A 144,179-nucleotide genomic window follows, 5' to 3' on the forward strand; every position below is an offset into this window, starting at 1 on the left:
AACTCCACGATCCAATTTATGACATATAATCACATTTAGGTGACTGTAGGACTCCCCCTGAACATAGTGCACCCTTAAAAACATATAAATTCCACTGACCACCAAGTGATGATTTCAGCCAATGCAATTAAATTGTACGTGGGTAGTCCCACTTCAAGTCAAATGAATGGGCAGTTGTCTGTTGGTGGACACATACAGCTATACAATCAATTGCTAATGGGCAGATAGTCTTTTGGTGGACATAGAGCTATACAATCAATTGCTAACGGGCAGTTAGACTTTTTGACCTACATTGATTGGAAGTGGGACTACCCACGTGCAATTTATTTGCATTGGCTGAAATCATCACTTGGTGGACTTCATTTTTATAACTCAAGGATCAAATTTATGACATATAATCAAATTTATGACTCCCCCTGAACATAGTGCACCCTTCAAAACGTCTCGGGTTACATGTGTAACCCTTGTTCCCTGAAAAAAGTGGAACGAGATGCTGCGCTTTGCTAAGCGATTTTCGGAACAATCCTGCATTGTGACCAGCTGTGAATATGTGTGTAACATGTCAATGAACATTGACCGGAATTTATAACCTCGGCTGGTGAGATCATTAGATGCACCTGTGGCCAGGCTATAAATAGACGCGTTACCAGCGTGTCATCAGATATCTCTTTCTGAAGAGCAGTCCTGGGACGTCCCAATGCGGCAAAGAAGCGCAGCATTTCATTCCGCTTTTTTCAGGGAACAAGGGTTACACATGTAACCCGAGACGTTCCCTTTACAAAAAGCTTCACTGTGATGCTGTGCTTAGCTAAGCGCTTTTGGGAACACAATATCAACGCCGCCGCACTGGGGCTGTCCGGACCCCTACAGTGGTAAGTGTGCTCACAAGAATGTCGACTCAAGGACGTAAGAGCCCGGAGTAGCATAAACATCTAAACCATAAAATTTGACGAATGTGTTTGGAGAGGACTTGGTAGCGGCCGCCCCCCTGTTGCGGCCCACATAGCAGACAAATATTTGCCCTGACTAACGCCACTGGCTATTGCGGTGGACATAAGTCTGAAGGGCATGGACTGGGCAGAGTCTGTGAAGTCTTTCCTGCTCCGGCGTTAAAAACGGCGGGGAGCAGAAGGCTTCCAGAGTGACAGGATGTAGTGTCGAAAAAGGCACCTTAGGAAGGTAATCAGGATGAGGATGCAGAATAGATTTGGCCATATCTGGGGCAAATTCTAAACAGGCCGGCAAAACAGACAGAGCCTGTAGATCACCAATCCTCTTAAGAGAGGTAATCGCCATAAGAAAGACCATCTTGAGAGTCAGAAGTCTGTCAGACGCTGACTCTAGAGGTTCAAAGGGGGTCTCAACCAGACCCTCCAGGACTATTGCTAAGTCCCATGAAGGAGTTCTGGTCCTAACAGGAGGCCTCAGTCGCATGGCTCCACGAATGAAGCAAGCGAGTAGAGAATGGCGGCCACATAAACCCTGAGAGTACAATTTGGCAGTTAACTGGATCTGCACCATGTAAAGTGCACCACTTTTCGAAGACACCCCATTTATTGGTGTAGATTCTTCTGGTAGAGCGAGCCCTAGCACTAAGAATGGTCTCGATAACCTCAGGTGACAGCCCTGTGGTACCCTTCAGGGGCCAAACATGAAGTTTCCACAATTCAGGCAAGGGATGAATTATCGTCCCCTGCGCCTGAGACAGAAGGTCTCTCCTGTCCGGAATCGCCCAAGGCGAGCCGTCGAGGAGAGATATTAGCTCCGATAACCATACCCTGTTCTGCCAGCGCGGCGCTATCAGTAAGAGGCAAGACACCTTGCTGGCGAATTCTGGCCAAGACTCCCGGAAGCAGAGAAACTGGGGAAAAACGCATACAGATGCATTCAGGGCCATGTATGCGCTATCACGTCCAGACCCAGGAGGGGGCTGGGTGACTCAGGGAGAAGTAGAGGAGACATTGCGCTGTTCATAGAGGCGAAAAGGTCCTCTTCTACCCTGTAAAATCTCACCCAGATTTGTTCCATTACCTAGGGGTGGAGTTTCCACTCACCCGTCTGTATTTTCTGTCTCGACAGTAAATCTGCTCCCACATACTGGCATCCAGGGATATAAACTCCCCTGAGTGACAGGAGCTTGCCCTGGGCCCCAAGGAGAATCTGACGTGCCAGAAATTTAGCTGACATTAACATGGACCTCCTTGATGGTTTATGTAAGAGACTACTGCTGTATTGCCCACCCGCACCAAGACATGGTAGCTTCTGGAGGAAGTATTTCAGGGCCAGAAATACCACCATCAACTCGAGACAGTTACTGTGACAACTGAGCTGACGACCCTCACATCCCTTGAGCTGGACGACCATTTAAGACCCCTACCCAGCCCGTCAGGGAGGCATCTGTCATTACGACGACGAGACGCACCTAGAGTGGGACCCAAGGTAAGAAACTGGGGTCTGAACCGGGGTCTGAACTACATAGCAAGGGAACGAAGAGCGTGGTGTGTAACCCTTATTAGCCCTAGGGGACTGGCCCTTGGATGAAATCCCCTGGCTTTTAGCCACAGCTGAAACGGTCTCATATGGAGCAGGCCCAAAGGGATCACCGTGGACTCAGACGCCATGAGACCTAGTATTTGTTGATACTGGTGAACAGTGTAACCTTGACCTAGCCTGAGTTTGCTCAGGGTGTTCTGAATGGATGTGATACGAGCGGGAGACAACTGTGCCTGCATCGTGATCGAATTCCATATAACCCCCAGATAGGTGATTCCCCTGATGGGAGAGAGAACGCTCTTTAACGTTGAGTCTCAGACCCGAAGAAACCAGATGAGCCAAGACAATATCCCTGTGCTGATCTGCCAGTTCTTGGAGCTGCGCTAAGATCAGCCAGTCGTCTATGTAATTCAGAATGCGGATGCCCTGGAGTCGCAAAGGATCCAGTGCTGCATCCATGCATTTCGTGAATGTGAGGGGTGATAGGGCTAGGCCGAATGGAAGAACCTGATACTGGAAGGTCTCGTCCCCGAAAGCGAACCTCAGGAACTTCCTGTGCTGTGGCAGAATTCCAATATGGAAATATTTTTTTCCATGAGATCGATTGTGATCAGCCAATCATAATGTTGGATCTGAGACACGACTCTCTTGACAGTTAGCATCTTGAACACCCTGACCGAGCGGTTCAAGCCTCAAAGATCTAAAATTGGATGCAACCCCCTTGGGGACCAGGAAGTATCTTCTGTAATAGCCTGACTCTTTTGCCGGAAGGGGAACACGTTCATGGACCCTTTGACCAAGAGATTTTGCAGCTCTTTCCACAGTAGACGTGTCTGCTCCAGTTTCATGGTAGTAGAAACCACGCCGTTGAAACGCGGAGGATGGTGGCGAGCAAATTGAATTCTGTAGCCGCTTTCTACTGTGTTCAGAACCCACATAGAAATACCTGGCAGAAGTTTTCACGCTGCCAGGTTCTCTGAGATGGGTATCAATTTTGACACTTCCTGTTGAGGGGATGTTGAGTGTTTCGTGTCCTGGATAAAGGCAGGAAGCAACAGTACACCCAACTCTTTGTTGGAAGCCTCTGTCACCCAAAACCCCAAAGGCGGCAGGAGTGAAGAGGTTTCGTGAGGGTATCGGGAGGGCCGAATTGGATGGTACACGCACCCCGTCCTGAGAGGAACCACCCCTACAAGGCTGGGTACAAGAACATCAGGGTTTCTTTCTTTTAGAAGAAGATCCTGCTTCGGGGGCTGCTGAGGGCGACGAGCCTGTCCCCAGTCTTTACGAGGGGGAGCACGACTCGCCACGCTCTGCCTAGCAGAGTCAGGGTGGGACTGGGTGGCCGACGGCCCCGCCCCCCTGAGTGCGGCGAGGAAAAAACTGCCCGAAGGCTTCCTCGTGGCTTTTCGCCTCCTGGAATCTGCAGATAACCGTATTCGTGGCGTCTCCGAAGAGACTGGAAGGCGAAACCGGGGCATCGAGTGGGAAAACTCTGTCCTTATACTTGATGCCCGAAAGGTTAAGCCATAAATGCCACTCCGTGCTGACTAAAGCAGACATAGACCGAACCGGCGGCATCATTGAATATCCCCGTGTCTCAGCACCCACGATAGTAGAGTATAAAGACGTCGAGGGTACGTGAAAAAGGGAAGTATATGGGTTCCTCCATGAGTGAGAAAGCTCGTCATGGAGGTCATCAAAGAAAGGAAGGGACTAATTGTTTTAGTCCCTTCCTAATTGTTCCCTTGTTTTTTTTAATTATAATTTTTTTTTTTTTTTTGGGCCACCAGACAGAAATCTGTCTTATAGTTTGGAGCGTTTGACTAGCTGTAGTCTGGCCACAGCCCGAGTAACCACCTCGAGTAATTTCTCAGTCGCTTTATTAATATGCGTGAAATGTACAGAGGTTCAGCTCCCCCTTCGTGAAATTAAGAGGCACCGAGGCGCACTTCAGCTTACGAGAAGGATCAGCTGGATCTGGGGAGAGATCAAGCGATAGGGACGGACCCGTCTCTCGCTCCTCAGCCAGATATATGCGAGGGCCCCATGATGAAAGAGTGACGCTGACTCCCGGAAGTAAGCGAGGCGAGAGCGAAGCATTTCGCCCGAAAGTAGGTCGAAATGCGTGCACTCGCCCTGCCCCAACGTGAGAGCAGCATGCTCTTCCCCCAAACAAACAAAACAAAACTGATGCATGTCCCTGACAGTCATAGAACATTGACAGGGAAACACGCATCATTTGCTTTGCTTCTCTGACATTTTTCCACCTTTTTCTTTTCTATTTTTATATATATATATATATATATAGAAAGAGGGAAAGGAGAAAAGGTTCACTGTGCACTGCCTAACAAATTCTAAATCTTAGCAGAGGAAAGAAAGTTTCTGACAGGCTTGTGAGACACACAGTACAGTTTGCTCTAAAGAAAACGGATCTGACGACACGCTGGTGAAGCGTCTATTTATAGCCTGGCCACAGGTGCATCTAATGATCTCACCAGCCAAGGCTATAAAATCCGGTCAATGTTCATTGACGTGTTACACACAGATTCACAGCTGGTCACAATGCAGGATTGTTCCCAAAAGCGCTTAGAAAAGCGCAGCATCATAGTGAAGTTTTTTGTAAAGGGAACAACAACACTAATTAAACTAAGTCTGAATAAAAACTTTTGTACATGTTTTTATTTTTTTTATTATAATTTTTTTATGTTTTATTTTTGTAGCCCCAGTGCATTACCAAATCGTATATACTTATTCAAGAGCAAAGGCATATGGGTATTTTTCTTAGGCGCGTTATTTTACTGTATAGACTGTTCAATCCTGGCAACATTATATATTTAATATGTACATTGCTTCAAAGGTTGATTTTTTTTATTTAACTTATTAGACAGACAGGTGAAGGCTGATTTGAGATGATAAAGAAAAGAGGAGTTGGTCTGAAACATCATGAACACTAACCATGTGCCACCAACTAAAATTTTCATGTGGGGTTTTAAAATATACATTTAAAAATGTCACTAGCTTTCGCCAAGATGATATCATGATTTTAAATGTTAATTTTCCCCTAATGCCTTGCATACAATAGCTATTAACCATAAAACTAGTTAGTTAACAGTGAGCCTGCTCTTGATCTCCCAGAATGTAACATTTTAAACAGCAAACTATTATATTTAAGACTCACAGCAGATTGCTGTAAGAATTTGACCATACATTTACAAAAACATTTAGCAATTTTTTACAGTGTACCTGTGCATACATTCAAGCGGAGATCTACTCCCAAAATGACCTATACCGGACATCAATTCAGCAAAAACATAGCGTTCTTGGATGAGTGGATGATGAAGAGGTATAGTAGATGAGGAGGAAGGTGGGAAGACGAGCCAAGATAGACAATTTTCCCATACATATAACATCTTAATTCCCTCTGAATTAAATGTAATTAAAATGTATATAAAATTATGCGGCCACATATAGCCTACCAGCTACTACGTGGTCTTGCAAACAAATCCACAATAAAAGTTATTGATTTATGCGTAATTATAATATATTATATGCCTTCATTTTAAATTATAAAATTGTATATTATTATATATTAGATCATAATTATAGACCCATGCAGGCTAATTGATATGAGTAGACGGTCTGTATAATTATATTGTAAATAAACTAAATACAAATTAAAGTATCATTGTCACATAAACATATATCACTGCATAATGTGTAAGAATCTCAAAATTAACTGTATTAAATTGCATTATGTAATTTCGCAAATGTCATGCAGGTGTCTGCATAAGTTTATGGCCTTACGATGCTCTTATGCGCTCTTCGACTACTCTACAGCACTGGTAAATCCACGAGCATTTTCAAGTAGGCTTCGATGCCTTTGGGAATGAGGCATTGTCAGCACTGACAATAGGTTACGTATTACCAAATATATCCACAGAATTTCAATATTTATGGAAAACATTTCCAGCACAATATCTGTCTACATTTAACTTTGATTTATAGAATAAAGCAGTTTTTTTCCAATACTGAAATGTCTAGAGTCTTCATCTCATGTGCAGCATTTTCAACTAATTAAAAAAAAAATAGTTTCCTCTCACTGTTTATTTCTGTAAAAAAATAAAATAACAAAACGCATAAATAAAATGAATAAATAGGTGCACCTTAAATATAGAGTTCATTAGGCCAGTGCATCATCTAGAATCCTGTTTTTGTAGGGGAATTTTTTTTTTTTTTGCTTTATTATTATTTATTTTATTGATATTAGCCATTTATCGACAAAACCCTATTTAAAATTCAAAATTAAATCAACATTAAAACGAAACTGTATTCTAATATAATTTTGTAATCCTATTATAATTGTGTAAGGCCCATATTTATATCAGTCATGTTGTTGATTAATAATAATCATCATATTAATATTCATAAGTATAAAGAAATCGATTCGAATGATTACGATGATTGTTATTATTATATGTATATTTCTTTATACGTGTGTTTGTTGATGATAAATAATTTAATATAAGCACATAGAGGACATACCTGATGTTGCTGCATTTTAAAAAGCAGACTAAATTCAGCAGTCTGTTGAGAAAAAGAGACGATCTTTTAAAAGTTCAACAGTGACAGAGTTGTCTGTGAATTACAATCAACTTCAATCACAAGGAAGTCACACTTCTAGATCATCTCAAATTGCTTTGAAACCCTTTCCGCTCCTCCTCCTTAACTGACAAGTATTAATTTGCATTACTCCGTTTACCCAAAGCCTTTTTATGAATGCTTATTTTTTTAGTTTATTGGAATTATAGATTCTAAATGTAGCTGGTTTTAGTTTGTATTTGCATAGAAAGTTTTCAGATGGTTATTTGCCCGCAGTCTTGGTTGAATAAATTGTGTTCAAATTGTGTGAAGGCAAAGTGTCACGATCCTTTCTTGTTTGTTGTGTTCCTTGTGTTCAGTGTGGCTTGTGGAGACTGGTGTACTGGGGTGTCGAATAAGTATGCAACTGGTTTATTTTTTCCAAAGAGAGAAAAAAAAATCTGATTTCCATGAGGAAAAATGCGATCTTGTGATGGTTCCTCAGAGTTGAAGTGTGCAGCCTACATATGAACTAATTTAGATTATGTCCAATAAAGATGTCGCACAAAATAATAATAATAACAATAATAAAAATAAATAATCTAAAAACAAGCAGACAATAAGAAAAGATAAAAGAAATAATCTAATCCTTCAGGTTTATCTTATCAACATCACTTTCTATTCATACTGGAGTGAAATAAAGCTACCACTATTAAAAAAATAATTAGTCCACAAACGCTGAAAGTATTATTACAACATGATACTCACGAAATCAACAATATTACATTGATCATCAGCACATATGAAGACTGAAAGTTTTCACATTGTAATTAATGGTTTATAAAAGCATTGATATTAGCCTACTCTTATAGTAGGCAAATGATTCTCAGCTGGTAAGGATACTATTTAATAGGATTAACCAGTGCTGTATCAAAATCCACATTTTCGCCCACATGTTAATATAAAATGGCAAATATAAAAATGTTAATTTTGTGGGATCGCTTGTTCGCACAGTAATAGCACAGTAATAATACAGTAATACAGTATCTTGTTTTAAATCCATGTCGACTAGGTGACGGGGTGTAAATATAACTATTTTATAATTAATATATTCATATATTTTAGGAATTATAATTATAAATTAGTCCTAATAGACCTATATAATAGTCATGACGTTTCGAAATTTATTCCATTCTTTTCAGGGCCCTTTTGGATGCGGAACATATCACCAAGGCCGTTTTCGATGCCGTGGGAGGGTAATTGTGATCATAAAAGTGACGTCAGCGTTGTAACCATAAGCAGGCACCGAGTCTCGAGGGTTCAAAGAATCTGGCCAGGTAGAGGATCCGTCAGGTTAAAGAGAAAACTGGGTCTAAGGCGCCAAGATCAACGGGTTGTGTGCACATTATGCACTGGAATCATCAGGTGGAAAGATGTATGTAAGTTATCTATTGGATAAGGACACCAGTATGTACCCCAATTCAGTAAGACACCCAAGCCTAAACCTGAACCCTCAGAATTTTGTACCCGCGCCTCCACAATATCCGGATTTTACAGGATACCATCACGTTCCAGGTATTAACAACGAGTCTCAGCACAGTCTAACAGCAGCGTGGAACCCCGCGTACCCTCCTCCACGGGAGGATTGGACGCCTTACGGGACGGGGACTGGACCTTCAACCTCCAGCACCGGTCAGCTGGGTTTCAGTCCACCTGAATTTCCACCTGTTCAAGCCCCCAATCTTCTTCCATCTTCCATAAACACATCAGTCGGTCAACTGTCGCCGAACTCTCAGCGCCGCAACCCGTACCACTGGTTGCGCCATGCAGCTCCGCCGTTAAACTCAGGTACATTAAAAAACAATGATTGTATTTGGGACAATGTGATAATTTATTATCGGGTCTCATAATTATAACGATCACTTCCACAAGAAAATCATTTATAAATTATGTAAGGCTAAAAAAGCTACGACGTGAAATCTTGATTTCATCCAAATTGTCTAACAGCTCATATTGTGATATAGACACACTGTATACAGTAGATAGATAGATAGATAGATAGATAGATAGATAGATAGATAGATAGATAGATAGATAGATAGATAGATAGATAGATAGATAGATAGATAGATAGATAGATAGATAGATAGATTTGGAGATTATGTAGGGGTATATTATTTAAATAAATACGTAGTACACATACATACGTATCTTGTCAGATAACCAAAAAATCGGCCTTGTGTGGTTACATTTAAATTAGGCCTAACTGATTTTTTTTAAGTAAAAAATCTATATAATATGACTAAATGAACCTGACAAAGTAGGTAACACCAACGAAAGTATTTGTTATGTGTTACATAACGTAGATCAAGAATAGCCTATAGATTGATAGGAAAATATAGATTGAAAAAGGTTCCCCCTTTTTTCAGAAACTGAAAAGGGGGAAAAAAAGATAAGATAGACTTTTCAGTAATTGTTTATAATATTATGACTTATTCGAAAGCAATACTATAAAGTAGCCAATTGGCCAACATGAACAGAAAGCTTGCGCACACCAAGGTCGCCACACCTCTCCGTCCCGTGTGTTACTGTATCCACTCCCCTCCATTGTTGTATCCATGCCTCCCCGCTTCTGTGCCACTGCAGACTGATTGCTGGCCCCTGCCCTGTCACTTCAAAAACTCCTGGCTCCACCCCTGACTGTAATACTGTAATCTTCTGCATATTTGAGCTCATTATTCCAAGAACAGTTAGTTCCTATATTAAAGTGCATTTACATACACTTTTAAAGCATGTTTTCAGTCAGACTACATCAATATATTGTCTTGCAAATGCTTTTGTCCAACTGAAATCATACCAGTAAGGTTTTTGCTAAATCGGACTAACAGACATAGATAATGCCGTTGTAGATCGCATGTGTTCTGACGTGTTAAATCACACCAGTGTGCTTAAAAGTGATAGTTTGGCATGCAGGGGGGTCTTGTATATTTGCAACTATCTGGCTCAAAGTTCTTAAATTTCGTTATGATGCCAGGAAAATTGTAAACTTAGGCAATTTCTTTTCGATTGTTCTTTTGTAAAACATTTTTAAATCTCAGCATGAAAAACATTTTAATGTTAAAAACAATCTATGAGATTATTAATGTCGTAAATTATCTTTACATTGGTATCATAAATTGTGCTTCTTTACCTCAGATATTATGCTGAAAACTAAATTTTCTTCACTTGGAAAACTGTTAAAGTCTGATGAAGGGTAAATTTTACCCTTTTCACTTCCAGGATTTGGATGCTGAAGTTAAACCATTGCAGCTAAACTGTTATAGTGGTGGATGGGAGTAAATCAGAGATCACAGCAAAAATAAAATTTTTGCTAAACCATTTGCTCAAATATCAAAAAGAAACAGCCACTATTATGTTTCCACAACTTTCCAAATAGAGAATTGTTTTTTTTTTTTTTTTAGAGCGATGGATCATGGCAGTCAGAAGAGAGATGGCAAATTTACTGTCACTCTCAGCAGCTGTATTAGAAACCTAATCACATCTGTGGTAACTCATTTTTTAATGTATTTTTTATGAGTATATAAGTATAATGTTATAAATTTACACGAATTAATTAAAAAATGCAAATGCAAAAAAAAATTTACAAGGCAGAAACACATCATCACAGTCTGTGAAAATGGTCTATAGTGGATTTTTTCTTTTGCTGCTGGAGAAAACGGGTAAGAAAAAAATTACATTTGCAGTGGTCTCCCATTCACTACCTGGTATTGTTTACTTCTGCATTTGAAACCCTGGCATGAGGTCCATTACTGTTCCACACAGTAAAAAATTACTGTAAATTTACAGCCAAATTCCTACAGCAATCTACTGTGATTCTTAAATACAGTAGTTTGCTGTTAAAAATGTTGCATTCTGGGAGATCAAGAGCAGGCTCACTGTGAAGTGACTAGTTTTACAGTAAATAGCTGTTCTACACCAGGCATTAGGAGAAAATGAACATTTAAAATCGTGATATCATCTTGGTGAAAGCTACAGTGACATTTTGAAACAAATATATACACTCACCTAAAGGATTATTAGGAACACCATACTAATACTGTGTTTGACCCCCTTTCGCCTTCAGAACTGCCTTAATTCTACGTGGCATTGATTCAACAAGGTGCTGAAAGCATTCTTTAGAAATGTTGGCCCATATTGATAGGATAGCATCTTGCAGTTGATGGAGATTTGTGGGATGCACATCCAGGGCACGAAGCTCCTGTTCCACCACATCCCAAAGATGCTCTATTGGGTTGAGATCTGGTGACTGTGGGGGCCATTTTAGTACAGTGAACTCATTTTCATGTTCAATAAACCAATTTGAAATGATTCGAGCTTTGTGACATGGTGCATTATCCTGCTGGAAGTAGCCATCAGAGGATGGGTACATGGTGGCCATAAAGGGATGGACATGGTCAGAAACAATGCTCAGGTAGGCCGTGGCATTTAAACGATGCCCAATTGGCACTAAGGGGCCTAAAGTGTGCCAAGAAAACATCCCCCACACATTACACCACCACCACCAGCTTGCACAGTGGTAACAAGGCATGATGGATCCATGTTCTCATTCTGTTTACGCCAAATTCTGACTCTACCATCTGAATGTCTCAACAGAAATCGAGACTCATCAGACCAGGCAACATTTTTCCAGTCTTCAACTGTCCAATTTTGGTGAGCTCTTGCAAATTGTAGCCTCTTTTTCCTATTTGTAGTGGAGATGAGTGGTACCCGGTGGGGTCTTCTGCTGTTGTAGCCCATCCGCCTCAAGGTTGTGCATGTTGTGGCTTCACAAATGCTTTGCTGCATACCTCGGTTGTAACGAGTGGTTATTTCAGGCAAAGTTGCTCTTTTATCAGCTTGAATCAGTCAGCCCATTCTCAAGTGACCTCTAGCATCAACAAGGCATTTTCGCCCACAGGACTGCCGTATACTGGATGTTTTTCCCTTTTCCACACCATTCTTTGTAAACCCTAGAAATGGTTGTGCGTGAAAATCCCAGTAACTGAGCAGATTGTGAAATACTCAGACCGGCCCGTCTGGCGCCAACAACCATGCCACGCTCAAAATTGCTTAAATCACCTTTCTTTCCCATTCTGACATTCAGTTTGGAGTTCAGGAGATTGTCTTGACCAGGACCACACTCCTAAATGCATTGAAGCAACTGCCATGTGATTGGTTGATTAGATAATTGCATTAATGTGAAATTGAACAGGTGTTCCTAATAATCCTTTAGGTGAGTGTACATATATCATGATGCTTCTGACCAACTCCTCTGTTCTTTATCATCTCACATCAGCCTTCACTTGTCTGTCTAATGAGAAGTCAAATAAAAAAAAAAAATCAACCTTTGAAGCAATGTACATATTAAATGTACAGTTTTGCCAAGATTGAAAAGTGTATTTTTTATGATAAAAAATCATAAAAACAACAACCTGCACACAGTAAAATAAGAGCAGAGCACTGCATTGTGGGTTATAATGGTGACATACCCATAAGCCTTTGCGCTTGAATAAGTGTTTGGAAACGCATTGGGGCTACAAAAATTTAAAACAAACAAAAAAACATGTACAAAAGTTTTAATTCAGACTTAATAGAAGTCTTAGTTTAATTAGTGTTGTTGTTTTGTTATCAATAGTTGTGTTTTGTTTGAAGTCACCATTATGGCGATTAGTGTTCTCTTGAGCTGGCAACTCAGACCTTCTTTATCATTGTTGATGTACTGTGATAGTTGGAAGACAAAACTTAAGGTCAGACTGAATATCTGATCCTAGCTCATAAACAGCATTAAATGTGTCAATAGTGGTGCATTACACATAAAAACATAAAAGCAAAAACAGTAAAGGGTATTTCAGCAAAATTATATCAGCAAACTGAGTGTTTGATGTTTTTGATGAACTTACAGAATAACAGAAGTTGTTAACAAGACACACACAGATATCAATTCTCGGCATACAAAACGCAACAATTGTGACAATTAACAAACATACTTTTACATAAAAAAGTAAAAGCTGAACATTAAAATACAAGTATCTTAGACTGCAACAAAAACAACATCAAAATAAACCAGCAAATAGTAAAAAATCTAAGTAAATTCTTCATGCTGCAGTGCATGCTGGGAACATAGCTGTTAATTTCAACAACAGTAGACAGTAAGTAATTTAACACTATTATGCAGCTAAATTGCAGTTGTTTATTGTAGCTGTCAAAAACAGAATGGTAACAAACTGTATTTTTACAGTATAATACTGTTTGTTTTACATAATGTTTTTATACAGTGCAAAATATCTTTGATATTTCAACATATTTCTAAATAATCTATTCCATCTCTCTTAGCATGCTTTCCTCTCTATTCCACTGTATTGTGTCATCTCTATTTTTACATCAGATGTCATATTCATCATAGGTATCTCATAATATGCCATCATCGGAAAGCTACAAAAAGTAATAGCTCATGGGCTGTAATGTTTTTGTGAAAATGGTTTTATTCCTGTTGACACTTGTATGATAAACGGATGTCATAAAAATTATTTAAAAAAATGGTGGGGCAGTTCCTAAAGACAGTAGTGTATAGTGTCTCAGTTCCTGGCTTTTTAAATGGATAGTTTTGGGAGTTCCTTGACCCAGTTAATCATAACTAGAGATTATGGTCTCTAATGAGATTTTCAAAGTAGATGGTATGGTTAAGAAGCCTAATGATCTGGAGTTCCTCCTGCTGTGGCTGTTGCCCTAGACAGGCTGTGTCCTTCTCTTTGCAGCTTATGATTTAATATTTAACCTGGTAGCCACCAGAGCACTTAAGTCCACTTTTGACACTGACAAGGTAAACTAAGTTTGAAATATAGATACAAGATTTCGACCTTTATAACACGGACATCTTGGTGTTTTATATATGTGTGCTTTTAATGATTTCTTCATTAAGGGAGCAAACACTATGTCTCATAGTCCCAGAGGTCCCATAGTTACTTTTCAATCAAAAAGGTTACATCAACACAATGATATGAACTGAAAAAAGTATGACCCTTTATTTTTTTTATATTATGTCATACTATTTGTCATATTATATTTAAATGCTAAATTCCCCAGAGCTTGCATTTTAATTCTTAAAAAATAAAATGCACAGTAATTGTTCCTTTGTCATGAAGTTAAAAGAAAAAAGAAGTGTGAAATATCCTAAATAAATTCCATCATTTTCACAGGGACTGATTCACTTATTCACTTAGATATTACACTGTATATGAAGTAAAACCTTTTTTTTTTTTGTCCTTTAGGAGGGAAGACCAGAACAAAAGACAAATATCGGGTAGTGTACACTGATCATCAGCGCCTAGAGCTGGAAAAGGAATTCCATTACAGCCGTTACATTACAATAAGAAGAAAAGCAGAATTGGCAACAGCACTCAGTCTATCAGAAAGACAGGTTAGCTGCTCTAATACAGTTTACTCTATCCTAAGGGAGCTTTAACAATGAACTTATGTTGATATTCATATTAATACAGCACAATACAATAATATTACTGCCACTCTCACTCAAAATGCTAAATGGGGGCATACATTGAATATATGTATATATTTTGCAAACATTTATTTTCATTAAAGTTTCACATTCAGTTTACACTTTATATTGTGTATCTTGAAAAACATCCATCAGCCTATCCTTATTCTTGTAGTTTATTGTGATATATTTTTATTTGTTCAAACAAACCAAACAAAGTATTCTGTCATCAAATTATGTCTGTGATTCTCTGTGCCACCTAAACATAAGGTGGGTTTTAAGTCATAAAGCAGGTCTTCATCTGTCTAGTCAATTTATAGATGCATGATAATAATAAAAAGGTGTCTGGTGAGTTTCCTTAAGAACCCATCACTTTTCTTGAGAATGAAGCTGAACATTGTCAACTTTCAATGTTGCCTCAAAATTTTCCAAATAATGACAGAATCTTGATGAAAAAGCATGAACATCTCATTTTTAAACATTTAAATAGGTAAAGGGAACATTTGTCTTATCAAATAGATATGAAGCAAGCATTCTATGTTAAGGGATTACTCAAAATAAAGCAAGCAGAAATGAGATAACACGACTTTAACCTCAATATCATCTTTAAAGGTTCATTGTCCTTTGCAGTATGGCTTATTTCACTTAAAGATCTTCATATTGTTTACAGGTGAAGATCTGGTTCCAGAACCGACGAGCTAAAGAGAGGAAAGTCAATAAAAAGAAGATGCAGCAGCCACAGCCCGCATCCACAACCACACCCACCCCACCTGGCTCAGCTCTCCCAGGCAATGTTGCCATGGTGACAAGTAGCAGCGGTGGCCTGGTATCACCATCTATGCCAATGACTATAAAAGAAGAGTACTGAAGAGAGAAAATGAGGCCCAGACGTTCACTGTTAGATGCTTTTATACTATAACAGAGCCTGTTAAACATTACAATAGCACAGTACTTCAAAATCATCTTTCTTGCATCAAAAAGGAGAACCAAAAATACAACATATGTAGCAAAGAATGTCTCATGCACCCTGGCCTTTTAGTGAAAAACACATCAAACTTTGCAACAACCATTGTAAAATAATGAAAGTAATATTTCAAATACACATTAATTTGAATTGTGTAATATTGCTCTGGTTCTGTTGGTTTCTTTATTCTATTACTCCAATACTTTTGCTTTGCTTATCACTGTAAACTTTTAGATGTTTTCAGATTCTAATGTTGAATTAAAATAACTGTATATTTCTAAAGTAATTTTTATTAATAAAATAAATGTTTTATTGTCATTTGTTGTAACATGTTGATTTGATGCTTTTTAGAACAAGTCAAGTCGAAGCAACTGAAGGGAGCAGTGTTTCAATTTATCAGATTTACATTTAATATTATGCTGTGTCAGGCTCTGTGTTATGTCTTCCCCACAGATATCACAAACAGAGCTTAACAACAGCAAAGTGTATCCTTTCAGTTGGGCACATTGTGCTGTTTCTATCAAACATCGATGTAAAGTATTAGTTATTATTGGCTATACAGCAATGAAGGTGCTTTCATTTTCACTCATTGTGTTGACTTAAAATATAGATAAGCTTTTTGTAAAAATCGCTGACTGAATTTTTCTCAGTTGTTTAATCATGTTTTATCTAACTTTCATCCAAATTTAGGGAAAAATAAAAACTTTATGGAAAAGTGCTGCAGAATCATGAAATGGCCAGTGAAAACTAGCGTGAGATCCAGTAAGAGTGAACTGACACTCTCGCAGGAGCTCAAACTGTTTGCACAGTGTAACGGCATTGCTGGATAAGAGAAACTGTGAGCTATTCCATTATCAAACATACTCTGCAATCTCTTATCAATGGTGTGACAGAGAAGCTCAGCTTGACGGGAAGAACATATCACCTCGACAGCGTTGCTTCAACAGGACCTGTACAGGACCTGTTTTATGACCATGCTAACAAAGCCAGGGTGCAGCGTCCAAAGGGCAAGCAAACAGAACAATGCACATCTGCCTTTGTCGATCTTCATTCGCACGGAGTGTCTATATGTCCATACTGAATCTACATAAACAATACATTTTGATTGAAGAACAGACCCCCCCCCCCCCCCAATTAGGTTTTATTAGACATTACTCACAATTTCACTTCACAGAAACAAGCCTAATAGACATAAGTTTAATCAGAATTCTGATTACAAATAATAATTAAATTAACTTTCCATTTTAACCACAGCTATTTATTCATATGTGGGATGTACTGTATATGAGCAGTTTGATTTGCATTTGCAATATTTTTATTTTAAAATGACATAAAATAAAAGAATTTTGAATAGCAATGCAAGATATTAAATTATAATTTTATCAAGAGATCTTACTGTGATTGAACCTGAATTATCTTCAGTGATGTTGGGAAATTGGGATTCCCTGTCTATGTGTCACTCCTCCAAATCATCCATATCTCTGAGGACAAACTTGAACTTTGGTTAGGGCTGTCATAAAATAAACCTACAAAACAAAAGCACTTGAGCTTTTTTTTATATTAAGACTCCTGCCAGTTTTAAACTGCCAGTATATATGTAGAATATATATAATTCATAGTACATGCAAAATCATTCTAAAATGTATAGAGTCAAATGTGTGTCTAGGGTAATCTATTCAATTACTTTTTTTCTTGGAGGATAGAGTGTAATGTTCCATTTTCTTTATCATTGCTCTGTTTCTGGCAAGGGGAGAGAGAATCGTAAAAACAAGCTTGCTGTTAGCTCCCTCTGGAGTCATAAAGTTTATTGGGGTTGGGGGTTGTAAATGATCCTCACCACAGTAACAAAAACATGCTTGTTACTTAAGTTCACAATGTTCTAGGGGTGCAACTACTTATGAAGTACAAATGGATGTACTATTTTGCACAAGACAATATAGTGTTTAATTACTCATACAGAAAGAATGCCTATATTATTATTGAAGATTTAACTTTTTAAAAAGTGACTGATCAAAAAGTTAACAAGCCACTATAGGTTAACAAGTACCAACATACAGTTGTTTTTTTTTTTTGTTCTTTTTTTTTTTTTTTAAAGAAATAAAATAAATGAAAAAAATAGTTGATTTTAAAAGACCAAATTGCATGGTGAAGATAAATATTTAAATTTTTTTCTCTTTTTGATCTTATCAAAAATTCTTCGTCCACCTACCATTTTGAAAGACTATTGGCAAACAGATCAGTAATTAGTGAAAATAAAGTAAAAACAAGCCTGTCTTCAATCAAAATAACCTGTTTAAACTATCTAGTCTATGCAGTACTTATATAGCTGTTTCTTTATGAGGCTGCTTCATCATAAACCTTCAAGTACAATACTTGCACACACTAATATCCCATATAATAGAGAGAATAATTCTGCATAAATACTGGTGCTGTAAAAGAGTAACTGTCTATAAATATGAGATATGCTTAAGTGCTTATGACACCTTTTCATTGAGACCATTGGAATTTACTCACATAAATACCTGTGCTGGCAATGACATTGAATAAACATTAAAGAGTAATAATTAAAAACAATTCTCACAATATGTTGGTTATGCAGCATGAGTGATTTTAATATATATATAGCCTGATTTAATCAGAAATTATCAAAGGCTTGTGAAGCTGTTTTTTTTTTCTTGGCAAAACTCCACTGAGATATGATTTGACAAGAAAGATGAGAAGGATCAATTCTTGGTCGATTTTAAAAAACAATATCCTTCAACTTTCTAATTAACCTTTGCCTTTGTTGATAATTTAGAGGATTGCAACATGACAATGCAGAATCTATGTCAAACCAAGTTTATGTTTGTCAATCCAAGATCGACATGCAAGAAACAAATATCAGTTCTTGAGATGTGAGTGTGAATGATTAACCCACACCAAATCTTCAGTAAACTTTAACATCAATAAAGCAGCAGTGAGATTTCAACTGTCATTCTGAGGACAATTTTCACAACTCTACTAAGGCAGTTTTGTTTAACAAACACATTTATCTCTTTTTTTAAGTGTATTTTTAAATCTCTTTTAAAATGTGTATCTGTAAGTGTGTTCTCTCTTCACATCAATTAATCATTCATGATACTTGCAAATTAGCTGAAATTCAAAATAATCAGTAGCATTTCAAAATCACATCTTGGCACATTTCAAATATAATTTGCAAGTCGCTGTGGATAAAAGTGTCTGCTAAATGACTAAAAGTAAATGTAACATTATGATCCATTAACACACAAAAAATGCACATAGAAATATATAACACACACACACACACACACAATGTAAATAACCTATTTTAGTTGCAGGATTTATTTTTTTTAACTTTGTATCACTTCAGTCTACTAAGATGGATTTCACAAACAATTAACTACTGCCAACTCTCGGCTAGACTGCAAGTGTTAATGGCTTCAGACCATGTGGATATCTGAGCCATCACAAGTGATACACAAGTGGGAAACAAAATTCTTTCTCCAATTGCATTCAGTTTATCACTGAAAAAGTATTATTTTTCTTTCTTTTTAACTTTATTTTATATAATTGAATATGGACAATAAAAAATCAACAAACACATACAATTCTTTATAAACATTTAGCACGAATGGGAATAAAGAAATAAATACTTTTGGATATATAAGAATATACATATATTTATATAGATATAAGTCAAGTAATTTTAATTTGCATAGTGCTTTTCATAACATAATTTCAAAGCAGCTTTACAGGAAATCATGCATTAACAAAAAATAAATAAAAAATAACACTGAAACTTTAATATTTATAATTTCTTACAGTGATCGTTGTGTAGTTTGTTTATATATTATTGTAAAATGTGTATAGAAATTAAATAATTGAATAACAATTGTATTTAGAACCCTTGTGAGCAAGCTGAAGGTGACTGTGGCAAGGAACTCAAAACGCCATAAGATGTTGGTTAATGGAGAAACCAGACTCACTGTGGGGGCCAGTTCCCCTCTGACTAAACAACATGAATATAATGCCAATAGTAGAATGACTGAAAGCTGCAAACAATACATCAGTTTTTGCTCTGTTTGTTTGGGGGAAGAGCACACTGCTCTCGCGTTGCAGCAGGGTGGGTGCGAGCACTGCGATTTGCTTTCAGGCAAAGAGATCGTTCGTGGGGCTCTTGCATGGATTTGGCTGAGGAGCAAGAGACGGGTTTATCCCTTTCTCTCACTCTCTCCCCAAACCCAGCTGGTCCTTCACATGATCTCAAAGCGCATTCCGACACTTCTTCGGATCATGAGGAGGATTGCGATTCTCTTCCCGCCTCTGAGCTTTCCATTTGTGATAAAAAATCTACGGAGGAATTGCTCGATGTTGTTACTCGTGCGGTTGCCAGACTCCAGTTGGACTGGCCACGCGAAAAAGATACCCCCAAACCCTCCAAATTAGGGGACAGATTTTATCTTCCTGTCTAAGAAAGGGAACGCCTCATGAGTCCCTTCCCTTCTTTGATAACCTCCATGAAGCGCTTTCTCGCTCATGGAGGAACCCCTAAAAAAAAAAACATTTCTTCCCGTGTTCACAAACCCTCGACATTATTATATTTGACTATCGTGGGTGCTGAGGCACGGGGGTATTCAGTGATGCCGCCGGTCAGAGAGACGCTTGTGGGCTATCTCTCACTGGGCTCGGCATCGTCACTTAAGAAGCCCTCTCTCCCCTCAAAGCCTTGTAGGACAACCTCCACTTTAGTGGGAAGGGCTTATCAAGCAGCAGGTCCGGCTGGTGCTGCTCTGCACACAATGCTGTTTTACAGGCATAACAGGCTGACCTCCTGGACGACCTGAGTGTGGGTTCTGCGCTTGACGAGCAAGCCTTAGACCTGCCTCGGTCCTGTCTGAAGGGAGGCTCAAAAGCAAAGCGAGGCGAGTCGTGCTCCTCCTCCCAGGGATTGGAGACAGTCTCGCCACCCTCGCCAGCCCCCGAAGCAAGACCTCAGGACTATAATTTCTAGTAAGAGAAAACCCTGATGGTCTTGCGCCTAGATTAGGGGGTAGCTCCCCTCGGGACGGGGCGCGTGCTTCACTTCACCCCTCCCGGTACCCCCTCGAAGCCCTCTTGGTGTTTCGGGTTGCAGAGGCTTCCGTCAAAATTGGGTGTTTTCGCTGTTCCTGCATTTTATTCAGGATGCGAAACCCTCGACAACCCCTAAACAGGAAGTGTTAAAATCTAATACCCATCTCAGAGATCCTGGGAGCGTGGAAACTTCTGCCAGATATATTCTTTTCTGTGGGTCATATAAGGGCGTCAGGATTTAATTCACTCGCCGCTTTTCCGTGTTTCAACGGCGTGTTCTCACTACCGTAAACCGGATTTCTTTATGTAAAAAAAAATAAATAAAAATCTCCTGGTTAAACGGGCCATGGTATGTATTCCCCTTCCAGAGAGAGAGTTAGGTTATTACACTAAATACTTGCCATTTCACATGGAGGGTGAGGGGTGGCGTCTGGCTTAGATCTTAAAGCTTGAACTGCCCATGGGTGTTCAAGTCCTAGATGATGCCTATCAAGACGGTCGAGTCTCAAGCCCTACAACTCGTTTGGCTGGTCACCATCGATCTTATGACGCACTTCTATACTTCATTTAGAAGTTCTGCCACAACATGGAAAGTTCCTGAGGTTCGCTTCCGAGGGCGAAGTCTTCCAGTGTTAGGTTCTTTCACTCGGCCTAGCCCTTTTTACCCGCACATTCACAATGCATGATGTAGCGCTGGCTCCTTGTGACTCTGGGGCATCTGCATTCTGAATTATGTAGATGACTGGCTGATCCTAGCGCAGTTCCAGGAACTGGCAGTTCAGCACAGGGACATCGTCTTAGCTCATCTGTTTCTCTGGGGTTGAGGCTCAACACCAAAAAAGCATCCTCTCTCCCATTCAGAACACTGTCTATCAGGGCATCAAATGGAGTTCAATCACAATGCGGGCACAACTGTCTCCCGCTAGGATTGAGTCCATTCAGATCACCCTTATCAGTACAACGATTTCCAGGTCTCAGGGTGACCACGTCCTCGGTGATCCCTCTGGACCCTCTGCTCATGAGACCGTTTTTGTTGTGGCCCAAAACCAGGGGATTTCCTTTAAGGGCCAAAACCCCTAGGCTAATAAGGTTACGCGCCTCAGGTTTCGTTCCCTTTCTATGTGGTTTAGACCCGGGTTTTCTGCCTTGGGTCCCACTCTAGGTGCTTTTTGTTGTCGATTGGCTGCTAACGACAGACGCCTCCCTGAAGGGTGGGGTAGCGGCCTTAAGTGGTTGTCCAGCTTAAGGGGATAGGAGGGTCATCAGCTCGGTTGTCAAAGTTACTGTCTCGGGTTGATGGCTGTATTTCTGGCCCTGAAATACCTCCTCCTGAGGCTGACATGTTTTGGTGCGGGTGGACAATACAGCGGTAGCCTCTTACATAAATCATCAAGGAGACCCACGTTCTTGTCAGCTGTATTTCTGACGTGTCGGATTCTCCTTAGGGCCCAGGGCAAGCTCCTGTCACTCAGGTCAGTTATATCCCTGGATGCCCGTATGTGGGAGCAGATTTACTGTCCAGACAGAAAATACCAACGGGGAGTTAAGAACTCCACCCTAAGGTAGTAGTTGCCCAGAGTTCGCTAGCAAGGGTTTTTGCCTCTTACTGATATCACCGCGCTGGCCGAACAGGGCTTGGTTCTCGGAGCTAATCTCTTCCCTCGACGGATTGCCTTGGGCGATTCCGAACAGGAAGGATCTTCTATCTCAGGCACAGGGCAATATTTTATCCCTGCCCCGAATTGTGGAATTCGGTAATGGTAATGCATACATAGCACAAATGCGTCTATGTGGCCACTGCGGTTTGAAAGTGTTTCAAACTGCGGTTTGTGGCCACTGCGGAGTCGACATCTCAAGCTCATGTCATTATATTAAAAAGACGCCTAGTATTTTGTGAGACATTTCTGCCTGGAATAAAACCGTTCTGATCGGGATGAATTAGACCACTGATTAATCTACCAAGTCTATTTGTGAGGGTTTTTGACAGTATTTTCTGAACGACATTAAGAAGAGAAATTGGTCTGTATCCTTCAACCTCCTCTGTATTTTTACCTTTTTTGGGAATAACAGTTATGATTGCTTCATTGAATCTCGGTGGCAGTCCATTCACTGATGCATCCTCAAATGTTCTGAGCAGGTAAGGGGAGAGGGAATCACTAAATGTTTTATATAATTCAGAGGGCAAGCCATCCAGGCCTGAAGTTTTACCACTCTTTAAGAAATCTATTGTGCCTTTTAACTCTCCTAAACATATGTCCTTATTAAGGGAATCATGCTCATCCTGAGTAAGAGAGGGAAGTTTACATTTATTTAGAAACTTATCCATAGCTTGTAAATCAATACAGGGGTCTGAGGAGTATAGAATTGAATAGAATTCCTTAAAGTAGTTGTTTATATCCTTGGATGAAGTACATTGTGCTCCATGCCTTGTCTTGATCTTATCAATTGTCTTATCACTTTCTAATTTACGCAAGCAATTTATGTGGCTTTTCCCCGAATTCAAAATATTTCCGTTTAATGAAGAGGAATGATTTACTTAATTTATCTGAAACTATTTTATTTTACTCATATCTTAACTGTAGAATTTTTTTGTAAGTTTCTAATGAGGGATTTTGTGCGTTTTCCTTATCTAATTGATGAATTTGTTACCCTAACTCTAAAAGTTTTGCTTTATACAGTTTATTTCTGGACCCCTGGTACGAGATAACACATCCTCTTAAAAAGGCTTTCAGTGTTTCCCAAAGTAGTCCTGGTAAAACTTCGGGGGTGTCATTTTTCTCACAAAATATTTCCAATTGTGTAAGCATGAACTTATAAAATTTAGGATCATTGACAAGTCGAGGATCCATTCTCCATACAGGACGTGAAGATGTTAGATTATTAAGGAGAAGTTCAAATGTGACAGGAGCATGATCTGAAATGAGTATATCGTAGATCTTATTATTCAAGACATTGGAAATTAATTTGTTTTCTACCAGAAAGTAATCAATGCGTGTTTATACATTATTAACTTGTGAGTGAAAGGTATAATCTCTCTCGCTGGGGTGAAAAAGTCTCCATATATCCACTAAATTAGAGTTATTAATAAATGCATTTAAAAAGTTCCTTGAATTAGAGTGAGGGGCTCTTTTAGAAGATGACCTGTCCAAATACACATCTAGGGCACAATTAAAGTCCCCCCCTATGATGAGATTAGTTTGAGACATATTTGGGATATGTCCCAATGTGTTTGAAACACTTTCTTGAAAAAATCTGGGTCGCCATAATTTGGGGCGTAGACATTCACTAAAGTAATAGGAAAGGAATGTATCTCACCAGACAAGATAATACACCGACACTCTTTATCTGTTTTTAGGGTTTCAAGTTTAAATGGCACACCTTTTCGTATTAAAATAGTGACCCCACGAGCTTTAACAGAAAAATTGGACTGATATATATTTCCTATCCACCTGCATTTCAACTTATCCTTGGAATCCGGTTTTAAGTGAGTTGCCTGCAAAAATTTTACATCCGCAGAGAGTGATTTCAAGTGTGATAGTACCTTACTTCTTTTAACAGGGTGATTTAGACCTTTCACATTCCATGAAGCAAAAACAAGCCCTTGTCTTTTATCTGATGTTACAGCATTACCCTGCATCATTAGGGACCTAATACATCGTTATCACCACACATATTAACACTTTGAAATATCTTAAACAGGTCCCCACCCCAGCCACCCACCAACTTAAATAACAACCCCGTAATCTAACCGACAATTAGAACAAGCATCACGAGACAAGGTAAATTGAAAATTAACAATTTAGTATCAGAACAGCGATGAGTGAAAAATTACATTTCTAGAAAACACCTAACATAAATATCTTATTATTTGACCTTCAAACAATAATCAACACAGCTCCACAGTAGAGAATTTCAGAAGAACATCTCAGAACATATATGTTACAATATGACGTAACAATATAGAAAAATCTAAAGGAAAGAAAGGAACAGATACGTAATGGGTCGTGGTTATGAAAATGTTACACTTATCATAACAAAACAATTACACTCAGAAAGTGTTGTATTGTTGGCACTTAGGCCTATCTCAGATGCGTGACATCTTTAAAACAATCACCCAGATCCAAAGCAGTTTTCTGCGAACTTGACGGCCTTATCTGGATCCGTGAAATAATGTTCCTTGCCGTTGAATGAGATCCTTAATTTTGCTGGGTACTGGAGACCGTACTTGACACCAGGTTTGTCCCTCAGCAGTTCCCTTGCTCGTTTGAAAAGCGCGCGCCGTTTTACAATTGCTGGAGGGTAATCCGGGAAGATGTTGATTCTTTGCCCCTTGAAAGTGACTTGCTGCATCTTGGCCGCCTTCTGCAAAATTTCTTCCATTTCGTGAGTGTAGTGTAGCCGAAGAACGAAAGCCCGCGGTGGTTCATCATCCCCGGGCCGATTTCGCAAAGCGTGATGAGCATGATCAACAAGTGGCAGTTTATCTAGCGATAAAGCCTCCATCAGAAGTTGCGCGGTAAAGTCTCTTGGGTTCATTCCGGACTCGGCCCCTTCCTTGACGTGTAGTATGCAAATGTTCTGTCTTCTACTACATCCTTCAAGGTCAGTGCATTTGTCCGAAAGCTGCTCTACCACCTACTTTAAATGCCCCACTTCTTGTTCAAGCTTGGTTACTGTATCCGAAGAAGTGGAAGTGTTAGTTTCCAAGCTTGCAAGATTTGAAGCATGCTCATCCACCGTGATTTTAACAGCCGAAATCGCAGAGCTGGCCTCATGCTGGAATGCCGTTATCTCTCCTCGTATAGAGACAGCAAGTTGTTCAATCTTGGAATCTATTATCTCCCCGATATCCAATTTGATTGAGCGTATTTCACAGCGCAGAGAAGAGATTGCACTAAGAATCGCTGCGTTTCCTGCGTTCTGAGTACTTTCCGCTGGTGCATCTTCTGTAGCAGAGTCCGAGGTGGACACGGCCTGATCCGCTACTTTACGAGGTTTGGCTGGCATATTTAACTACGAATATCCCAGATCAACAATACTGAAAAATCTATTATAATCAAAACTCTGTTCCTTTCCTAACAATAAAGATTATTAAAAGATGTTCTGACTGCAATACTATTTGGATTTAATGCGGAGCTGTCATAGAACGTGTGCTACCCGCTCATGTTGAAACCGGAAGTCAAGAACGCTCTTTTTGACGTTGAGTCTCAGACCCAGAGAACCTAGATGAGCCAAGACGATATCTTTGTGCTCAACTACCAGTTCTTGAGACTGTGCTAGTATCAGCCAGTCCTCTAGATAATTCAGAATGCAGATGCCAGTGCTGCATCCATGCTTTTCGTGAATGTGCGGGGTGATAGGGCTAGGCTGAATGGAAGAACCCAATATTGGAAGGCTTCATCCCCGAAAGCGAACCTCAGGAACTTCCTGTGCTGTGGCAGAATTCCAATATGGAAATATGCGTCCATGAGATCGACTGGGACCAGAAAATCGTGATGTTGGATCTGAGACACGACCGAATTGACAGATAGCATCTTGAACTTGAACACCCTGACCGAGCAGTTCAAGCCTCGAAGATCTAGAAATGGACGCAACCCCCTGCCCTTCTTGGGAACCAGGAAGTATCTGCTGTAATAGCCTGACTCTTTCTCTGGAAGGGGAACATGTTCTATGGCCCTTTTTACCAAGAGATTTTGCAGCCCTTTCCACAGTAGACATGCCTGCTCCGGTCTTACGGTAGTGGGAACCATGCCGTTGAAACGTCGAGGGCGGCGAGCAAATTTAATTCTGTAGCCTCTTTCTACTGTCTTTAGAACATAGAAATACCTGGCAGAAGTTTCCATGCTGCCAGGTTCTCTGAGATGGGTACTAATTTCAACACTTCCTGTTGAGGGGGTGTTGAGTGTTCCGTGTCCTGAATTAAGGCAGGAAGCAATGGTACACCCAACTCTTTGTTGGAAGCCTCTATCACCCGAAACACCAAAGGCGGCGGGAGTGAAGAGGTTTCGTGAGTGTATCGGGAGGGCCGAAGTGGATGATACACGCGCCCGGTCCCGAAGGAACTACCCTCACAAGGTTGGGTATAAGACCATCAGGGTTTCTTTCTTTTAGAAATCACAGCCCTGAGGTCTTGCTTGGGTGGCTGCTGAGGGCGACGAGCCTGTCCCCAGTCCCTACAAGGGGGAGCACAACTCGCCACGCTCTGTTTTTGAGTCTCCCTCCTAGCAGAATCGGGGCGAGACTGGGTGGCCGACGGCCCCGCCCCCTGATTGCAGCAAGGAAGAAACTGCCCAAAGGCTTCCTTGTGGCTTTTCGCCTCCTGGAATCTGGAGATAACCGCATTCATGGCGTCTCCGAAGAGGCCAGAAGGCGAAACCGGGGCATCGAGTAAGAAAACTCTGTCTTTATCTCTGATGCCTGAAAGGTTAAGCCATAAATGCCTCTCCGTGCTGACTAAAGCGGACATAGACCAGCCAATGGCACGGGCTGACTGCTTGGTCACATGGAGAGACAAATCTGTATCTCGATGAAGTTCTGAAAAAGCTTCTTCGTCGAGAGTTTCACCCGCACTCAGGTCTTTTAGCAGGTCAGCCTGGTATGCCTGTAACACAGCCATGGTGTGCAGCACAGCACCAGCCTTACCGACCGCTTGATAAGCCCTCCCCACTAGCATGGAGGTAGTTCTGCATGGCTTAGAGGGAAGAGCAGGTTTTTTCAAAGATGATGCCGAACCCGGCGAGAGATAACCCGCAAGTGTCTCTTCAACCGGCGGCATCATTGAATACCCTCGCGCTTCAGCACCCACGATAGTCGAATATAACGACGTCGAGGGCACGTGAACGCACGAGGTATAAGGTTTCCTACACGAATGAGCAAGCTCATCGTGGAGGTCATCAAAGAAGGGAAGGGACTGATGAAGCGTTCCCTTCCCTTGGCCACCAGACAGAAATCTCTCCTCTAACTTGGAGCGTTTGGTGGTTTCTTGGTCGTGTGGCCAGTCTAATTGAATCTTTTTCTCCAAAGAAAATTTCTGAATGAACTCATAGTATTTCCTCGCCTTTATACCCATATGTCCGGGGGCAGGGTATGCAAATACTGTCTGCCAACTTCTCATTGGCCTTTTTTCATAGATCAGAGGCATATTCGGCACTCAAGAGAGACCCCTAGTGTCGCTTCTCCGACACAACGTCGAGAGAGCGACAGACGGGGAACATGAGCTAACTGATGTCATTAAATGAGTCTGCTTTTTATTTCATCCGATACTCCTGGTCAGAGGCTTCCATAAATATTTAGTTTATACGTACGTTTATGTCCTACCTAAGTTTAATGGTGCAATGCTCAAATATTTATTAGTGCGTAAATTGTGACTTAGTGCCCATTTACGCCACAACTAGGCTAAGTTGTAACCTACGAATAGTAAATAGACCAAAAACAAATCATATTTAAACAATTCATCAATGCATTATGACTGCATAGTAATTTTTAATGGGGTAAAGTTTAATATTTATTAAATATTTACTTACAGTGCATAAGAGACCATCTGAAAAACTAACTTGCATGTTCTGTCTTAAACACTTTTATAAAAAAAAAAACAGTAATAATAATTTTACACATTCTAAAGATTGTAAATTTTATGTATAACGTTCACTTGAATTTAATGAATTAATGAACACTTGGACACTGCTGACATTTTAGTGTTGTGGGTAGAATTTTCAGACAGTCCCTTACATGCACTTGTCTATGAAAGACCATAGGATCTTTTTTGGGCATAATTCTTCAGCTACAAAAAGCTTTGACCATTTGAGTTCAATGTCTTATGCCTGTATGATGAAGTTGTATATTCTTTAACATAACTGTGCTAATGATATTGTTTTAAAACTGTCATGTAGGAGAAACCGAATGTCAAATGAATAACGTCAAACAACTAACTTCTGGAGATAATGTCGAAGTTTAGAATTAGTTTTGCATCTTTGGACGTGCCAGGTCCATTTTCAGTTCTACTTGATGTGGATTATACGTGCTGGTTCAGCGTTGCGGCCGGGAGGACACAATGTCTCGTTCCCTCCATCAGGGAACAGAGGTTACAACAGTAACCTAGACGTTCCCCGTCTGTCGCTTCCAACATTGTGTTGAAGAAGCGACACTAGGGGTCCATATTCAATCACGCCATGTGCTGAACCATGTACGTGCGCTGCTGATGCAGGTGCGGACAGGCAGTTGCGTGCCAAAGATACAGGCTGCATCAGACTGCGGAAAATACACACGAGGGAATAATTCACACAAGGGCACCGTCCTGTGGAGCCCCTATTCCAGTACAGAGTAGTTTAAGTCCCCATATTGGGTCTGGTTGGGGAATTTCTCCACTGAATTCACGGACCAGAGGGCTAGGGAGGAGTCATCCAGGGAGCCGAGTTAGTGGGATCTCCTGGGATAAGAGCGCACGTGATTGCCTCAGTGGAGGGGAAAGGTGCAAAGGGCAAGTGGTACACCCGGTCAGTTATTCCACGTTACCGAGTTCTACCAGCTTGGACCTGAATAAACACAGGACGAGACCGTAAAATCTCATAAAGGTATTGGGTGTTGCCCAGCCACTGCTCTGCATATGTCTGCTAGGGAGGTGCTGTTGGCCAGTGCCCACGAGGATGCCACACTTCTTGTCGAGTGTGCCCGAACCCGCAAGGGGGTGGGCATGGCCTGGGTGTGATAGGTCAATGCCATGGCATCAACAACCCAGTGGGAAAGCCTCTGTTTGGAGACAGCATTCCTTTCCACTGTCCACCAAAGTAGACAAAGAGCTGCTCAGAACATCTAAAGCTCTGGGTCTTTTTTCAAACAAAAAGGCTGGGTCTGCTTCCTCCTGGGGCAGCTTCGCTTGCAGGTTCACTGCTTGGTCCCTGAAGGGGGTCATAGGAACCTTGGGCACGTGGCCCGGTCACGGTCTTAAGACCGAACTCCAGGCAGGTGTTGCTGACAGAGAAAGCTTGCAGGTCCCCAACCCTCTTGATGGAAGCAAGTGCGATCAGGAGGGCCATCTTCAGGGAGAGGGCCTTGAGCTCAACTGAGTCAAGCGGCGTGAAGGGGGGTCTCTGAAGGCCGACACGACCACAGAGAGATCCCAGGAGGGGAACAGGCTTGGCCGGGGAGGATTCAGCCTCTAGGTGCCTCTAAGGAACCTGATAACCAAGTCGTGCTTGCACAAGGACTTGCCGTCCACTGCGTCATGGTAGGCTGCGATGCCTCCAACCTCAATTGCAGGAATGAAAGCACTGACCGAACTGCGCATCTCTGCGGTTCTTCAGACAGGGAAGAACACTAATTTGTGAACTAGCACCACTTTAGGGTATAACGTTGCCTGGTAGAGGGAGCTCTGGCTTGGTTGATCGTGTCTACGACCGCAGCTGGTACGTCACTCAGATCTTCCATGTCCTATCCAGGGGCCAGATGTGGAGGTTCCAGAGGTCTGGGCACAGATGCCAGTGGGTGATCCGTCTCTGAGAAAGCAGGTCCTTCCTCAGGGGAAATTGCCAGGGAGGTGCTGTTGCGAGGAGCCTTGAGATCTGAGACCAAATCTGAGTGGGCCAGTAAGGAGGCACTAAGGTGACTTGTTCCCCATCCTCCCTGACATTGCAAAGCACCAGTTCATGAAGGTTCACTGGGGGAAATGCGTACTTGCGCAGCCCTCGAGGCCAGCAGTGTTCCAGAGCATCTGTCCAGATGTTGGCCCCCATTAGGGAGTACCAGAGCGGGCAGTGGGAATTGGCTTGGGAGGCAAAGAGATCAATCTGTGTCTAAGTCTGTTGGTGGACACATACACCTATACAATCAATTACTAATGGGCAGTTAGGCTGTTGGTGGACACATACAGCTATACAATCAATTGTTAATGGATTATTAGGCTGATGGTGGACAAAAATAGCTATACAATCAATTGCTAATGGGCAGTTAGTCGGTTGGTGGATACATACAGCTATACAAACAATTGTTAATGGGCAGTTAGTGGACACATACAGCTATACAATCAATTGGAAATGAGCAATGAGTCTGTTGGTGGACACCTACACCTATATAATCAATTGGAAATGGGAAGTTTGTCTGTTGGTGGAAACATACACCTATACAATCAATTGGAAAAGGGCAGTTCATCTGTTGTTGTACATATACAGCTATATATTAAATTGCTAATGGGCAATTAGGCTGATGGTGGACACACACACCTATACAATCAATTGGAAATGGGCAGTTTGTCTGTTGGTGGGAACATACACCTATACAATCAATTGCTAAAGGGCAATTAGGCTGTTGGTGGACACATACAGCTTTACAATCAATGGAAATAGTCAGTTAGTCTGTTGGAGGACACATACACCTATACAATGAATGGAAATGGGCAGTTAGTCTGTTGGTGGACATATACAGCTATACAAACAATTGCTAATGGGCAGTTAGGCTGTTAGTGGACACACACAGCTATACAATCAATTGCTAATGGGCAGTTAGTCGGTTGGTGGACACATACAGCTATACAAACAATTTTAAATGGGCAGTGAGTCTGTTGGTGGACACATACACCTATACAATCAATTGGAAATTGGCAGTTGGTGGAAACATACACCTATACAATCAACTGGAAATGGGAAGTTTGTCTGTTGGTGGAAACATACACCTATACAATCAAATGCTAAAGGGCAGATTAACAATCAGTGGAAATAGGCAGTTAGTCTGTTGGTGGACAAATACAGCTAAACAATCAATTACTAATGGACAGTTAGTCGGTTGGTGGACACACACAGCTATACAATAAATTGCTAATGGACAATTAGGCTGATGGTGGAATCAAACAGCTTTACAATCAATGGAAATAGTCAGTTAGTCTGTTGGTGGACACATGCAGCTATACAATCAATTGGAAATGGGCATTTTGTCTGTTGGTGGAAACATACACCTATAAAATCAATTGCTAATGGGCAGTTAGGCTGTTGGTTGAAACATAAACCTATAAAATCAATTGGAATTGGGCAATTTGTCTGTTGATGGACACATGCAGCTATACAATCAATTGCTAATGCGCAATTAGGCTGATGGTGGACAAATAGACCTATACAATCAATTGCTAATGGACAGTTACTCTTTTGGTGGACACATACAACTGTACAATCAATTGCTAATAGGCAGTTCGGCTGTTGGTGGACATATACAGCTATACATTAAATTGTTAATGGGCAGTTTGTCTGTTAGTGGACACATATACCTATAGTTTCAATTGGAAATGGGCAGTTCATCTGTTGGTGGACAAATACAACTATACAATCAATTGCTAATGGGCGGTTAGTCTGTTGGTGGACACATACACCTATACAATCAATGGAAATGGGTAGTTAGTCTGTTGGTGGAAACATACACCTATACAATCAATTGATAATGGGCAGTTAGTCGGTTGGTGGACACATACACCTATACAATCAATGGAAATGGGCAGTTAGTCTGTTGGTGAACACATACAGCTATACATACAATGGCTAATGGGCAATTAGGCTGATGGTGGACACACACAGCTATTCAATCAATTGCTAATTGGCAGTTTGTCTTTTGGTGGACACATACAGCTATACAATCAATTTTAAAAGGGCAGCGAGTCTGTTGGAGTCCCTCCGCCTTCCCACAATAGCTATACAATCAATTTCAAATGGGCAGTTAGTCTTTTGGTGGACACATACAACAGTACAATCAATTGCTAATGGGCAGTTTGTCTGTTGGTGGACACAAACATCTGTACAATCAATTGCTAATGCTCAGTTAGGCTGTTGGTGGACACATACAGCTATACAATCAATTGCTAATGGGCAGTTAGTATGTTTGTGGACAAATACACCTATACAATCAATTGCTAAAGGGCAGTTCGTCTTTTGTTGGACACATACACCTATAAAATCAATTGCTATTCAGCGTTTAGGCTGTTGGTAGACACAAACAGCTATACAATCAATGGAAATTGGCAGTTAGTCGGTTGGTGCACACACACAGCTACACAATCAATTGCTAATGGGCAATTAGGCTGATGGTGGACACATAGAGCTATACAATCAATTGGAAATGGGCAGTTTGTGTCTTGGTGGACACATACACCTACACCGTAAATGCAAACATGGTATTTAATAAAAAATAGTAAATTGACCTTAATCAGTTTTTATCAACCTGCTATTAACACTCGCTTTTAGTAAGTTACTTGTACTTTGAGGTTGAAAAATCTTACCAGCTCAGTCTACTTGAGCTGGATTCATTTAGAAAAAGTACGTTTATGATCTCAGGGCATGCGCAGATCAGTCCATCCCCTGACCAATCGGCTATCCTAACCTTAACCACTCGAGGTGAAATGCCTAACCCCAACCAATCAAGCTGCTTCGTAGGGCGGGTCTTGGCGTGGCGGGATTCGTAATTTTGCAGATGGTACATTTCACATCATGCCCGCAACTGACCAGGTGGAGCTGGACCTAAACATCACTTCAGCGGCACTTGTGATTATCTTCAGCATAACAGCGATCCTTGTGCAGACCGTTTTGTTTCTGTAAGTCAGCGCCAGTGTTTTGTGCTTGCTAGTAATGATGTGTGTAGTAATGTCGGCTAACGCTAGCTAACTATATTATGGACATAAAACGTGGCTATTAGGGCTGCACAATATATCGAAATTATCGAAATATTGTAAATGTATACGGCTTGCAATAACTGGATCATGAACAAAAGACAGAGAGAAAATCACTCACTGCTCTTTGCTGAATAGCTTTTGTAGCTTTAATAAGAATCGGTATTTAATTCATACAGTGAAAACTAAGCAGCGTTTTATATTTACATGTGATTATTCAGTTTCTGTTGTTAAATAATCCTAATGTAGGATAACCTGAAAACCTGAACCCTGTGGTTTACACTGATGTTAAAATAACACTTCTTATGCTACAGTATACTGATGATCTTTTCGTTTTCTTGTCACAAAATTAATGTGAAACACGTATGTAGGTTATATAATTTTAAATATATTTTATGTTTATTTTACACACTTTAAGCATTATCGTATCGCATATCGAATATCGCATTATTTAATGAGTTATCGCATATCGCACTTTGCTTCAATATCGTGCAGCCCTAGTGTCTATATTTTGATGAAACTTGGTCAATACTTTATTATTTTTTCTATCCATAACTTCCTCGGTGTTGAAAATAGGTAACTTTCAAGACTTTTGTCACGTTAAAATTGAGGAAAAACTTTAGTGTAACGGTCGCGGGCGTGCTCGTCACGCGCACGCGCCCACCGGCCATGCCAGTAACTTTTGTACTAGCATGATAACAGACTGATCCCGGCAGTTTGTGAGTTTCTTGAGCTTTATAACTGTTGTTTATAAGCTCAGGCAGAACATCATAAGTCTGGATGTATCATTTTATTTTAAGCTAGGCTGTAAAATTAGGACTATGCTAATTTAACTAACTTTAGCTACCAACAATAACAGTCCGTGTTTATCAAAGACAGGATTACCACTGTGTGTCGACATATGATTGGGGATATCACCACAGTCAACTAACTTAATGTTATTTTATTTAACACTCCACACTTAACACTTGTCTGTACCGAGTCTCACTACGCAGACTTGGTACAGACACGAGTGTCTCCCTGTCTGAAAAGATCTTTACAATCAGTTTGTCATAGCCTGTTACGATAGGGAACGTATTTGCTGGCATACTTAGTGGCTTACATTATTCTTTAAGGTCATCTTGTACATATAGACGGTGGGCCGAGGGCCCGTATCTGCTTTACTTTTCGAAATGGATGATCCCCATGGAGGGAGAACCTGAATTTGTAAAGTTGGGACGGTTGTTTTATTCTCAACGATATGAAAAGTGTTGCCACTCCCATTTATTGCACATTTTCCCCCGAAATCATAATGCACGACGGTAAATATGCAGGCAAACGCGGTTTCCTACTATATCAGTCGAGCCAATAGCGTGGCAAGATACTGACATAGGATTATTATTAACCAATCAGATGTAGCTTATTTAGAACAGCTGCTACACGGATGATTCAGCTGTCAGACACGAGCAGCATCTGCGGCGGCAGCACAGTGACTATCGCCAAGGACATTGTTTTTTGTGATTGTAAGTATTCATTTAATTAGAATATGATATCTAGAAAAAGAAAGTTTGTTTTGTACACTGTGTTGTTCAAACGTATGTAAGCGTCTCGTTAGTGTCGTTTTAAGTAGGGTAGTTTCAGCTGGCTAACTAGCAGTAGCTAGCATCATGCGATTACATATTTGATTTGGTGTAAAGTTTAAATGCTTAATTCTAACGCTAACACTTCGTCCAACTCACATAGGCTACAGCTCCACTGTATGTCCGCGGATAATTACCTCCGACTGTTTTGCAAATGTTCGCCAAAAACTCAAGGTAAACATGAACCTCTTGATGGTTAAGACATATTTAATTATCAGTTACATCTGACATAACATTAAAGGGTCAGCAAGCAGCCAATATTATAACCGGTGAGTTAAGAGCTCAAGAAGAACGGCATGTAATAGAAATTAGATTGTACTATCAAAGAACATGGGCTATCAAACGGAGCAGAGTTATAATGTACATAAACATCGTACAGATTTACTTCTGCAGGAGTAGCCAACACACAAACACACACACCCCTCCCCACATGTGTATTTACAAAACCACATGTGCCCTAGTCATCTTCAAGTGACTTATTGTCACAGTTTACACACTGACAGAGGTTTGTACATGGCAGCTCATGCAGTTTACATGTGCATCTACCCTTAACACAATTTGTTTTTTTACATGAGCAGTGCACAAGTTCCAGTATGGCCTCTGGAGCTGGCGGAAGTGTCATCCAGTCCACTCTGTAGAAATCTCCTACCATCTTCTTTTATTATATTACTGTTAATACACTGTATATAACTATATTATTTGTACTATTATACTGTTACTGCTACTACACTGCACATAACTGTATGTGTTTGTTCATACTGCATATCCATTTCTATTATGCACATTTATGTAATTTATATTACTGTAAAACATACTACTATCTTAAATGTATACTACACTGTACCGAATGTCTTAAACTGCACCACCTATCTATACATTATAATACTGCACTGTATGTCTTTTACTGCACCTCCTGTCTATACAATATAATACCAACCTTCATTTGCAGTTTCTTCAACTAATACTGCCTTCTCTCTTCTCCTTTGTGCTCGTTCTATCTTCGTGATATTTGTGAAATGGCTGTAGCACTCCCTGTGGTAGCCAATGTTAGCTGGTTTGACTAACCGGTTTGTCGGTTCCTGGCTTTGTAACTTGTATGCCTGTACTGCCTCTTCTGCTGTAAGACTTTCTCTGCATTCAAGGTCTTTCCACAGAAACACCGATTTAATAAATTTCTCCCAACTTATGTCTGTGAAGGGAATGGTGGGTCCATTTCCCTCACATATATGCATGCAGCACTTCATGTTTTTGCCATTTCTTCCACAGTAAAAATGTGCAGGAAAAAGAGTATTGTCTGGCTCGTTTTTATCATAGACGTAATAAATACATAGACGCCCAATTGCCCGCTGGAGCGTACGTCAAAGTTGCCGCCACATTGCGGAGGGCAACTTTCCCATAACTTTCATACCGGGAATTGAGAAAAATGTGTTTCGTGTGCTGCTTGGGGCTGTACAAATCGCCACACAATTGAAAACAGGTCTCGAGGAATTACCTTTCACAAGCAAGACTGAACATTTGTTTCTGGTTGTATTTGGCCATTATATCCTTGTGAGACCCCGCGTCCACATATGTGGACATTAAATTTTGGCTTTGCTATAGGCAATGCATAATTATTAAATTTTTAAAACAACTGACCTCAGTTCAGCAGACTCGAGGCTGTCATTAACGGGTTAAAATTTCAATGCACCAGGTCATGTGACAAAACAACATGGTGCCAATCTCAGCCAAGTTTGTCTTTCAGAGAAACACCAATAAAACTACATCTGGTAAGAAACCAGCTTATGTTTTCATATTAAAACTTGTTTGAGTCAAAAGATTAGAGTCTCTAGTTTCATTCGATATGCCATTTTAGAAAAATTGCATCGATTTATTGTGAAATGGCACACTGTTAAACACAATGCAATAGGACTAATGTTCCTTAAAAATCCTACATTCACTGTGCATTATCACAATGAGAACCAATGGACGTATCCAAATGCTGGAAAGTGTTGCTTTCAGAGGCTTTATATTGGGTTAGGAAGAAAATAAGGTACATTTCAAACTGTTCCGAGACCAGTGCAGACAGACTGCACCCTGGAGGTTACATCATTCTCTAAATAGGGAGCAAGAGTGCAATCTAGTTTTTGTTGTGTTTTTGGCTTGTTTATTAGTTGCTACTATTACAATTCAAAAAGAGAAATGGAAAATGCACACAGCATTCATGTGAGGGTCTCAGGAGAATATAATTAGAAATTTCAAAATACTACTGTTATTGTGTCACGAATGTAGTTTTAATAGTTTTTCAGTCGACAATGTAGTTGTCTAAAGCTCAAATCTATGGTTTATTCATAAAGATAGAGCCTATTTAAAATTTTGATCTGACGTTTTCGGAGTGAGAGATCCAGGCGCTCAGCGCTCATGTACCCCACCTGGAACAGCCTTTCCTCGGCTAGTGCTTCTGACGTTTGCCGCTGGCTCTGATGTCTAGTGGTTAAACATGAGATATAATTCGTCTTGTGTATATCTAACGGGCAATCTTTGGTCTCATTAATCTATAATTTGTTCCTTGGCAAATCGTTTTGGCTGAGGGCAAAGTGAAGTTTCATAACTTTATATTTAGGCTATTTTAACGTTGTATCCTATGGTTTTTATAATGTTGTGTTTCCAAGCAATACCATGGATCAAATGTGTGAAATCAGAACGGTATATTTTAAGGATTACAACGAAATGACAGGACATCGTATGACAAAAGATGGTTACATAAAATAAAAACAGTGAAAATGCATAACGTTACTTCTACATTCACATTTTGTGTCAAACTGAATATGTAGCATAAGTGGGCAAAATGAGTTAACAAGTTCAATCTTTCCTGGGCTAAAAGCACTTCTCGAAAAGATGTGCACAGACAGCAACTTCATACCAGCGCGCCAGTGTGTTGACAAACGCGTCACCAACACCGACACTTTCCCACGCACGCTATTGGATGAAGGCAACAAATACGTCATGCATGTCGGACCCCACACATAGCCGCCTGCTCTATTCGCCGGGAAAATAACCTGGATAAAGTTACCGATATTATAGTAATGTGCAAAGTATGTGAGTGGCAACAATTTTTATTTGCTTTGTTGAGAATTGTAGTGGTTATATATAAAAAACTGGGTAATCCATCCCCAGGTATCGTCTGAAAACATGAAATCTCCCCTCGGCCCACCGTCTAATAATATGTACATTTTAATACTAGGAACTGTCTTTGTGGGTTATAGGCCTATGTTACAGTTTTCACATGTAACGTTACCTGTTTGTGAGTTGTGGTGAGCTTTGGTTGTGTTAAATTGTTGTATTTTTTTTAACTGACCCCTTCCAGGCTCAAGCAGATGGTGATCAATCCACACATTCCATTATCCCAGCAATTAATTATTTTCAACTAATAACTGTATTATTATAGCATGTTAAATTAAAAGTTATGCTTACATTAGAGCAACTGGATTACAACAAAAGCAAATCAATTTAAGAAAATTAAAATAAATCTATCTTGTGTGTTAAAATTAATTCATCATTATAGTATATTTCATCTTACAGAATATTTTGTGCATATTTTGAATTTGAAATATTTGATGTAATTAGTATTTCTGGACTGTCTCTATAGATACTGTGGGTTCGACTTAAAGTCCATCATACCCTGGACTACCGTTCCCTTGATGTCTAACCACATAAGTGAGTCATTTACCATTTACATTTTGTACTGCTGTGTTCACTTGTCTTAAAGAAGTTCAATGATTAAAAGCTTGATAATTAGACAGATTTTTTCAAGGATTTAGTTTTTACTATAGCTCTGGTATGATACTGCATGTTAGTGTTTTTGTCTTTTTATGTTGCTAGGCTTGATGCTAAAATTATCTTTTCTTTCTTTTCAGATTTTTCAAAAAGACAAACCATTTCCTATGCAGTGGACATGTAAGTACTGCACATTTTGTGCTGAAAAGAGGGCTACTTACTTAAGCATTACCGCTTAAAACATGGGTGCCACACTCGAATAACACCACTACCATGCCTTCATAAGGAATGCCTGTGCCCATTTAAATATTTCAATGCACTCAAATTCCACTTATCAACATGGCACACTCAAAAGGACCTAGGGAACGTGGGTGAATTTGCTTTCCATTGTCAGCTGTGTGACTTTGTGGAGCCTTGCACTGAAGCTGACTTTTTTATCCATTTACAAAGACATTTGAAGCTGAAGCAAAAGTCCATATCAAGAGCAATGTTTATTCAACCTTTAATGCACATAAAAGCAAAGAACATCAAGACCACAATAAGATGGCATTCAAACCTGAAATTGTGTCACATAAGGAACCTCCACCTCATATAAATATTCAACCCGAGGAAAGTGCCCCTGAAACTGATGAGGTTGAGTTTGAGGTTACTGAGCTCAGTGAAGATGTGGAGAACTTGGAGAGTCAGTTGGAGCATAATGTAGCTGCTCTTTTTCTGAAAATGCCCTGCAAGAAGTTATAGAGTAGATCAACCAAATTTATGTCCTTTCACAGCCATTGTTACATATATCTGTTGGAAAAATATTAAATCAACATTGTGGAGATGTTGAGGACTATTTAGTGAGTGAGATAGCTAAAGTATTTACTGAGAATAATGTATTCCTGAAATTCACTTCTACTGGGGGGTCATTGTCAACCACTAGCGAGCGAACATCATACATTTCAAAAGAATTCTCAGTGGTAACACCTGTTGAGTTTGTCCTAAAAAATGACAGGCAGACAGATGTGTATATCCCCATACTAAAAATGCTGCAGACACTACCAAACAATGGAGACATTTTAGATAAGGCCATGTCACCTGAGACAAATCTGTCACAAGGATACAGATCTCACAGGGATGGTTCCCGGTTTAAAGATAATTCTCTCTTGACAGAGGAAGAATTCAGGATTGCTCTTTACTTGAACATAGATGATTTTGAGGTGGCTAACCCCTTGGTAACCTCCAGAAAGAAACACAAGCTATGTATACTGGGTACTTGGAAATCTACACCCTAAATATCGCTCCTCTCTTCATACCATTCAGCTTGCTCTACTTTGCAAGGTCAACAGTCTCAAAGACCATGGTTATTGTCAAATTCTCTGCCCACTCATTCAGGACCTTGTTTTTCTTGACCAACAGGGTGTATATGTTGAACAGTTAGGATCCAGCATAAAAGGCACAGTATTATTTGTTGCAGCAGATAATTTAGCTGCCCATTCTTTGGGAGGCTTCTTTGAAAGCTTCACAGTAAGTCAGATGTGCCGATTCTGTATGGCCAAACGGGAGGAAATACAACACAAGGAAGTGCGGACAGGCTCATTTCAACCAAGAACAAAAGAAAATCATGATAGACAGGTGCAAGATGTATTGCAGGGTCCTACCATGGTTCAACAATATGGCGTGAAAAGAAGCTGCCCACTTAGTGAAAGCTTGGAACATTTTCATGTTGTCAATGGTTATCCTCCAGATCTTTTGCATGGTCTTCTGGAGGGTGTTGTTCTGGTTGAACTGGCCTTGTGCTTGAAGGCACTAATATCAAAGGGATACTTCTCACTTGAAATCCTGAATGTGGCTATTAAACAGTTTCCATATACATTTTCAGACAGAACAAACCAACCCCAGCTCATCGCAAATAACTTTGCTTCCAAAGCAACAATTGGAGGAAATGGTCATGAAAATTGGACACTCCTCCGCCTTCTGACACTACTGATAGGTCATCACATTTATGAGGGGGATGAAACCTGGAAGGTTTTAATGAACTTAAAAGATGTAGTGGAATTGTCAGTGTCTGCAAGCTTCTCAGAGGAGTCAGTGTGCTTTCTTGACAGCAAGATTGCAGAACATAGAGATAAATTTCAGAAAGTTTTCCCGAACGAGAAGCTACGACCGAAGCGCCACTACATTGAGCACTACCCTCAACTAATTCAAACTTTTGGTCCATTGTGGGTTGTGTGGACAATGCGTTTTGAAGGCAAACACAAGTTCTTCAAGAAAGTTGTGCGTCACATTCAGAACATCAAGAACATACCCCTTACTTTAGCTCTCAGACACCAGAATATGATAGCCTTCCATTTAGCTGCTACCTCCTTTTTCAAGCCATCTGTTGAAATTAACGAAGTCTGAAATGGTTACTTAATTTGCTGAAAATGTGAAGAACTGTCTCTATCTCAGGAATAACTACCAGAACACAGTCCTTGTAGCAGCTTCTGTTTGCATAGATGGCATTAAGTACAGTGCTAATATGGTCATTTCTGTTGGTTCGTGCTCAGGGCTCCCAGATTTCAGACAAATAGCAAAGATTGTGGTGATCAATACAGACATAATATTTGTCTGCGGACTCATGACATCATGGTTCAATGAGCATCTTAGAGCATACGAGCTCTGTAGTAGCCATTTGTCCTCATTCTCTGTCACTCAGTTGTCTGAACTAAATTATGTTTTCCCGATTTTACTTTACAGAGTTCGAGACAAGCAGCTTGTCATATTAAACAGCACATATTATGCTGAGTGAGTCAAACAGTTTCAAAATGGACCAGAGGTTGTTGCTGAGAGTCATCATCGCTGAATATGATATAAGGAAGTTGACTTTAAATAAGAGACCACAGTCCATTGAAGAATTCAAAGTGCAACTGGTGGATAAACTGTCACTGCCGTATGACTTTAAACTGCCGTATGAAGATCAAGACTTCAATAATGCCCTCTGCAATTTGACTGAAATAACTGATTTACCTGAAAGAGCTAGAGTCAAAATCATCCCTCTTATGACTCTCCATTTAACAGCATTGTCATCACCCACCACAACATCAGACACTGAGTGCAGCACAGCAGACACTGGGATCCTGTCGACTGTAGGAGCATCACCATCGCTAAGACAAAAGTGGCCAGAGTTCTTTGACATACCCAATTTCTCAGTAGATGTTGAGTATAGGTTCAGACAGGCAGGTCTTGCCTTTATGAAAGATGGAACACGTATGACTCTACCACGAGATATGAAGCATGACATACTAGAAAAGCTTGCTGAGACGATGTACAGTTTCAAGGCTTACCCTGAAGATGATGAGTTCAGCAGTGTTGCAAAAGCACTGATTAGCAAACACCCCTGCCTCACTTAGCCTGGACCACACAGATGGTATGGCTGGAAAAACAGCCATAAATTTAAGATGGCCAATTATCACACAAAGCTTCGAAAAGCTGGATATGAGGATGTAGCGATCAATGGAGGCAAAAGAAGTAAAGGCAACCCAGAGGGAGAATCCTCAAGCAAGAATATCAAACGGCCAAAAAGAGGTGAAGCAAACTACCTGCCTAACTTACCTGAAGGACATGATGAAACAAGCCTTGAAAATGCCAGAATGGTTCTAACAACCAAATGGCACACTCATTTCACAAACGATGGACCAATCATTCCCACTACGCAGACAAGAAATTGTAAAAAAGGAGCCTGCCGTACAGAACATGGTTGAACGATGGCCAGCACTCTTCACAGAGAGACAGGTAAGCTATTTTTGTTCTCAACCAATAAAATCAAAAGCAAAAATAAATTCAAGGTGTGTGGCTAGAAATCCAAACACTTGTTGGAATGTCAGTACTTCTGCCACCTCTCTCTCCATCCCTACCCACCACTCTCTCTACTTTTTCAGGTGTTTGCTGAGTTTAATAGAATCGCTAGTAAGAATCTTGAGGGAGACTTCTTTGAGGCTCTGGACCAGTACGCCCCACGTTTCATCGAACCTTTCAAAACAAAAAAGGGAACTGTTGGCCAGAAACTCAGGGAGCTGATGCAGCACATGAGCTGGATGGTAAGTAGGTTAATTTTGCTTTTGATCTGTATGATAGTTCATCAATCAAGTTCTAAATGATACAATCCATACCAACCTATTTTATTTCCTGTCTGCTTGTGCCTTGCAAATTACTCTGTGTATCATTAGACACCAGATGTGACAGTACTTTGCTCTGTTGTCCTCAAAGGCATTCCCATTTTACTCGGTGACGACTCCAGTGAATTCTACAAGACCTGCTCTGTTATACTTGCACATAAGAAAAAGTTTGGTCTGCATGAATATAAAACTATACCTGTGTTGACATAGAAGATGTAATTCTATCTGCTCGATATACAATATACATTTTGTACAGTGATTGATGTATTTTGTAGAGCAATACCTCCACAACTAATCTGAGAAATATGTAAACAGCTAGTAAATAAAAATTAAATTTTCCACATAAACGTTATACACATTAATTCATTTCAAATCTAAAGCCCCGTTCACACCGCCAGCGACTTTGTCGCTGTATGTCGCTAGGCTCTGTACTGTGAAGTCGCTTGTGGGCATTCGTAGTGCTGTCGCTCTAATGTTATTGGTAGACTGCACGTCTGGCCATATCTCTACAAAATACCATCACAAGTGATATATACAACTATATCATTTTAGTTTGACTAGGAATTAGGCTCAAAAGAAACAGTATGCTGTTGGGAGAGTGTTTTTATATAACCACAGCAGTGTTCAGTGGACTAAATAATTTACTAGATTAACGATCGATCAATCAACAAATTAAACTCACTCATACTGTCATAAATTACTAAAATGTCATTCGAATTTGACAAATAATCAATTTTCTTGTCCCTAATAGTCAACATAATGCAGGGGAAACTGTAAAATGAACTGCAGCAGTACTAAACTTTCATCATAAAATTACACCACTCGAACTATAAATGTATGAATTAAACTCACTGAGACTGTCGACAGTTTCTTTTCCATGCATAATTTTATTACAGTGAGGAAAATAAGTATTTGAACACCCTGCTATTTTGCAAGTTCTCCCACTTAGAAATCATGGAGGGGTCTGAAATTGTCATCATAGGTGCATGTCCACTGTGAGAGACATAATCTAAAAAAAAAAATCCAGAAATCACAATGTATGATTTTTTAATTATTTATTTGTATGATACAGCTGCAAATAAGTATTTGAACACCTGAGAAAATCAATGTTAATATTTGGTACAGTAGCCTTTGTTTGCAATTACAGAGGTCAAACGTTTCCTGTAGTTTTTCACCAGGTTTGCACACACTGCAGGAGGGATTTTGGCCCACTCCTCCACACAGATCTTCTCTAGATCAGTCAGGTTTCTGGGCTGTCGCTGAGAAACACAGAGTTTGAGCTCCCTCCAAAGATTCTCTATTGGGTTTAGGTCTGGAGACTGGCTAGGCCACGCCAGAACCTTGATATGCTTCTTACAGAGCCACTCCTTGGTTATCCTGGCTGTTTGCTTTGGGTCATTGTCATGTTGGAAGACCTAGCCTCGACCCATCTTCAATGCTCTAACTGAGGGAAGGAGGTTGTTCCCCAAAATCTCGCAATACATGGCCCCGGTCATCCTCTCCTTAATACAGTGCAGTCGCCCTGTCCCATGTGCAGAAAAACACCCCCAAAGCATGATGCTACCACCCCCATGCTTCACAGTATGGATGGTGTTCTTGGGATGGTACTCATCATTCTTCTTCCTCCAAACACGGTTAGTGGAATTATGACCAAAAAGTTCTATTTTGGTCTCATCTGACCACATGACTTTCTCCCATGACTCCTCTGGATCATCCAAATGGTCATTGGCAAACTTAAGACGGGCCTTGACATGTGCTGGTTTAAGCAGGGGAACCTTCTGTGCCATGCATGATTTCAAACCATGACGTCTTAGTGTATTACCAACAGTAACCTTGGAAACGGTGGTCCCAGCTCTTTTCAGGTCATTGACCAGCTCCTCCTGTGTAGTTCTGGGCTGATTTCTCACCTTTCTTAGGATCATTGAGACCCCACGAGGTGAGATCTTGCATGGAGCCCCAGTCCGAGGGAGATTGACAGTCATGTTTAGCTTCTTCCATTTTCTAATGATTGCTCCAACAGTGGACCTTTTTTCACCAAGCTGCTTGGCAATTTCCCCGTAGCCCTTTCCAGCCTTGTGGAGGTGTACTATTTAGTCTCTAGTGTCTTTGGACAGCTCTTTGGTCTTGGCCATGTTAGTAGTTGGATTCTTACTGATTGTATGGGGTGGACAGGTGTCTTTATGCAGCTAACGACCTCAAACAGGTGCATCTAATTTAGGATAATAAATGGAGTGGAGGTGGACATTTTAAAGGCAGACTAACAGGTCTTTGTGGGTCAGAATTCTAGCTGATAGACAGGTGTTCAAATACTTATTTGCAGCTGTATCATACAAATAAATAGTTAAAAAATCAAAATCAATTAAAAATTTTTTTTTAGATTATGTCTCTCACAGTGGACATGCACCTATGATGACAATTTCAGACCCCTCCATGATTTCCAAGTGGGAGAACTTGCAAAATAGCAGGGTGTTCAAATACTTATTTTCCTCACTGTATGTCCATATATGTGGTTACAGTCAAATCATATAAAACAGTGAAATCATCCTCGAACTCTTCTGTCTTGCCTGCACTTGAGACGTTGACGTGAGCTCCACTGAAAGGCTTCTTTCCTATTGGTTGTCGTTCGCGAATATCGCTTCTCATTTGCATAAAGTTGAAATTTCTCAACTTTTGTCTCTTGACATGCCCACATTCTGTTGCCAATGGTCAATGTCGCTCGTGTCGCTGGATGTCGCCAGCGCTCCATTGAAATTAATAGCTTTAGTTTAACCATACCAAATATATTTTGTTTGCTTTATTGTAACAATCCAGTGTGAAAACATTTTTAAAGCCATATTCTCTGATAACATTACAACACTAAAAATGAATGTTTTAGAATAGCATAAATTGCAATGCTGAAGAATTTGTGTCTTTGTAGGATACAGCGAGAGACGAGGCCCTAGAATGCATCACTGTTGGTGTGCTGACAGTTGTCAGTGAAGATAGTCCTCACGAGGGGCAAAGCTCAGTGGACCTCCAGCCCATCTCCAATGCCATCATTCTGGAGGGAGGTATTGTCATGTATCATATTAAAAACTTGCCCAGGCAGTTTGTCTGTTGTTTGGACTTACATATGCATTGCATTTGGATTACCCAAAATGCATGGCAAATACACTCAACTTCATTCAGACTGTGATGCTTGGACTGGGAAAGAAAAACCTCCCACCAAAACTGTTAACTCTGAAGAACAGTCTTCTGGGTTAGAACAGTAAAGAGCTGTCAGCTGTCAGATAGCACTTTGTAAGCTTTGCAGCCATTAATGTTCTCCTGTTATCAGAGAAAGGTTGATGCTTTCATGCAACTGTACTTGCTTATTTACAAGGAAAAATTCCATTCAAATCTGTACCATGTTATGCAGGTATGCTAATGGTTGAAATGGCGCCACCTTGTGTTGCAAAGAATTGTTAGTTGTTATTAGATGATGATGTCAGAAAAGACATTTAAGACATTTAAAGACGGTTTTGGGAAAACTTGTAATAGTTGTAATGTAGTACAAATACAAACCCCAAGGTGTGATGTTTTTCTTTGTGTTGGTTTAATCCTTGGACTGCTCACTTTGGGACACAAAAGCATTTGTTGCACTTTGATCAGAAATGCACTGATTTTGCATGCACTGAAGTCCTGTAGTTATCAGATGTTTACCTGTTTAATATTGGGAGACTGTTACATGCATAGAATTAGCTCACAGATATGTGGTTTTATTTTTTATATTTTCCATGTCATTTTCTACAGTTAAATCAAACCACAACTTTGTTGTTTAGCTGCTGTTTTGTACTTGAATGTGCATTGAATATATGTTGTAATGGAGCTGAATCCGCCCAGTGAGTGTTCTTTTAAAGTATATGTTTGTGGTGTGTTTGCCTTTATTAGATAGTAAAGAAAGATAGAGAGAAAAGGCCACAGGTTGGACCCAAACCTGGGCAGCTGCAACAAGGACCCATTCAAGGAAATTGGTTTCTTTAATTTAAGTGAACATGAAAAATGAGTGAGCAGAACTAAAAGTATTAAGTTGTTGGTATTTAGTAATTCTACGTGGGGTTGAATTTATATCAAGCAATCCACACAAAATGAAAAAAATTAAGTTAAGACTAAGCATGGATATTAAGTTACATGAACATAAAAAACGTGTTAGTGGTACTGCTTGATTTAGTACTGCACACTTAAAATAAACAAGCTTTTCTAACTCACTAAACTTAAGATTACTTTGCTTAACTTTTTTGAGGCAACGAGTTTGTATACTTTTTTAAGTAAAGTCAACTAATTACATTTTACAGTGTAGAAAATCAATTGGAAATTGGCAGTGAGTCTGTTGGTGGAATAATACACCTATACAATCAATGGAAATGGGCAGTTTGTCTGTTGGTGGACATATACAACTATGCATTACATTTTTAATGGGCAGTTAGTCTGTTGGTGGACACACAGCTTTACAATCAATTGCTAATGGGCAGTGAGTCTGTTGGTGGAAACAAACAGCTATACAATCATTTGGAAATTGGCAATGAGTCTGTTGGTGGACAAAAACAGCTATATGATCAACGGAAATAGGCAGTTAATCTGTTGGTGGACACATACACCTGTACAATCAATTGCTAATGGGAAGTAATTCTGTTGGAGGACACATACACCTATACAATCAATGGAAATGGGCAGTTAGTCTTTTGGGTGACAAATACACCTGTTAATGGGCATTTATTCTGTTGGTGGACACATGCAGCTATAAAATCAATTGCTAATTGACAATTAGGCTGATGGTGGACAATTACAGCTATACAATCAATTGGAAATGGGCAGTTTGTCTGTTGGTGGACACAAACACCTATACAATCAATTTAATTGTGTAGTTAGTCTTTTGGTGGACATATACAGCTATACATTAAATTGGAAATGGGCAATGAGTATGTTGGTGGACACATACACCTATACAATCCATTGGAAATGGCCAGTTTGTCAGTTGGTTGAAACATACACCTTTACAATCAATTGCTAATGGGCATTTAGGCTGCTGGAGGACACAAAAAGCTATACAATCAATGGGAATAGGCAGTTAGTCTGTTGATGGACACATACACCTTTACAATCAATTGGAAATGGGCAATGAGTCTGTTGGTGGACAAATACACCTATAGCATCAATTGCTAATAGGCAGTTAGTCTGTTGGTGGACACATAAAGCTATACAATAATTGGAAATGGGCTGTTAGTCTGTTGGTGGACACATATAGCTATACAATAAATGGAAATGGGCAGTTCGTCTTTTGGTGGACACATACAGCTATCCAATCAATAGCTAATGAGCAATTAGGCTGATGGTGGACACATACACGTATACAATAATTGGAAATGGGCTGTTAGTCTGTTGGTGGACACATACACCTATACAATCAATGGAATTGGGCAGTTAGACAGTTGGTGGGCACATACAGACAATCAATTGCTAATGGGCAGTGAGTCTGTTGGTGGACACAAACAGCTACACAATCAATTGGAAATTGGCAATGAGGCTGTTGGTGGAATAATACACCTATACAATCAATGGGAATGGGCAGTTTGTCTTTTGGTGGACACATACAGCTTTACAATCAATATCTAATGGGCAGTTAGGCTGTTGGTGGACACATACATCTATACAATCAATTGTTAATGGGCAGTTAGTCTGTTGGTGGACACATTTAGCTATAAATCAATTGGAAATGTGAAGTTAGTCTGTTGGTGGAAACATAAACCTATACTATCAATTGCTAATATGCAGTTCATCTGTTGGTGGACAAATACACCTATGAAATCAATTGCTAATGGGCAGTTAGTCTGTTGGTGGACACATACAGCTATACAATCAATTGCTAATGGGCAATTAGGCTGATGGTGGACACATAGAGCTATACATTAAATTGGAAATGGGCAGTGAGTCTGTTGGTGGACACATAAACCTATACAATAAATTGGAAATGGGCAGTTTGTCGGTTTGTGGAAACATACATCTATGGCCAGTTAATCTGTTGCTGGACACATGCAGCTTACAATCAGTTGGAAAGGGGCTGTTAGTCTGTTGGTGGACACATACAGATATGCAATCAATTGCTAATGGGCAGTGAGTCTGTTGGTGGAAACAAACAGCTATACAATCATTTGGAAATTGGCAATGAGTCTGTTGGTGGACACATACACACAATCAATGGAATTGGGCAGTTAGACAGTTGGTGGACACATACATACAGGTGAAACTCGAAAAATTAGAATATCGTGCAAAAGTTCATTAATTTCAGTAATTCAACTTAAAAGGTGAAACTAATATATTATATAGACTCATTACAAGCAAAGTAAGATATTTCAAGCCTTTATTTGATATCAATTTTATGATTATGGCTTACAGCTTATGAAAACCCCAATTTCAGAATCTCAGAAAATTAGAATCTTACATGAAATCAATAAAAAAAAAAGGGTTTTAAATACAGAAATGTCGGCCCTCTGAAAAGTATAATCATGCATGTGTACTCAGTACTTGGTTTGGGCCCCTTTTGCATTAATTACTGCCTCAATGTGGCGTGGCATGCATGCTATCAGCCTGTGGCACTGCTGAGGTGTTATGGAAGACCAAGATGCTTCAATAGCGGCCTTCAGCTCTTCTGCATTGTTTGGTCTCATGTCTCTCATCTTTCTCTTGGCAATGCCCCATAGATTCTCTATGGGGTTCAGGTCAGGCGAGTTTGCTGGCCAATCAAGCACAGTAATACCATGGTCATTGAACCAGGTTTTGGTACTTTTGGCAGTGTGGGCAGGTGCCAAGTCCTGCTGGAAAATGAAGTCAGCATCTCCATAAAGCTTGTCTGCTGAAGGAAGCATGAAGTGCTCTAAAATGTCCCAGTAGACGGCTGCGTTGACTCTGGACTTAATAAAGCACAGTGGACCAAGACCAGCCGATGACATGGCTCCCCAAACCAACACAGACTGTGGAAACTTCACACTGGACTTCAAGCATCTTGGATTGTGTGCCTCTCCATTCTTCCTCCAGACTCTGGGACCTTGGTTTCCAAATGAGATGCAAAATTTGCTCTCATCAGAAAAGAGGACTTTGGACCACTGAGCAACAGACCAGTTCTTTTTTTCTTTAGCCCAGGTAAGACGCTTCTGACGTTGTTTGTTGTTCAGGAGCGGCTTGACAAGAGGAATATGACATTTGAAGCCTCAGTCCACTCCTTGTTAAGCTCCCCCAATTATTTGAATGGCCTTTTCCTGACAATCCTCTCCAGGCTACGGTCATCCCTGCTGCTTGTGCACCTTTTTCTTCCACACTTTTCCCTTCCACTTAACTTTCTATTAATGTGCTTTGATACAGCACTTTGAGAACATCCAACTTCTTTTGCAATTACCTTTTGAGGCTTTCCCTCCTTGTGGATGGTGTCAATGATGGTTTTCTGCACAACTGTCAGGTCAGCAGTCTTCCCCATGATTGTGAATTCAACTGAACCAGACTGAGAGACCATTTAAAGGCTCAGGAACCCTTTGCAGGTGTTTAGCTGATTAGAGTGTGACACTTTGAGCCTACAATACTGAACCTTTTCACAATATTCTAATTTTCTGAGATTCTGAATTTGGGGTTTTCATAAGCTGTAAGCCATAATCATCAAAATTATATCAAATAAAGGCTTGAAATATCTTACTTTGTTTGTAATGAGTCTATATAATATATTAGTTTCACCTTTTAAGTTGAATTACTGAAATTAATGAACTTTTGCACGATATTCTAATTTTTCGAGTTTCACCTGTATATACAATCAATTGCTAATGGGTAGTTAGAATGTTGATGGACACAAACAGCTATACATTAAATTGGAAATGGGCAGTGAGTCTGTTGGTGGACATATACACCTATACAATTAATTGGAAATGGCAGTTAGTCTGATGATGGACACATACAGCTATTCAATCAATTGCTAATTGGCAGTTAGTCTGTTGGTGGACAAAAACAGCTATATGATCAATGGAAATAGGCAGTTAATCTGTTTGTGGACACATACACCTGTACAATCAATTGCTAATGGGAAGTAATTCTGTTGGAGGACACATACACCTATACAATCAATGGAAATGGGCAGTTAGTCTTTTGGTTGACAAATACACCTGTACAATCAATTGTTAATGGGCATTTATTCTGTTGGTGGACACATGCAGCTATACAATAAATTGGAAATGGGCAGTGAGTCTGTTGGTGGACAGATACACCTATAAAATAAATTGGAAATGGGCAGTTAGTCTGTTGATGGACACATACAGCTATTCAATCAATTTCTTATTGGCAGTTAGTCTGTTGGTGGACAAAAACAGCTATATGATCAAAGGAAATAGGCAGTGAGTCTGTTGGTGGACACATACACCTATACAATAAACTGGAAATGGGCAGTTTGTCGGTTTGTGGAAACATACATCTATGGCCAGTTAGTCTGTTGGTGGACACAAACAGCTATACATTAAATTGGAAATGGGCAGTGAGTCTGTTGGTGGACAGATACACCTATAAAATAAATTGGAAATGGGCAGTTAGTCTGTTGATGGACACATACAGCTATTCAATCAATTTCTTATTGGCAGTTAGTCTGTTGGTGGACAAAAACAGCTATATGATCAATGGAAATAGGCAGTGAGTCTGTTGGTGGACACATACACCTATACAATAAACTGGAAATGGGCAGTTTGTCGGTTTGTGGAAACATACATCTATGGCCAGTTAGTCTGTTGGTGGACACAAACAGCTATACATTAAATTGGAAATGGGCAGTGAGTCTGTTGGTGGACAGATACACCTATAAAATAAATTGGAAATGGGCAGTTAGTCTGTTGATGGACACATACAGCTATTCAATCAATTTCTTATTGGCAGTTAGTCTGTTGGTGGACAAAAACAGCTATATGATCAATGGAAATAGGCAGTGAGTCTGTTGGTGGACACATACACCTATACAATAAACTGGAAATGGGCAGTTTGTCGGTTTGTGGAAACATACATCTATGGCCAGTTCGTCTTTTGGTGGACACATACAGCTATCCAATCAATTGCTAATGGGCAGTTAGTCTGTTGGTGGACACATGCAGCTATACAATCAATTGCTAATTGGCAGTTAGTCTGTTGGTGGACACAAACAGCTATACAATCAATGGAAATAGTCAGTTAGTCTGTTGGTGGACACAAACAGCTATCCAATCAATTGCTAATGAGCAATTAGGCTGATGGTGGACACATACACCTATACAATAATTGGAAATGGGCTGTTAGTCTGTTTGTGGACACATACACCTATACAATCAATAGAATTGGGCAGTTAGACAGTTGGTGGACACATACAGCTATACAATAAATGGAAATGGGCAGTTCGTCTTTTGGTGGACACATACAGCTATCCAATCAATTGCTAATGGGCAGTTAGTCTGTTGGTGGACACATGCAGCTATACAATCAATTGCTAATTGGCAGTTAGTCTGTTGGTGGACACAAACAGCTATACAATCAATGGAAATAGTCAGTTAGTCTGTTGGTGGACACAAACAGCTATCCAATCAATTGCTAATGAGCAATTAGGCTGATGGTGGACACATACACCTATACAATAATTGGAAATGGGCTGTTAGTCTGTTTGTGGACACATACACCTATACAATCAATAGAATTGGGCAGTTAGACAGTTGGTGGACACATACAGATATACAATCAATTGCTAATGGGCAGTGAGTCTGTTGGTGGACACATAGCTATACAATCAATGGGAATAGGCAGTTAGTCTGTTGATGGACACATACACCTTTACAATCAATTGGAAATGGGCAATGAGTCTGTTGGTGGACAAATACACCTATAACATCAATTGCTAATAGGCAGTTAGTCTGTTGGTGGACACATAAAGCTATACAATAATTGGAAATGGGCTGTTAGTCTGTTGGTGGACACATACAGCTATACAATAAATGGAAATGGGCAGTTCGTCTTTTGGTGGACACATACCGCTATACAATCAATTGCTAATGGGCAGTTAGTCTGTTGGTGGACACATGCAGCTATACAATCAATTGCTAATTGGCAGTTAGTCTGTTGGTGGACACAAACAGCTATACAATCAATGGAAATAGTCAGTTAGTCTGTTGGTGGACACATACACCTATACAAACAATATAATTGGGCAGTTAGACAGTTGGTGGACACATACAGATATACAATCAATTGCTAATGGGCAGTGAGTCTGTTGGTGGACACATAGCTATACAATCAATGGGAATAGGCAGTTAGTCTGTTGATGGACACATACACCTTTACAATCAATTGGAAATGGGCAATGAGTCTGTTGGTGGACAAATACACCTATAACATCAATTGCTAATAGGCAGTTAGTCTGTTGGTGGACACATAAAGCTATACAATAATTGGAAATGGGCTGTTAGTCTGTTGGTGGACACATACAGCTATACAATAAATGGAAATGGGCAGTTCGTCTTTTGGTGGACACATACAGCTATACAATCAATTGCTAATGGGCAGTTAGTCTGTTGGTGGACACATGCAGCTATACAAACAATATAATTGGGCAGTTAGACAGTTGGTGGACACATACAGATATACAATCAATTGCTAATGGGCAGTGAGTCTGTTGGTGGACACAAACAGCTACACAATCAATTGGAAATTGGCAATGAGTCTGTTGGTGGAATAATACACCTATACAATAAATGGGAATGGGCAGTTCGTCTTTTGGTGGACACATACAGCTTTACAATCAATATCTAATGGGCAGTTAAGCTGTTGGTAGACACATACAGCTATACAATCAATTGTTAATGGGCAGTTAGTCTGTTGGTGGACACATTTTGCTATGCAATCAATTGCTAATGGGCAATTAGGCTGATGGTGGACACATACAGCTATACTACTTTTCCATTGGAAATGGAAAGTTAGTCTGTTGGTGGACACATACACCAATACAATTAATGGAAATGGGCAGTTTGTCTGTTGGTGGAAACATAAACCTATACAATCAATTGCTAATATGCAGTTCATCTGTTGGTGGACAAATACACCTATGAAATCAATTGCTAATTGGCAGTTAGTGTGTTGGCGGACACATACAGCTATACAATCAATTGCTAATGGGCAGTTAGTCTGTTGGTGGACACATACAGCTATACAATCAATTGCTAATGGGCAATTAGGCTGATGGTGGACACATAGAGCTATACATTAAATTGGAAATGGGCAGTGAGTCTGTTGGTGGACACATAAACCTATACAATAAATTGGAAATGGGCAGTTTGTCGGTTTATGGAAACATACATCTATGGCCAGTTAGTCTGTTGTTGGACACATGCAGCTATACAATCAATTGGAAAGGGGCTGTTAGTCTGTTGGTGGACACATACAGATATACAATCAATTGCTAATGGGCAGTGAGTCTGTTGGTGGAAACAAACAGCTATACAATCATTTGGAAATTGGCAATGAGTCTGTTGGTGGACACATACACACAATCAATGGAATTGGGCAGTTAGACAGTTGGTGGACACATACAGATATACAATCAATTGCTAATGGGCAGTTAGAATGTTGATGGACACAAACAGCTATACATTAAATTAGAAATGGGCAGTTGTCTGTTGGTGGACATATACACCTATACAATATATTGGAAATGGCAGTTAGTCTGTTGATGGACACATACAGCTATTCAATCAATTGCTAATTGGCAGTTAGTCTGTTGGTGGACAAAAACAGCTATATGATCAATGGCAATAGGCAGTTAATCTGTTGGTGGACACATACACCTGTACAATCAATTAATAATGGGAAGTAATTCTGTTGGAGGACACATACACCTATACAATCAATGGAAATGGGCAGTTAGTCTTTTGGTTGACAAATACACCTGTACAATCAATTAATGGGCATTTATTCTGTTGGTGGACGCATGCAGCTATAAAATCAATTGCTAATTGACAATTAGGCTGATGGTGGACAATTACAGCTATACAATCAATGTAATTGTGTAGTTAGTCTTTTGGTGGCCATATACAGCTAAACATTAAATTGGAAATGGGCAATGAGTATGTTGGTGGACACATACACCTATACAATCAATTGGAAATGGGCAGTTTGGTAGTTGGTGGAAACATACACCTTTACAATCAATTGCTAATGGGCATTTAGGCTGCTGGAGGACACAAAAAGCTATACAATCAATGGGAAAAGGCAGTGAGTCTGTTGGTGGACACATACAGCTATCCAATCAATTGCTAATGAGCAATTAGTCTGATGGTGGACACATACACCTATACAATAATTGGAAATGGGCTGTTAGTCTGTTGGTGGACACATACAGCTATACAATAAATGGAAATGGGCAGTTCGTCTTTTGGTGGACACATACACCTATACAATAATTGGAAATGGGCAGTTCGTCTTTTGGTAGACACATACACCTGTACAATCAATTGCTAATGAAAAGTTAGGCTGTTGGTGGACACAAACAACTATACAATAAATGGAAACGGGCAGATCGTCTTTTGGTGGACACATACACCTGTAAAATTAATTGCTAATGGGCAGTTACTCTGTTGGTGGACAAAAACAGCTATACAATCAATGGAAATTGGCAGTTAGTCTGTTGGTGGACACATACGCTATACAATAATTGGAAATGGGCTTTTAGTCTGTTTGTGGACACATACACCTGTAAAATTAATTGCTAATGGGCAGTTACTCTGTTGGTGGACAAAAACAGCTATACAATCAATGGAAATTGGCAGTTAGTCTGTTGGTGGACACATACGCTATACAATAAATGGAAACGGGCAGATCGTCTTTTGGTGGACACATACACCTGTAAAATTAATTGCTAATGGGCAGTTACTCTGTTGGTGGACAAAAACGGCTAATCAATGGAAATTGGCAGTTAGTCTGTTGGTGGACACATACACCTATAAAATAATAAAATAATAAACATTTATTCTCTAAATGTATTATTTTATCTAAATCAATGGTACTAAAATAATTTTTCTTTTTATATGCCAAGCAAAAATGAAGAAATTAACAGTGAAGATATAAACTAAGATCTAGATGAAAACTGATCCTAAAAGTAAATTGACAAACATATAGGAAATGTATTCATGTAAGGGGTATAATAATTCATATATTTAAAAAGCATGTTATAAAAGAAGATAAGGAAATTATTTTAGAAATAATGTTTTGATTAAAATATAAATAAATAAAATTAAAACCAGGAAAAAATAAACAATAAAGTAAGAGCTACCAATTTCCAGGAAGTTTAAAATTCACTGATAAATATGAGACAGGCCAGAAAAAGCTGAGGGATGCAGAGGAGGGTAAAATGGCAGGGTCCTTTTTAAAAATACCTCTCTCTGTGCCCCCAAAGGTCAGCCCCCAAATGTCAGCTCCAAATACTTTAGAAGAATGTAGATCGTACCTCTCTTATTGAGGCCAGAATGTATCAAAGCCACAACGGAAATGCTAACATGTCAAGAAAATTCGAAAGGGAAATTAAAAAGTAGGATTTTGAAACTGGAATATGAAAAGTAAATCTTAAATTTGAAAATGTCACATTCATTTGTCTGTTTTATGTTCTGTCTAGTCCAATATGAGAGAATAACATTTTTAACAATATTAAATTAAACTATAATGTCTTGATATATACATTTAAAAACCCGTGATTATATGTTTAAATATGTCTGGAGAACAATGTACATGTGTGTGCAACTTAATTGGTGTAAACTTGATAAACCAACAAAAATAAGACAGATAGCATTTATTATTTTCTAGGGAATGTCTGAATGGAGAGATTGAGTAAAAAAAATCTTGTCTCTTGATGTCTCCACTCAAACAAAGGGGCGCCCCGAATTTAGAAAAGATAGATAGCAGATTCTTTTAAGATTAGATATTTTTTCTTTTATTTCTTGTTTTATATAGTATAGGCATTGGTTGATCATGGTTACACTGAGAGCTGTCACTGAGACTACAATTAAAGAAAATCAATTTAAGAATGATTTAGATCATTTCATGTTCTCTATGTTTCAAATTTGCTTAGAGAAGTTGTTTCTTGGGTTTGTTCTGTGACCAATCATACCAGATAAAATTAAAATAAGTCACAATATGTGGTGTATTTGATTGTAAAATACTGATAATGCTAAGGAAAAACTGGTAATGGGTACTAGGTGAAACCCATGGAGAAACATTAAGATTCAATTGAATATCATAAATAACTTCATGTTCATGTGTCTATTCTGTGTGTCAGTAATGCTAACTATGTTTTACCCTTTCTGTTGTCAGCATTGTGTAAGTCATTTAAATAACTCATTCTGGAACCAGTCTCTCACCATTGCAGATTGCTGAGCCAGATGATTTATTGAAAATGCTAATATTGCAGGAGAAAGTCCGGAGAAAAGAAAAAAGACTGAGAAATACAGTATGTGGGCTGTTATATGACTGGCCCTCCTACTATCATGAATGTGGTAATCATTACTGAATTGACATTTCAATTGTGGATTCAAATTTGATTTCAGTCATATATGACTAATTGGATGTTTAATTCTCCAACTGCCATCCACGGGTTCAATATCCATGTCTAAATTGTTCTGAGGGTCTAAATTTAAATCCAGCATCTAATCGCTAATTTGTTGATGTGAAGGTTAAATATTAAAACTTAATGGCATAGTAAGAGTTACATATTGTATTGTTTACTCCCCTAAATTTTCCAAAGACTACCCTCACTTTAAAGAAAAAGATTAATGAGTACTACAGGGAGTTAATTAAGTTTCTATTTTGAGTTAAATCCATAAAAATACAATTTTAGAGATATACAGTTTATGCACATTGACATCTGTCTCTGCTATTAACTGAATAATTTATCATGAAATGCTGATAAGTATAAGAGGATAATAACTGAAAAATCATTTTGTTAAATGATGACAACATTAGGATATAAAAAATGAAACTTGTAAGAAATTCAAAGGATTTAATGTATTTTACTGATCAATTATTGCAAAACACAAGAGATTCGTCTGAACTTCCATTGTGCCTCTTTACTATTTTATTTTGTTTAAAATCTTTAATTTCTTTTCTGTTAGTTTAAAAAGGTGATTTATGTTGGTTTATTAGACATAATGAAAGTTCCTTCTCCTGAGAAAGAATAGGAAAAGGGAGAAAGTAATCATAAGGAAGTTTATTGACTTAAAAACCAAAAACGTACATTTCTCAATGGTCTAATACAAATGTGCATTATTTTCATTGCACTAGGGGGGAAGGGATAAGAGAAGTAGAAATTCTAGAAGAAGTTTTCTTGAAGATGGTTTAAAATGTGAAAGGTTGAAGCAGTTAATATAATGAAAAATATTTCATTATATTATTTCATTAAAGTACAATTATCACTATTCTCACTGTTGTAGAATTACATATATGTGTTATTGTGAGATTCTAAAAAAAAAAAAAAAAAAGGATTAACTGTAACAACAGTGTGAGGGAGTGGAATCTCACCCTCCAAATTCTTTCGCTCTCACTCTCAGTTTAAGTTTTTGAAGTGGGCTAAAGGCATATCTCTAAATTGTTTTATTTTCTTTTATATGGAAAATGATGTGATTTGACGATAATGATGATACAGTAATATGAAGGAAAGGTTCAAACAGCTTTCCTCATCCTGATTAAAAATGTTATATATTCAGAGGGCAATTTGAAGTGAAGTGTTCATACTAAAGATAAGAGATTTGGTTGAATGTACATCTGGAAGAATAAATGTATGTTCTAAAACTACCTAGAAATTGTTAAATTAAAGTGATGATTTAAATTAAGCATCTTAGAAGCTTGACAGAGGCTACCCTGTATTTTGATTTGTTCTGATGGTCAGTCTTCACCAAGAGTCAAGGTCTTTTGTGACCTTTGCTAAAGGAGAAAACATAACAACTTGAATGGAAATTAGTGAACAGTAAATGAGTTCAATTGTAACATGTTACTTTTAATTTAGACAATTTCAATAGATTGTTGAACTTTGAATAATGCTTTGTAAATGTAACCATATTATGAACTCTCTCCATGTTTGAGCAGTTGTAGATGGTTCCATTGGCTGTGATGGTTCTCAGGTGATGCTCCCTGAAACAAGGGAAAATATCTGTTTGCTGATACCAGATTATTAAAGATTGGATAATAGGACTGAGCGGTATCGAGAACAGAGACAAGAGATGATGACCCAATGATGGGTGGAGATCTCCAGTGGCGAGAGGTGAGGACCTAATTATGGGTAAAGACTATCCAGTTGGGGGTTTCACCGCCCTGGAAACATGCCCAAGAAGGGTGAAATGGGTTTAAGGAAGTGGAAGGATGCTTTTAGGTTAGAAGCATCAAAAGGGATGTCTAGAAGAAACCTGCCAGAAGTTGTGAGTTCCACTCAACCCGACTGTGTCTTAATAACTGCTTTATTAAAATATTTTATCACAGCGATGAATAACAAGTCATGTGTTATCAGTGGATCACACCGTGTGTAGAAGATCAATTATAGATTGATTTTGGAGGTAAAGCTTTGAGAACCGTTGTATACAAGAAGTGCCTAAATTATTAAAGAAGTATTAAGCAAACCTGGGATTGTTTATATAATGAAAGATTAAGATTGAAAATGTATTTTTGTTTATGCTTTTATTGAACCTATGTACATTTTAATAATAATGAAGAAGGGAAAAAGAAAACATGGTGGTGACTAAAAATTAACATGGCCTGACTTGTTTATAGCAATTTAAATAGAATTGTTTAATAAATGGGATACACAATTAGCTAAAATTAATATAATATTTGGAATAACAGCATTGTGGAAGGAATAAGATTCTGTTGTGTGTTATCATTTGTACAATCATTATTTATTCAAGCAACAGTGAAACAGATGACATTGATCAATGTGAATGGCCCAATGCAATGGCAACTAACCTGGATGGACAGAAATACCAAATTGGGAGGAAATTGATTCCTTCAATGAATATATAAGAAGATATGAATAACCACACCCTGGGTGTAAGTGCTGGCTAACCTCTCCCCAAAAGGTGACCCTCTACGATGCGCAATGTATCTGGGTTGAAGACATCTACACTACAAGCAAGAACTCTTAAAATTAGGATGAATATTTTGTTGATACACTCTACATAACTGTGACAACCAAAAACAAGGCTGAACCAGGAGCACGCACATGCTTAAATATGTTAATGTGTGACCCTAAAAGTCACAGAGGATGGATATGTAGTATATTTTTATCAAGTTAAGTATACAATAATCATGTGTAATCAATGTAAACATTGTTGATTTGTACCACAGTTATGTCTGACAAGCAAACATGCAGTTTACTGTGTGTGTGTAAAGGCCTGTGGACGTGATGGAATGTGTGCTCAACATATGTGTGACTATTTGAAGGTATGTGCAGGAACAGGAATAGCCTCATATATGTGCTCTCATGACAGCTGAGAAAATATATGGTGAGGCAGGTGTCTCCTGTCCACTTCTCAAAATAAGCTGACCAGGGTTAAAGCATAGGAATAGCCCCACCTTGTTAGAGGACTGTATTTAAGTGAACCAAACCCAGAGATGCTTTAGTTGTTGTTGTGGTTGTACTGCAGGCAACTCGGCTTTATTGTATGATAATAAAGTATATTCTTCTGAAATCAAAATCCCAAATATGTTGAGTGATTTTTCACAAAATTGGCAGAAACTGCTACAATGGTAATTGGTCATATAATTGCTATACCATTGTCTCTGTGTGTGCTAAACACTGCATTTGTTAATATAACATCAGAGATTTGATTTTGTATTTCAGTATGCCCTGTATGTGACCCATGGGAAGCCCTTTGATTTTTCAGCAATGAGTTTTTATCAATTTCTTGTTATTTATTCTGCAAAAAGGTTTGAAAACACAATTAAAATGTATGCTTAAGATTTTCAATTTCATCTTTTATCAGTCTGACAAGACTGTAATCAGGAGGTGGTGGTGCTATCAGTAACTGCAGGTATTTCCTCTGGCAAGGCATGATACTGATAACTATACTTTGGATGAAGATATCCATTATGTGATTCCCAGTAAGCAGGTCATTTTTAATAAAAAATCATTCACACTGGAAAATGTTCACTTTTTCTTCAAAGCCAACAGTCAGTCACCAAGCAAATGATCCAACTGGATCTAAACATCATGGAGGTCACCCCATCTGTGCCAGACATCATGGAAGTCACCCCATCTACGAGAATCCATGTATGTACAGGGAATATTTATGTATTGTTTGACTATTGTTTGTTTATGTAATAACCTTTCCTGTTTCATAAAAGTGTTTGAGCAGCACTTGACTAATTACATTATTATTGAAATGTCATATCTTTTTGCACAAATGTCTCGATGGTGATGAAACTGATTCTGCTCACCTGTGACTGGATGGAGGAGAACAGAACCCACTTTGCTGGTAAAGTTCACTTACCACAGGACAAAAGGATGAAAGAGGATGATGCCTTGTTGGCCATAACAATGTGGGACCTGTTTATTGACACCATTTGCTATGAAGGTGAAATGGATGAGGACAAAATCCAGGCTCCCTTCCTTTTCACCTTTGAGAGAAGAGGACATTGAGTTTTTAATGCAGGAAATATGTGATAAAAGAAATATTTGTGTGTCTTGCCTGCACAACCTTCACCTACAACAAGCTAACTGATGGGGTAGATCTGGGTAAATATTGCTTTGTAAACTTTGTTTTGTATTTTCTTGTAGTTTTAGGGTTTGTAAAATGTCTTGTATTTTCAACCAATTAAAGTTTTGTGGGGAAAAGGTGTTCTTTAACTTAATATACTACAATTCAGTTTTGTATCTTATTATACATTTTGCTCCTAGATTGAAGATTGATATTTATGTTAGCTGTACATTTTGCTAATAAAGGTTAACAGAAATAAAATAAATAAAGCAACACTTGAGGGTAGTGAAGTATGTGACTAATAAATTGTAAATTATGTAACTCTTCCAGTCTACTAATAAATGTTCCTGGAATGTTGCCTTGCTACTAGTCTCAGAGCACACTTGTCCTCTTGATTTGTTTCTTTAGGGTGACACGTGGCTGGTTTGAGACTACTGGACAGGTTACTTAATCAAATGGTAATAAGACGAATAAGTGATTTGATTAAGACAGTGAGATGTGTACTGAGTCCATCCAAAATTCTATTCCATCTAAATTATATTCACAACTACAATGTTGTATATGCATAAATTTTTCTTTTTGAGGTGGAGATCCTAAGTGTACATTTAAAAGGAATAAATGAGATAAGTAAATAGGTGATCATTTTATTTTAGTTTTGTATCACACCTGCAAGGGCAAATCAGTTCCCACGTTTAAAAGCAAAGAGCATAGTAGGAGCATACTTAATTACATGAATTAATTATATATGATTGAGATAAATACACAAATATCCTACATAGCCTTAATACCTTGGGGAAGAAAAGAAAGCAGGGGTGCACATGTCTAGTCATGCCATTTGTCACAGAAATAATTCTGAAAAATCACTAGATCCATAGAGGTGGAGCTAGAATATGTAAGCTCCTCCTCGCTGGACGTCTAGCGAGGGGGAGCTAAACATATGCTCCACCCATTTGCTCTGCAGTGAGCACCATTTGGTACACTTGAGGTCATGGGCAGCTGATTCAGAACTCTCTCTCAATTACTATATTCTGCTCTAGAACAACCAGAAAAATTAGTTTCATACCAGCGGCCATATCAAAGTGAAATATCATATCTTCTTAAAAGAAACTGTTCAATGCAAATGTTGCAACACAAGCAACTGCACATTGTGCACATACAAAACATTACAACAGGCATAAGTTCGATGACGTTACATTAAAAACAATTGCATATTTTCATAAAATATTTCACATGCAAATTGTACATCACTACTTCCAGATGTTCTGACCAGCTTGATGTGAGATGGCATAATCCAGGATGTGCACAGCCACTCCAGCTATCAAGAGGCAAAAAGTTCACAATCATCTGACAACAATTTTAGTGTAAAACTCTACAAGTTGCTGCTTGTTTTCATCCAGAATCAGCAATAATACTGTATTCACTCGCTGCTCTAAAATACTGAAAATGTAATAGATTTTAAATTATTCTGTGAACTATATGTCTTAATCAGTACTGCAGGTCACTTCTGCATTCAAATTAGTTAAACGTTCTTTCCTGATTTTGAGCAGCTTCATATTAACCTTTACATGTATTCGTTGATTAATTTCTGCATGTTGATCTCCATTTTCACCGGAATGAACCTTGTTTACTTTAAAGTTCATCAAACATGATCTGGACCAGCGGTCATCAACATCTGTCTCATAAAGGAGCTGCAGCTGTGCTTTTTACCATATAATTAACATTATGAACATGTAAAATAACTGTTAAAATAATCATTCTGACTTCTTGCGATACTGGCTTTCTCTCATTAACAAGTTTTCATAAAAGTATTAAACAAATTTCTGTGATTTCATTACCAACATGACATATTCCTGACTTCATCTAGTCCATTTAATAACATAAAAAACCACAATTATTGCCATTATTATCATCACAATTATATTTTTTAAAAAAAGACACGTCATAGTTCTCTATAAATAAGGAAAATATCCTGTATGTAGTGGTTCATGGAGAATCGCACTTGTCATTTAGTTGTGTTTTGGTACAGTCAGTAAAGCATCTTCTGTGTTTCGGTCCACATCAACATTCTGAAACATCACAATAACACTATATCAGTATCACACAAACTCATTTCTGAAACATACTGAGAGGAGGATGAAATAATTACGAGATTGTAAAGTCATGCATTTGTAAGTCCACAGGATGATGAATTATTGTGGTTTAATTGTGTTCATGCAGGATTATAAGACTGAACCCCAAATATAAACCATATTTACTGAAGACATCCTCCAAATTATCTTGCTTGTTGTTATGAATGTAGCCAGTCCTACTCGCCCCCGCTCCGAACGGGACTCGAACCAGCGTCTCCGGTGTGGGAGGCGGATGCGCTAACAAGGAGGCTAAAGGCTACAGCCCCTAGCATCAGTCGCTAGTGCACCTCTTGAGGTCAGGAGAGTGAGGTTTACACACTGAACAGCAATAAATAATATGTTGGCACTCTCAGCTCCCTTTAACACATTTCAGTGTGTTTAAACCTCTTCTACCAATTTCTGCCTCTTTTTCCTCTCAAAATCAGCACAGAAAATGTGAAGTCCACAGATTCCATCTGATTCTGCTTATTGCTCATGCTTATTTAGTTTTTTGTTTACTGCTTTATACATATTTGGAATTTTTTCAAAGCTTAATTGATTTTTAATGATTACTTAGACACCTTTAAAAGACAGATCAACTTTGAGCTACCATGAGTAAAGTAAATGTGTTGTTTGTGTGAAAGTAACTACTGTGTATATAAGCACATCACAGCATGTGCTAATATACATGAATAAGACATTAAGAATTAGATGATTACAGACCCTCAAGTTAGTAGTAATTGATCTATCAGTCTGATACCTGCAGACTAAGTTCAGTCAAGCCCAGATCCTGCAAACGGGGAGCTCTGGTGGGCACGGGACTGGCCATGGGCTGGACACGAGTGGAGCGGTACAGCGAACTGTGACTGCAATGAGCATCCTTATTCTGTGGGGTGGTGAAGGATTCAATCTAATGGCAATTACACAACCAAAAATCTCAATCCACAAGAGCTTCATTTGAGTTCAGTTTCGTCAGAGTTTTATACCTTTGATTAACATCACTATTGAAGTATAACTTCCATTTTAAGACTTTATGAATGTTGAAGTGAACAGAAAAGTTGAATTTGTGTGTATTGTACTGGCATATTATCTCACATCAGCATAACATTTCTTACCAGCACCAGCATGCTAGTTAAATGTCATCTTTCTTTATCATCTATTTATGAATAAAATGGTATAAGTCTGTATTGAATAGGCTTACACATGATAACAGGCACATAGCATGGCCAACTGCATTGCAACATATAAATGTTAAATGTGGGATTGGCTGTTTCTCATCGCAGATGTGCTCCTCAAATTATAAGTAGCAAAAATATGCTTCTGAGATAAATCATTAATGACCAAATTTGAGGAATCACATGATTCATGGATAAGGTAAATATAATGCTTTACCAATACAATGCAACAAGCACAGCACAAAAATTCAAGCTTGTGGAATGAGCCAAGGGAAATGTTGATTTTTATTTAGCACTAAAGAGAGTCTACTATCTGTAGAAAGTTTTCTATTTCAACCAATAGACCTTAGCCAGAGTGGACAACATCCTGGCTAAACACTAATCTGCTTAAACCAGCCTAGTGCTAGCTGACAAGTGCCCAAAAGCTCTTTAAAACCAGCAAAAAATACCAACCTAACCAGCTTGGCAAGACACAGCCTGTGTGTCTTTCACTTTTCTTTGGTTGAAAGCTGACAGTTAAAGAGCAACACCTGAGTTTGAAAGGGTTTGAAGGCTACTGAAGAATAAAGGAGAGCCAGACACTTTAGAATCACATCTAAACCATCATCTGCATCTGGTTACTCAAAAGATATGTGCTCCTAGCATGACATTTCATACTGTACACTGCTGTGTATTAAACTTTTTAATGTGTACAATCTAGCTAATTTTTCCAAAGTTTCTCAGATGTAACTGTGGAATTGTGGAAGTACTCTTAAATTCAGTGGTATAATGAAAGTCTGACTGCTCACCACAGGTCTATCTCTGTGAGTGTTCACTGCTTCAACATTCAGGAAGATGGACTCAACCTTACAACCTGCAAAGACAATAGGAAAAAGATAATTTAGCTTTGAATTGCTCTAGTCCATGTCTCTGTCCCTGAGTCATAGACAGTAAGAAAAAACAATGTTATATGCAAATAATAAAATACAATTTATAATAGATAAATAGATTAAGTTACTGTTTGCAAACATATGATCTGCATTTTTGGGTTCTATTGGCACCCCAGTGCTGTTTATATATTTCAAACACCCGTTTCCAAAAGATCCATGGAGATTTGGGCTCCATAAAATTTCCATCAGTATAGGTGGATCAGGACTCAGGATTTAACACAAGTTATGAGATTTCACAGATCACTGTCATCGTGATTGCGTCTGCTCTAAGACCCATTTGCTGCACAGCTGCTTTTGGTAGATATGAACATTTCACAAAGTAATCATACAAACTCGAAAAAGATCAAAAAAGCTGTTTTTAATTTCCAAAGTGTAAACGCTGGATAGATAAGAGACCAAATATGATGAAACGATGATCTTGTATGAACAAGACAAACACGTATGATATAACGGGACACCATCTTTCCCAGACCACAGCACATCCTGGCTGTTTGTAAAAGGGTATGTGAATCAAATTCTTACAGAAATGTATTCAATATTCAATCTTAATACAGCCAATTTAGATTGAACAAGTCAAATATTATTAACTGTATTTTGACCAATAAATTTAGCAGTAAAGAGGCATAGTAGTTTACATTTTTATATGCCACATTTCTGAGGCTTTAGAAGTGTGTTAAGCATATGAGGATGTGTATTCATCAACCTGTTATCAATGTCTAAATCATAGGCTACAGGGCAACTGAAACGAAGTTAAAACCTACATACTGTATATCCCTGTATAATAACTATTATTAACATTAAAGGGATAGCTCAACAACAAAAAAAAAACATTATCTCATGATATCCCAGTTGTTCATCACGTTCTTTCTTCACCAGAACACATTTGAAGACAAATATACAAATATCTTATCTCAGTATGTGTGAGTGCTTCTCAGTAGGTAAGTGGATAGTGATTAAACTTTTGAGGCTCCAAAAATCCCAGACAGTCTGCATAAACATAATTGACAATACTCCAGTGGTTAAATTAATATCTTCTAAATTGATACGGTTGTTTTTGGTGCAAAAAAGATCAATATTTAAGTATGTTTTTAACTCCAAATCATCACTTCAATTCAGCAATGGTATGCGCGTGTGACAATCGCGTCATGTTCGCATGAGAACAGGCGCATGTGCGACAGACACGCACACGCACGCACGAGCAGGGCTGTTTACAACAGATTAAGAGGAATGCTGTACTGAAGCTTTGTTGGTTTTGATCCATATTTGTATCTGTTTCTTTACTCACAATAGGGCTTTTCACACTGCACTTAACCCCGGGTTATCTCCATTCTAAACCCCGCTTTTAACCCCATGCAAAGCAACGTTTCACACTTGTAATTTTGAAAGGGGGTTAGCACTTTTTACCCAGGGTTAGGAAACCCTACACTGGAGCAGGGTTAGCACCCCCATTTGCGGTGTTAACCCCATGTTGCGGTGCTAAATGTATACAGTGTGAAACAATGCAGTTGTAACTCATATCATTTATTCATTAATTGTTTTACTTTTGTGTTTTTTTTTTTTTTTTTTGTATTTGTATTATTTTCAAATATGTTGTCCGAATTTATGTTCAATCTCAGTTATGTCTTGTTATTAGAAGAATTTATTGAACTTCATGAAATTTTGTTCCTGTTATAGTTCATAGAAAATAATGTTATAGTAGCAAAACATTTCTTTGGGTGTTTGTTTGGGGAGGGAGTGTCATCGGTGGAACTGAGTCTACCTATGTGCGAGGCTGATGAGCATATGTGTGCACTGTTGCTTTTCTCCTTGAATCTCTGGTAAGATTATGTTTATAGTCTAAATATATACTGATTGCTCAATAAGTGTGATTTAAGTGATGGCAGCATTTGATCGTGTTAGTGGTGATGTGTGTTTAATTGTATAGATTTTTAAGAAATTCATCATAGCGCTAACTAATTAGCATCTTATGCTCAGTGTGTATTTGGAAGAGAGAGAAGAGCTGATGCCCTGTTGATCCACTGATGATCTTTCACCTTTACAGGTATGTTGGTTAATTGGTTATGCTTTATAAAAAAAAGAGATCTGGTTGAATGTTAATGAACGTATATTGTACGTAGAGTGTTATAAGGGGAAATAATTGTATTTAATTATTCATCCTGTGTGTGACGCTCGTGGTGCGGCCTGTGGAATGGTGTTAAATGTTGTTTATTTGTTTATTATAGTATTCTATAATGTATAAATTTTTGAATAAATGCATATGTTAATGTAATCTAGGATATAAAATATTGTAATGTATTATAAACAATTGAAATGTTTCATAAGGAAGACAAGAAATTTAAATATTTTATATATATTGCTATATTATAGTTAATATTTTATTTACATGTTTTTTTATATATTTTTTTTGTTAAAAATGCAATAGCCTGAGTCTATCTATGTGCGAGGCTGATGAGCATATGTGTGCACTGTTGCTTTTCTCCTTCTCCGTGAATCTCTGTGTGTATTTGGAAGAGAGAGAAGAGCTGATGCCCTGTTGATCCACTGATGATCTTTCACCTTTACAGACTAAACAGGAGCACTAGATCTCATCGAGTGGTTGTGTGGTCTTTGTTTGTGAGGGTGTCCGATCCAGACATGCTACATAATTTGGTGCCGTGACCCGGATGCACCAGATTTGCTGCAGCTGATTGCTAGGGTTCGACAACGTGGGATCACAACGCTCTTCAAATCGACGGCCAAAGAATCTTCTTTGTTCACGTTCTGGTGGCAGTGTCTGGAAATCGACAGTAACTGAACTATTTTGCTTCACACATTATAGGCACATTGGACTGATTATTGTTTTCTTCATCTTTGCTTGTAGAAGTGTACGAAAACTGAAGTTAATTGTTCTTGTGTATGTTTTTCTTGTTTTCACTTACCATTGGTAAAATGGCTGAAGGGAGATGGAAAGAAGACCTGGTAACGCCACACATTGGCATTGGTTGAGGTTTTTTTGGGGTTAATGAGCCTATAGTCGGTAGACCACACATGTTGGTCTACAATTCTTTGACTGTTCCGACTGTGCTTCACAATAACGAGACGAGTAAACCAGAATCTTCCACTGCCACCAATACTGGTTGTGACAATGTTACACAGCAATTGCGCGACCTCATTGGTGAGCTTGGAAGCCAGATAGGTGTCTCCATTGCCACACGGTTGTTAACAAACCAGACTTCAGCATTATTCGGTTCCACTCCATCGTCTGATCAGCAGCCCTCTAGGACAATGCCTCTGTCCCAGAGTCTCGATCTGTCCAAGTTAAACCTCATAGTCAAAGCTGACATTAAGGAACTGCAAATGTTTAGAGGGGATGGAAGTGATAAGTGCACCATCCTGGAGTGGATTGAACAGATGGAGGTGTATTTGTCCAAAAAGGGTTGCGACAAATTCGACAGCATGGAAGCGATATTAAATCATCTCTGTAGCAGGGCAAAGAGCATTGTTAGGGTCAAGCTGAAAAGTAGCCCGGCTACAGTACTCTGTCCTGAAGTTGTCTACGAGGTACTGCTGCACTATTTTAGTGAAAGCCCTGGCTCAAACTAGCCATTAGCTGATTTTTATGCGACTCAACCAAAGCCTAATGAGCACCCTGTTGACTATTGGGTCAGGTTGAATGAGGCAGCTGAGCTAGCAGATGCTCATCTACAAAGATGTGGTGGCAAAATGGAAAATATGAGTTCTGAGATTGCAATTATGTTTATCAGGAACTGTCCCAATCCTGATCTCTCCAATGTTTTTAGGTGCAAGCCCATAAGCAAATGGTCAGCCAAGGAGGTCCAAGAGGCCATCGACGAGCATGAGAGAGACTATAAGTCTCAGAAGCCGGTGCCGTCTGTGCCTAAAGTTGCAGTGAATCAAGCTACTGTTGCTGAAAAACCTGTCAGCACTCAGGTAGCAGTAGGAAACGAAAGTATGGGTGTAACCTCTACAGTGTGTGCTGTAGGCCCGCACCCTAAAGCAAGTAAAGCTGCAGAATTGTGCACTTTGGAGCGGGTGCTGAAAATGTTAGAAAGGGTGCTGGAGCGCACGATACCTGCATCAGAACCAAAGCATCGAACGTCATCTTGGTATCAAGCTTCCCCATGTGAAGTGTGCGGAGACTGATCTCACTCGAATCGCTCTCACTGTATGAGGGAAAAAAGATGCCTCAATTGTCTAGAGTTTGGGCATCAACGGAAGCAGTGTCACAGGGTTGTTGGCCAAGGTGGGGCCCAGACCAGTTAAGATCGGGGAAACTAGATTACTCACATTGTAGAGAGGGCAATGTGAGTGTTAAAGGTCTCTCATCAGTGAAGACGATCCTATGGTCATCTATGGCAGTCATTGTCAGGTTGAGTCAAGTGACAGTATCATCTTGTTCCAGAACATTGTGAAGCTGGAAAAAGCTGACAGTTTGTTTTATACTGATGTGCTGGTGAATGATACAATCACTTGCCAAGGCCTGTTAGACACTGGTTCTATGGCATGTACTATTAATGAGGAAACTGAGCACAAGCTGTTGGATGCATGTGGGACCCTTGAGTCTGGTCAGCCCCATGCCGATGTTCCCCTTCTGTCACTCTCTCCACGTTGTGTAGCGTCTGGAGGAATCAATGGACTAATCACTCTGAATAACAAAGAACCCACTGTTAAAACTCCCCTAATCACTGAAATAGCGCCAACTAGTCTCCACAGCACAATGCGCTATTGACAAAGAGACACTCCAGTTATTGACAAGCTCCTTTTACATGTGACTCGCCTCACACCGCGTGCTTTACCATGTGAGAAAAGCCATGTGAGACTTTGAACGTAAAAATGTGTGTGTGTGTGTCTTTCATGAAAAACCCAGAAATGCTTATTTTTAAAGAAATATGTTTAAAAAAATGTGTTTAATGTACTTGTGTATTTCTGATGTTAGATCAAACTAGTAAGACTGTTTAGTTGTGTAGTAAAACTCTGAGGCCGTATATTTAATAGCCTAAGAGCGTATATCCACTTTTAAGTGTACTAAATACACGTTTCTTGGTATCAAATTAAACCTTACGACTTGTCCTAGCTGAATATATATATATGGTCACATTAAAACGTATTCTGCTATGTGTTACCATCGTTTGAGTGATTCAAACCACATCCAGGACTCGGTCATAAGTATGCAAATGAAGAGCCTTGGCAGAACAAAGAAACCAACTCGCGCCCAAAACGGAGGGGTCTCATTGGGTCACTTCTCCCAAAGGAGGTGTGACCTCCCTGCCTTAAAAGTCAAGCTCCAACTTTGACTCGCTCTCTTCTGCTGAACATTTCAACTCTCTTATCTCTTACCTCTTCCCCTTGGACTTCTTCTGGATCACTTCAAACCATCTCTCACTTCTCCCCCCCCGATCTTCTGCAACTCTCCGGAACATTCGTCAACTATTCAACAGCTACCCTCTAAGACGCTTCGAACTTCTCGGAACAACCCTTCAACTCTCTCTTCAAGTGAGTTTCAACTCCACGCTCTGGAAACACCGAACCAAAATCCTCCGTCTCAAGAACGCCACTAGGACACGGCATACACGCAGCCTTGCTCAGCAACGCAAAGATCCAGTGTGCAAGTATTATTTCACCTGAAATTCAAACGCGTTGAAGTGTGTAATTCCATTTGCTGGCTCTTAAGGGTTGATTGTTGTAATAAGTTGGCTATCCTTATAATAATCCATCTATTTTCCTTATTGTTTACTTTGCTTATTTTATGTTTATTCTATGTTAAATGTCTGTTTGTAAGTGTAGTGATATATCATAGTGCCTTGTATTAAAATCAATTATACGCTTGATTGTCTGTGGTTGTTGGTCATAAAACAAAGCCTCTTTAATTTAAGTAAGTTAACGTGCTTTGATGAGTAAGCGTATAACTAAGAATAAACCTTCTGGAGAATTGATCAAGAGTATTTAGCAAAGTGGTTCGGCGGACGAACTGACTGGTTGCGGTAGCCTACGGGTCAATTCCATTGAGGGTTTATTAAAATTAATATAGCCTGTCTGCATATAATGTATATTCCTAATTAATTATAATTCGTTGTGTTTAATTATCTATATATATTTGAAGCAGACTCTTGGACTATATAAGCCCTTTTTGGGGCGTTTTTGTATGTTTTGTATCTGGGTCAACCCGTATGATTAATCATTGATTACGATCATTAATATTAGTCATACATTCCCCAAACCTGACCTGAATGCCTTACATTAATGGTGGAGATTAATGCGGGCACATTTTAAGCTTTGTTTTGTGAACGAATGCATTGTCAATTTTGTGTATTTTGGTTGTTAATTCTGTACGCGAGCGCGCCGGAACTCTAAAGGCACAAAGCCGATTCTCAGTTCAGCATTTAACAGCGGCTAAATATATGTCTAAACATTTATTTTTGCCACTGTCGATTGCCACAATAATTTTAGTCCATAATACTAAATTGCTCCGGTAAAGACGAAGAAAATCTCTTTGCTGTGGAAGATTATTTTAGTCCATAATACTAAATTGCTCCGGTAAAGACGAAGAAAATCTCTTTACTGTGGAAGATTATTTTAGTCCATAATACTAAATTGCTCCGGTAAAGACGAAGAAATCTATTTGCTGTGGAAGATTATTTTAGTATTATCGAAATCACCTGTCTGGACGACGTTCTCCTTTCAGAGTGTTTATAAAACTGCTATGGGCGAATTTCCCCATACGGTTAAAGGCCTTATTTGTCGTTAAGATTGTGGTTATTTCGGTAGCCTAATAATCGACTACAACGACCACTCCCTAAAAGTTAAAGTCAGCCTAGCTAACTGATGCAAGCTTTTTGCAGACCTAATCAGGAAACGCGGCAAGCCAGTATCTGATTAAAAATTGTATGCAGAGTCTTTTGAAACCTTGATCAAGTGATAAAGCAACAGCAAGAAACCCGGCTGTGTATATATTGATTGTGTGTTGGAAGCGAAGGAATCCTGCCACACACATTTGTGTACTGAATCCACTGAGATTTAAAACTTAATTTGTGATGGTGCAGAAAATCAAGGCGTAACACACGCCCAGATTTGAGTCACACTGAAATATAGGGTGTAATACCACTAACCAACACTAGAGGGCAGCCTGTAAGTGCTTGATTAGTTCTCAAGTTACTCCCACCCCATGACGTCATCTTGCGCGTGCGCAAGTACGCCATCGTGTGGACATTAGCAGACAGGTCATATATATTTATTTAATTTTCTTTCGCAAATTACTCCCACCCCATGACGTCATTTTGTGCGAGCACAAGTACGCCATCGTGTGGACATTCTCGAAATAGGTCTCCATTTATTTTCCTTTGCTAAATTATCCGAACAGCTACTTTCATTCCCTCTGTTGGCTATGGTTTTTGTTTTGTTTACTGTTATAAACATTTTCATTCGTTGAATTTGTTACTACAAGTATTTGGTTTTAGCCAAAGTTTCCTGCCTTTCTGACTGAATACACTCGGTTGAATTTTGGTTGAAGAAAAAAAAAACGTTTCTGAAACTAAATTTAAATTAAGTGTCTCAGTACAAGTCGGCTTATATCTCTTTTCCTCTTATTTCATTTTGGAATTGTTTACCACCTATTCCTATTTGTTTTTCCTTTTTAATTATCTTCCTTTCTTATGATTAATACTTGTTATTACTCCTTTGTTCTTACTACTATCAGATATTATTCTGTTACTTAACGTCCTTCTACACGCTTATTTAAATTGAGTTTAACAAGTTTAAATTTAATTTAAATTAAGTTTGTCTGTCCATCCTGTCTTGTTTACTTCTGTCTTTTCTTGTGGTTGGATTGGTTTGATAATTAACATCATTATCAAATTTCCTCTTTATTTATCATTATGTGGTAAAGCTTTTGCCTGTTATTTCTACATACATAATTACTCAATTTGGTTTAAACAAGAAAGCCTTAATTCACTTTGAGACTTTCACTTGCTAAATCCTGTTCTGTATTTGTATGTAGAATTCCCTAGTGTGCTGTGGTGATTCGATAGTCATCTCTGGTTGGTTCCCAGCAAGCTGGTTTATCCGACCGGCTTTACCGACGCTTGCCGTATGTGAATCTCGGACTCTTCTGTCTCTTTTCATTGGTGCAGCACGCAACGACTCCCAAAGAACTTGACAAGCTGGCCAGAAACATCCCTACTTTCACCCCAAATCCTGCAGGAGGCCACGACGTGCACGCCTACCTGCAAGACATAGACTTTCACTTGCACACTGTTCCCAACGTGACCATGTGGGACAGAGTGTACCTGCTAAGAATTACGTCTAGTCGCGACGTGCGCAGCTTCCTGGATCGACAACCAGAGACTGTCAAATCAGACTACCTACAGCTACGGCAGGCCTTCATCAGAGAATTCTCTAATCCAGAGTCAGAACAAGGACTCATTGCCGCTATGGACCTCAAACAGGCCCGACTGGAAAATCCACAGGCCTACTACAGCCGCATCCGACGAGCCTACTTCGGAGCACGGAACGAACCTGGTATGGAAGAAGATTTCAACTTCAAAACTCTTTTCCTCCGGAACCTGCATCCCACGGTGTGCCATCACTTAGGGGTCCTGGCCTGCCCCCATAGCATGACTACCCAACAGCTGCGAGACTTAGACCATAAAGCTTTCACCAAGCAGAAGATTGCTTCTGAAAAGACTGTGAAAAATCCCACCATTTGCCCTGTCACTGATCAACGCTCAGAGCTGGCACTAGAGGGCGCCCACCAGCACCACAGTAACAGACCTTTTTACCACGAGTCAAGACTGTTCCATGACAGAAGAGGGCAGCGCAACCGTGATGGTGCTCGTCCTAAGCACCAGAGTGGGCACTTTGAAAGATTCTACGACAGCCCACGGCCATCCCACGACCAAAAGGGTGGAGCCACGTGGGAAGCCAACCGACGGCCCAGACAGAACCGAACCCCGTCGACGAGAACGTCAAGCCCAGACAGCCCGCAGCGGAACCCCTCTCGGCATGCCTCCGGCAAGTCCAAGTCCGAGCCTACCCCACAGAAAAACAGTGAGGCCACGGCGGAGACCGCAGAGATCCTGAAGGTTCTGAAAGAGCTTCTTCATAGAACACCTCACAAGAAAGACAAAGAGGACAGGTCAGACTCCTCATGACTAAGCGTAAGGCATGAGCCCAACACCCTTCCTGACTGCCCTCCTACGGAACCAAGCACAAAGAGCACCGCTCTTCAGACACAGACTACCGAACCAGCTATCACATCACCAAGTGACAGCGACACCCACTCACTGCAGTTGACAACCACACATCCTGCAGCGGACAACCCAATACATCACACCAGTGACCAAGCCCCTAAGATACCAGAAAGTGCTGTTTTGGTTGTGTGTCTCTGCACCGAGTCACCTGAGACCGACCCTAACTGCTTATCGATCACCACACAAGCCCCAACACCAAAACTCCTGGAGAATCTGATCGAAAAGGGGGTAGCACAAAAACTCTATCTCGCCATCACTGTGGAACATGAGGTGAGACTTGAAGCCCTGGTAGACACTGGAGCAGACCTCACTTTGATATCAGCTGAACTTTTTGAAAGACTCAAATTTGAAGCTAAGAGACAAAATCGAACTCTAAAATCTCAGAATTGCATGCTAAATGTCCAGTCATACAGCCAAAATGACATCCGGCTTGAACAGGTAGCTCCCATTCACCTATCGATTGGTCCCATGAGCCTGGTACACCCTGTGTACATCTCACCAATGGACACATATCCCCTCCTCATCGGTAAAGATCTGCTAGACCGCTTCAAGCCCCTGCTGGACTTCAGACAGCTGAAGATTTGGGCTCAAGTGCGAGAACCTCTCCCCCTTCAGCCACCCCGAACACCTGAACCAGACTGTCAGGTCACAGAGGTCACGGGAACTCTCACAGCCAGCCACAGGGACACAGCATCAGCACCAGAGCGAGATTCAAGTTCGCTACTCTGCACATTTCAGCTCACCCAAGACTTTGATTCCTTCTGCCCCAAGGTCACAGCTGACCTGCACTTGAATGGTGTAACTGCCACTGACATCATAGTTGCACTATGGGCAGACAACTCAGCCATCAGCCTCTCACTATACAATGCTCTCATTGAAGACACACCGAACCTTCCATCTGCCAGCAAGCGCACCCGCTTTCCTTTGAACTCATGCCCATCAACAATGGTGACTGCCAAAAGGATCTGCGCTTTGAATTTGAAGTGGAACTACCGATGTCTGACCCACTACTTCCTGGTCCTTCCAGAACTGCCCCATGATGTCTACATTGGAGCAGACATTCTGATTCGCCTCAACGCACATGTAGACATTATTAATGAGGTCGTGTGGGCCCCACTGACTTTACAGCCTCCTGTGGTTCCAACCAACACTGCGAACCTCCGGTCAGGCCAGACCATTCCAGAGGTCTGCACCTTGGTCAATGAACAGGAAACTGTAGTACCAGCCTACACCAAAGGGTTCGCTGTTCGGCTCAACATGCGCTGTGGTCAAACCCTAAACCACACGCTGGGTTTCTTTCAACCTTCACCCGAATGTGTTGAACGTGGACTCACGCTGGAAGCCACGTCCCTCACTGAAGTGTCATCCCGTGCTGTTTACATCCTCTTCAACAACTGCATGGCAATGGACATCACAATTCCAAAAGCCTACCGGGCAGGATGGCTAGTGAGCCACGACTTTCATGACTTTGAACTAACATTACCAATCATTGGGCCTATCCCAGCTTCAATGATACCCAAAGGGCACACAGACAACACAGTGCTCACAACCCCCTTCAAGATCATCTCCATAACTTCAGTCATGCCAGTGGACAAAGACCAGGTATGCAGAACAGAACTGAAAAAGGACCAACACCTTGTAGTATACACAGTCTCCAAACAGCCTGCCTGTGAGATTGATGACACTGCTGCACCTCTGCCTGCCAACACGACAGACGACACACCAACAGAGGAGCCGTATCCAGGGTTTGAGTCTCAAGTTCAGCAAATTCTAAAAGATGCTGACGCAATTAATAATGATGCAGATCGACAAGAACTCAGACGAGTCCTTTACAAGTTCAAAGCATCATTTGCCAAAGACTCTCTAGATTGTGGTCTCACCAAGCTCCAGCGTCATCGAATCCATGCTTGAAAAAGGTGTCATCCGTACATGCAACAGCACCTATTCTGCCCCCATCTGGCCCGTCCTTAAACCAAACGGCAAGTGGCGACCCACCATTGACTACAGGAAACTGAATCAACAGGTGCCACTGTCACGATGGCCCATGACTCAGCTGGAGCAGGAAATACCCAGAATCAGAGGAGCCACCATCTTCTCTACACTCGATGTGGCCTCTGGATTCTGGACCATACCAGTGCATCCAGAAGATCAGCACAAGCTAGCTTTCACATTCGGCAACAGACAATTCACTTTCAACAGGTGTCCGTTCGGCTATGCCAACTCACTTGCTGAGTTCAACATTTTCCTGAACAAAGCATGCCCAGATGCCAGAACAGACGATATTCTCATGAAAAGCACAACTACTTAGTAGTTGTGCTTTTCTTCTAAGTTCTACTTAGAAGCTGGATTCTCCAGCCACTGTCTCAGTGCTGGCCTGTACCAATGGCATGACCAAGACAAAAGAGTAATCGCATATGCCAGCAAGACACTTCTTCCACCCGAGAGTAAATTCTCAGACTGTGAAAAAGCTCTGCTCTGCACTGTATGGGCCATCCAGAGATTCTCCAACTACATTGGAGCCCAGAAAGTTATCATAGAGTCTTGCCACCAGCCTGTCATGTTCCTCAACAGCCAGCGTATCCGAGATGGCGTGGTCACCAATTCACGCATAGCCACGTGGTTAATGGCCCTCCAGGGGCTCAATGTTGAGGCACGATATGCGCAGAATCACAAGTCGACACTAGGCAACGGCCTGGTTGCCTGCCAGAAGTGCTCTGATAACACACCAGCTGCAATGGTGGATGTGGAAGAACCCCAACAACAACAACTAACCTGTCACAGGTACTTTGAAGAAAATGCGTGCCAAGGTATGCCCACAGCCTACGTCGATGGATGTTCCTACAACCAAGAGGGCATTCGTCAAGCAGGAGCAGGTGTATTATGGGTAAATGACCTGCCGTGCCCACCACAACACTTCAAGCTGGGCCCGCAGTCATCACAGTATGCAGAGGTTGCAGCCATTCTCATAACTCTGCAAATCGCATCGACCCATAACATCAGAGAACTCCTGATCTGCACAGACTCCAACTACGCCAGACTCAGTTTCACATGCCACCTTCCAAACTGGAAACAAAATGGCTTTAAATCTTCGAATGGCAAGCCTATCAAACACCAACACCTGTTCCAAGCATGTGATGACATTACAAGAAATCACAACATGATTGTCTACTGGAAGAAGGTGAAAGGACACTCAAGGCAACCAGGCCTTGACAAAGACTTGAATGACCAAACCGATGCACTTGCTAAGACTGGCGCACTAGCAAAAGAACTTGTCCTGCAACAGTGCCACCCTCACAGCCTCTAACGCTGGCTCCGCAGATGTCAAACAACGACATAGCGGACATGCAAGCCTCTGACACATCCATACAGACTTTCCTGAACCACCTCTCAGACCCCACCAACCACCCTCTAGCGCCATCTGACCTCACTAACAACCCATGCCTCAGACGACTGCATGACATAAAGCACATGCTGCGTGTGATACACAACATTTTGTGGTGTGCCACAGTGCCTAAGGGGGGTCATGCTAAGTTATGCCCACGACGCACCATGTGCCGGACACCACAGCGCCAGAGCCACTTATGAGACACTGAAGCAAGTGGCATACTGGCCCCGCATGTAGGAACATGTGACAGAATATGTCAGAGAATGCCTGGTTTGCTGCCAGTTTCAACCGGCAAACCCAAACCACAGAGCTCCACTGCAACGCAGGAGAGTCACATTCCCATGGTCAGACCTCCAAATGCCAAGCCTCGCACTCAAGTCACCGAGACACAGGCAGAGATCGTAGGCGACAGGTGGCTCGTTAACACTCCGGTGCGCACAGCTACACTCACCTACGACCAGCATGACACCGCCACCCATCTCACCTTGCCCAACCAGAGCATGTGGATTCAAGTCCCGAAAGGTGCCATCCTCCACCTCGATGACCTGGCACTATACCATCTCCCAGGCGAACAGTACGAATCAGAACTGGAAATCCCATCTTTTTTCCAGAATCAAAACCTCACCCTAGATCCAGAACTGGAACTATGGATCGAAAGAGGGTCTCCCAGTTAATTGACATTGCTCCTATCGACACAGCCCTCCAAGCCTTGTCTCGAATGCCCATCTTGACCACCTCACCTGTTGTCCGAGCCTGAACCGCAGCGGACACTGCGCTGTGTATCTCTATGGGAATCAGCCACCTCCTGACACTAGGCCTGGCCTTCCTCCTGTACAGGAGGCTCAACGAGATGCAAACATCCACAGCCAAGCTCACGAAAGCCATGTCTATAGGTTTCCGACGGAACCCCCGGAAAGAGGGGACCACGACAGAGACCACTTTGAACCTCATCGAATTGAGCCCTCCATCCGAATAACCACCTGCTACAAACCCTCATGATTCACCTGCCATCCGCCATTGTGATGACTGTCGTCCGATGATGTCTCCAACAGGGACATCACCTGACGAAAAGGGGGACTGTAGCGTCTGGAGGAATCAATGGACTAATCACTCTGAATAACAAAGAACCCACTGTTAAAACTCCCCTAATCACTGAAATAGCGCCAACTAGTCTCCACAGCACAATGCTCTATTGACAAAGAAATACTCCAGTTATTGACAAGCTCCTTTTACATGTGACTCGCCTCACACCGCGTGCTTTACCATGTGAGAAAAGCCATGTGAGACTTTGAACGTAAAAATGTGTGTGTGTGTGTGTGTGTGTGTGTCTTTCATGTAAAACCCAGAAATGCTTATTTTTAAAGAAATATGTTTAAAAAAATGTGTTTAATGTACTTGTGTATTTCTGATGTTAGATCAAACTAGTAAGACTGTTTAGTTGTGTAGTAAAACTCTGAGGCCATATATTTAATAGCCTAAGAGCGTATATCCACTTTTAAGTGTACTAAATACACGTTTCTTGGTATCAAATTAAACTTTACGACTTGTCCTAGCTGAATATATATATATGGTCACATTAAAACATATTCTGCTATGTGTTACCATCGTTTGAGTGATTCAAACCACATCCAGGACTCGGTCATAAGTATGCAAATGAAGAGCCTTGGCAGAACAAAGAAACCAACTCGCGCCCAAAACGGAGGGGTCTCATTGGGTCACTTCTCCCAAAGGAGGTGTGACCTCCCTGCCTTAAAAGTCAAGCTCCAACTTTGACTCGCTCTCTTCTGCTGAACATTTCAACTCTCTTATCTCTTACCTCTTCCCTTGGACTTCTTCTGGATCACTTCAAACCATCTCTCACTTCTCCCCGATCTTCTGCAACTCTCCGGAACACTCGTCAACTATTCAACAGCTACCCTCTAAGGCGCTCGAACTTCTCGGAACAACCCTTCAACTCTCTCTTCAAGTGAGTTTCAACTCCACGCTCTGGAAACACCGAACCAAAATCCTCCGTCTCAAGAACGCCACTAGGACACGGCATACACGCAGCCTTGCTCAGCAACGCAAAGATCCAGTGTGCAAGTATTATTTCACCTGAAATTCAAACGCGTTGAAGTGTGTAATTCCATTTGCTGGCTCTTAAGGGTTGATTGTTGTAATAAGTTGGCTATCCTTATAATAATCCATCTATTTTCCTTATTGTTTACTTTGCTTATTTTATGTTTATTCTATGTTAAATGTCTGTTTGTAAGTGTAGTGATATATCATAGTGCCTTGTATTAAAATCAATTATACGCTTGATTGTCTGTGGTTGTTGGTCATAAAACAAAGCCTCTTTAATTTAAGTAAGTTAACGTGCTTTGATGAGTAAGCGTATAACTAAGAATAAACCTTCTGGAGAATTGATCAAGAGTATTTAGCAAAGTGGTTCAGTGGATCGAACTGACTGGTTGCGTGTAGCCTCACGGGTCAATTCCATTGAGGGTTTATTAAAATTAATATAGCCTGTCTGCATATAATGTATATTCCTAATTAATTATAATTCGTTGTGTTTAATTATCTATATATATTTGAAGCAGACTCTTGGACTATATAAGCCCTTTTTGGGGCGTTTTTGTATGTTTTGTATCTGGGTCAACCCGTATGATTAATCATTGATTACGATCATTAATATTAGTCATACATTCCCCAAACCTGACCTGAATGCCTTACAGTTGTGTTGGAGAAGCGACACTAGGGGTCTCTCTTGAGCACCGAATATACCTCTGATCTATGAAAAAAGGCCAATGAGAAGTTGGCAGCTAGTATTTGCATACCCCGCCCCCAGACATACGGGTACAAAGGCGAGGCAAATACTAGAGGTCATTCAGAAATGTTCTTCAGAGCCGATGGTTGTGCATGCTGTTCGCGTGAGATCACACCAGTTCCAGTATTCCTCTGACACTCTGCATGCTGTTGGATTGATGGCGCAATACAGCGACAATTTCTCCTCTTGCACGGCAGTGCAATTACTCCAGGGTGCTTCGACAGTGCAGAAACCCAAACTCTAAGAGAGTTGTTTAAAAGAGTGATTTTCTCTAAAAGAGCAATACACAGCGGCGTTGAACGTCCTTTTCAGGATGCGACTTTTTAAAGACGTGTTTCCGCCTCTGTGTAGTTTCTGGATGCGGTTGATTTCTCCCCACCTCCGATGGTCATAAAAGCTGCCTGGCGTACCTGGGCTGCGATTACACGCAGGCAGCGTTTTTATGAATGGGCTATGTTTTCAGGGCGAGAACATAGCCATAAAAGCATTGCGGTCATAGGCTTTCTTTTGTCATGAGAGAAAGCCACTTCAGCCGCCCCCCGTGTCGCGCCTCCTTCCCACGGGATTGAAGCAGGCGCCGTGGGCAATGGAGGCGATTTGGGGACAATGACTGGCTGTGTTCACCGGGTAAATCCCCGCGAACCACCCGCCTCTACGGCACGCTTGCTGGCTTCCGTCCGAGCTCGGGATGAGCGATTTTCTCTCCAATGGGTTATGTGCTCAGTGCGAGAACATAGCTGAGGCAGCATTGCGGTCATAGGCTTTCTTATGTCATGAGAGAAAGCCACTTCAGCCGCCCCCGTGCCTCGCCTCTTTCCCACGGGATTGAGGCAGGCGCCGCGGGCGATGGAGGCGATTTGGGGACAATGACGGGCTGTGTTCGCCGGGTAAATCCCCGCAAACCACCCGCCTCCCCAGCATGCTTGCTTGCTCCCATCTGAGCTCTGGATGAGTGCGGCCCGCTTCGCGGCCGGCCTTCCGGTCCCTTGAGCTCCCGGAATTGGATGACTATAATCACCGCTGCATCGGAGAGCATTACAGCGGCGTCTGATGTTGATGGCTCGTCTGCGCCGCCACCTTCAGGTCTGCGTGCCCAGACTGAGCCTGATGCACAGAGGTCCGATATGGTTCCCCGGGTACCGCAAGCGCGAGGTTGGACCGGAAAATCACGTCCCCCTCCCCCTCACGGCTATTTGATTGGTTCCACGGGCATGTGTGCCACTCACAGCCACGCACCCCCAACCGGTTTCTTTCTTCCCGGACGTGCATGACGAGCTGAGCAAGCCAAGCTTCCTCGCTCCTCTGCTCTCACTACCCTCGGCGGTAGAGCGGTCCCAGACCACTCCCCCCCTGCATGCCATGGCCCCCTACTGCAAGTCCACCGGGCCAAGGCACTCCAAAATTTGCACTTGGGTAGTCCTGTTCTTGATGTGCCGTAGGTACTGCACTCGAACAGGCGATGGCCACCCTCGTGGTCAGGAAACGCAACACATGGACTGGACCTGGTCGCAGTAGAGGAGGTAGACAAAGCACGCTTTCTCGAATGCTCCCGTCTCCCAGCTCCATCCATTCGGCGACACCACATGACGACTCCACCCAGCAGTCCTCAGTGGTGAAGAAACAGACGGAGGCTATTTCACACATCCTGCCCTGCCGCAAACCTGCCGCCAGGGGCCATGCCCTGTCTGCTCGCTGAGGGCGTCCTCCTGCGGCTTTCAGGAAAGAAAGAAAAGCGGTGCTCCGCCTCAACAAACATGGGCCCAGCTCTCAACTCTGGCATCGAGCTCCCCGCGGAAGATGGACACCCCCTCATCTCATGGACCCCCTCGAGGACCCGAAAGGCTCCCAGGCGCTCCTGAGATGACCGACCCAGAGACCGAGACGTTAGCTCCGGAGCTGGTAAGACCACTCCGTCCCCCGGTGGAGGGCCGGGAGGAGAATCTTTTTTGAATTCATTTCATTTGGCCACACCCCCTAACGGGGGCTGTGGTATTCACATTCTCAATAATAGAGCTATTTCCTTTTTGTCTCTGGGTCACCTGGCCCGCAAATGCCGTTCTCACAGCACTCTGCCGCCAGGCCTCAACAGTCCTGGCATGCTGGACGCGGCCCACCACTACGCAGTAGACGGCAAGTCCCTTGGTAAGCATGACTTAATCATCAGATTCCTAAGAGGCGCCCGGAGGTTAAATCCCTCCCGGCCAAGCCTGTCCCCCTCCTGGGATCTCTCGGTAGTCCTCACGGACCTCCAGAGACCTCCCTTCGAGCCGCTAGAATCAGTTGGACTCAGGGCCCTCTCTCTTAAGACTGCCCTGCTGATCGTGCTCGCCTCCATCAGAGGGTCGGGGACCTGCAAGCGTTCTCTGTCAGCGACACTTGCCTGGAGTTCGGTCTGGCAGACACTCATGTGATCCTAGGACCATGACCGGGCTACGTGCCCAAGGTTCCTACCACTCCCTTTAGAGACCAGGTAGTGAACCTGCAAGCGCTGCCCCGGGAGGAGGCAGACCCAGCCCCGTCATTGCTGTGTCCGGTACATGCTTTGCGTACCTATTTGGACCGCACGCAGAGCTTTAGACACTCTGAGCAGCTCTTTGTATGCTTTGGGGGACAGCGGAAAGGAAACGCTGTCTCCAAACAGAGGCTTTCCTACTGGGTAGTAGATGCCATTTCATTGGCTTATCACACTCAGGCCGTGCCCCCCCACTTACGGGTCCGAGCTCACTCGACAATGAGTGTTGCGTCCTCGTGGGCACTGGCCAGGGGTACCTCCCTGGCAGACATTTGTAGAGCAGCGTGTTGGGCGACACCCAACACCTTACAAGATACTACAATCTCAGGGTTGAGTCAGTTTCATCCCCTGTTTTCTCAGGTCCGAGCCAGTAGAACTCGGTAACACACTGATGGGCTGGCCGGGTGAATCACTTGCATATAGCGCCCTTTCCCTCACTTTCCCAGGAGATTCCACTCAACTCGAATCCCTGGTCGATTCCTCCCTAGCCCTCATGGGTCCGAAGTTCAGCGGAGGAACTTGCCAACCCAATCCACTGCGGGTACTTAAATCTACCCTGTACTGGAAGAGGTGCTCCACAGGGTGAGGACTCCTACGCGGACTGAATTGGGTAAGACCCCCTTCCCTCAGTGCGTGTAAGGGCCCCAGCTGTCTATTGCTCTATGCGAGAAACATAGAGAGAAAAGAGGCCCAGCCAGGCTTGGCCCGTTCCCAGGTTGGCAAGCGTCGCCTTGTTCCCCTGTCAGGGTAACCAAAAGGATTCCGACAACTTTTGTGGGGCATTGGGGAAGGGTACGTGTAGTCTGATACAGCTGGTCGTCTGACACGTAAAAAACACCTGCCCGCTCCTGTGTCAGAGCTCGTACACGGCTCAGGGCATGGCGTGATTTAAATTGGACCCCTAGTGTCGCTTCTCCGACACACCGTGGAGAAAGCGACAGAAAGGGAATGTCTAGGTTATGAATGTAACCTCCGTTCCCCGATGGAGGGAACGAGACGTTGTGTCCTTCCCGGCCACATCGCTGAGCCGAGCCGCTGTAGTGGCCGGACCATTTCCGGCTCCTCAGAAAAATCCTGAATTAACTCTAGTATTTGCCTCGCCTTTGTACCCATATGTCCAGGGGCAGGGTATTCAAATACTAGCTGCCAACTTCTCATTGGCCTTTTTTCATAGATCAAAGGTATATTCGGTGCTCAAGAGAGACCCCTAGTGTCGCTTCTCCGACACAACGTGGAGAGTGACAGAAGGGGAACATCGGCATAGGGCTGACCAGAGTCAAGGGTCCCACATGCATCCAACAGCTTGTGCTCAGTTTCCTCATTAATAGTACATGCCATAGAACCTTCGTCCGACACAACGTCTCGTTCCCTCCATCGGGGAATGGAGGTTACATTCGTAACCTAGACGTTTTGCTTGTCAGATGTGGTGGTGTTCGGTCAAGCCCAAGTGTATCCACCATCTAAAAATGTGTGTGTATGGACATTTAGTTATTGTGCCAACCTTGGTTGTACCAGGACAAAAAGACCAGTTAATTGTTGGTACTAATTTGATCAAGTATGTTCTCAGTCAACTTAAGCAATCCGAAAGCTATTGGCGTGTCATGAATCAACCCAATTCTACAGGAGAAAAAGAGATTCAGCGGTTTTTGAGTATGCTGTCTGAGCATAATTGATGGGAAGGTGGTAGTATCCCAACCGTTGTCGGTACCATTAAGCTCACTCAAGCCGTCACGCTTTTACCTCAGCAAGAGCACCTTGTGTGGGGCAGACTCCCGACGAGTTCCACTATTTCTGTGGGTAGTACTTTGTTAGTTGAGCCATCTAAGGTGCAAACTCATAAGAAAGGTGTTCTTGTCGGGCGTGTTATAGCCACATTACCTGGTGACAGATGGGTGCCGGTTAAGGTGATCAATCCATCCAGTAAGCCGGTCACTTTAAGGCAGAATGCTAAAATAGCTGATGTATCTCCTGTTTTGGCGGTCGAAGACCTGGATGTGCAACCTGGGCATGGTCCCAGAGAAACTCCCGTACTGGAAGGACCAGCTTTTGCAGTTGATTCAGAGATACCAAGATGTGTTTTCTAAACATAAGCTAGATTGTGATAAGGCCAAAGAGTTTGTCCACAGGATTCCTCTGTCGAATAACAGCCCGTTCAGACTTCCATACTGGCATGTTCCTCCTGCTCAGTATTAGAAACTGAGGAAAGTGCTCTCGGAGATGGAAGAGCAAGAGATTATTCGGAAGTCTTGTAGTGAGTGGGCGTCTCCGCTGGTCCTGGTATGGAAGAAAAGTCGACGTGTTTGCGTCAATTACCACTGGCTTAATATCTGGACCATCAAGGATGCTCACCCCTTACCTCACCAGGCAGACTGCTTGCGGTAACGCAATCTTTAGCATGATGGATCTAACCTCCGGCTTTTATAATATCACAATGGCGGAGAAGGACAAAAAGCTTACGGCCTTCACAACACCAATGGGTCTTTATGAGTTTAATCGCTTGCCACAAGAGTTGTGCAATAGCCCCGCTAGCTTCATGCACTTGATGATAAATAACTTTGGTGATAAAAAAAATTTGACATTGCTTTGCTATCTGGATGACCTACTTGTATATGCCCCAGATGAGGGCGAGGCCATCAAGAGACTTGAGATGGTGTTCAGTAGGCTTAGAGAGCACGGACTAAAGTTAACCCTTAAAAAGTGTAATTTCCTCTGGAGTAGCGTGCTGTTCTTGGGGCACGTCATCGACAGTTCTGGGGTAGCGACCGACCCAGACAAGGTCCGCGCTATTGGATCAGTAATGGAATCTGATATGATGATGGAGGATGGGGTAACTCCGTCCCAAAGAAAGATCAAATTGTTCCTTTGAATGGTTTTGTATTACCAGAGGTTCATCCAAAATTGCTCCACCATTGCAAAACCCCTGTTTGCTTTGACCGCCGCACCGAGGGGCAAGAAGCCTCCAGAGAAGGGTGGTGCTGCTTTCAGGAAGTTGGGTCCTGGTGACTGGAAGGAGGAGAACAGTAGGGCCTTTCAGCAGTTAAAATCCACTCTGATGAACTCCGTGGTACGACGCACCCTGATTTTATCCGGCCATTTATTTTGTCCACTGACGCGTCCATGGACGGGTTGGGCGCTGTGTTGTCGCAGGTCACAGAGGGTGAGACTAGAGCCCGGCCAATTGCTTTTGCTAGCAAAGCCCTTACACGCGCTCAGGCCAAGTATCCTGCTCACCGCTTAGAGTTCTTGGCTTTGAAATGGTCTGTTTGCGACAAATTCTGCCACTAGCTAAAACACCATGATTTTGTTGCGTGGACAGACAACAATCCTTTAACTTACATCCTCACAAAGCCTAAACTCGATGCATGTGAGCAGAGATGGGTTTCAAAGTTGGCACCCTATCGTTTCAGCATCAAGTACATAACTGGCAGTAAGAACGTAGTGGCCGATGCTTTAAGTCGTCAACCTTTTGTCCATAAACGGGTCATTAAGAAGTTGCTGAATGAGCCTTATGGTGCATTGCTTGAGAAAGCTGAACAGTTTGAGAGAGACAGAGTGCAGGATGCTTTCAGGCTGAGTGCTGGTATCCAGAGCACTGAAGTTCCCCCTTGTGTAACACCAATCCATTGTCCACTTTCCAGTGCTGAGGTAGCTGCAGTTTTAGAGGTCACAGTGACTGGGAAGTAGGAGTTGAATTGAGAGCAATCTCTTGGATTGCTCAAGACTCCTAGTATCTGTTGCCTCCTGGGCAATGCCCGTTACCAGTCTTCTCATTAGATGAACTTCGAGACAAACAACCTTCTGATGCTTGTCTGTCTAGGGTCCTGTTTTACATCAATAGGGGCAAGAGAGCCTCACGTCGTGAGCGTGCTGGTGAGACGTATAAGGTGCTCAGAGTCATGAAACAATGGGACAAGTTAAAAATACTTGATGGTGTACTGTATCGCATAAGCAAAAATAATCTGATGGGAAAGAAATGGCTACAGTACATTGTCCCATCTTCTTTGATCACGCAAGTGATGGTTTGTATCCATGATGAAGCAGGGCACCAGGGCCAAGGTAGAACTATGCACCTGGCAAGGCAAAGGTTCTTTTGGGTCGGGTTGGAACAAGACGTTCGCAGATATGTTAAGTGTTGCAAGTGCTGTGTCGTCAGTAAAACAGGCGAACCCGAAGGCAGAGCCCCACTAGAGAGCATGAAAACGTTGAGTCCAATGGAGCTAGTATGCATCGATTTTTGGACCGCTGAAAGCTCCAAAGGCCGTAACGTGGACGTGTTGGTCATGACTGACCATTTTTCCAAGGTGGCTCATGCTTTGCTGTGTCGTGATCAGTCTGCAAAGCAGGTAGCACGACAGTTGTGGGATCGATATTTTTGTGTGTACAGGTTTCCTGACAGTATCCACTCGGAACGAGGGGCTAATTTTGAGAGCCAACTGATCCGAGAGTTGCTGCAGGTTTCCGAAGTAAAAAAGTCCCAAACAACTGGGCAACATGATCCGAGCACTCCCGCCGAGGTCTAAGGAAAAGTGGTCACAGATGCTCCAGACACTGATTTTGCATATAACTGTACTGCACATGAGTCCACCGGCTATGCTCCATTCTACCTAATGTTTGGTAGGATCTCAAAGCTACCCGTGGATGTTATGTTTGGCAATGTTGAGAGAGACTGTGATGTCGTTGATTATGACAAATATGTGAAAAGATTGAAAGATGACCTGAAAGAGGCTCTGACTGTCGCTCAGAAGAACATTGACACGTCAGTCAGCAATGTCAGACCGAGTTGTACAACCAAAGGACGAAGGGCTGTAGTGTTGACTTGGGTGATCAGGTTCTCCTGGCCATCAAAGGTGAACGTGGGAGGAGAAAACTAGCAGACAGGTGGGAGTCTACACCATATAGGGTAGTTGCGTTGAATCCTCAGTGCCATATTTACTGTATACGTTACACCAAAATGGGCCAGGAGAAAACTGTTCACCGGAATTTGTTGTTGCAAGCGAATTTCATGCTGCTTGAGTTGGGAGGTTCTGAATCACCTGAGGATAGTGGTGAATCTGTGCTTGAAAGCATGAGTACATCCCTGGATGACGTTGTTGGTACCGCATCTGATATGTGTCCTGTGTCTGAACGTGTTGCCAGTTGAGTAGAAAGAACCACTGTTTCTGAGGACACGCAGCAGAGATTGTCCTGTAGGTCCAATAGTGCTGCATCAATGGACGTGTTCCCCGAGTCATTGGGACAGGAGCAATTTGCTTCAAAGCATGGTTGTACCAAGGAGAACAGCAATGTAGGCAGTCTAGATGAAGAACTGAGTTGTGACTCTTGCAGTTCGTTTTCTGAGGCGGTTCTCCATGATGACCGTTGTGTTACACCTGCTGGTGTTGTTGAGCCACCTCCTGGTCAAGGGGAAATGAGAGTTTGAACCAGAGAGGGTAGGATGGTGAAACCTGTCAACAGATTGATAGAGAACATGACACAGTCTATCAGAATATTGAATCCGGTTGGTGGGGTTGTAAGATCTTTATTGAAATAAGAACGTTTTGTATTTGAATATAGTTTTATTTCAAGTTGTAGAGTTAAGATTCTGTGAGTCAATGTGTTTCAGCACATTTGTTGTTCCAGATCCAAGATGAAGTCTCATCCGAGATGAATGGTGTTTAAGGCACCTTTTTGCAGGTGATTGCAGTGGGTCTGATCAACCTGCCGTATTCAACTTCCCTGTGAGTGGGAAACATAATATGTTGCACAAGGTTCTGGATAACAGTTGGTCTAACAGGCCCAGTGTATAACTTCCCTTTAAGACAAAATTTGTGAAGTTCAAGGGGGAGAATGTAACTGGTATAATTTATTAATTAATTGTTTTGACTTTTGTGTTTTTTTTTTAATTTTGTATTTGTATTATTTTCATATATGTTATCGGAATTTATGTTCAAACTCAGTTATGTCTTGTTATTAGAATAATTTATTGAACTTCATGAAATTTTGTTCCTGTTATAGTTCACGAGTTAAAAGAAAATAATGTTATAGTAGCAAAACTTTTCTTCGGGTGTTTGTCTGGGGAGGGAGTGTCATCGGTGGAACACCTCCAGGGTTTTCCGGGTGCGAATTGCGATAGCCTCAGTGTACCTATGTGCGAGGCTGATGAGCATATGTGTGCACTGTTGCTTTTCTCTGTGAGAATGCTGATGCCCTGTTGATCCACTGATGATCTTTCACCTTTACAGACTAAACAGGAGTACTAGATCTCATCGAGTGGTTGTGTGGTCTTTGCTTGTGAGGGTGTCCGATCCAGACATGCTACAGAGCCTCCGATAACACCACAGCAACAGCCCCTCTCACCAGACACGTTATCCCTCTCTCCAGCATCTCCACATCTGTGTTTCTCAGAGAAAATGGAAGAACTGGTGTATGCTGGAACCAAACTATCCCACTCTTTTGCTGCAAGCCCCCAGATATCAAGCAAAAAACGTCAGGCCCCTCAAGCCCCTGAGGGGCCCAGCTCACCCTCCCCCTCCTCCTGTGAGAGCTCTTCGACCTCTGCCACAACGCCAGGGCTCACACCCTCCTCCATCTGCTCGAGGTGAACCAAAAACAACTGATACCAGCTCTCAGTGATATGTGTTGGGTCCCCGCTATGATAACAGTAACTTTCTCAAATGTTTACAAAACAAGCGGGAACCCAGTGTGCTTGTATCTTTCTCTATTGCTGTTCGATTACATCATAGAAAGTCTAAGGCCTTCAAAAGCCGTACAGCAAACCCATCTAATATGGTGCCTATTACACGCCAAACTAAGATTGCTGTGGGGACAAAAACTGTTAAGTTAGCACTTTTAAACATCCGCTCACTTAAAAATAAATCACTTCTAGTCAATGACTTAATAAGCACATACAACCTGGATTTTATGTTTCTAAATGAAACTTGGCTAGAAGACAGCTGTAGTGCAACAGTCCTTAATGAAACACCCCCTCCTAACTTTACTTTTCTGAGTGTCTGCAGAGAAGGTAGGAGAGGTGGGGGTTTAGCTGCTCTCTTTAAATATGTCTATCAATGTAAGCAAATATCATTTGGGAATTACCCGTCTTTCGAATATCTGGGTAGTGTGTTAAAAGGTGCTCCACGCATTTTACTTATCATTATTTACAGGCCTTCAAAATACTCTCCAGTCTTCGCTGAGGACTTCACAGAACTGTTATCAACAATTACCTCAGAGTTTGACTGTTTTGCCATTGCTGGAGACTTTAACATTCACATAGATAATGCAGAAAACAATATGACAAAAGAAATCATAACTGTTTTAAAAACTTTTGATCTGACTCAGCATGTACATGGACCCACACACAATCATGGACACACTCTAGATTTACTTATCAGTAAGGGTCTAAACATTTCATCGATTGTTATTAAGGATGTAGCACTGTCTGATCATTTCTGTATTTTCTTTGATATATTGATCTCTGCTGCCATTGAAGCTAGATCTATGTCTGTCAAGAAGAGATGCTTAAATGAGAACACTAGTGTACTATTATGAAGGCTATATCTTTAACACCAAGTATATCTGCTGACTCTGTTGATTTTCTCCTTGATTCTTTTAACTCAAAAGTTAAAAGTGTAATTGATGATATTGCTCCTGTGAAAGTCAGGAAGAAGAGTGGCAGACAAAAAGCACCTTGGAGAAACTCAACAGCAGTGCAAAATATGAAAAGACAATGCAGAAAAGCAGAGCGCATGTGGCGGAAGACAAAACTTGTAGTCCATTATAACATCTACAAAGACAGCATCCATTCTTTTAATATGGAACTAGGCAAAGCTAGACAGACTTTCTTCTCGAATATTATAAACAGCAACTTAAACAACACAAGCACTATTTTTGCGACTGTAGAGAGACTGACAAACCCCCCAAGCCAGATTCCCAGTGAAATGCTCTCAGACAGCAATTGCAGTGAGTTTGCTTCTTTCTTCTCCGAAAAAATCAATAATATCAGAAAGGTGATCAGCACATCCTTGAGTTGTGCTGGGGTCAGACAAATCAAACCACAACCTGAGAAAGTAGTTACTATGTCTGATTTCAAAGAAATTGATGGCAACATTTTGGAAGAAACCGTACAGCACCTTAAAACATCAACCTGCGCCCTTGATGCACTTCCCACATCTTTTTTCAAAAGTGTGTTCAACTGTTTAGAAGCAGATCTCCTAGAAGTGATAAACTGCCTGAAAACTGCAGTTGTCAAGCCCTCCTTGAAAAAGAGCAATCTGGATAAGACCATATTAAGCAACTATAGACCGATCTCAAATCTTCCTTTCATAGGCAAGATCATTGAAAAAGTTGTCTTCAATCAGCTGAACAAATTCTTGAACTCAAATGGATACTTTGACAATTTTCAATCTGGTTTCCGATCTCATCACTGCACAGAGACAGCGCTCATAAAGATAATAAACGATATTCGCTTAAATTCTGATACAGGCAAATTATCAGTACTGGTACTTCTCGACCTCAGTGCTGCATTTGACACTGTCGATCACAACATACTTCTTGACAGGCTGGAAAACTGGGTGGGGCTTTCTGGGATGGTCCTAAAATGCTTCAGGTCATACTTAGAAGGGAGAGGTTATTATGTGAGTATAGGAGACCATAAGTCTGAGTGGACGTCCATGACATGCGGAGTCCCTCAAGGCTCAATTCTTGCGCCACTCCTGTTCAACCTGTATATGCTCCCAATGAGCCAAATAATGAGAAAGAACCAAATTGCTTACCACAGCTATGCAGACGACACACAGATCTACTTAGCCCTATCACCTAACGATTACAGCCCCATTGTCTCCCTGTGCCAATGCAATGATGAAGTAAACAGTTGGATATGCCAAAACTTTCTTCAGTTAAACAAAGACAAAACTGAAGTCATTGTGTTTGGAAACAAAGTTCTCAAGGTGAATGCATACCTTGACGCTAGGGGTCAAACAACTAAAAATGAAGTCAGGAATCTTGGTGTGTCTCTAGAGTCAGACCTTAGTTTCAGTAGTCATGTCAAAGCAATAACTAAATCAGCATACTATCATCTGAAAAATATTGCAAGAATTAGATGCTTTGTTTCCAGTCAAGACCTGGAGAAACTTGTGCATGCTTTCATCACCAGCAGGGTGGATTATTGTAATGGACTCCTCACTGGCCTTCCCAAAAAGACCATAAGACAGTTGCAGCTCATACAGAATGCTGCTGCCAGGATTCTGAGCAGAACCAGAAAACATGAACATATCACACCAGTCCTCAGGTCTTTACACTGGCTCCCAGTTACATTTAGGATTGATTTTAAAGTATTATTACTGGTATATAAATCACTCAATGGGCTAGGACCTCAATATATTGCAGATATGCTCACTGAATATAAACCCAACAGATCACTCAGATCATTAGGATCACATCAGCTAGAAATACCAAGGGTTCACTCTAAGCAAGGAGAGTACAGACTACAGTAGTCACATTCAAATCCAGACTCAAAACACATCTGTTTAGCTGTGCATTTACTGAATGAGCACTGTGCCACTGTGTGTCCGACTGTTTGTACTGTATTTTATTTTATTTTATTCTAAACTGTTTCAATTATTCTTATTTTTTTATTCTTATTTTAATCTCTTCTATGTAAAGCACTTTGAATTACCAAATTGTGTATGAATTGTGTATGAAATGTGCTATATAAATAAACTTGCCTTGCCTTGCCTTGCCTTACACAGTGTCTGAATGTTACAGTAAGTTGTTTAGAAACAGACATCCAACCAAATAAAGCCGCAGTGCTTACCTTATTAAACCTAGATAACCGCCATGACGAAGAGACAGCATTCCATCTTTTCAGAAGACGAAATACAAACAGGACTGATTTGCGTGGTGACATTTCACAGAACAGCAGAGCGACAGTTGATAGCTGCATTTGTCCAATCAGTGTTATCAACACCGCAAATAAGAAACCCAGGGTTTAGGATTGTACAGTGTGAAACATTGGAACATGATTATTATTTTGTGTGTGTATATATATATATATATATATAATTTTAAAACAAAATCTCGATTTTCTCCCCAATTTGGAATGCTCAATTCCCAATGCACCTCGCCTCAATCAGGGTGGCAGAGGACAAATCTCAGTTGCCTCCTCATGTGAGACCTTCAACCCACGCATCTTATCAAATGGCTTGTTGAGCGCCTTACCACGGAGACGTAGCGCATGTGTATTGTAAGCCAAAAGGCTCACAATACTTTATAGACTAATCGCGTTTTAAAGCTTTTAAAAATACAATTTTTGGCACTTTGGTTGCACAAATACGCATGTAATTTGCTGAGTTTTTCATATACTATAATGAGTCCCGCCCACTGATTTCCACAGCCAGTAAGTTTGAAATGTTCTCACCCAATCAACAATGAAGTGAGTCAGACCAGACAAGTTCGTCACTGCCAAAAATGTGCATGTGTGAAGTAACTTTGATATAGCCTATTCACTTCTACTAACATGAAAAATATTGTTAGTCTGCTTTCCAAATGAAATGCTTGCACCTCTTTGTCAGGGGCATTTCAAGGATTTCAGTCTTAGGAAGTTCAGCCCGAGGGTATATGTTGAAAATATTTAATATCATTGCAGTATTCCACTAAAATGCATAGATGGGTAATCACTTGTGAGCAGAGGTGATTTTATGATTTCACCTTAGAGGTTTAGTCCTATGCCTTCAGAGTGAGACTATGAGAGAACGGAGGTTTGAATCTTGCTCAACTATTATTAATAAATTACAGTATTTGTGAGTTAACAAAGCATTCCGTATTTGGTTGCATTTTATTTTGTGATTTTACTATAATGGAGAGCGTTAAAATGAGCGATTAAGAAATTAAGAAGATAGCAGAAGAGTTAATAATTGATAAGACCATTAAAAAAACGGCTTTAGAATACAATGTATTGTTTACTACCATATTATTGATCATAAGTCAATCATTGTCAACAGTTCACAGCAATCCATTTCACAAGTGAATTTGTCAATCAGTTGGAGATTTATTATGAGGGCTTGTTTAAGGACTCGTCAATGTACACCTGCGTCAGACTTTTTTTCATTTTTTTTTCAGAAACAAGCATACATATTACACAATACTACAGATATATTTTACAATAATGCCAAGACATTATATTCATTACATAGTGCAATGCTTTTCAATGCTTTGGAGTTGTTGGAGGTACAAAGAGTATTTAAATAATATTTCAAGTCTTTACAAAAAAAGTGCAAATAGGGGCTTTATAGACAAATTTACAGTTATGTATAAAAAAAACTTGGCAAGAAAAATAAAACAGGTGGTACTACAAGCTTGCATTGCAAAGCATTGAGCATTGCGATTAAATGCGTAAAATTTTTTAACGCGTTTATATTTTGTAAAATTACACTGTTATTAACGCGTTAAATCGACAGCCCTAATATATATATATATATATATATATATATATATATATATATATATATATATATATATTAGGCTGTCGATTTAACGATATATATATATATATAATACAGGTCCTAATTTACTGTAGAACGTGAAGGGAGAGATCACATAACGTCTAGGTTACGTATGTAACCCCCGTTCCCCGATGGAGGGAATGAGACGTTGTGTCAGAGAAGCGACACTAGGGGTCTCTCTTGAGCGCCGGTATATGCCTCTGAACTATGAAAAAAGGCCAATGAGAGTTGGCACCCAGTATTTGCATGTCCCGCCCCCGGACATACAGGTATTTAAGCGGTGCAAATACGGGAATTCATTCAGGATTTTTCTGAGGAGCCGGAAATGGCTCGGCTCAGCGACGTGGCAGGGGAGACACAACGTCTCGTTCCCTCCATCGGGGAACGGGGGTTACATACGTAACCTAGACGTTCTCCTTCTGTCGCTCTCTCCACGTTGTGTCAGAGAAGCGACACTAGGGGTCCACTTATAAAAGTGCCATGCGCTGAGCCGTGTACGTGAACTGCTGATACAGGAGCGAGCAGGTATTCTTACGTGCAGGACGACCAACTGTATCAGGCTGCATGTACCCTTCCCCAATGCCCCATTTAAGCCATCAGGATTCCTTATCGTTACCCTGGAGGGGGGAACAAGGTGCTGGCCACCAACCTGGGAACGGGCCAAGCCTGGCCAGGCCTCTTTTCTCTCTATGTTTCTCGCATAGAGCAACTAAGGCCGGGGCCCTTACACGCATTGAGGGAAGGGGGTCTTAGCCCTTATTCAGGGCGGAGAAGACCCTGCGGAGGCCACGCCTACCCGAGAGGGGAGGCAAGTTTAAGTGGCAAAACCATCAGAGGCCTGATATAGGGCCTATGTGGAAAAGTTGGTGCGGTGGTGGATCCAGCCTCATAGAGGGGGGAACATACAGCACAGCAACCGAGGCAGCCGTGACTGCCTAAGGGAAACACGGGAGTTCGCTCGCCAGAGGGGACAGAACCATGGTGTTACACACAGGGGGAGTCCGAAGGAGGCCTTACCTGTGGAGCACCTATACCAGTACAGGGTAGCTTGCGGTACCCGCAGTGGCTTGGGTCGGTGAGTTCCTCCGCTGAACTGCGACCCACGAGGGCTAGGGAGGAATCAACCAGTGTCCCAAACCTGAGATCTCCTGGGAATGAAGGCGCACTATTTCCCCTGGTTAGGGGGAAGGGCGCTAGGTGCAAGCGATTCACCCGGTCAGATCGTGGGCGTGCTACCGAGTTCTAAGGGCTTGGTACCTGAGAAAACACGGGACGATACTGACTCAACTCGGAGATCGTAGAATCTCACAAAAGTGTTAGGTGTTGCCCAGCCCGCTGCTCTACAAATGTCTGCTAGGGCAGTGCCCCTAGCCAGTGCCCATGAGGACGCAACACTCATGGTGGAGTGGGCTCGGACCCGCGAGGGGGGGGCACGGCCTGGGTGTGATAAGCCAGGGAAATGGCGTCGACAACCCAGTGGGCGAGTCTCTGCTTAGAGACAGCGTTCCCTTTCTGCTGTCCCCCAAAGCAGACGAAGAGCTGCTCAGAGCGACTGGTGCTCTGTTTGCGGTCCAGATAAATACGCAAAGCGCGTACTGGACACAGCAGTGAAAGAGCTGGGTCTGCCTCCTCCCGGGCAGCGCTTGCAGGTTCACTACCTGATCCCTGAAGGGTGTGGTAGGAACCTTGGGCAAGTAGCCCGGTCGCGGTCTTAGGATCAAATCCAGGCAAGCGTCGCTAACAGAGAACGCATGCAGGTCCCCGACCCTCTTGATGGAAGCGAGCGCGATCAGCAGGGCGGTCTTGAGAGAGAGGGCCCTGAGTCCAACTGAGTCAAGCGGCTCGAAGGGGGGTCTCTGGAGTCCCGTAAGGATGACCGAGAGATCCCAGGAGGGGAACAGGTTAGGCTGGGAGGGAGTTATCCTCCGGGCACCTTTTAGGAACCTGACGATTAAGTCGTGCTTACCAAGAGACTTGCCGTCTACCGTGTCGTGGTGGGCCATGATAGCGGCGACATACACCTTGAGGGTGGAGGGGGACAGCCTCCTCTCCAGCCTCTCCTGAAGAAACACGAGCACTGACCTAACTGCGCACTTCTGCGGGTCTTCGGCCAGGGAAGAACACCAGTCACAGACGCCACTTTAGAGCGTAAAGATGCCTGGTAGAGGGGGCTCTGGCTTGATTGATTGTATCTAAGACGGTCGATGGTAGGCCGGCTAGATCTTCCGCATCCCATCCAAGGGCCAGACGTGGAGGTTCCAGAGGTCTGGGTGCGGGTGCCAGAGCAGAGGGGCTGTCGTGAGGAGCGTGAGGTCTGAAAACCAAGTCCGGGTGGGCCAGTAAGGGGCTACCAGAATGACTTGCTCCTCATCCTCCCTGACCTTGCATAGCACCTGTGCAAGAAGGCTCACTGGGGAAAATGCGTACTTGCGCAGCCCCGCAGCTGTGTGCCAACGCATCTGCCCCGAGGGGAGCCTCTGTCCGGGCATACCAGAGCAGGCAGTGGGAGGTTTCTTGGGAGGCAAACAGGTCTACCTGAGCCTTGCCGAACCGGTCCCAAATCAGCTGGACCGACTGGGGGTGGAGCCTCCACTCTCCGCCAGGCAAGCTTTGTCTTGACAGCGCGTCCGCTATCACATTGATGTTGCCGGGGATGTGAGTGGCGCGCAGGCGTGTTTGTTCCGAATTAATGGGAGAAAATTCTGCAGGGCCAGAAAAACAGCCAACAGCTCTAGGCAGTTGATGTGCCAGCGCAGCGGGCCTCGGTTCCACAGGCCTGCGGCTGCGCTCCCGTTGCATACGGCGCCCCAACCCAATTTGGAGGCATCGGTTGTGACCAGAACGCGTCGGGACACCTGCTGCAAGGGTACTCCTGCCCTTAGAAAGCAAAGGTCTGTACAGGGTTTGAAGGTTCGGCGGCAGGCAGAGGTAACTTTTACATTGTGCGTGCCGCGGCGCCATGCTCGTCTCGGGACTCGAGCCCAGAGCCAGTGCTGAAGTGGTCTCATATGCATCAACCCCAGCGGTGCGGCCACCGCGGAGGATGCCATATGCCCCAGGAGCTGTTGGAAACGTTTTAGCGGTACCACGGCACCTGGCTTGAATTAAGCGAGGCATTTCAGCACTGACTGAGCACGCTCGTTGGAGAGACGTGCTGTCATTGAGACTGAGTCTAACTCCAGACCGAGAAAAGAGATGCTCTGGACCGGGGAGAGCTTGCTCTTTTCCCAGTTGACCTGAAGCCCCAAACGGCTGAGATGACTGAGCACCTGGTCTCTGTGTGCGCATAGTAACTCTCGGGAGTGGGCCAGTATGAGCCAGTCGTCGAGGTAATTGAGTATGCGTATGCCGGCTTCTCAGAGCGGGGCAAGAGCTGCCTCTGCGACTTTCGTGAAGACGCGAGGGGACAGAGACAGGCCGAAGGGGAGGACTTTGTACTGATACGCCCTGCCGTCGAACGCAAACCGTAGGAAGGGTCGATGTCGAGGGCGAATTGAGACGTGGAAGTACGCGTCCTTCAGGTCTACCGCTGTGAACCAATCTAGATGCTGGACGCCAGATAGAATTAGTTTCTGGGTGAGCATTTTGAACGGGAGTTTGGACAAGGTCCGATTGAAAACTCGCAGGTCCAAGATCGGTCGTAAGTCGCCGCCTTTCTTGGGTACAAGAAAGCTGTAGAAACCCTTCTTCGTTTTGGTTGGAGGGACAGGCTCTATAGCGTCCTTTAATAGAAGGGAGGCGATTTCTTCGTGCAGGGAATGGGCATGTTGGCCGTGTACTGCGGAAAAATGTACGCCCACGAAGGGGGGCGGAGACCTGGCAAACTGAATTTGGCCTTGCAATATTTTGGCCACGATTGTAGATAATAATGTAAAATCGACAATTACTATATGCATCTTGTAAGAACCTGAAATTTTCTTGATATATATATATATATATATATATATATATATATATATATATATATATATATATATATGAGAGAGAGAGAGAGAGAGAGAGAGAGAGAGAGAGAGAGAGAGAGAGAGAAACATACATGAGGAATTGTTTATTTATTTATTCTTTTACTTTAAATGCGTTTGTCACCGAAAAGCAACATCTTGCAACAAATAAATAAATTAGCTATCATTATCTCTCACTTGTGTAGCCTATGCCATAGAGTGTTCACTATAGAGTGTTCATTAAAGTATTACCCATTTTCGGTAGACAACATCCTGCGTATATTTTTTTGATTGCAACATTTTATCATTTATTCAGTTATTTCATATGTTTATTTAGTCCTTTACATTTACTTTAATGTGTATTTCATGTTGTGTTTCATGAGTTTTTCATTTTAAACTGTATCTCACATGGCATTTCACATCCTTTTTCATGTTATATGAATAAATCTTTTAATACATTCAACTCATATTTATTTATTTAACAGGGTTCGAGTCTTGAAAGTTTGAAAAATGCTTGATTTTAATCATCGTGCTTAGAATAATTCTTGAACATGCTTTATTTCTTTTGAATGTCCAGTGAACACTTATAATTTATAATTTAGTCTATACTTATGAAATGTGGCCGGATAAGTGATTTCACCATCCTATTGGCCTGGTTGGAGTATAGTTTTGGCAGCCTATACTATTTAAGGACCCTTATTTTGATGGGTGTATACGTTTCCTGGTGAATCTGGGTTCCTCGCTTCCTGGCATTTCCGTTTTGTTTCTACTCAGGTATGTTGATGTGTTGCTCACTGTGTAATGATGTGATCATCTTGAGGCTAAAAATGCTTATGTACCTTTGATTAGAGAGGAGCTGGTGGCTTGTACGTTATGGCGAGTTTGCGGCGGAGGTCGCTTTCAGGTATGTCTTAGATTTCTTGAATCTCTAGATTGCATATTGTGGGGGTATTTATTGTATTATGTTCACAGTAACAGCAGCCTTAGCAGGTGGGTGAATGATGGTCGGTACACTGAGCTGCGGGTCTTGTTGTGAGTGATCATACAACTTTGCGTCTGGTGGTTGCTCAACCCAATCATAAGTACGCCTCTCCCTTTTTCACATCGGGGCTCTTTTTGTTAATGTAAGCGTGGGGAGTTGAACATCTAAGCCGAAGACGCTATATGTGATGTTTACAGGCATACGCTGTGCTGCATATCAACTTACACATGTTTGTGTAACTTGTTTCCCATTTGTGCTTTGCGCTGTGTCTTTCTCTTTTTGGTTTTTTGTGGCTATTGTTTTGTTTTTTTATTTTTAGGTTTAGTATATTTGTTTTGTGACCACATGGTGTGAGAGGAGGTTTGTTAAATTGGTGCATGTCTCTGCCTCCAACCTGTTATTTCAGGTTGTATTTTCCACACTGTCACTTTATTCTTGATGTGGTGTATGTTGTAATTTGTATTTCTCTTTTCTCCAGGAGCCAGGGAGGTCTTTGTGGGGAGCAGGCGAGGCTAGCTGCCTTGAGTCAGTGGTGTGCTTCACGAGTGTGTTAAGTGTGCCGACACAACTTTATGGTGTGTGTGGTGTTTGACGATTTGAGGTGGGTTTGGATGACCTCCCAAGTTGGCTGGCCTGCCTTGTTCCTGCTAAGCCTGGCCCTGGAGAATTGTTAGTTTTTAAATATTTATTGTTCTTCATGGGAGAGAGACAACCTACTATGTTTTTAGTAGGGCTGTGAATCAAATTTTAATTAAATTAATTACATGGTGTCCCGATTAATTAATCGCATATAAAAATATTTGCTGAGAAAACCACTCATATAACAATAATTCAGTATATAAAGATTATACATATTTATATCAATATATAATTATAAATAGTTATCTTTAAATATAAAAAATTTATATATATATATATATATTCAGCTAATTAAAATGCATTACATTCTTGTAGCAGAAGAGTTAATCATTGATAAGACAATTCAAAAACCGGCTTTGGAATACAATGTATTGTTTACTACCATATTATTGATCATAAGACAATCATTAGCATACAGTTCACAGCAATCCATTTCACAAGTGAATTTGTAGATCAGTTGGAGATTTATAATGAGGGCTTGTTTAACCCTCTGGGGTCGACGGTCGCGCCGGTGCGTCCTGCTGGATATTTTCGTCATTACAGCGGAAACAACTTAACATACTCCGTCATTTTTGGGTATACAGATAAGTGTAAGACATCATTAGAAACTATAAAGGGTCTACTTTTATTTGTGTACACTCAAAATAACAACAAAAGCTTGTGCTTTTGTAAAATAAAGAAAATAAAAAGGGTGAACTTTCAGCAGTCTCTGTGTTCACGAGCATATCACGAAACGCGTCACAAAAATTAACTGAAACTCTGCGAATACTTATCACACAAACATGAAACATATGTCTAAAGAAAGCTTAAAATGTCTACTTTTAAATAAAACAATTCACATTTAAAACAAATATTCTCCTGCAATGTAATCTGTATGAAACAAAGCGAAGTACAGTTTTTACCGGTTCAACTAATTATAGATAATGTGATCACACCCACCACCAGAGCGCGGCATTCATATGCTAATGTGCTGAGACGATCAAGGCAAATGGGAAACGCCCCCGACAGTGTTCAGAGGTTTGATGTAAACAATTAATTCCCTTTTCTGCACGTTTGTAAAGTGAGGAAACTCATGGATGGTAAGGAAGAGTTAACATTTTCCTCAGAAGAAGAGCGGGACTCCGATGAACGTTTGTATTTTGAAGAGAGACTTGATCCAGCCGAAGATACAATTTCAGACGAGTAAGTCATTTAGTTTTCATTAGTTGACATGCTATTTTATATAAACATACATATTTTACTAGTGGGACTGTTTCCAGACTTGCCAGCCCGGATTCAGAGTATTGACATTTTAAATATGTCCTAATAAGAAAGTTTTAGTTACATGTTAATGTTGTTTCAGCTAAAGCAGTTATTTAACTTGTATGCTGTATGATATAAATATGATATGTAATATGATATAAAATTATATGAATGTTTAGAATAGATTTTATCTAGTGTTTCTGCTGCCTCATTATCATCAACAAAGCTTGTGCTTGCAAATATGTGTTCAGGTTAAATTAGTAAAATACACTTTAAATATGCCCATATTAGAGAATCAGCATATTATAATGATTTCTGAAGGATCATGTGACACTGAACACTGCAGTAATGATGCTGAAAATTCAGCTTTGATCAAAATAGCATTTTACAATATATTCAAATAGAAAACTGTTCTTTTAAATTGTAAAATTAATTCACACAATGTTTTTACTGTATTTTGGATCAAATAAATTCAGTCTTGGTGAGCAAAAGAGACTTCTTCTAAAACTTTTATACAGTAGTGTAGGTCTACAATTTTTAAGTAAAGCTTGTAATGTAATGAAAATGTATAGTCAGTTTACTTCTTTTAACTTATACTTGATTTTGATCATTAAGTCTCCTCACATTCATTCACTTTCTGTCACATTCCTCATTGATAGGCCCAGGGGAGGGGTCTTTTGTCTTCTCAGGTGTGAATCACAATGAATATTCATGATAGTTCACGCCCTCTCGCATATTACCTTTCTAACACTAAAGGTGTCTTATAAAAGTTAAAGGACTATACTGTTTTGTATGAATGAGTGATCAGGATGATTTTTCACATCATTTTGTAGCAAAAACTCTAGGCTACAAGATCCAGTTCTCAAACGTCTTGTGGACAAATGTTTAGTATGTGTTATATGGCCTTATTTCAGTGACTTACATTTTTAGTTTTTTCAAAAAACCACACATAAACATTATTTTCTCAAAAATACAAACATGTACATACATGTTGCTCACATATTATTGTAGCCCAGTTGGTGTTGAATACATTGTTATCAGACTTTAGCCATTAATATGTTTTTAAGCAACTGAAAAAAAGCACAAATGTCAAGGCATAACTTCTCCAGGGCCCAAAACACCCTCAGACCCAAGAGGCCCGTCAATGTACACCTGCGTCAGACTTTTTTTTTTTTTTTTTTTTTTACAAGCCAGGGATATACATATTACACAATACTACAGATATATTTTACAATAATGCCAAGACATTATATTCATTACATAGTGCAATGTTTTTCAATGCTTTGAGTTGTTGGAGGTACAAAGAGTATTTCAATAATATTTCAAGTCTTTACAAAAAAAAGTGCAAATAGGGGCTTTATAGACATAAATTTACACTTATGTATAAAAAACTTGGCAAGAAAAATAAAACAATTAATCAGAAAATATTAACTTAAGTTATCAAAACTGTGAAAACCAAATAAAACATCTTTATGAAGCAAATAAAATCCAGTTAAAATAGAGGTACGTACAAACAAAAACAATTTTCTCCAAAATACTACAGCGTGGACACGTTCCCAAAAAAGGTGAGGGGCAGATTCATCTACAGCATTACAGAAGGAGCAAAGTGGATCTATTTCAGGGAGCATGTTTCTTAAATAAAGATTGACTGGGTAAAAACGGTGTTACAGTTTAAAGGACACCTTCTTAACCTTGTTGGTAATTAAATATTTGTGAGGTAAAAACCATACGACCTGCGTCAGACATGCTTGTGTCGCATCTCGGGTGTGTTGCGTCATAAAAATGAAATGTTTAGGCCACTGTGTCAAGTTAAATATATTTTAATACTCAATCTTTAAACACATCTTGAGATCCCTTAGTTCTCATTTGCGCTCCTTCAAGAGTTTTGAACGGAAGAACGTAACGCATGTTTGTGTTGTGTCCGCTGAAGGGTTGTTAATGTTTTGTTCACTGTAATAAACTGTATGTTGCTCACACAGCTGAAATTTCACGTACCTGTTACAAGCTTGTATATCTCAGGAAAGCATTGCGATTAATTGAGTTAATTGTTTTAACATGATGTTAAAAAGTTATGTTTTGTAAAATTAATCGCACGTTATTAATGCGTTAAACCGACAGCCCTAGTTTTCAGTAATACTGAAGTGTCAATAAAATATATATTTTTGTATTGATACTCACATCTCCCTTTTGCTTATTTCTTTGCCTTCAATTGGTAAAACTTACCTGTGTGCCCTTTATTGGGAGTATTTCCCTGGCTCTCCCCCAGGGTGGCGTTGTCGGATTTAATTTTGATTCACTTATCCCTCCAGTTGGGAATGCCACAGAAAGAACAAATTATTTTACATTTCATATGTCAGCGATCCAGTTCTTATTTGTGGTTCGGTTGCATATCTTGCGAGTCCTTTTGTTGTGATGTATAAGCGCATTCAAGTATTTTTGCCATCTCTCAGATCACCACACCAAGAAATTACTTCAATATTCATCAACATACCAGGTAGCAATATAAAAAATGACTGGCTGGAAGGAGAGACATATAAAATATGGTGGGGCTATGGTAGTAGATTTGGGGGTTCAATTGAACATAGTATAATTGCTAGTTTTGATTATTGGGGTTACACCCCTGGGTGGGGCCATATGATTTCATGTCTGTAGTGGAATCCATTAATAAAAAGGGATTAGCTATAAAGCGCATCTTTTTGTGGAATGTGCGAATCAAAATTAACGAACCAAAATAGGCTGCAAAATGAAACAAACTTAAATCACGGTATGGACTGTGACTATACTGCAAAAGGCTGGGTTGTCAGTGCTTAATTATGAACAATTTGCAATCCCACACAAAAAGAAGTATTACTGATCAGCAGGTGCCAGTGTATAATGGTATAGCCTTAATTATAATTCAAACACAAAATTATACACACACACACAGACACACACTTCTATTCCTTCCCCCTAGTATTTTTACCTAATATGTTGGGTCAAGATACCCCCGGGTGCATTTTGCCCCATTTTGAGGGGGCCAGCTTACCCCAAGGGTACAACTATAACTCTTTATATTATATTGATATACATTATATATTTTTATTAATTTAATAAATATATATATTATCTAAGTTAATTATTCTGCCCTTAAGTCTCCAATGAACAAATATACATATATGTTTTGCTATTTGAAAATGGTGAACTGTGTGTTTATATTACATTAAATATTAAAAGCAAGATTCAAACTCCCTCACGGTCTCACACTGAAGGCATAGGACTAAACCTCTGAGCCACAATCGATCTACTCTAATCATAAAATCGCTTCTGCTCACAAGTGATAACCCATCTATGCATTTTAGTGGAATACTGCAATGGATATTAAATATTTTCATCATATACCCTCGGGCTGAACTTCCTAAAATTGAAATCCTAGACAAAGAGGTGCAAGCATTTCAATTGGAAAGCAGACTAACAATATTTTTCATGTTAGTAGAAGTGAATAGGCTATATCAAAGTTACTTCACACAGGCACATTTGTTTTGAACTTGTCTGGTCTGACTTACTTCAATGTTTATTGGATAAGTTCAAATGTACTGGCTGTGGAAATCAGCGGGCAGGACTCATTATATGTAACGCAGTTCAATGGAAAGTAGGAGGCGAGAACCGGCTTGGCAATATAAATCATATTTTAATGATAAACTTAAACAAAAGACACAAAGATACACAAACGGCGTCATGTGGCAATCCAAATGGCATTTAAAGTTGCGTTTTGTCACAGAATAATGGTGTGAAACATTTTTTACGGCGTATTTTATGGTGCTAAGGTCATTTCAAACGCAGTTAGATATGGTGTTTTGGATGAAAATGCGATTAGTCTATAAAGTTTATTTTTGGCTTGCCATACGTGTGGAGGCTTCACGCCATCCACCGTGGCATCCAAGTGCTTCATTGAGAGCGAACCACATTATAGCGACCATGTGGAGGCTACCCCATGTGACTCAACCATCCCTAGCAACTGGGCCAATTTGGTTGCTTAGGAGATCTGGCTGGAGTCACTCTGCATGCCCTGGGAAAACTCGCAAACTCCAGATGTGGTAGTCAGTGTTTTGCTGAGCTACCCAAGCCAACATAAATACCTATTATTAATTATTAACCCAGGGTAAAGTATGAACAGTGTAAGACATGAAAAAGGATAACCCAGGATTCAGTTTACCCATATTTAGAATAACCCAGAGTTAACAATTTAAAATGTGAAAAGCCCTAATGGTGCGTTTGTGTGCTTAACCTGGATGTCTCAACAGAGAGAAAAACGTGAGATTACGTCTGTAACATGCTAACATGAATAAGTCACCCGAGAGACCACGTGAACTCAGTGCTCTCATGAATGCATATACTGTTGCTGACTGGAAGCGATGGTTTATATTTAATCGATTAATCGGCTCTATAAATCTACTCTCTCTTCTCCACCAATAGCTGCTGTGTGGTGAGCGTTCTGGCACACTATGGCTGCCTTTGCATCATCCCCTATACTATGGAAATGCCCTCATCCTCAAAAACTCTTCTTTTGCCTTTCACAAGGTAAAAGAAAATATGGACCAGACTATATTAAATACAGGTTAAACATGGTTTGTCCTGATGACAATGTGCTTTGGCTGTGATTTATTTGATTAGTAAATATTATAAATATATAGCATAAATACCAATACATTTCAATGTTTCACGTTTAAGAAATTTTTATATGTTGGATTGCAATGCAATGTCCTAGTTAGGAACCACTGCTTGTGTTTAGACAGATTTGATAACATAACAGAGACTGACCGTAGGCCACAGGAGTGAGTTTCAGCACTGTATGGAGAGGACACTTCAGATACGGCAACTCATCTAGACAGGACAGAGCGCTTATTACACAACAACAGAAATGACAGAAATGGAATTTATACAAACACATTTACATTTATACTCTAGACTGTCCACTCAAGAAATGTACAAGAAAGAGTAAAAATAGTGCACAATATGGATATGCAGATAGTAATACACAGTCTCTGTCTGAATGATGGATTATGGGTAATGTAGCCCCAGTAGTTTGTCTATACCTGCACTTTTGTCCAGGAAGTACGCGAGCAGACAGCGCATGACGGCCTGATGACAGATGACCAGAACATTCTCCTGCCGCTCCAGCTCCATGATGACAGGCTCTAAACGCTGCACCAGATCTTCATATGACTTGACACACACACACATTAAAATACACAATGCAGTAGGACATCTAAAACAAGTCTTGTTTTTTTTTTATTGACAATATTCATTCATTTAAAGCATGGACGTTTGTGTATTACCAACAATAGTCTGTCCTTTAATTAATGTAGGACTGATATCTAGAGCGAGGGACACTAAATACATTATTAATGATAAGGTGGATATATCAGTCATGCAAATTAATCAGCCCATATCTGCCTTTTTATTTTTGGCCAGTTAACAAAAATGTGCTAGTTGTATAATCTCCCAAGAGCCTTGTCAGTGGATAAGAAACAATTACTGTTTTCACTAAATATTGTTTGTGTGTCTTGTCATTATCACTATCATTAAATTGTATTTTGTATAAAATCTTAACTAATAAAACCTGTCAGGAACATGTCCAGGTCAAATATCATCCCAATAACAAGAAATTAAAGAAATTAGAAATGACATTCTGATTGAAGTAAATTAATGCTATTTTAGGACCGTTGATAATTTTTGCATTGTGACATTATTGTCTTGACAATTAAGCACATTTCACCCCTACCCCAATCCAACTCATTCTAATTACTATAATTTGATATAGACAGACAGATGGACGGATGGTTAATTTTATAAAAAAAAAATCAAGCATTAAACAATGTATGCAATTAATCGTGCTATCTGACCCATTTGTAAATTGCCTAATAAAAAGTACATATTTTCCTACCATCAGACCCTTTCAAGGTTGAAGTACATGTGTTTTTATGAGCCGCGTCATCAGGGTGCAATCAGCGCACCTCAACAAACCTCACATTGACCCAGCATCAGAAATCATGTATGTGCATGTATTTAATGAAGCACGCACTTCTCGGCTGGTGAAAAATTTCTTGTTCTTTAGGAGTCCAGGTGAATGGATTCCAGACATACAGTACTTAATACAGAAACGTGGGGATTGCCCCGTGACCCGAACATGTGATGTAATAAGTTTAGTTATTACACGGGTCTCTGGAATACTCTATTCTGATTGATCAATGGCACCATCCAGTGGTCTGATATTTCTCAGTAACAACCACACATCCACGTCCACTGTACAATCTCTACAAGTGAGCTAATAAAATAATTTCAAATGTTTTATGTCCATGTATTCATTTATTTGGTTAGTAGCCATGTAATAAGTGGGATAATGTTCAGTCAGCCGGTTGTTATCGCAAAATAAATAAAATAATTCTGCAATGACAACCGACTGATTGTATATTATCCCTTACTTACACAAGCACTACATAAGCACAAGAAACCATTTTCTTGGAATATAGTACTTACAGTTTAAAAGAGCCACTTGACTCGCGGTTCACCACCATTTTTTTTAATTCAGCACGTTGAACTTGAATTCCCAAATCAATACAGGACAGTAAATTCTCCTAGTTGAGCCAAACTTCACAATCTCGAAGGAAATAATAGGTCTGAATACTGAGGATTCGGACATACGTCTCCATTGGCATACTGTTTATAGCATGGAAGTATGCATATTCAGATGTAGCATAAGAGGGATCTCGAGATGTGATTTTCAAAGAAAAACTACTTTAAACTTGACACAGTTTCCTAAAAATGAGCTGTTTATGATGCTGAAAACTGAGAGATGCCCCAAAAGTGTCTGTCTGACTCATATGCACATAAAATGTAAAATACCATAGACAGAAGTGTAAGAACACTTCCTGTGAGAACAGGACAAATGACATTTAGATGTTGACTGACTCTAGGCTTATTTTCAATGATATGGGAATAAAACAAACAATATAATAATGACATCTAAAGCAATTTTTGTAATGTCCAATCAATACTTTACTCGTCTGCCACAATAATGCAATATCATTTTCAATCTGAATATCTGAATTATTATATTTATTACAGGCTCTAAATATTTGAATTGGTTTATTATCTATTATTTATTTATATTATATATAAAATGAATCTGAAATAATTGTATAATGGTATTTGCGATAAATGTTTTTATTACTAACACTATTGCAGCAATAATAATCTAATGAGAATCACCATTGAGAATAATGGAAAAGACAAAAAAACTCAAAGTAATACATCTGAATGCAATACTGTATGTGCTCAATTGTCAAGACAAAATAATGTCACAATAAAAGGCTTCCTAAAAATAGGACCGTTTTAAAATATTCTTTGTTCATAATATGATTTTCAATTAATTTCTTTTGTTTAATAGAAACATGACAAGGAAATGTTTTCATGACATTTACTCATTGGGGAAGCTTCGCTTCTGTTAATTTGCTTAAGTTCAAACAGTTTTTGACTGATGCCAGTATCAAAATGGTCAAACTTTGCCATAATATCAATTAAATCATTCATGATGGATCCAATCAGAGAGCAGCAGGTGTAGACTTACTTCACCCTTTGGATAGCGGTAGCGATATTTATCCTGGTCTCGGAGTGCGAACTCCTCTGGAAAGTGATCCTGAATCTCCTTGTATGTCATCTCTTCACACACACCCTACAGAATTAACACACACACTTCATGACAACACTATCACCTCACACACACTCTGAACTCAATGCCATCTGCATCTGTGGACCTGCAGTTCCCCTTTTGTCACTCACTCGACGTTGTGTTGATTGTAGTGACAGAAGGGGCTCCTTTCGGGAGCCTCGGATACCTCTGAATATGAAAAAGGCCAATGCCAAATTGGCATACAGAATTTGCATGTCCCGCCCCCGGACATACGGGTATAAAAGGTGGGATGTGCCTCTGTTCTGTCAGATTCTTTCTTCGGAGCCGAGTGGTTGTGTGTTCAGCGAGCTGAAGCCTCACTCTGTTCCACTTCACCTCTAGAGAGCTTTCCTGTAGTACCTACGGCGCATTGCCAGCGGCTTTCTCCCTCCTCTGGACGCCAGTGCAGTCCATGCCCCTGGGCACTTCAACAGTCTTCTAAAAGAGTATTATTTTCATGAGAAAATAAAAGAGTTACGCTTCCGCCTCACGAGTTGCTCCTTCTCACGGGATTGAGGATGACCCGGCTGGCGATGGAGGCGATTTGGGGAGTTCAGCGGGCACGGTTTTGCCGGGTAAATCCCCATGAACCCCCTGCCCCCCAGCACGCTCGATTACATCTGTCCGGGCTCGACGTAAAACCAGCTCACCTCACGGCCAATCCAATGTCTCTGTTGGAGCTATGGAGCAGGATGATGAATTCGCCGCTGCATCGGAGAGTGTAGCACCGTCTGATGCGTTCGGGCTTCCCCACCCAGTCTGAGGCTGACGCTCAGATGTCCGATATGCTTGCCCGAGCCGCCGTGAGCGTGAGGTTGGACTGGAACCCTCCATCCTCCCCTCAACCCTCACAACTAGATGATTGGTTCCTCTGGTCAGGGTGTCGCTGGAAGCCACGCCCCTCGGTTCCTTTCTTCCCGTAGGTGCATGACAAACTAACAAGGTTGTGGAGGGCACATTTTACTTCCCAGAATCGACCTCCTTACTCTCAATACACTCAACGGCGGGGCAGTCCACGGGTATGCGGCAGTCCCCCAAAGGTGGACAAAGCGGTTGCGGTGCACCTGTGCCCGCAAAGTGCGACCACTTGGTGGGATCATCCCGCACTCCCTTCCAAGGCCTGTAGGACGATGTCGCTGCTGACAGCGAAAGCCTACACGGCCACCGGACAGGCCACCTCCAACCTGCATGCCATGGCCCTCCTGCAAGTCCACCAGGCCAAGACACTAAAATATCTGCACGTGGGTAGTCCTGATCCTGATGTTCTGCAGGAACTGCGCTCAGCTACCGACCTCGCCCTCTGGGCCACGAAGGTCACAGTGTGGGCACTTGGAAAGGGGATGGCCACTCTTGTGGTCCAGGAACGTCACCATTGGCTGAACTTGGTCAAGATGCGGGACACTGACAATGCCCGCTTTCTCAACGGCCCCATTTCCAAGCATCGGCCTATTCAGCGACACCGTTGAAGACTTTGCCCAGCAGTTTTCAGCTGTGAAGAAGCAGACGGAGGCCATCCAACATATCCTACCTCGGTCTACATCCAGCCGAGACCCATCTGCCCACCGAGGGCATCCCCATACGACAGCAAGTAACCAGAAGGTAGCTCCGCCACAACCAGGGCCCGGCTCTCAGCCCCGGCGTAGAGCCACCCGCAGGAAGCGGACGCGCCCCGTCTCACAAACCTCCTCCAGGACCCGGAAGGCTCCCAAGCGTTCCTGAGACGGACCACCCAGGGGACGAGATGTTCGCTCAAGAGCTGGTAGCCAGACCACTCCTTCCCCCGGTGGAGGGCCGGGTGGAGATTCCTTGGTTTCTATTTTTTCATTTGCCACACCCTCTTCAGGCTGCGGTACCCACTTTTTCAATAAAAGAGCTATTTCCTCATCCCCATCCAGGGTTACCTAGCTGGTGCCTGCAAACGCCGTTCTCACAGTGCCCCGGCAACAGAACCTTACAGGCGAAGTAGTACCCTGGACATAGAATCTTCACCTACACGTCCGTGTCTGTACATCGTTCACAACCCTGGTTGGCCGGTTCTGACGAGTCCAGAGGACACCTTACCAGGACCTCCTCCCCAGTCACTAACCCGCCCGCTACAGGGTATGCGAAGCAAGGTAAGTGCTTGGAGTCTCTTGTCAGCACACATGCCTCGGGTCACAACTTTGCCTCCCGACGCAACACTACCTGCTCCCCACCACTGCGAAGCCCCACCGGGTATGTCTAAAACGATCATCCCTTTAGTGCCCCTCGCGCAGAGCTTGAACGCGTGGCTTATGCTTTCCAACCTGTCACGCTGGATGGCTAGGACCATCCGACATGGCTACAAGATTCAGGTCGCCAGGCATCCGCCCCATTTCAATGGCATCCACCCCACCTGTCAGTACCCTGCGTGCGGAAATCGCTACCCTTTTGCAAAAGGACGTGATAGAGCCTGTCCCTCCAGCTGAGATGGAGAAGGGTTTCTACAGCACTTCATTGTACCCAAAAAAGGAGGTGGGTTGAGACCAATCTTGGACCTGCGAGTTTGCGGTAGACCTGAACAACGCGTACTTCCACATCTCGATTTTGCCCACGACACCGACCTGAGCAGCAGGCTGGGTGACACCCAATACCTTTGCGAGATTCTACAATCTCATGGGTGCCGTTTCTCCCTGGAGAGTCCACTAAACTCGCGCTCCCTATATGTCTTTTCCTCCCTAGCCCTCTAGTCCGCGAATTCAGTAGAGGAATTCCCGACCAGACCCACTACAGGTACCAATTACTCTGTAATGGAATACAGTAGATGGCCCCAGCCTCATCTAACACTCTATAAGGAGAAACATAGTGAAAAGGCTGCGGCTGGTGAGGCCTGCTCCCATGCTTGCCACGTCGTTTGTTCCCACCCCCAAGGGAATCATTGGCCGGATGCTGGGAACCTAATAATAAAAATATGAGTACTTAGTGGGGCGTCGGGGAGGGTTACGTGCAGTCTGATGCTCATGTGCCTTTGGCACACTACAGCCTGCTGCACCAGCAGATCACGTAACATGGTCAGTGTAGGTGGTGCTATTGAATAGGGACCCCTTGTGTCACTACAGTCGACACAACGTCAAGTGAGTGACGTCTTTCCCCCGTTCCCCTTGCCACAACACTGTACCAAGCCGCTGTAATGGCCGAACCTTGTTCTCGGCTCCTCAGTGCAGAACCTGACTGAACAGAGGCACATCCCGCCTTTTATACACGTATGTCCGGGGGCGGAATATGCAAATTCTGTTCGCCAATTTGGCATTGCCATTTTTCATATTCAGAGGTATCCGAGGCTGCCGAAAGAAGCCCCTTGCGTCACTACAATCGACACCATGTCTCGTTTCATCCATCAGGGAAAGACGGTTACACTAGAAACCTAGACGTTCATGCCATCTCACTCACAGCATCAATCTCATTGAGGGCTTTCCACTGTTCATACGGCACACCGATGGCTTCTGCTGTCTGGATGGTTCTTCTCATGTGGCTGGTCCAGATCTTCAGGTCCAGGATACACTGACCCCTGATGTACGAGCCCAGAGCAGGTGCAAACTGACACAAACACACACAGAAACACTTAGTGACTGTACTGAGACAAGTTGGATTCTGGATCTTGCTGTGTTTGTCTTGCGTGGAATAAGGTCCCAGGTCACTAAAGTCCTGAGGTATGCATTTAAGGTTTAATGTCCACCAGTTAAAAATCATAAGTCTGATCACTTAGAAAAGTAACAGCACACTTCTCCTCAACAATCCACATGATTTGACCTTTCATGTTTGTACACACTCAAGTTTAAAATGTAGATGTTTTCTAACCTTGATTCCTCGTGCAGAAAGGCCTGAATCTCCTCCAATGCGCCCCAAAAGGTTGAGTTCACTCTCTCCATGACGGCAGAGGTAGATGGTGCGAGGAGTGACATGGATGTTCATCAGATAGTACACGATTCTGCTCTGAATATGATCCTGCACCTGATTCACCAGATATCTGCTGCCCACATTAAAGATCTTAATGTAGGACAGGTGCCTGTGCTCACAGAGAGACAAACATCACAGTCCCAGTCCAATACTGCGTCCACTTAGCATTTGCATCATTAATACTGTATATTTATTTATATATTTATATATATATGTGTGTGACAGGGCAGAGGGTGGGGCCGGGTCGTGATTTTACACACCCGGTCCCTTATCAGGCTAATCAAGCCTCCGAGAGGGATAAAGGCAGCCTGCGGACGGTGGTGCGACAGAGAGAGAATGTTTACGGGCAGCTGTCCATCTTATGTGTGTGTTTGTGTCTTTTGGCTTGATTAGCCTGACTGGGTGTGTAAAATAACGACCCGGCCCCGCCCTCCCACAATATTTATTTATTTATTTTTCATTCCAATTCATATTGTCAGCATAGCAATGAGTGAGCAAAGTTGAGTTGAGAATTTGAGAATGTTTTTTTTTTTTAATGATAGCATGCGTGAATAAAACCTGATGATCATATTATTCAGCATGATTTGAGAATATTTCAAAGAGCATCTTGTGTGTTTATAAATGCAAGCAAGAAAAGAAAATTAGAGATTTTTAAAAATGTAAAACAAAGAAATGTACAGTGAAATAATTCATATTCTGCACTTATTCAAGGTTGTTCATGTTTGAACTTATTAACAGAACCGAAGCTCCCCCAATGAGTAAATGTCATGAAAACATTTCCTTGCCATGTTTCTCCTAAACAAAAGAAATTAACTGAAAATCATATTTTGAACAAAGAATATTTGCAACCGGTCCTATTTCTAGGAACCATTTTATTGTGATGTTATTGTGACCATCTGTACAGACCTTTGTTTAGATGTCCAGAACAAACATGAACAACCTTGAAATAGTGCTGAATATGAATTATTTCACTGTACATTTCATTGTTTTACATTTTATAAATCTTTCAGGTTTTTTTTTCCAGGTTTAAAATAAACTTCCAGATTTTCAGTGTGTTCTCAGACTCTTTGTAAAATGCTTCACCTGTCTTTCTCATCATCCAAGGGAACGTATGTGAGTTTGTAGCAGTTGATCCTCTTAAGAAAGTCAGTGACGGCCTCTTCTTTATCACAGTTTATGTAATCAGGACTGCTCAACTTGACTTGCTGCAGAGACAAAGAGAAGCTGATCTTCTAACGGTCACAGTGAGATCTAGCAAACTGCTTCTGTCATTTACAAGAGTCGCTTTTATTAGCAAAACACTGACTGTTTTACAGCAGCCAGCTGTAACAAGAAATGCTCAGATCATATTTAATCCCCAAATCAAAAGACAAAATCAATAAATTGTATTTTTGCATTAGAACTTTAGTATTGACAATTAAGCACACACAAACACCAAATTCGAATTACTGTAATGCATTCGTATGTTTTAGATTTGAGGGTTTAACAAAAAATAATAGTTTTACTTAGAATTATAGCAACTGTATTTTTTTATTTGAAACCTGATTTTGTGTTTTATATTTAGTACAACAGTTATTAACATGATGTAATTTACTATGTAAATAGAATGTTATCTTTGTCTAAATAAAATATTTATTTTGGCGGCCAAAAGTTTTAAATATTTGGTACTTTAATTCACCAAAGTGGCATTCAACTGATCCCAAAGTCAGGACATTACTGATGTAAAAAACAGCACATCACTATTAGAAAAAAGCCATTTTTTATCAAATCTAGACAGGCCCCATTTCCAGCAGCCATCACTCCAACACCTTATCCTTGAGTAATCATGCTAAATGGCTAATTTGGTACTGGAAAATCACTTATCATTATATCACAGATGAAAAAGCTATTTGTTTCATTAAAAGAAGCTTAGCATTGTCTTTGTATATATATATATATATATATATATATATATATATATGTGTGTGTGTGTGTGTGTGTATCATGAGATTCAACAAATACAGTGGGGTTCAAATGTCCATTTTCTAAATCTGGGATTCAAAAAATAATTTCAACCTGGAAATAAACAATGTTTTAGGATTTTGAAAAAAAGTTTAAGATGTGAAATGAAGAAATATTTAAGATTTTGCACTATTTGTAGGTCACTACTCAAAGTAGCAAATTTGTGACATTGAGCATGTTAAGCATGTCAAAAAAATAATGAAATGTCATTTTCAGTTCCGTTTTTCACTCACTTTGTTTTGCTGCTAATATAATTTACACAGAAAAGAAAAAATTATAAAATTTGAAAAAATGCAAAAATAGAAGAATTTTCACAAGTGGACTTTTGAACCCTACTATTACTGGATGTGATTTGTGAATCCTGAAATCAATTTCTTTCTGTACCTTGATGTTTTCGGCAATGATTTCTGGGTCATCGCAAAGCGACTCAACAAAAAAGACCTACAAGAAAGAAAACATTCTTTAAATGCTATGTTTTGTGGAGATATTTTCTGAAAAGTTTCAAGAGGTTCTCTAGAGATGTTATCAACATTACTCACTTTGTAGCCGTTGTCTTTAGCAAAACTGAGAATCAATTCTCTGCGATCTCTTGTCGTGTTGGTCGCATCAAACACCTGCACACACATTCAGCTCTTTCATTTCCCATCTGATTCACTTCATAAAATGGAACTAACACTAATACTAGCTAAATCCAGAATTTAAGAAACAATCCTTCTGTTGAAAAAATGAATAAATCTTTATTTAAAACATAAACAGATTATCAATGTGCTTCGACGGTTGCTTCACCAGCTTTTAAACTGCAGATTGTTCTGGAACTGATACAGAAAAGCAGGAGAAACGGTTGATGAAATTGGTGCTATCGATCTCTATAATATCTAAATCACTAAAATCATCGATCATGCTAAGTGGAAATGTCAGTAACCGTGTAACCAAAGTGGGGGACTCGAGTCGCAAATTTAAGGACTTGTGACTTGCTTGAGTAAATGAAGAAAATTACTTGACTTTGACTTGAACTGTATGACTCGACAATGACTTGATTTTTTTTTTTTATTATTTTCAATAACCTGTTATAAACAGCAATGAAATGTGTTTAAAAAAATATTGTGACATCAATTCATTAATATGCAGAAATGTCAGCTTAATCATGCAGCTGATCTGCATCTACACAGTTAACACTGCACTCACAATGCGCCAAAATGACAGATGATTGTCGAGTTCCTTTGGATATAATGATTCCGATTTGGACTGTGTGAATAAAAAAAGATTTGCCAGATGCACAATATGCAACGCATATATAATTAATATGTTGAAATGTTTGAGAGTTGTCAGTAAATTAAAATGATTCACAACTCTTCAATGATTCAAAAAATCTCGTGTTTTGTAGCGCGACAAATTTGAAATGACCTGACAATTACTCTCTAGATGTGTGTGCCTTTTCTAAACCTTCTCAACAGTCAAGAATATACCAGAACCATTTGTTGGCAATATAAATTTGCACTCACAACACTTTATTTAATACATCACAGGTAGTGTAGAATATAGGCTACATAAAGACTCGTGACGAAATCCATGTGTTCTCATATGACTTCTGAAGACTTTAGGACTAACTAAAGCCCTTGAATGCAATACCTTTATGACTATTTTATATAAATGTATCTATGAAGGGAACTGTCTACATAAATGTTTCAATGGCATTATCTTTTCATCTTACCTCTGTATAATGCCTAATAAAGTATTGCTTATAAGTGCAGGGGTGCTTTGTTACCAGGGTAACAGCTATTTCTGCTGCAGAAGAGCCACTTACTGTCAGAGAGCGAATTTGCATTTTCATTCATCCCATCTGCCGTTTTAGTTAGATCAATGTGAAAATCTGACCCCCTTTTTACACAGCATACACAAAGTGTTATACATTTTAACTGGTTAATTCTAAAAATCTAAACAATTTGGATAAGGTATCTAGAAGTAGGCCCTATTCACAGTATTTTTAAATGACCGCGATAAAAAATACAGTGCATGTTCATTAACGCAATTGCAAATGCAATTTTCTAATATATATATATATGTATATAAAGATTAACTTATATACATATCTTTACATTAATTTATTTTATATGAATTGTATAACAGTAATGTGTTATACTAATATATATATATATATATATATATATATATATATATATATATATATATATATATATATATATATATATATATATAGTATAACACATTACTGTTATACAATTCATATAAAATAAATTAATGTAAAGATATGTATATAAGTTAATCTTTTCAGAGCAAAAATAAATATTTATTTTAATAAATTAACCTCGATTTATTTTAGTACTGTGCCTTAACTCGACTTGAAACTCATCAGGAATCGACTTGACTTGCTTGAGGTGAGTCACTGACATGAGACTTGACTCGAGTCTTGATGGTTAAGACTTGAGGTTTGCTTGTGCCTTGAACATGTATGACTTGATCCCACATCTGGTGTATGTGTGTGTGTGAGTGAGGGTGTGTGTAGTGTCTCTCACCGCCACCTGTCCATGATCCTGAGTGAAGTAACTACACACGTCCTTCAATGCCGCCAAAGCACATGCTCTAAACACACACACACACACACACACACACACACACACACACAACCATGTAGTGTTTCCATGTTTTATGGGGACTTTCCATAGACATAATGGTTTTTATACTGTACAAACTTTATATTCTATCCCCTAAACCTAACCCTACCCCTAAACCTAACCCTCACAGAAAACTTTCTGCATTTTTACATTTTCAAAAAACATAATTTAGTATGACTTATAAGCTGGTTTCCTCATGGGGACCGACAAAATGTCCCCACAAGGTCAAAAATTTTGGGTTTTACTATCCTTATGGTCCCCACAAAGTGATAAATACACACACACACACACACACACACACACACACACACACACACACACACACACACACACACACACACACAAAACGATATTTTGAGGTGCTGGGTCATGACATCATCTTGCAGGCCATCCAAGAAGGTTAATTCATTTTTTACAAAAGCAGTTTTCGATTTAAGATTATAATAAGGTCAGTGATTAACATTTCTTGAACAGACTTTCACGTTTTTTTCTATAACATAATTTAAACAATCATACCTGAAACATAAACTGTGCAGCTGCTGTGCTTCTTTAACATGTTTGTAAATAAGTTGCTACATTAGGACTACAACAGTTGTATGATTAGCCAAGAACGTAAACATGCATCTTTGTGTAGTTGCAGTCCTATAGGAACTTGTTAACAACTCACATTTTTAAACAGTCACTTCAAAAGCCACCAAGTCTTTTCCAGGTTTTAGGACTACAACCTGAACAGCATTATACAAACAATACAATTATTTCTAATAATAAACACTGGCTCACTGATCATGAGTCTTACTTGCGAATCTTCATTGCGTCTTCGTTTTCGGGGCTGAAGAATTCAAAATTCTTGTAAGTTTGTACAGCATCTCTACGGTACTGTCCAACGTTATACACTGTCAAAACAATTTCACATCAGCAATAGCGGGATTCATTTAATCTATCAAGTGCAGGGGCGTCGGACTGGGGGGGTAAAGGGTACCGAGTACCCAGGGCCCGAGGCAGGGGGGGCCCCTTAGAAGTCAGTTTTCTATACATACATATTTGGTACGGGGGCCCAGCAAGATGGTTTGTACCCAGGGCCCAAAATTTGGTGCTACGCCCCTGATCAAGTGACACATTTTTTTAAAACACTGACATGAAGCAAAAGTTACCTTCTCAACAGGGCAAATGAGATTGTAATTGGCTGTTAATAATCAACATTTAGAGATTATCATTCCTATATTATTAAGATGTCAGGACCAAAATCACTGTCAGTGGAAGGTGCATATTTTCTGCTTTCAAAATGTTTGTAGATTTGGGGCTAATGTTGTGAATAACATATTATGTAATTGTTCAATTAATTCAGAAAATTTAGTTTACACCTAATTTGCCATCATTAAACAAAATGGGAATACATCGTATATACATATAAGCCACCATTCTCTTTGATAAACACATATTGGTCATTGAGTGGAATAGTTCTTTCACTTATGAAACTCACCTTTGGTGGGAACTCCGATCCAGTTGAGGTAGCGAGTGAGTTTTTTTGAGATATAGGTCTTTCCACGTGCAGGAAGACCAACCATCACTATCATAGTGGGAGAGTTAGTGAACTGCGGCATGGACGCTAAAACACACACACACACAGACACACACACACGCACACACACACACACACACACACACACACACGCACGCGTTGTGTTTCCATGTTTTATGGGACACAATGTTTTTTTACAAACTATACGTTCTATACCCTAACACTCACAGAAAACTTTCTGCATTTTTACATTTTCAAAAAACAATTAGTATGATTTATAAGCTGTTTTCCTCTTAGGGACCGACAAAATGTCCCCACAAGGTCAAAAATTTCTGGTTTTACTATCCTTATGGGGACATTTGGTCCCCACAAAGTGATAAAAAATAAAACACACAGACACACACAAAACAGAAAGAAGCCTCATTTATACTCCCACTCGTTTAATTAACTTCCATGACTCTGGAAGAGACTCTCTGTACACGTGTCTTGTTTCAGTGTGTGTGAGTGTGTAAAGGGCAGTGAACTGAACAGTGAGGTGAACAGCCCTTAGGACACACACACTATGACAAACATCACTAGAACATTATCACTAAATATACTCAGATATTACACTCCAGTATTAATACATTCAGACAGTATTCTCTGCCTGCTTTTAATTAAAATACATTTTGTATTTGACCATTACGCTTTCTTAACTACATTTAGGAAAAAACTCACTCTAACTTTTCTCTATAGAAAAGAGGGACTATTGGTCCCTTAAATGTATGATGGTATTTTGAAAAGTGGTTTGCAAAGACTTCACAAAAAATAGTTAAAGGTTTAACGAAAAGTAGTATTTACGAAGAAGTTACGAATGGTAGTTTCTAAAGGTTTTTATAAATAGTCGCTAACAAAGACTTAAAAACAAATATAAGAGACTTTACAAAAAGTACTTAAATCCAACGCAAAGTATTTTTCACAAAACTATCGTAAAGTAGTTGACGATGGTTTAAAAAAATATTTATGAAGGTTTTGTGAAAACTAGTTTACCATGGTTTAATGGTAGTAAGGGCGTTTAATGATAAAAGGTAGTATACAAAGGTTTAACAAAAAGTAATTTAAATGTTTTTACAAAAAGTAGGCTAGTTTACAAAGGTTTAATAAGAAAGTAGTTTTCACTAAGAATTTCTGAAAAATAATTGCCAAAGAGTTACAAAGGTTTTACAGAGCGTTTTTGAAGTTCAGTTAGTAGGACATTATCGTTACTAACATGACTGCGTAAGACCAAGGATAGAGTAAGGGTTGAGACAGTGAGAGATGTTTCTCCAGTCGTGTGACTTACAGCCTCTCCTGCGTCTCAGTCTGTTGCTCATCCACGGCACCCAGATCTTCTCCAGAGGATTTTGAGTCAGTTCAGTTTGAGAGTGAGACATTATCACTTTGATATGAGCGTGTGTGAGAGCTGTAATGATGAAGACACCTGCTCAAGCTGATGTCTTGTTCTTTAAAGGACGTGTAACCTCATTCTGTATGAAGCAGATGTGCGTGCATGTGACACGTGAACTCTGCTGTAGGAGGCGCATCAAACACCTGACCATCACAGTGACTATGACATTTTTCAACAAGTCAAGTCACTTTTATTTGTATAGAACTTTTTACATCACACATCGTTTTACAGCAGGTTTACAGAAAATTAAAGTCCTCACTGAAAACGTTTCTTTTTTTTCCTTTAGGCCCACAGGGAGCAAGAGAAGTGATGTGGCAGGGAACCCAAGACTTCATAAGACAACAAACACCAGCAATACTGTCCTCGCAATACACATATGATGAATTTATGGTAAAAAAGCTTTAATCACAATGATTAAACTGCCTGTTTTCAGCTGAATCTATTTCATCCTGAATACTCAAACAATAATGGATCTGGATTATTATTTAAACAACATGCCCTTGTATCTTGTGAGTAAAACATATCAATAGTCTTTGAATGCGCACAGACTTTAAAGGAATATTCCAGGTTCAATACAAGTTAAACTCATTCAACAGCATTTGTGGCATAATGTTGATTACCACAAAAAAATAATAGATAGCCTATATATGTGTTTCGACTCGTCTTTGGAATGTCCAATTCCCAATGCGCTCTAAGTTCTCGTGGTAGTGACTCACCTCAATCCGTGTGGTGTAGGACGAATCTCAATCCGCGCATTTTATTAAGTGGCTTGTTGAGCGAGTTACCGCGGAAGACAATACTGTTACAGCAGTAGGCTATTTATGCACATACTTACTTCAGGCTGATTAACTGTATAAATCCATTTAAACATCCAAGTTGAGAATAAATCACTGTCATTCGCGTGATCGACAACTGAAGCCCGAACAGACAGCATTTCTGCGTGTGCACAGCGAGGTGCGCGGGACGCGTGCTATGTGCACAAGGCAATCAACGCGGCGAGAGTGGCTGTGCACGCAATCGTTCGCTATTTGTCGGAGCTCTGGGGCTGGTGCAGATATTACATTTTACATGCAGTCACATATTACATTTTAAAATACTTGGTCCTTATTTGTTATTCTTATTAAATAATATATTAGTACAATAAATCTACATTCTGTTTGTCATTTTTATTATATTATGTGTGTTAATATAAAGAGTAAACATGTAATGACCTCAAAATAATTATTTAATTTATTTTGTTTCATGTCTTTAAGTTTTTTGTAAATCATTTGCACTATTATGTTAAGAGGATAATATTCAGTAATTATGTTATTTTAATCCAGTGATGATTTGTCAAAAAGTAATTTACTACATTCAGCATGAAATAAAATATTGCAGGAGTGAAGGAAGCAGTAAACTCCTAGATCGTACATCTTCCCAGTGGTGGATTGTGGGAAATTAATCACAAGTGTAATTGAAATGTAAGTGAAATTAGAGTGCATTGTGGGTAAGAATGCGTGAACAAAAGTAGGGAACGAGTGGCTCACTCAGAATTCAGACACTCCTACAAAATAGCGAAAACTCAAAATAGTGCACTATATTGTGGATAGGGGTGGTTTCAGACACAGCGAGCATTCCACGATCGGTGTTAGTGCCCTACGTAGGTTGTGTGCTCTGCATTTAGAGAGCGGCGATACTGCTGTACAGAACTAATGATCTAAAAACTTATGACACTGAAAACTGTAACTACACTGAAATAAGAATCCACACAGGACTTTAAAAGCTATGAAATTAAATCGAAGCATATGAAATCCATTCATATGTTCTCTACCCAGCAGTGTGAGGCTTTGTATTATGTGGAACACAAAATATGTTAGACAAAATGTTAGGGACTGACAGTCTCGGTCACCATTCACTTTCAATATATATATATATATATATATATATATATATATATATATATATATATATATATATATATATATATATATATATATACACTCACCTAAAGGATTATTAGGAACACCTGTTCAATTTCTCATTAATGCAATTATCTAATCAACCAATCACATGGCAGTTGCTTCAATGCATTCAGGGGTGTGGTCCTGGTCAAGACAATCTCCTGAACTCCAAACTGAATGTCAGAATGGGAAAGGTGATTTAAGCAATTTTTAGCGTGGCATGGTTGTTGGTGCCAGACGGGCCGGTCTGAGTATTTCACAATCTGCTCAGTTACTGGGATTTTCACGCACAACCATTTCTAGGGTTTACAAAGAATGGTGTGAAAAGGGAAAAACATCCAGTATGGAGCAGTCCTGTTGGCGAAAATGCCTTGTTGATGCTAGAGGTCAGAGGAGAATGGGCCGACTGTTTCAAGCTGATAGAAGAGCAACTTTGCCTGAAATAACCACTCGTTACAACCGAGGTATGCAGCAAAGCATTTGTGAAGCCACAACACGCACAACCTTGAGGCGGATGGGCTACAACAGCAGAAGACCCCACCTGGTACCACTCATCTCCACTACAAATAGGAAAAAGAGGCTACAATTTGCAAGAGCTCACCAAAATTGGACAGTTGAAGACTGGAAAAATGTTGCCTGGTCTGATGAGTCTCGATTTCTGTTGAGACATTCAGATGGTAGAGTCAGAATTTGGCGTAAACATTATGAGAACATGGATCCATCATGCCTTGTTACCACTGTGCAGGCTGGTGGTGGTGGTGTAATGGTGTGGGGGATGTTTTCTTGGCACACTTTAGGCCCCTTAGTGCCAATTGGGCATCGTTTAAATGCCATGGCCTACCTGAGCATTGTTTCTGACCATGTCCATCCCTTTATGGCCACCATGTACCCATCCTCTGATGGCTACTTCCAGCAGGATAATGCACCATGTCACAAAGCTCGAATCATTTCAAATTGGTTTCTTGAACATGACAATGAGTTCACTATACTAAAATGGCCCCCACAGTCACCAGATCTCAACCCAATAGAGCATCTTTGGGATGTGGTGGAACGGGAGCTTCGTGCCCTGGATGTGCATCCCACAAATCTCCATCAACTGCAAGATGCTATCCTATCAATATGGGCCAACATTTCTAAAGAATGCTTTCAGCACCTTGTTGAATCAATGCCATGTAGAATTAAGGCAGTTCTGAAGGCGAAAGGGGGTCAAACACAGTATTAGTATGGTGTTCCTAATAATCCTTTAGGTGAGTATATATTAGGGCTGTCAATTTAACGCATAAATTTACGCAATTAATTGCACCATGATAAGGAAGATTCCTGAGAAATGCAAGCTTGTAGTACCACCTGTTTACTCCAGAGGGCAGTAAGTGACATTTCAGCTGTGTGAGCAACGCACAGTTTATACAGTGAAAAAAAGCATTTCAGTAGGCAGAACAACGCAAACATATGTTACGTTCTTGCGTTCAAAAAACTTGAAGGAGCGCAAATGCGAACTAAGGGATCTCAAGATGTGTTTAAAGATTGAGTATTAAACTATATTTAACTTAAAATAGTGAACTAAAAATTGTATGTTTATGATGCGACACAACCGAGATGCTACACAAGCATGTCTGATGCAGGTGTAGATTGACGGGCTCTTAAACAAGCCCTAATAATAAATCTCACACTAATTGACAAATTCACTTGTGAAATGGATTGCTGTGAACTGTATGACAATGATTGACTTATGATCAATAATATGGTAGTAAACAATACATTGTATTCTAAAGCCGCTTTTTGAATTGTCTTATCAATGATTAACTCTTCTGCTACAAGAATGTAATGCATTTTAATTAGCTGAATATTTTTTGTTATATATATATATATATATATATATATATATATATATATATATATATATATATATATATATATAGTTTTTTATATTTAACTATGTATAATTATATATTGATATAAATATGTATAATCTTTATATATTGAATTATTGTTATATGAGGGTCTTTCTCAGCAAATATTTGTATATGCGATTAATCGCGATTAATCAGGACACCATGTAATTAATTCGATTAAAAATGTTAATAGATTGACAGCCTCTATATATATATATCTATATATATATATCTATATATATATATATATATATATATATATATATATACTATATATATATATATATATATATATATATATATATATATATATATATATAGATCGAAGTGAATATCTCCTTATTGTGTGGCGACCTCAGGGCTGGAAATGGGTCCGGGGGCCTGGCAGGCGGCCCCAGGGCAGGGACTGGGTCTGGAGGCCTGGGAGGAGACGACTCTGGGGATGTGGGCGGAGCCACATAAGACACAGAGGGCGAAGCCGAGGAAGACTCAGAGGGTGGAGCCGAGGGAGGAGCCAAGGGAGGCGGAGCAGAGGGAGACTTAAGGAGAGGAACTGAAGGTGGAGCGTGGAAGACTCCGGGGGCGGAGCCAAGGGAGGCGGAGCCATGGAAGACTCCAGGGGCGGAGCCGTGAAAGGCGCTGCCGTGAGAGCACTGTCAGAGACTGGGGAGAAGGTGCCTTCTTCCTTCTCTTTCTCCTTCGTCCAGCAGGGAGTGTGGTTATGGGGACAGTCGAGGCTACGGGCGCTGGCTCTGGGACAGTCGAGGCTACGGGCGCTGGCTCTTGGACCGTGGCAGGCGTGGGCACTGGCTCTTTGACCGTGGTCGCTACCACTGGCTGTGGCAGGGAATCGACCACTGGAAACAGGATAGGATGAGCCCCCCAAAAAAAATATTTAGGGGAGTCGAATGGAGTGGAGTTACCTTGGAGACAGAGGGCGTGGAAGGCTTGGAGACAGGGGCCTTGGAAGGCTTGAGGATGTCCACTATGGGAGGAGATTCAAAGTCCTCATCCTCCAAACCCACAGTGAATGGTGAGCTGCAAAGTTTTAGTGCCACCTCCACGAAGTTGCACAGCATCCAGTGAGGACCTGCCGGAGGCATCCGCTCCTTCAGCGCACTATGCAGACCAGCTCTGAAGAAATAGGCCTTGCACCAAATTTGTAAGATGGATAAACTCACATACGTGATCCTCAACTGGACGATCTCCTTGTTCGAGGAGAATTTGAACGGCTGGTAAATCCATTTTTTGGGTCAGTCCTTCTGTAACATTTGGTGCCCTAGGAGTGGAAGAGAGGAGACGCAGGAGTAGAATCTTTCAAACTTTAATCATAAACACTGGAGTTGTACATTTGCTGGAGTAGAAACAAACTCTGGAGTGGAAACAAACATAACTACTCAAACATTACCGTTCAAACATCAGAATCAGCTTTATTGCCAAGTATGCTTACACATACAAGGAATTTGTCTTGGTGACAAGAGCTTCCAGTGCACAACAAGACAAAAACAATACAAAAACAGCAGCAAGACATAGATTAAAAAAATAATAATAATACAAATAAATAATTATACATATACGTACATACACTCAGACACACACCTACATACATACCCACATACACACACATAGTGCAAATCTAATACAAATCCGTTATATTAAGAACAAAAATACAGTATATTATGTACAGTGCAATGTATGTAATGACAGGAGTGGATATGTTGGATAATATAAATAGACTGTGTATTGCACATAATTATTGCTCAATGGGGCAATTTAATTGTTCATTAGATGGATGGCCTGAGGGAAAAAACTGTTCCTGTGTCTGACGGTTCTGGTGTTCAGAGCTCTGAAGCGCCGGCCAGAAGGCAACAGTTCAAAAAGGTAGTGGGCAGGGTGAGTGGGGTCCAGAGTGATTTTACCAGTCTTTTTCCTCACTCTGGAAGTGTATAGTTCTTGAAGGGGGGCAGGGGGAAACCAATAATCCTCTCAGCAGTCCGAACTGTCCTCTGATGTCCAATTTTGTAGCTGCACCAAACCAGACAGTTATTGAAGTGCAGAGGACAGACTCAATGACTGTGGAGTAGAACTGTTTCAGCAGCACCTGTGGCGGGTTGAAATTCCTCAGCTGGTAAAGGAAGTACAACCTCTGCTGGGCCTTATTCACAATGGAGTCAATGTATGTCTCCCAGTTCAGGTCCTGTGAGATGGTAGTGCCCAAGAACCTGAATGACTCCATTGCTGCCACAGTGCTGTTTAGAATGGAGAGGGGGGGCAATGTTGGGGTGTTTCTCCTAAAGTCCACAATCATCTCCACCGTTTTGAGCGTGTTCAGCTCCAGGTTGTTATGAATGCACCAGTGAGCCAGCCGTTCAACCTCCTTTCTGTTTGCAGACTCATCATCATCTCAGATGAGGCCGATGAGTGTCGTCTGAAAACTTCAGGAGCTTGACAGAAGGATCCTTGGTGGTGCAGTCATTGGTGTAGAGGGAGAAGAGTAGTGGGGAGAGCACACATCCCTGGGGGGCACCAGTGCTGACGGTACAGGTGCTGGAAGTGAATTTGCCCTGTCTCACAAGCTGTTGCCTGTCTGTCAGAAAGCTGGTAATCCACTGACAGATAGACAGTTAACATCACAATTCAAGGACTGACAAAAACGTAACAAAACTAGAGGGTATATATATATACACTAGGAAACTTAATGAGGGAATGACACACATGGAGTGATTAGGGCAGTGGATTCTAGGAAGTGTAGTGCAGGAGAAAACTTCAAAATAAGAGTCTTGTATACAGTGGAGACTAACTGTGACAGCCTGTTGCAATTATTACATTGTCTGATATTGAAATCTGATATATGGCAATATACAAATACAATTAGAATTCACATATTTAAAAATGTATGTACAAATTTAAAGTAAACAAAATTTGTTACATATATGAAAATGACAATTTGTGTCATATTTTGAAAGATATGTTGCATATCCTGTATGAATATATATATATATATATATATATATATATATATATATATATATATATATATATATATATATATATATATATATATGACCTTTTTATATTAGTAAAAACATTTATGAACATTTATTTTACGCATACAAGTGTTCAGCATATATCGCTATTTTCAGATTCGTAGCCTACTGTATAAACAGCACTTCAAATCTGAATCACTTTTTATTACACAACTAATGGGGATTTTAAGTGAATGTTAGTGATTCTTTGCATAAATATGGGTGTTTGTTTCTCATTCGCAACACATAGGGTGAAGATTAAATGGTAGCTGTGATGTGTGGTTGTTGTCTGCAGTCCGTGAAAGTTTAGAATGATTTTCATAGTGAACGGACAACATGAAGTATTAGAACATTAGTTGAATTTAAGAAACTTTAACTAGTGCTGGATGTGCTGTGTGAATAAGTATTTTATCAATGCTTTGTAGCCCGTAGTTACATTAATTGCTAAACAAGAGATATATACTTCTGAAAAGATAAAAATGCTGCTTCTAAAGTCACCAGAATTAATTGCTTTAGTGCCTTTTTTGCGAAAGGTTTCTCCCGTGGAAGCACGTCCCTTGACCCCCAATAAAGGTACACTGTTTTGCGTACATGTACTTCAGACAGTACAAGCTGAAATCCCCTGAAAGTGTGTTGCCTGTTTTATTGTGTCTGTAGCGTAGAGATGTCATTTTTGTCATCACCACGTGCAAACTGATATTAATAAAATTTCTTGGCCATGCCGTGTTTTGCACATATTTAATGACCAAATCTCATCTCCCTGTGAATGATTTAGCACCTCTTTTAGAACACGCAAAAAAAAAAAACAAATTGCAGGCATCGCCCCTGGAGATGATGATACATTAGCAGCTGTGCATTTGGATATGTTGCGACTGCTTCAGGTTTTTCAAGCATTTGTTTTGCCACTGAAGGAAAGCAACGGAATCCCTCAGATTTATGGAAATAATAATAAAAAATAATTGCGTGGAAAATGTTTGAAGAATCTCTCTAAGATGCAAGAAAACTCTCAGAGTCCAGGGTTCCAGATGCCAAAGTTGAAGTTTATTGTGTCACCAACAAACTTGAGAAAGGTCAGCTGTCCATTCTGACACTCTTAGTCCAAAACCTCACCTTCTATATAGTTTGTTATCTGGCATTACCTCATTTCTACACCCCTTCATTATTTTTGTAACCAATGGATACTATTTGCCACCATTACCTCACAGAGCCTTTTTATATCTTTTTACTGGTAGAAACCTGGCTTTAGTCTTTTTAATTACTTTGACCACTGGTTGTTTTTACTCTTTATCTTCAGCTGTGTTTCAAGGTCCATAGCCTTATTATTTTGTTACAGCTGGGTGCTCTTTGTGGGTTTTGCAGCATCAACACATTTAGTAACCTCATATGCTCTCTCTTGGGTCACACAAAGGCTAGGAAACTCATATATTTACTTTGATATAAAAACATACTATAATATTGAAAAATATACTATACAAGCAACCGTAAATAATGCGGAGATTGGTTGAATTTGCAAGAATTCTTACGATCGCAAGATCCTGGAGGGACTGGTTATTTCTCTTCTGTCTGGCAGGGGATGAAATGTAACACAGTGTCTCCTGAACCAAAAGTAACAAACATATGACATACCTTACAAGTGCAACACTTGGCACAGGTGACATACATGACCAGTAGCCCCATGTATAACTATAAATAACAATAGAACTCCTCACAGAAAAACAATAAATCCACAGTTTTCCCGAACAACCACTGGGATGCACCATGATTTCTGGTCTCGAGACACCAAGTAAAACTGCCAAAACGAGCAACCCAGAGAAGAACAACAACCTTTTAAGTGTTACTTGGAGTAAAAACGAATTCCAGGCTCAACTTGTGCAGTTGTTGGCTGTCATAACAACTCATAATTTATGATATCAATGTAACTAACCTCGGACCATCGCTTAATATAATTTACACACTCAGGTGAGGCACTGTCTGTAAAAAAACGGCAATCTTGACTCTTTGAAGTATCTGCATATTTTTGCAGAACATTTACAGATAGGGTTAATTTACAGTGAGCTAGACATATGGGAAAGTGGCATCTTAATCTTAGTAGTACTGTTGTGCAAGTTGCACATCTGCAAAAGACAGGCAGAATACATATGGATTGTAGAGGCAAGATAAGTGCATATAGAAGTGCATATATATGTATTAAGTAGTAGTGTAGTACTACTACTGTAGTAGTGCATAGTATACATGTGCACATATGGGAATATTATGAATTATTAGAAATACAGTATATATATATATATATATGTACTGGCAGCCAAAAGTTTGATATAATGTACAGATGTTGGATGGAAATTGGTACTTTAATTCACCAAAGTGACATTCAACTGATCTTCTAAATAAATTGTAAATTTATTATGATTTTCATAATTTTCTAGAAACACTACACAAATTTCTCTGATCCAAGATTCTTGCTTTCAAAACAGTTAACGCAGACAAATAAATTAGTCACATTCTCAAATGCATGTCAGGTTGTGAAATCCCTTTATATGGATATCTGCTGTGTTAATGCAAACAGCAAAGAAAATGCAATTTACAAAATTTTTCACACAACTATCATGACTTCGCTATCTATAAAATGGGTCAATTATGAAAATTCAGAGCAAAAAAACAATATTGGCATTCAACTGATCAAAGTACAGTCAGGACATTACTGATGTAAAAAACAGCACCATCACTATTTGAAAAAATACATTTATGATCAAATCTAGACAGGCCTAATTTCCAGCAGCCATCACTCCAACACCTTATCCTAAATTGGCTAAATTGCCAATTTGGTACTAGAAAATCACTTATCATTATATCAAACACAGATGAATGCTATTTGTTTCATTAAATGAAGCTTAACATTGTCTTTGTGTTTGTTTTTCAGTTGCCACAGTATGCAATAGACTTGCATGTCTTAAGGTCAATATTACGTAAAAAAGGGCAAAAAAGAAACAGCTTTATCTAGAAACTCGTCAGTCAATCATTGTTTTGAGGAATGAAGGATATACAATGCTTGGAATTGCCAAAAAACTGAAGATTTCCTACAAAGGGTACACTACAGTCTTCAAAGACAAAGGACAACTGGCTCTAACAAGGACAGAAAGAGATTTGGAAGGCCAGATGTACAACTAAACAAAAGGATACGTACATCAGGGTTTCTAGTTTGAGAAATAGACACCTCACAAATAGCTTTCTCAGCTGGCAGCTTCATTGAATTCTACCTGCTCAACACCAGTTTCATGTACAATAGGAAAGAGAAAACTCAGGGGTGCAGGACTTATGGGAAGAATTGCAAATCAAAAAGAAAAGGTTAGAGTGGGCAAAGAAACACAGACAATGGACAACAGATAATTGGAAAAGAGTGTTATGGATCTTAACCCCATTAAGATTTTGTGGGATCTTCTAGACTGTAGAGGTGCCCGACAAGACAGCCACATCTATGGCAAGTGCTACAGGAAGTGTGGGGTGAATTGTCACCGGAGTAGCTGGACAATCTGACAGCTAGAATGCCAAGGATCTGCAAAGCTGTCATTGAAGCATGTGGAGGATTGTTTGATGAGAACTCTTTGAAGTAGTTTAAGAAATTCGTTTTTTTTTTTTTTAAATTGTAATAGTAATTTTTCATGTTACTAATTTCCTGACTATACATTGTGATCAGCTGAATGCCACTTTGGTGAATAAAAGAACCAATTTCTTTCCATAAGAGAAAAATCTGCACATTATTTCAAACTTTTGGCCACCAGTGTATATATGTATAGAGTTGTACAGAGCGGTTATCTGAGTTACTGTATACTTTGTCAGTTCAAACCAGTCTTGCCATTCTCTGTTTACCTAGAATGGCCAGATTGTTAGCTGCAATTGTTAGCTTTGTTGAACTCTGAAATCATAGGCATGAACTGGACAAATGGTTGGACAAATTAAAGGGTGTGCAATAGTCAGGATAGGATAGTCAGTGGATATTCTGATCCTTTTATTGAAAATCAAATGTAAAAAAAAAGAGAGTTTGTACTTTGTTTACACTCCGTAATGAATTCAAATAGAAATACAGAATGCTGTTCAAATTTCTTAGCTTTGGAAAGTGAATTAATTTCAGAATCATGAAAATAAGACCTGTGCAATGTTTTGTGAAAGTTTTCCAACATCGAGACACTTATTTGGAGTCTATATTATAAATATTATTTTACATTTTTCCCTGACCAAGATTTTTAAACCTGTCCTGATCATAACTAACAAATATTAATTCATTTTCAGGATTTTAACCCTTTAAATGCCAGTTTGTTTACATAATTCCATTGTTGTTGTTTTTTATACACACACATACTCACACAAAATTCTCAACACACACATACAAAACACACTCTGACATCCATACCAACACACCCTCTCAATTTTAGCTGCATCATTTATTCAATTGGCCTGCAGTGCTCTATAATACAGCAAACAGAATATAGGAATTAAAGCATGTATTTGCTCCATAGGCTAAACATGACAAAAATGGCTCAGTCTGGTGGAAAATATAAAAATTTACATTTTGAAGCCAGGGCTCCAGAATTAAAGCATAATATCATAGAATTCATGATTTTATACTTTAATGACACTGGGATCAAATATTGCAGTTTTAATGGGATTCAGTAGGGACATTTTTGTCCTTAAGGTCCTGAGTGTAACTATTTTGTGTACACAGTGTATTATAGGAACTGAGGTTGTAATATCCAAATTCATGCCGTTGGCATTAACACAGCCAAAATGATTGAAAAAACTAAAACGAAGAAGACAAAAATGTCCCTAAGGTCTCACAAGGGTTAATAACATTATCAGCAGCTCAGCTTTTAAACGTCTCGGGTTATATGTGTAACCCTTGTTCCCTGAAAAAAGCGGAACGAGGTGTTGCGCTGCTAAGCCAAGCTGAATAATGTGTGGAACACGTCAATGAACATTGACCGGAATTTATAGCCTCAGCTGATGTAATCATTAGATGCACCTGAGGCCAGGCTATAAATGGATACGTCACCAGGTGTCGTCAGATACTTCTTTTTGAAGAGCAGTCCTGGGACGTCCCAGTGCGGCAAAGCAGCGCAACATCTCGTTCCGCTTTTTTCAGGGAACAAGGGTTACACATGTAACCCGAGACGTTCCCTTTACAAAAAGCTTCACTATGATGTTGCGCTGCTAAGCGCTACGGGGAACGCAAACCCACGCCGCCGCACTTGGGGCTGTCCGGACCCCTACGGTTGTGCAGTGTACTCACAAAAACGCGAGAGGTCTCAGACATGAGCTTCAGATGTCGACTCAAGGGCATAAGAGCCCGGAGTAGCATAAACATCTAAACCATTCAATTTTGATGAATGTGTGCGGAGAGGACCAGCCTGCCGCATCACAAACTTGTTCAGACATGAGCTGAGATGTCGAATCAAGGGCATAAGAGCCCGGAGTAGCAAAGCATCTAACCCATAAAGTTCGATGAATGTGTGCGAAGAGAACCCTATCGCCACACAAACTTGTCATAAAAACTGATGAATGTGAGCGGAGAGGACCAGCCTGCCGCATCACAAACTTGTTCAGGTATGAGCTGAGATGTCGACTCAAGGGCATAAGAGCCCGGAGTGCAGAACATCCAAACTAAAAAAGTCCAATGAATGTGTGCGGAGAGGACAACCTGCCGCATCACAAACTTGTTTAGGGATGGGCTGAGATGTCGACTCAAGGACATAAGAGTCCGGAGTAGCAAAGCATCTAGCCCATAAAGTTCGATGAATGTGTGCGAAGAGAACCCTATCGCACCACAAACTTGTCATAAAAACTGATGAATGTGAGCGGAGAGGACCAGCCTGCCGCATCACAAACTTGTTCAGGTATGAGCTGAGATGTCGACTCAAGGGCATAAGAGCCCGGAGTGCAGAACATCCAAGCTATAAAAATCTAATGAATGTGTGTGGAGAGGACAACCTGCCGCATCACAAACTTGCTGCAGAGGGAGACCTCTATCCAAGGTTTTAGAGGAGGAGAGCCCTCTGGTAGAGTGCGCCCTGAAACCTGCTGGCGAAGCTTGACCGCGCGCCTCGTAGGCCCGGGCAATAATGAGGATGCCTCTTTGAGGGCACCCCGCCCACCAAGCCGTGGCAAACCGCAGTGGCCACACAGAACTTGGCAGTGGCGAGGCAAGTGCCCGCTGACAGTTCTTTCTACAGAAAATCAAGAACTGAAACAAACTGGCAGTTAGCTGGTTCTGTAATAAGAACTTTTAGTAGAAGGAAACGTATGCAGGCGCATTTGCGTTACTATGTTCAGCCCCTCCCAAGGGGGAGGGGGGGGACTGGGCGACTCGGGGAGAAGTAGAGGAGACATTGCGCTATCAACAGAGGCGAAGAGGTCCTCTTCTGCCCTGTAAAATCTACCCAGATCAGTTCCAAGTGGAGGGAGCCCTAGCACTTGAAATGGTCTCGATAATATCAAGAGAAAACCCTGTGAACCTCATTTGGTACCCTTAGGGGCCAGACATGAAAGGTTTCACAATTCGGGCCAAGGATGAGAAGGTCCTCCCTGTTCGGAATCGCCCAAGGCGAGCCGTCGAGGAGAGGAATTAGCTCCGAGAAACATATCCTGTTCGGCCAGCGTGGCGCCATTAATAGGAGGCAAGACCCTTGCTGGTGAACATAGCCAAGACTCCCGGGAGCAGAGAAACTGGGGAAAGAAATACATACAGACGCATTCTGGGTCATGTATGTGTCTTAACGTCCAGACCCAAGGGGGCTGGGTGATTTCAGGGAGAAGTAGAGGAGACATTGTGCTATCCATAGAGGCGAAGAGGTCCTCTTCTGCCCTAAGATCTCACCCAAACTTGTTCCAAGTGGAAAAAGCCTGGCATTTAAAAAGGTCTCGATAACCTCAGGAGAAAGCCCTGTGTCCCTCAGTTGGTACCCTTAGGGGCCAAACATGAAAGATTCCACAATTCGGGGCAGGGATGAAATATTGCCCTGTGCCTGAGATAGAAGATCCTTCCTGTTCGGAATCGCCCAAGGCGAGTCGTCGAGGGAAGAGATTAGCTCCGAGAACAAAGCCCTGTTCGGACAGCGCGGTGCTATCAGTAAGAGGCAAAAACCCTTGCTGGTGAACTCTGGGCAACTACTACTGTAAGAGCCAAATAAGAATTAGTTCATCTAAAGTAATAGTTTAATTTAAAAACAGTTAAGTGTTAAAAAAGGGAAACTATTTCTTGAAAATTCATTAGAAATGTTTTGGTATAAAATCCATAATTTAGTAATGTTTAGGTTTGATAACATTTCAGTGTTTGAGCTTCCAATCAGGTAGTATTACGTCATAGCGTATTATGTGATGTAGTTTTTAGTTTGAAGTTAGAAATGTTGGAAGCAACACAGTTTTTTGACCGTGCGTACCATGTATGTGTACTTTTTATGTTAAATAAGTAAACATTTAAAAAGAAGACCGTTTGGTTTGTTCGTGTTTCAAATACTGGTTGTATTAAGACTGACTTCAAAAGGTGGTAGAAGAATTAGAAGAAAGGAGACGCCACTACATTAGTCAAAAAACTCGCTAAAAGAAGCTGTCACGGAAAACAGGTGATCCGCCAAGGCTTTCTCCAAGATACAGTATCGAAAACTACCTTTTATCTATGAGGAAAGACGTGATACGGATGCACGAAGATAATGAGTGAGTTCGGAAGAAAACGAAAGTAGGTAAAACCTACGGCTCTGTGTTAGAAACTGCAAACGGTGAACTTCTCCCTGCATAAAACGTATGCTGATAGCAAGCTTGATTCAGTCAATGCGGAGGTGTGACGATCTTTAAGAAGTTGTTTTGCACTCGGTTTATTAAGAAAAAATTATCTGAAGTGCTCCGTTTGCATGCTTACAACTAAAGAATTAACTCTGCAATTTGTAAGATGGCTGAGGAAGGTGAACATAGATGTATCGAGGATACAATGGAACAGGGAAGGTCACATAAGCTGACAGAGAAGGCATTAGAGGAGAGATTGCAGAGGTGCATTGCACTGAGGAGACGAACTCATTAGGAACAATACAAATCTTTCATGAGGGCATTTGAGCACGCAATAGAGCAGAAAACCAGCAATGATCAAGATAAATTGTACTTCTTGGAACAATTTACGGCCGGTGAACCTCAAGAGCTTGTTCGCAGCTGTGCTCATATGACACCTAACAAAGGTTACTGCGAGGCAAAGCGATTACTTCATAAGCACTATGGGGATGAATTATGGATTGCCAGTGTGTACATTGACAAAGCACTCAAATGGCCTCAAGTGAAGTCTGATGATGGGAAAGCATTGAACGCCTATGCAATGTTTTTGATTGGATGTCGCAATACTATGGAAGACATCGAATTCTTAGAGGAGAAGGACAACCCAACCAACTTACGGACAGTGGTGTCTAAGCTACCGTACAAAATGAGGGAACGTTTCCAACAGCTCCTGGGGCATATGGCATCCTCCGCGGCGGCGGCGCCGCTGGGGTTGATGCATATGAGACCACTTCAGCACTGGCTCCGGACTCGAGTCCCGAGACGAGCATGGCGCCACGGCACGCACAACGTAAAAGTTACCTCTGCCTGCTGCCAAACCTTGAAACCCTGGACAGACCTCTGCTTTCTAAGGGCAGGAGTACCCTTGCAGCAGGTGTCCCGACGCGTTCTGGTCACAACCGATGCCTCCAAACTGGGTTGGGGTGCCGTGTGCACCGGGCGCGCAGCCACAGGCCGGTGGAACTGAGGCCCGCTGCGCTAGCACATCAACTGCCTAGAGCTGCTGGCCGTTTTTCTGGCCATGCAGAAGTTTCTTCCGTTAATTCGGAACAAACACGTCCTAGTCAGGACAGACAGCACCACGGTCGTAGCCTACATAAACCGCCAAGGTGGAGTACGCTCCCTCCACATGTCACAGCTCGCCCGTCGTCTCCTCCTTTGGAGTCAGCAGTGACTCAAGTCACTGCGCGCCACTCACATCCCCGGCAACATCAATGTGATAGCGGACACGCTGTCAAGACAAAGCTTGCCTGGCGGAGAGTGGATTTGGGACCGGTTCGGCAAGGCTCAGGTAGACCTGTTTGCCTCCCAAGAAACCTCCCACTGCCCGCTCTGGTATGCCCGGACAGAGGCTCCCCTTGGTGCAGACGCATTGACACACAGCTGGCCGGCGGGGCTGTGCAAGTACGCATTTCCCCCAGTGAGCCTTCTTGCACAGGTGCTATGCAAGGTCAGGGAGGACGAGGAGCAAGTCATTCTAGTAGCCCCTTACTGGCCCACCCGGACTTGGTTTTTGGACCTCACGCTCCTCACGACAGCCCCTCCCTGGCGAATTCCCCTGAGGAAGGACCTTCTTTCTCAGGGACGGGGCACGCTCTGGCACCCGCACCCAGACCTCTGGAACCTCCATGTCTGGCCCTCGGACGGGATGCGGAAGATCTAGCCGGCCTACCGACCGTCATAGATACAATCAATCAAGCCAGAGCCCCCTCTACCAGGCATCTCTACGCTCTAAAGTGGCGTCTGTTCACGGACTGGTGTTCTTCCCGAGCCGAAGACCCGCAGAAGTGCGCAGTTAGGTCAGTGCTCTTCAGGAGAGGCTGGAGAGGAGGCTGTCGCCCTCCACCCTCAAGGTGTATGTCGCCGCTATCGCGGCCCACCACGACACGGTAGATGGCAAGTCTCTTGGTAAGCACGACTTAATCGTCAGGTTCCTAAAAGGTGCCCGGAGGATAACTCCCTCCCGGCCTAACCTGTTCCCCTCCTGGGATCTCTCGGTCATCCTTACGAGACTCCAGAGACCCCCCTTCAAGCCGTTTGACTCAGTTGGACTCAGGGCCCTCTCTCTCAAGACTGCCCTGCTGATCGCGCTCGCTTCCATCAAGAGGGTCGGGGACCTGCATGCGTTCTCTGTTAGTGACGCTTGCCTGGAGTTCGGTCCGGCAGATACTTTCGTGATCCTAAGACCGTGACTGGGCTATGTGCCCAAGGTTCCCACCACGCCCTTCAGGGATCAGGTGGTGAACCTGCAAGCGCTGCCCGGGAGGAGGCAGACCCAGCCCTTTCACTGCTGTGTCCAGTACGTGCTTTACGTATTTATCTAGACCGCACATAGAGCACCAGACGCTCTGAGCAGCTCTTCGTCTGCTTTGGGGGACAGCAGAAAGGGAACGCTGTCTCCAAGCAGAGACTCGCCCACTGGGTTGTCGACGCCATTTCCCTGGCTTATCACACCCAGGCCGTGCCCCCCCCCTTGCGGGTCCAAGCTCACTCCACCAGGAGTGTTGCGTCCTCATGGGCAATGGCTAGGGGCACTGCCCTAGCAGACATTTGTAGAGCAGCGGGCTGGGCAACACCTAACACTTTTGCGAGATTCTACAATCTCTGAGTTGAGTCAGTATCGTCCCGTTTTCTCAGGTACCGAGCCTGTAGAACTCGGTAGCACGCCCACGATCTGACCAGGTGAATCGCTTAGCGCTCTTCCCCCTAACCAGGGGAAATAGTGCGCCTTCATTCCCAGGAGATCTCAGGTTTGGGACACTGGTTGATTCCTCCCTAGCCCTCGTTGGTCGCAGTTCAGCGGAGGAACTCGCCGACCCAAGCCACTGCTGGTACCGCAAGCTACCCTGTACTGGTATAGGTGCTCCACAGGTAAGGCCTCCTTCGGACTCCCCCTGTGTGTAACACCACGGTTCTGTCGCCTCTGGCGAGCGGACTCCCGTGTTTCCCTTAGGCAGTCATGGCTGCCTCGGTTGCCGTGCTGTATGTTCCCCCCTCTATGAGGCTGGATCCACCACATAGTTGCTCTATGCGAGAAACATAGAGAGAAAAGAGGCCCGGCCAGGCTTGGCCCGTTCCCAGGTTGGCGGCCAGCACCTTGTTCCCCCCTCCAGGGTAACGATAAGGAATCCTGATGGCTTAAATGGGGCATTGGGGAAGGGTACGTGCAGCTGATACAGTTGGTCGTCCTGCACGTAAGAATACCTGCTCGCTCCTGTATCAACAGTTCACGTACATGGCTCAGCGCATGGCACTTTTATAAGTGGACCCCTAGTGTCGCTTCACTGACACAACGTGGAGAGAGCGACAGAAGGGGAACGTCTAAGTTATGTATGTAACCTCTGTTCCCCGATGGAGGGAACGTGACGTTGTGTCTCCCCTGCCACGTCGCTGAGCCGAGCCACTGTTGTGGCCGGACCATTTCCGGCTTCTCAGAAAAATCCTGAATGAACTCCCGTATTTGCGCCGCTTAAATACCCGTATGTCCGGGGGCGGGACATGCAATACTGGTTGCCAACTCTCATTGGCCTTTTTTCATAGTTCAGAGGTGAATATCGGCGCTCAAGAGAGACCCCTAGTGTCGCTTCTCTGACACAACGTCTCGTTCCCTCCATCGGGGAACGGAGGTTACATACGTAACCTAGACGTTTTTCCTACTGTTCTTGGAAATATAGCCCTTCAAATTAATGCTGACAAACTGAAATTCAGTCACATATTAATTGCTTCATTTCAAATCCATTATTGTGGCGTACAGAGTAAAAATGATGAAATGTGTCTCACCGTCCAAATACTTATGGAGATCACTGTTGTACTTGCTAAAGTCCATTAATTCACTTTAGATAAAAGGATCTGCCAAATGTGTACATGTAAAACTACCATAACAAAGGTTCAGAGAGGTAAATGTCATGGCCAAGACAATCAAATATTACTGGAAAACAGTTTATTTTACTGGAGAAAATGATTACAGTTAAATCTTGCTGACATTAAAAAGAATGAAAAAAAGAATATATTAGCAAACCATAAACTAAAAAGTGATGATACAATGCCAGTCAAAAATACCACACTTCTATGTGTGTCATCACTAAGTAAAATTTACTTAATTCCCTCTGTAAATGAAAAGATGCACAGTTACAGAAACATGATGCAAAATGTCTGTGGGAAAGTGAGGTGTTCACTCGTTGAGATTGGCATCCAGATACTGAGAGAGGTCAAAGGTAAGGACCTTACTGATGACTCTATCTCTTTGCTGTTGATGAGACAGAAAGACAGTGAGTGAAGTCACAAACACAAGATCTGTGCACATTAGTGTGAACTCTGACTTCTGGCAGTGTCCAGCAGAGCGCGCTCCGAATGCATTGTTTACAGAGCTGAGCTGACAGTGCAGAGTTAAGAACTGCTGTGTTAAGCAGCGCAGAGTTAAGCAGCGTTTTCACAGTAAGTTGCTAACTAGTTTGTAAAATACTGACTGGAAAGTTAATAATCAATGACTCCATTTTCCATTTTCAATTTAACTAATATAACGTTAACCCTGTCCCTGGCAACCATGTCACTCATGTTTATCATATCTGTTTGCTGTTAGCAAGCTATAGATTGTCAGTGCAGTCAGTAATGTAGCAGATTGAAAGGCAAACATCAGAGCATCTTTTTGCAGCTCAGCAGACAACGTGCCGTGGTGGATTGTGTCTGTTGAGTGTTGATTTCATGCTACGTTGTTACCTAGTTGGTGAAACGCAATGCTGGAACATAAATAAACAACTTCCATCTTTTACTCTCCATGACAACGAGCTTATACCTAACTACGTAGCTACTTTCATTGCTTGTCAGCTGAGTGGAAGCTAATGTGTAAACATGTATTCACCAAACTGTTTTGTTCAGGATTCACAGTTTGGTACCCCCTTCAACCTAACAATTCCAGTCATTGCATTTACAAAATGTAATATTTTAAAGTTTCCCCTGAATTTTTAGAGCAACACTGCTGCTGCTGTTTATCTCTTGTCTCAGCAGGTGTAAAGGCTTCTTGTTTTACAACCTGCCCCTTATTGACTGGCAGTATTAAAATAGTCAGCATTTGACTGATATTAAACATTCATTACTGATGTTTATTTAGCTATTTATTGTATTTGTATTTATTCTTTATTTTAAATGGTCAGCATTTGACTGATACTAAACATACACTACTGATGTTTATTTAGCTATTTATTGGATTTCTATTTATTTATTTTCTCAGTGTTCATTTCTAGAATTTGTTGGCAATGTATAATAATAATTTAAAATATTCTTTGTTCTAGTCATACTGGTGTAAAATGTAGGGCTGCCCCCAACCAAAGATTCCTAGTCGAATAATAGGAGTTAATTTAAGCCAGTAGTCGACTAGTTGTCACACATTTATGATATTAATTTCATTACTTTAATATATTTTAAAATATATTGGGGCGGGGGGGTTTCGTTATCCGGGAAAATATATAATGTGTGTGAATACGTCGACAGTCGATGATCTCGGGGATCGATGATGGTCAGAGTGATCGCCAATAGCTGATGCCTTTGATGATGTCAAGATGATATTTGGCTCGTTTTCCCATGTATTAAATTATTATTATTATAATTATTAGGCTATTATTATTATCAAATTAATATTACAAATAATTTGCCCGTAGACACACGGACACGCACTTGAAGAAAGGCACTATTATATTATTAACATATATGACAGAAAAGCCGTCTATGCACATGTATGACATGCTGATACGGAAGCGTGCACTCTTGTGGAACACGGGCATCTAAAAGGTTCTCACTCTTTCTTTGTTTCGGTCTTCCATTTTTTTTTGGCAAGAACAGTATCATCTATGAGTGCTGCAAATGACATCTCAGCTCAGGAGTTGCTTTGAGTTCAGTTCACTTTATTTCCACAGAGCAGTTTATTGTGACCAACTGTGCAGCCTATACATCTGTGATTAAAACAAAATAATACAAAAACACATTCACCTCGAACCATGATTTATATTTCAGTGATTATTATCATCATTATAATTATTATTTTTACATTTATAATTGTTTTGTGTCTTCATTTGTGTAAGTAATTTTCCACCATGATGTTAAGACATGATTCTTGCCTGACGGTAAATGGAATATTTTACTTTTATCACTTCATTATTTTAATTGCTTTTTCATTTCGTTAGGAGTGCAATTTGAATTTAGAAATGTTTTTGAAGGTTTTAGTTTTTTTAAATAAATGAATTTTATTTTAAATGCAAAATCACTAAAGCAAGAATATTTACCGATCCATCAGCCCAGGGTTGCCAATTTAATTGGATATTGCAATATATATATTTATATATCGTGAAGAGGGAACAAAACAAACTTATTCTCACACATTATGTATTTTCCCGGATAACGAAATACCCGACTGGTAGAGAATGCACAGATGAAGTAGGTTATTTGCCAGAGAGATATTGACAGCTGTTGTAAAGTACGGCTGCACCTAACGATTATTATTTTTTCAATTAATCTAACGACTAATTTGTTGATTTTTCTAAATATTTATTATTATTATTACTTGATTAATATAACAATTAATTAATCAAAAATAAATACAAAAAACTTGTCTGATTAATATTTCAATATTTTATTAAATTATCTTCGCTTAAACAAACAAATGTACAAAAAACTAATTGTGCACTGCAGGGCATTATTATGCAACAAAAATAGCCCTGTCTTAAATGGTAATCTCCGTTTTACAGTCCAACATTAATTTTATTTTGGAGAGATTTTATGTTGGACAGCTAAACTCCAGGTTGCACAATGTTTTGATATTCCTCCTGAAAGGGACTTGAATTTTACATTTGTTTCATTTATTTTGTTGTTGGTTTGCTAAATATAGATTACTTTAATTTTATTTTGGAGTGATAGTCTTCAGAGTGATAGTCTTTGAAAGTCTTTTGAAGTAAGAACTTGTTCAATTCGAGTAAAAGGAAATTGCAATCTACATTTAGCAATCCAACAACAAATTAAATTAAACATGTAAAATTCAAGTCACTTTCAGGAGGAATATCAAAACATTGTGCAACCTGGAGTTTAGCAGTCCAACATAAAATCATTTTACAGTAAAATTAGAGCAATTTGAGTTACACAAATGATTTTATAACAGGAATAACTAAAACTCCACCTCTCCTCCTCTATCCCTCCCCCTCATCTTACAGTAAAATTACTGCAATTCGAGCAGCAGTTAACTTTTTTCTAACAGGAATAACAAACTATTGAAATCTGAATGAAATCTCAGTGGGGCAAGGAATATAATTGAAACGATTTACAGACTGTAACAGTCACACAGTTTATGCCATTTTCACACTCATACATGGCCGTTAAAGTAAACTGAAATATAAAACGGCCAAATAATCAAATTAGATGACGCATCATGTAAAGTTATGTTAGCAGCGGTGCAGAAATTACTTTTAACATGGGGCGATGAAGAAACATTTAGAAAATCTATTTTAAGTGACTACTACTAACAGAAACGCGTGATGTAATATTAATATATATCATGCTTGGGTGGGGACAAAAAGTAAACACGACTTACGGTGCTGCCGTCTTGACAAGCGCTCTGGGATGCTTTCGCTTGAAGTGTTCATTCATGCCGGTTGTACTGCTGTGATAAGCCATTTCCAATTTGCATAGCTTACACAGCACCACATTTTTAGGTCTCTGGCTAAAATACTCCAACGCTTTAGATGACTGTGGGCGAGTTTTTTTTATCTGCAGCTTGTTCTTTGGGGAATCCCAAAGGAATGCTTAAACCGGGTGCTGCCATTTTAATTATTCCATTGCCTCGCGCCGACGCGTTATGCAAATCGACATATTTATGTAATCGATGACGTCGATGAATCGTCCCAGCCCTATTGTAAAGCCATCTTTCAAAAAGTTTAACACCACACATTTGAATTGCACTTATTTTTTTTCCAGTTTCATTAATTTTTTTTTTAAATAAATAAAAAATAAAGTCCTAAGTTTGAAATCAAGGTGTCTTGCTTTATTGTAGGCTTAACCCCAACCCTGCTTAATGAAAATTTCCCCATACTACCACCTAGTGTCCAACCAGCGCTAATACCGGTGTTCGTCGTTTTTATGCGAGTCTATTCTGCAACCAACCGACCAATCAAAACTTGATCGACCAAGACTCTTCTCATCGACTAACCTTTGGTCCACTATCAGGGGGGCAGCCTTAGCAAACTCTGCGCACAATCCACAAAGTTTGTGCTCAAAGTTCTGTTTTCATTCCAGCTCAAAAACGTCTAGGTTACGTATGTAACCTCCGTTCCCCGATGGAGGGAACGAGACGTTGTGTCGGAGAAGCGACACAAGGG

The 144,179-nt window shown here is 40.9% G+C and overlaps 2 protein-coding genes across 3 annotated transcripts; one reads left to right on the forward strand and one right to left on the reverse strand.

The window, feature by feature from the left end:
- The first annotated feature begins 8,507 nt into the window (after positions 1-8,507).
- Positions 8,508-15,473, forward strand: LOC127625482 (homeobox protein CDX-1-like). The gene is made up of 3 exons (XM_052100792.1): positions 8,508-8,922; positions 14,382-14,530; positions 15,276-15,473. The coding sequence occupies exons 1-3, from the start codon at positions 8,508-8,510 to the stop codon at positions 15,471-15,473; spliced, it is 762 nt and encodes a 253-aa protein (XP_051956752.1).
- Positions 15,474-62,153: 46,680 nt separating this feature from the next.
- On the reverse strand, positions 62,154-121,244 carry LOC127625477 (6-phosphofructo-2-kinase/fructose-2,6-bisphosphatase-like). Of its 2 annotated transcripts, none has more exons than XM_052100786.1 (15): positions 121,054-121,244; positions 119,694-119,819; positions 119,010-119,106; positions 118,115-118,181; positions 116,120-116,194; positions 115,965-116,021; positions 114,663-114,784; positions 113,481-113,688; positions 113,073-113,219; positions 109,563-109,667; positions 107,029-107,158; positions 106,754-106,816; positions 65,587-65,651; positions 64,384-64,509; positions 62,154-63,581 (listed from the first exon to the last, which is right to left on the reverse strand). In XM_052100786.1, exons 1-15 carry the CDS (start codon positions 121,142-121,144, stop codon positions 63,522-63,524), a joined length of 1,539 nt encoding a protein of 512 aa, XP_051956746.1. In that variant the 5' UTR covers positions 121,145-121,244; the 3' UTR covers positions 62,154-63,521. The 2 variants fall into 2 exon arrangements, with proteins under 2 accessions (XP_051956746.1, XP_051956745.1); XM_052100785.1 differs by having other exon boundaries at positions 64,384-64,533.
- Between the last annotated feature and the right edge of the window lie 22,935 nt (positions 121,245-144,179).

Source organism: Xyrauchen texanus, chromosome 31 (genome assembly GCF_025860055.1).
Source record: "Xyrauchen texanus isolate HMW12.3.18 chromosome 31, RBS_HiC_50CHRs, whole genome shotgun sequence".
In the NCBI taxonomy this organism is placed as follows: domain Eukaryota; kingdom Metazoa; phylum Chordata; class Actinopteri; order Cypriniformes; family Catostomidae; genus Xyrauchen; species Xyrauchen texanus.

Coding starts and splice junctions, on each gene's coding strand:
- LOC127625477 (XM_052100785.1), bottom strand. CDS start 121,144: ATGTCTCACTCTCAAACTGAACTGACTCAAAATCCTCTGGAGAAGATC. Junction 118,182..119,009: donor GACGCAATGAAGATTCGCAA/GTAAGACTCATG, acceptor GTGTGTGTTTAG/AGCATGTGCTTTGGCGGCAT. Junction 64,534..65,586: donor CTCACAGAGATAGACCTGTG/GTGAGCAGTCAG, acceptor AATTGCCATTAG/ATTGAATCCTTCACCACCCC.
- LOC127625482 (XM_052100792.1), top strand. CDS start 8,508: ATGTATGTAAGTTATCTATTGGATAAGGACACCAGTATGTACCCCAAT. Junction 8,923..14,381: donor AGCTCCGCCGTTAAACTCAG/GTACATTAAAAA, acceptor TTTGTCCTTTAG/GAGGGAAGACCAGAACAAAA. Junction 14,531..15,275: donor TCAGTCTATCAGAAAGACAG/GTTAGCTGCTCT, acceptor TATTGTTTACAG/GTGAAGATCTGGTTCCAGAA.